General features: G+C 37.5%; 6 protein-coding genes and 2 long non-coding RNA genes across 11 annotated transcripts in view; 2 read left to right on the forward strand and 6 right to left on the reverse strand.

The window, feature by feature from the left end:
- The window catches only part of LOC127430933 (beta-1,3-galactosyl-O-glycosyl-glycoprotein beta-1,6-N-acetylglucosaminyltransferase 4-like), a 6,144-nt gene extending 4,768 nt beyond the window's left edge, over positions 1 to 1,376 (forward strand). Inside the window, exon 3 of the mRNA XM_051681068.1 lies at positions 94 to 1,376. Coding sequence (XP_051537028.1) covers positions 300 to 1,376 — 1,077 coding nt within the window. The 5' untranslated portion in view covers positions 94 to 299. The remainder of the gene's footprint in view (positions 1 to 93) is intronic.
- Positions 1,377 to 3,998: 2,622 nt separating this feature from the next.
- Positions 3,999 to 14,752, reverse strand: LOC127430886 (uncharacterized). The gene is made up of 2 exons (XR_007895510.1): positions 14,680 to 14,752; positions 3,999 to 7,213 (listed from the first exon to the last, which is right to left on the reverse strand). It is a non-coding gene; the product is annotated as an uncharacterized LOC127430886 (long non-coding RNA).
- Positions 14,753 to 17,983: 3,231 nt separating this feature from the next.
- LOC127430726 (uncharacterized) lies at positions 17,984 to 50,559 on the forward strand. The gene is made up of 5 exons (XR_007895481.1): positions 17,984 to 18,120; positions 20,110 to 20,220; positions 22,935 to 22,994; positions 23,363 to 23,399; positions 50,480 to 50,559. It is a non-coding gene; the product is annotated as an uncharacterized LOC127430726 (long non-coding RNA).
- LOC127430725 (progonadoliberin-2) lies at positions 19,366 to 21,707 on the reverse strand. The gene is made up of 4 exons (XM_051680728.1): positions 21,441 to 21,707; positions 20,069 to 20,208; positions 19,859 to 19,942; positions 19,366 to 19,722 (listed from the first exon to the last, which is right to left on the reverse strand). The coding sequence occupies exons 2-4, from the start codon at positions 20,204 to 20,206 to the stop codon at positions 19,684 to 19,686; spliced, it is 261 nt and encodes an 86-aa protein (XP_051536688.1). The 5' UTR covers positions 20,207 to 20,208; positions 21,441 to 21,707; the 3' UTR covers positions 19,366 to 19,683.
- Positions 25,645 to 88,837, reverse strand: LOC127430724 (receptor-type tyrosine-protein phosphatase alpha-like). 2 transcript variants are annotated; one of them, XM_051680726.1, is made up of 23 exons: positions 88,433 to 88,837; positions 58,289 to 58,335; positions 58,001 to 58,085; positions 56,441 to 56,845; positions 54,586 to 54,600; positions 54,148 to 54,232; positions 53,554 to 53,627; positions 52,755 to 52,891; positions 52,055 to 52,145; positions 51,762 to 51,838; positions 51,597 to 51,633; positions 50,462 to 50,559; positions 50,147 to 50,266; positions 48,951 to 49,117; positions 48,702 to 48,837; positions 47,733 to 47,882; positions 32,543 to 32,636; positions 32,306 to 32,382; positions 31,387 to 31,521; positions 31,157 to 31,282; positions 30,789 to 30,940; positions 30,405 to 30,540; positions 25,645 to 29,404 (listed from the first exon to the last, which is right to left on the reverse strand). In XM_051680726.1, exons 2-23 carry the CDS (start codon positions 58,307 to 58,309, stop codon positions 29,330 to 29,332), a joined length of 2,493 nt encoding a protein of 830 aa, XP_051536686.1. In that variant the 5' UTR covers positions 58,310 to 58,335; positions 88,433 to 88,837; the 3' UTR covers positions 25,645 to 29,329. The 2 variants fall into 2 exon arrangements, with proteins under 2 accessions (XP_051536686.1, XP_051536687.1); XM_051680727.1 differs by lacking the exon at positions 54,586 to 54,600.
- A 1,523-nt stretch (positions 88,838 to 90,360) lies between these two features.
- LOC127431235 (isocitrate dehydrogenase [NAD] subunit beta, mitochondrial-like) lies at positions 90,361 to 99,558 on the reverse strand. Of its 3 annotated transcripts, none has more exons than XM_051681574.1 (11): positions 99,431 to 99,558; positions 98,476 to 98,649; positions 97,093 to 97,213; positions 96,310 to 96,370; positions 96,020 to 96,152; positions 95,163 to 95,296; positions 94,979 to 95,081; positions 94,747 to 94,893; positions 94,165 to 94,259; positions 93,767 to 93,827; positions 90,361 to 90,752 (listed from the first exon to the last, which is right to left on the reverse strand). In XM_051681574.1, the coding sequence occupies exons 1-11, from the start codon at positions 99,473 to 99,475 to the stop codon at positions 90,675 to 90,677; spliced, it is 1,152 nt and encodes a 383-aa protein (XP_051537534.1). In that variant the 5' UTR covers positions 99,476 to 99,558; the 3' UTR covers positions 90,361 to 90,674. The 3 variants fall into 3 exon arrangements, 2 of the variants coding, with proteins under 2 accessions (XP_051537534.1, XP_051537533.1); XM_051681573.1 differs by having other exon boundaries at positions 90,361 to 91,659; XR_007895550.1 differs by lacking the exon at positions 90,361 to 90,752 and adding an exon at positions 94,578 to 94,626 and having other exon boundaries at positions 93,798 to 93,827.
- Positions 99,559 to 104,048: 4,490 nt separating this feature from the next.
- LOC127430607 (glutathione S-transferase theta-1-like) lies at positions 104,049 to 107,877 on the reverse strand. Its single transcript, XM_051680498.1, has 5 exons — positions 107,652 to 107,877; positions 107,213 to 107,300; positions 106,854 to 107,004; positions 105,087 to 105,260; positions 104,049 to 104,398 (listed from the first exon to the last, which is right to left on the reverse strand). The coding sequence occupies exons 1-5, from the start codon at positions 107,761 to 107,763 to the stop codon at positions 104,198 to 104,200; spliced, it is 726 nt and encodes a 241-aa protein (XP_051536458.1). The 5' UTR covers positions 107,764 to 107,877; the 3' UTR covers positions 104,049 to 104,197.
- Positions 107,878 to 113,163: 5,286 nt separating this feature from the next.
- On the reverse strand, positions 113,164 to 115,880 carry LOC127430611 (coiled-coil-helix-coiled-coil-helix domain-containing protein 10, mitochondrial-like). The gene is made up of 4 exons (XM_051680504.1): positions 115,685 to 115,880; positions 114,312 to 114,543; positions 113,958 to 114,099; positions 113,164 to 113,373 (listed from the first exon to the last, which is right to left on the reverse strand). The coding sequence occupies exons 1-4, from the start codon at positions 115,726 to 115,728 to the stop codon at positions 113,354 to 113,356; spliced, it is 438 nt and encodes a 145-aa protein (XP_051536464.1). The 5' UTR covers positions 115,729 to 115,880; the 3' UTR covers positions 113,164 to 113,353.
- Positions 115,881 to 124,345: the final 8,465 nt, after the last annotated feature.

Genomic DNA, 124,345 nt, shown 5'->3' on the forward strand with positions numbered 1-124,345 from the left:
GAATTACATACTCAGAAGTAGATCAGTTTCTTAGAACACCTGTGACATCAGTTTTGCTAACCAAGTAACACAAGCCTCTATTTCTCCTTACAGAATGAGAAGATTGTGGATTCAGCACAAAGTGATAAAGGTCATACTTTTCATTTTAACTCTGATATTCCTAATTTTTTCTTTCATAACCTTGTTTTCAAGAGTAAAAGAACAGCCCCCCCGACCTTAACATCTTTGGGCCAACTGGAGTGTTTGAAAGCCCACGGCTGATAGTTGAAAATGGCATTAATTGCTCAGCAATATATGACATGGAACCTGTGGAACTGGGCAAAACTTTAGCCATCCGTAAAAAAAAGAGCTATGTGGGGCCAAATGACCAGCATATTGCCAAGGCCACCTCCGATTGTGATTGGTTTGTGAAATCAAAGGGCTATGATGTAATACAGGGCTCTGAGATGGAGCGTGAATTTCCCCTTGCTTACTCTTTGGTTGTTCATAAGGATGCGGCTGTTGTGGAGAGGTTGTTAAGGGCCATTTATATGCCTCATAATGTATATTGCATACATTACGACCTGAAGTCTTCAGATGACTTTATTATGGCTATAAAAGGGCTGGCCCGCTGCTTCCCTCACGTCTTCATTGCCTCGAAACTGGAGAGGGTGCAGTATGCAGGCATCTCACGACTCAAAGCAGATCTTAATTGCCTGTCTGATCTTCTGGAGTCTGAGGTCAAGTGGAAATATGTCATCAACCTGTGTGGTCAGGACTTTCCACTGCGAACAAATGCTGAACTGGTGTCAGATCTAAAGTTGCTTAAAGGCATGAACATGGTGGAGAGCAGACAGCCTGGAGGAAAGAAGAGACGTTGGAGTTTCCACCATGCCCTGAAAAATAACAAATCTGAATTCTACGAGTCACCTATCAGCACTTCCGAGGCAAAGCCTCGACCACCTCACAATATAGAAATGTTTGTGGGCAGTGCATACTTTACTCTTTCAAGGGAATTTGTGCTTTTTGTTCGGTGGAGTTCTCTAGTCAGGGATTTCTTGACTTGGTCTGAGGATACATACTCACCTGATGAACACTTTTGGGCAACTCTGGTTCGTGTGCCTGGAGTACCAGGGGAGGTGCCAAGATCTGACCCTGACATTACAGAACTGACATCAAAAACCCACCTGCTGAAATGGTCGTATCTTGAAGAGACTCTTTACCCACCATGCACTGGAGTCCATGTACGGTCTGTGTGTATTTATGGTGTTGCTGAGCTCAGATGGCTCCTAAATTATGGCCACTGGTTTGCTAATAAAGTGGACCCAAATGTAGATCCTATTCTTATTGAATGTTTAGAGGAGAAGCTTTTAGAAAAACGGCTGATGTCAAAATAATAGGAAAATTCATATTATTATTTTATTAATATATATTCTTATTAATTTACTGGGGCCTCTACCATAAAGCTGGTTGAACAAACTTTAAGGGTTACAAATTGGTTTTGAATTGACAAAACCAATACAATCAAGCTTAATTGGTATGCTGCTCTTTTCCCTTTCAACTCTGGCTTTGATCCTGTGTTTAGGATTAGATCACACACGTGAAAGAGTGACATTTGCAGCAAACAGCCAGTCACGTGAAACAAGGATTGGACTGTTGGAAACAAATTCTGAAAATGATAAAAAAAAAATATAAAACAGCTGGGGGGCCTGGGTAGCTCAGCGAGTAAAGACGCTGACTACCACCCCTGGAGTCACAAGCTCAAATCCAGGGCGTGCTGAGTGACTCCAGCCAGGTCTCCTAAGCAACCAAATTGGCACAGTTGCTAGGGAGGGTAGAGTCACATGGGGTAACCTCCTCATGGTCACTATAATGTGGTTCTCTCGGAGCACTCAGAATAGCATTCTGAATAGCCTACTGTCTGCAATAATTGGCAAGCAATAAGATGTATTTGTTCTTTTTTTAAAAGACACAAGATTTTATGTACCGTTTACATTGTCCATGAAAGAAGGGGTTTGGGAGGCATTCATCACTTTCTATAGCCATCTTCTGGAGTGATTAAGCTTTTCATATTTTAAAATCGATCATTATTGGCAGGTATTATATAAAACAACTAGTAACATGGATTAATATCAAGATAAAACAAACAATTATTTTTATTGAATATTGATTGGGCAACATAATTTGTGCGAAAAGAAATAATAACAGAATGTAGTTTTGATTAAAATTCTTTAAAAAAAAAAAAAAAAAAAAAAAAAAGGAAGAAGAAAAAAAAGGTGGCAAGTTAAAAACCCAACATTTGTGGTAAAAGGCCCCTAGGTTATTTATGGTGATTTAGTGTAGATATAGGGGCAATAATAGTAGGGCAAAATGTGTCAACTAATGCAAATACTTTTGAGACAGCAATATGGTTTTTTGAGTAACAATTTAAATATATGAAAATAACAAATAAGTCTTCTGTTTCAAATGTATGTATCTAAAAAAAAAAAAAGTGGCAATTTCAGGGATTTGCATTAGCTATATAAATTTGCAACATTTTAAAAATGATTACATTTTAGATAAAATTGCCTCATAATCAATCTCTAGACATTACACAAAATGATCTCATGGATCAGGACAATTTTGCAGTGTGTAGTGACAACAGGTTTAGGAAAGTGCTGTGGTAGGTTTTGTTTCTATTTAGTGTTTTGGGTGAAAATCAAATCAAATGTGCTTTAGCTCTGTTGTACCCTATCTGTTAGCTGTCTGTTACACAGAACAAAACCTGTTACAGAGCAGGTTAACCGTGGCGTGTAAGTTACTATGCACTCAAAATAAATGTACTTTCACTATCAGCAGTTTTACTCAATCCTCCAATGTTCATATTACTCAAAAAATTCATGTAACCAAGGGAACTTAAACTGAGTTGATTCAATTAAAAAAAAAGTCTTTTCAGGTTGACTTAATCCACTTGCATTGGAGCAACATGAATATTCTTGTTTGGCTTACTGAAACTGGGCAGCAGACTTCTAGTTCCCAGCATGCTTTGCATGGTACTTGACAGGGAGAGTAAGTTTTAAAATTAAGTGTTATTTTAGGTATCTTTGTGCAAGATGAATATGAAGAGGGTTACTTGTTAGTGTTTAATGTTTTGTTATGGTGAGATTTATAAGTATTTCTGTGATGTTGCATTTTTGGGGCTTACCATCACGGTGAATACTGGAGTTTGAGCCTAGGTTGAGGACCAGTATATTATGTGTGTACTTTGTATTGCTTTATCCAATGAGCAATTGTTGTACTAATCACAGCATAGTGACTAGGTTGCACACAGTAGTATTCCATCAGTACTTATCGTACTAATATTTTCTACTAGCTAGCATATCACAAAATTAGTTTAAATTGAGTTATTTTGACTTAGTACATTTAGTTGGGTTTACTAGATTCAGTTAGGTTCCCTTTACTTGAAGAATTTAAGTTAAATCACATGGTAATTTTTATTTAAGGGAACTCATTTCTTTATTTCATCGGTCTCTGTTAATTGTGCATATCTAGAGCTTGCCAAGCGTAATATTAACTAAGATACAACATCATATACACTTTCCACTTCTTGAAATGTCTATATTAATGTATCACACGATTCACACGTGATTCTAATGTATTTATTTATAGCCTAAACCTGAACGTGATGTTAAATTCCTGACCTGAAGTGATGATTTCATGTCAGAGCATGTCTAGCCATCTCTTAAAGTTGACCACATTTATATTCACATCAGCGATTAAGGTTATTAACCGAAAAAAAAGTTTAATGCTCCATAAAGGTTTAAATGCTCCATAGAGTATTTACCTATTAGGAATATTCCTCCTTATGTAAAACGAAGAAACTGAAACATGGCATTTCATTTAGTTTTGACGCACTTCCGGTTTAAGCCCCGCCCACACCCGGTTCTATCCAAATACAGAGACAGACACAGATAATTTTGTCATATGAACAGATACAGATACACACCCCTACACTCTTTTTCCTCACTATGCCTGAAATAATCATTTGGTTATTAAAGGGCAGTGTTTAAAGCGCTTGTTTCTTCTACATCCAGACTTTTTTCTGCATCTTTGATAAATGGTTAAGTGATTAACTGTATCTAACATAGTTTTACAGAAAATTGAGAAGATAGGAATGTTGCCATGTGGCAACACTGCACCACAATGAAAGAAAATTCTGTGTTGCCATATGGTACCTCCATGGAATTGCACCAATGCATTTTCCCATTTCTGATTTTTTTATAGATAGGGGTCTCTAATATATTATTGCATTTCTTTATTTTTTAGGAACTTTTTTAAATGTCATTGCATTTACAGTGTGCACAATGAACAGAACCATGTTTTTCTACTTTTCAGACAAAAAGAGCAGGAACGTTGTCCTGGGGGGAAGCTGGACCCTGTGCCACCCTTCTGGCCATGCCCCTGATAGTTATTCTGTTTATTCTGTTATTATGTTATTATTCACAAATGTATTAACCTTTTACCATGGTAACTAGTTATTCTTTCAACTATGTCTATTTTTGGCTGAAACTATGGTTGCCATGGCACATTTTTGTACAAATGACAAAATATTAAATATTTTTATTAGCCTATTACTGTTTATACAATTTGAGAGTATGCATGTTTGTGTGCATGCACAAATGTTTAATTTTGTCTCTGAAAAATCAATAATCATTTCTGAAAGAGTGTCTATATCCAGGGGCAGATTATGACTAGTAAGGGCCCTGGGGGCCAATTTTCTTTTAGGGTCCCCCCAAGTCAATTATCTGTTAGATTGAATTGTTATTACAATTTTTTTTTTTAAGTTGATATCCACGCAATACATTTTAATTGATTTAAGTCTATTTTAACATTCTTTCTGTTTTTACAGTCAGATTAAATCTAATTACACATTGAACGGATGTGGAAAAGAAGCTGCTCAACCAAAACACGTTCACTGAGCAACCGCTGTTTCTAAAGAGACAGTATACCAATGTAGTGCTTGTTATACATATCAGTGTAAACTCAGTGCAAAAACTTGTAAATACTACAAATTATGCATACAAAAACCAGCATGTAACAAAATGTGAAATAAATGTATAAATGTGCATGTAGTTAAAAGGGCAATAATACAGTACATTATGTAGTATACATTATGGTGTATTTTAACTATATCAAGCATTTAAAATATTGAAGAATTTAACAAATTGAGTCCTACAGCATCTATGGATGGGTTTGTTAAAACCCATGCAGAGCCCTGCTCCATAAACCTAAGGTTAACCTAGTTGTATTAGTATAAAACAGTAATAGTTTTTTGACTGCACTGAGGTAAGATCACAATGGACAGCTAATGCATTTATTTTATTTTTTCATAGTACAAGTTAAATGTTAGATGTGTACTTCTGTTTTAATTTTTAGATTCTTGTGAATATTTAGTTGAAAATCTGTTGCTGGCATGACATTTTACACAGTGACATCTCGTGTTATTATTATACTGTATATGCAATTTCGTGACATATTAATTGCTAGAATGCAGAATTTTTAAAATGTAAATAAAATGATCTCCAATGTGTAGAGGGTTGCAATGCAGTGTACACATTTAAAAGTTTTGATTGCAAATGTCCCTGCATCAACTAATTAAAAAATACCTGTCAAAACCACTATAATCTAAATGTACCATTGTGTTTATCAAAATAAAAATCTATTCAGAAGTGATTATCACTATACCCTATTCCCTTCAAAGACTTTGCCCTCCACTGTGAGAGCTTTGGGGGGCTGAAAGGTGTGGGGCTTAAATATAGTGGTAATTTTATTTGATTGGAAATTCAGTTTGGAACAATCCTACAACTTGGCTACCATTATTATTCTCCCATCCAAGTGCCATGTGAAAAGTGAGGTTTTCTGTGGGCCAACAGTGTACCAAAGTGTAAGCAAGAGAAATTCACAGATTTTGTGACTGGAATCTTCATCTCATGTGAGTGATCATGATCTTACAGATGTTACAACATTACCATTAATTTATTTTGGTGTACAACTTTTTAAATAAGAAAAGAATTACTGAGTGCACCTTTATGTACTGTAGATGGAACATCTGGTAAAAATTTTACAACTCAAATACAAACACGCCCACATGCACACATTCACACTAAGTTTTGCCTTGTAACTCGATTATGTATTTTAACAACAAGTATTTATTAACAACTACTAAAATAAAGCATATAAAATAATCAATGAAAAAAAAATAAAAGAAACCCTTTCTGTTGTTGTATATGAAATATGAAATAAAGGTTATTCACCCAAATGAAGTTACTGTCTTGCTTCTTTCCTTAACACAAATCAAATAAACCTTTACCTTGCAATGTACAAGAACCTTGCTTCAACAGTTTCAATATTCAGCTGTTATTCCATTGACATTCAGAATACACGTACAAAAAAAAACACTAATTTGGAATTTACCAGAAATTAGGAAATTATACAGTTAATTTGACTCTTAAAAGCTAACTGAATCCAATATCAGGACAGTTGAATCACTTAGACATGAATAAACCCTTTGTTTAGTTCCTTTGAACAATTCACAAACCAACTGGACTCAAATTAAATGAACTGTATCAGCATTCAGGGAATCAAAACGAATCAACAGTTTCATCAGATCAAAAGAAAAGTCACAAATACTGAAATACCTAGGTATGTGTCACTCGTTGGGGCCCATTACCGTTGGTGCACTTTTAGTATCTCAACTTCCTAGTAATAGTAAGTGGAATCAGACCTGAAACACGTTACTCACGAATCGTTGCAATTCTCATGCAGCAACGTGATGACAGCGACCATTTCTCACTTAGCAACGCGATGACTTTTCCCTCCCCCGGCAGAAAACCTCCGTGCCGGGATGACAATGATGAAGAAGACAGGAACACTAGTAGGAGATCACGATTCACGTTGGAGAAAAGCAAACAAGGGAACTCTTTGTTGTGGTCCGTCAATCATGTGGAAGCCGTGTCCCGAACACTTTCCAGTCCTGCTGTTCGGTGATGATCAATCCCGTCGTGTGAACGGAAACAACACGATGAAAACTCTGGTCCAGACTTCAAAGTAGTTAACTGAAACTTAAGACGGGATTCAGCCTTGTTAAGCAACATTAATCTGTCTATTTTTAGATATCATTCGTCTCCGCGTGCGAAAATGTCATAGCATGATGCTCTTTTTTTCTTCTCCCAGTTTTTTTTAGTGCTCAGCCCACCTCTACCGAGCTGAATCCTGATTGGACAATCACAGTCTATCTCTCAAACTTGAAGCAGGTCCTCATTGACTTATGTATTAGAACTCATCTTTACAAGATATAAAGCAAAATACAATAACAAAATGGTTTACATTAAAAATGTATGAAAAATAAAATACACACTTAAACAATGAAACATCTCAATATATATATTTTCTAAATATTGAGTACGTTACACCCTCCCCCCACTGAAATAATAGCATGTCCCCATGCTAGACACCTAGAAGGATTTTTTCACTTCTGTTCCATTACACTCTAGGAATAAAACATGGCAAAATCTTTACTCTGACCAAGCATGCCTTACACAAGGCATGGGGATTACACCACCATGCTTGGCAAGTACTCTTCACTTTAGGAAAATACACCTCACCAGGTTTAGAAAATACCACAGCTTCTCTACTGGGCATTCCCAACTGAGGATAAGTGAACCTATTGGGAGGTTTTCTGTCTCTTTCTGATCTCCTTACATGAGTCTCAGGCCTTGTCTCAGAACGTCTCTCAGGAACACAATCAGTTGTGATACCCTTTTGTACATTACTGTCACAATCATTCTTTTCCAAAGGAACAGTTTCCACCACCTCATGATCAACAAGGTCATCATCACCAACCTCACATGGAACAATGTCAGCATCAACTTGTTTTGGTAAAACTTCATTCACCACAGTGAAATCCTGAACCTCAGGCTTACCCATCTCAACAAGCGTAGAGTCACAAATCAGGCATGGCAATTAACCATACTCTGAATCAGAAGAACAAACATCCTGTGACATTTCTACAGAAGTCTCAGTCACATATGACTTGTTTTCTTTCTGTTTCAAGTGCTTGCTTGCTCTGATAGAATGATGAACTGGAAGTTCCCCAATTTCGGGTCTTCACCTAACTTGAGATTTTATAGGCAGAATATGATCCCTGTGCAAGACCTTCTTTGGTCCCTTAATACTCTCCGGAACCAATTGGTAGACTGGCAGATGTGGCAACTGTTTTTCTACCACATAGATTACGGAACTCCAGCGATCAGCAAGTTTATGCTTCCCTTTCAGGTCCAGGTTTCTGATGAAAACCCTATCAACCAGGACACAACTCACGATGATGCACATTCTCATCATACCTTCTCTTGTTGCTCTGATTCATTAAGCAATCTCTAGATCTCTTTTGAGATTCTTAGCATACCTGAAAGGTGGCACAGCAGAGTTTTCCTTATCAGATACCCCAAAACAGACATCATGGGCAACTTAGGCTCCCTGCCAAACATAAGGAAATAAGGAGAGTTTCTCGTGGACTCATTTTGGGTACAATTGTATGCGTGTACAAGCTGTGGAATGTACTGACTCCATTTTGACTTTTGTTGTGGGTCTAATGTGCCTAACATATTGAGAAGAGTGCGACTGAATCTTTCGGGTTGGGGGTCTCCCTGAGGATGGTACGGGGATGTACGAGATTTTTTAATGCCCAACACACTTAACATATCTCTAATCAACCGACTTTCAAAATCTCTGCCTTAATCCGAATGAATTCGATTAGGCAGCCCATAATGGACAAAATACTTTTCACACAAAGTCCGTGCCACTGTCAAGGCCTTCTGGTCCTTGGTGGGAAAAGCTTGTGCGTAGCGAGTAAAATGGTCTGTAACCACTAGCACATTGCAGGCTGTCAGGCTCAATAGTAAGGAAGTCAATACATACTAGGTCAAGAGGACTGGAGCTCTGCATGTGAAACATGGGTGCATTCTTTTGGGGCAATGTTTTTCTTACAATACAACGCTCACAGGTTTTACAGTAACTCTCAACCTCAGCTTTCATGCCAGGCCACAAGAATCTGCCTCTGACCAGGGCATAAGTCTTATTACACCCGAAATGTCCACTCTCGTCATGGAGCGATGTCAACACTGAACTGCAAAGTGCAGTAGAAAGTACGAGTTGTCGTCTTTCTCGTCTGTTGTAAGTAGCCACTCTATACAATAATCCCTGATCAACTACTACATTTCCCCACTCCCTCTTCAAGAGCTTAAGATCAGGATGGTCAAAATGAACACAACTCGGAAGTTGTTTCTGACTAATAGCTAGTTGCACTTTACTCAGACAAGGATCATTTCCCTGAGCCTCCCTCATCTCATTTGAGTCAGAATTCCTCAGCTCATTCTGAGTAAAGGAAACAACACTGCCAAAAACTTTTGACACCTCAGCACAAGGGAAATCGGAGCCAGGCAGCTCATGGAGCATCTTCAATTTTGGGCAGGTGGACACAGACTGACAAAGGGAATGAACTCCAGGAGCCGGAATCTCCTGCCAATCCTCATCAGGTGTTACACTGAAGTGAGGGTGTCTGGACAAAGAATCTGCATCCACATTTTTCCTACCCTGCCTATACCTCAGACTAAAAGTGTATGTGGACAACGCAGACAGCCATCTGTGACCAGCAGCATCCAATTTAGCAGATGTTAAAATATATGTCAAAGGATTGTTGTCAGTTCTTAACTCAAAAATGGCACCATAGAGATAATCATGCAACTTATCAACCACAGCCCACTTTAGAGCTAAGAACTCCAGCTTGTAAGCTGGGTAATTCTTTTCAGATGGTGAAAGGCTACAACTAATAAAGGTGACAGGACGCAATCCCTCAGAATGCTGCTGGTACAGAACACCCCCTAGTCCATCCAGACTAGCATCTACATGCAGCACATATGGTAGTTGCGGATCCGCAAAAGCCAATACAGGAGCTTGAGTCAGGCGGAGTTTCAGCTCTTGGAATGTTGTCTCACAACTATCATCCCACCTTGATCCAAAAGGATAATTTGGTTTGAAGTACTCAGTAACTGATGTTTTTGCTGTTTTCTCCTTCTGACAGGAATGTGGTGGATAACCTTTGAGCAGCTGATTCAAAGGACGGCATAAGCTTGAATAACCCTTTATGAAGTGTCTGTAATACCCACAGAAGCCCAAAAAGGATCTTAACTCAGTTACGGTTTTAGGTCTCGGCCAGGTAACCACTGCTTCCACCTTTGACGGATCAGTTGCAACTCCTTCTTGAGACACTACGTGACCCACATAGGTAACAGAAGTTCTGAAGAACTGACATTTATCAAGGGATAGTTTTAAACCTTCATCTCTCAACCTGTCAAAAACCTTAAGCAACCTTTCTTCATGTTCTTCTATGGTCCTACCAAAAATAATCAGATCGTCAAGGTACACCAGTACTTCGAGGAAATTCACGTCACCAACCGTTTTTTCCATTACCCTCTGAAACGTAGCTGGTGATCCACAAACCCCTTGAGGCATCCTCTCAAATTAAAAAAACTAATGGACAAATGAATGCCGTTTTCTCCTTCTCATCCTTGCTCATAGGAATTTGGTAGTATCCGCTTCTCAGGTCAAGCAGGGAAAACCATTTGCTACCCGATAGACAGTGTAATGCATCCTCAATCCTCAGGACCGTATACTGATCAGGTATCGTTCTGCGATTCAGTGTACGATAATCTACACACATCCTCACACTTCCAGATTTCTTCCGTACCACTACAATTGGTGATGCATATGGGCTTTTGGATTCCGAAATTATACCACATTTCTGAAGTCCAAGCAAATGCTTTCGTACATCATCCAAATCTTTAGGAGCTAATCGGCGTGACCTTTCCCGAAAAGGCGTGGAATCTGATAATCAGATCTCATGAACAGTACTCCTGGAACATCTCATGTCCCATTCGTGAGCAGAAAAAACATCTTGCCTCTCTATAAGCTTTTCAGTTAAATGTTGTTTAGCTTCCTCGTGAAGTGGAGAGTTACCAAAGTCAAAAGAATCAGGAGACAGAAAAGTATTTGGCCCAGACACGTCGCTTTTGGTAGTCAGCCGAGGCACTACATCTACCGGAAAGATGTGAGCAACAGGAGTACCACACTTCAAAAGTACTTCCTTACTGGACATGTACTTCAAAATCACAGTCACCATTCGGTTTGACACAGCTGAAGCAAGTTGTAATTCAGGTCTCACCAATAATTCTTCAGGAGCCCTGGTATCAGTTGCCTGATCAATTAGAACATGCTTATCAAACAACTCACTGCAAAACTTTGGCTTTCCATGAATCTGATGAATTTCTCCAGGCCTCAAAGTAATTGTTTGTGCTGGACCACTCTAGAAATATCTGGACAAGCAGTCACTCCAGTTGAATCCTGAATAGTCTCATAAGCTGCTTTAACCACCGGATGAACAGTCAAGACACTCATGAAGTTTTTCCCAGCCTTCTCCTCGCAGGCATTGAACAACTGTCTAATCAAGGAAGTATTTGTCCCAACCAGGATTGCTATCCGTTGGTCTGGCTTTGGATCAGGAAAGCAAGAGTATCCACTGTTTGAGGTACTCCGACAACAGCTTCCGTAAATTCAAGACGAATGGGTAAGTGACCATCGTAAGGATATTTATGAGAACTTAAACCCCAAATTTCCAGGTTTTCCCAAAGGCTTCAAAGGTAAATGGGCCAAGTAAGCATGGTAGAAATTTCTGTACAAGATAGTAACCTGTGAACCACTATCCAATAATGCTTTGGCATAGACCCCCTCTATCTGCACAGGAACTTCAGACGTTGGACCTACTAATCCATAAGGAAGATCAGAAGAACATTGACCTTCAGAAGGAAAAGAGTTGGAACGCATTTCAAGCGGAGTCCGGTGTCATTCCTTCACAGAACCCCTCTGGAGTTTCCCGCCCAGTGACTCTGCTTAATGAGCTTCTGATTAACCTTCCTCAGGTTTTCTTCACCTTTGCATTCTCTTCTGGTATGTCCATCTTCTCCACACTTGTAGCAGAAAATGTCTGCCTTAACCGGCATGACAAGATCTTTCTTAGGAACAGCATCCCTACCCTTGTCATCAGAAACCACCACAGAAACAGTTTTAAGTGAAGATGACTATAAAACGGGAACTGAAGTAACAATTTTCAGTAGTTTACTCACTTGAGTTGACAATTCTTTCACATCACGTTTCAAGCTATCTACCTCCTTTTCTGAGGCAGTTACCTGAGGTACAGCAGTAGCAGCAGCCACCCCAACTTTGGGCCTATCTCTAGCACTCATCCAGTTCTCTTCCTCCCTTATTTCTCGAAGCAGTTCAGAAAAATTTGGCGGATCACGCAAACTGTAAGTCACTCTTAGCCTCATTGCTACCATGTCAGTGGTCAGAGCTCCTTTAATGATCTGCTCCATACATTTTCTGTTCAAGTCGTCCATGTTAACACATCCTTTCAGAAAGATACGATGAAGAATCTTATCAAGTCTGTACAGAAAAGCAGAGAGTTTCTCACCTGGCTCTTGATAAGTACTACCAAACTTCACCATAAGGTCTGACTCACTCTCTGTACTACCATATGTGGTATCAAGAGCACTGAGATAGTCAGCGGCAGTTGAAGCCGGACTACTCACCTTCAAAAATCGGACTATGTCAGCAGCAGGCCCTTTCAAACTTTCCACAACGCACTGTCTCTTAACAGTCTCAGCACATTGCCACTCACTAATCATCTGAGCTGCCTGCTCCATCCAGGAATCATAATCCTCTTCCCCAGGTGGAAGAGGATGCACACCTGAGAATACTCTCAGTTTCCTGTAAGTTAAAGTATCACTAGGCCCCTGTGTACACTTATCAACCAGACAGTCAAAAGCATTCACCAAGTTCATATTTACATCAACATTAGGAGACTGTTCTGGTTCAACGAGGGATTTCACATAACTCAATGACTTCCCTTCCTGTTGCATCAGAAACATCAGCTTCTCCTTAAAAGTAGCTTCTTCCACAACCGGATCTACAATTTCAAGGATATGCACGCCCCAAGGCCCCACAACTCCAGGAATGCCTACTTCGGGAGGTACAGTTCTAGGGTCAATCTCACCACTAGTTTCAATCAACAGGAACAAGTTCATTCCTGCGGTATCTCCTCGTCGTCCCCGTATTCTGGTACGTCCAAAAGCTTTCACTGTGTTTAGCACCTCCATAATGGTCTCATCCTTCACATCTAAAGGAACACCATTAAGTATGACACAGTTAGCAGGACTAACCTGAACCTGACGACTCCACTCAGCTACCTGAGAGATATCCATGACAGACGATTCTCACAAACACTGCAATAAACCGAAAAAAATTAGAATAGAAAACCACACAGGGAAATTGCCATCCCAGCGGTGCCTCCAAAAATGTAACCCTCTTCTTGGTACTTCTTGATTTCAGATGGTGTACAGGAACCTGGTGTCCCAGCTCTTAGATGGAGAAATATTCTGTAGTTTCAAGAACGGTTGTTATTAGTACAGTTACACTCAAAAGTATTAGAAAATAACTAAAACGGTGCCTCCATTTTAACACTTATACTGTAAAGTATAAACAAATCTCAGAAAATATATCTCTGATTAACAACAAGTACTTATTAACAACTACTAAAATAAAGCATATAAAATAATCAATGAAAAAAAATAAAAGAAACCCTTTCTGTTGTTGTATATGAAATATAAAATAAAGGTTATCCACCCAAATGAAGTTACTGTCTTGCTTCTTTCCTTAACACAAATCAAATAAACCTTTACCTTGCAATGTACAAGAACCTTGCTTCAACAGTTTCAATATTCAGCTGTTATTCCATTGACATTCAGAATACACGTACAAAAAAAAACACTAATTTGGAATTTTACAGAAATTAGGAAATTATACAGTTAATTTGACCCTTAAAAGCTAACTGAATCCAATATCAGGATAGTTGAATCACTTAGACATGAATAAACCCTTTGTTTAGTTCCTTTGAACAATTCACAAACCAACTGGACTCAAATTAAATGAACTGTATCAGCATTCAGGGAATCAAAACGAATCAACAGTTTCATCAGATCAAAAGAAAAGTCACAAATACTGAAATACCTAGGTATGTGTCACTCGTTGGGGCCCATTACCGTTGGTGTACTTTTAGTATCTCAACTTCCTAGTAATAGTAAGTGGAATCAGACCTGAAACACGTTACTCACGAATCGTTGCAATTCCCATGCAGCAACGTGATGACAGCGACCATTTCTCACTCAGCAACGCGATGACTTTTCCCTCCCCCGGCAGAAAACCTCCGTGCCGGGATGACAATGATGAAGAAGACAGGAACACTAGTAGGAGATCACGATTCACGTTGGAGAAAAGCAAACAAGGGAACTCTTTGTTGTGATCCGTCAATCATGTGGAAGCCGTGTTCCGAACACTTTCCAGTCCCGCTGTTCGGTGATGATCAATCCCGTCGTGTGAACGGAAACAACACGATGAAAACTCTGGTCCAGACTTCAAAGTAGTTAACTGAAACTTAAGACGGGATTCAGCCTTGTTAAGCAACATTAATCTGTCTATTTTCAGATATCATTCAATTGTCATAGCACGATGCTCTTTTTTTCTTCTCCCAGTTTTTTTTAGTGCTCAGCCCACCTCTACCGAGCTGAATCCTGATTGGACAATCACAGTCTGTCTCTCAAACTTGAAGCAGGTCCTCATTGACTTAATGTATTAGAACTCATCTTTACAAGATATAAAGCAAAATACAATAAAAAAATGGTTTACATTAAAAATGTTTGAAAAATAAAATACACACCTAAACAATGAAACATCTCAATATATATTTTTTTCTAAATATTGAGTACGTTACACACACCATATTAGCATATATTTGCTGTGGTATTGGATATGAAATTGATATCGAGTACTCAATGAAATTTCACAGTACTCGATATCAATTTCGTATCCGATACCACAGCACATTGTAGGAAAATATTTAATGCATGACACAAAACAGCACAGAGTGATTGTTTGTAAGCAACATTTTGATAAACAATACTCACATTCTGCTTCACCGCTACATCAACTCGTAACTATTTTCCTCCTGACTAATGTTAAGATGCCAAAATTTTGTACAGCACAAACTATCTGCCTCTATAGGGGTACTTACAGATATAAAGTGGGACAAGGTGTAAGATTGGCAGATGGCAGATAAGAGCCTCACTTTATTCTGTTCTTGCTTCAAATTCTGTTGCAAATGTGACTCATGCATTGCTGACAAACTATTTTGCTTAGATTAGATATCAGCGTAGTAATGGAGAAATGTTTTGAAGCATGAGATGCATTTACATAGTCAAATGATATGTATCAGTTTTCAAAAGAGCCTCTTTAAAAAAATACATTTTAAACACTTTTTTTATTATTGCAAAATAGGAGCAACACAATTTTTCACACAGGAAATCATGCTGCTTCCAAATGTTCACAAACCCTGAAATGTACCCCATTCCACAGAATTACTGACAAGTGGTATCACATTTTTGCATCAGTTCAGATGTGTCTTCTCCCTCTGGCACTATGGTCTAGAAATGAGACACTTGGTCCCATGGCAACCAGAACGTAAATGGGTTCACATAAATAATGGTGAGCATGATTTGGAGGTTGCATTACGCTCAAAAAATACATTTTTATTCCACAGACAATTAGGTTTAGGCTTAGGGTTTTGGTTTGGAAGTATGGTTAGTAAAATATGCACTCTTGTTGTAATGACTGTATTACATCATTTACAGCTAAAAATATAACTCGCTTTTGGCGCCACCCTGTGGATACGTCACCTCAACAACACTTGCAGCTTCAGCCACTGGAGGCTGTTTTTCGAATTTTGGCAATCACAGACCGATTTCAGCAGAGACCTTTTTTTTACTAACTTTAGTAGTCCTACAATGGTAAGTTTATTTATATTTTTGATCAAACCCCGAAACAACTGTTTTCCTTTTATTCTGTCTTAGCCAACCATTTGACGCAGTGAAAAAAAGTAGGCTACACCAACTGCTGAGCATGGCACTAGTAATGCCAGTGTCATAGGTTCAATTCCCAGGAAACACACATTGTGAGATAAGTATACCTTGAATGCATTGTAAGTCACGTTGGATAAAACCTCTGCTATTTGAATAATTATAATTTTTGGTCAATTCTCAATTTTGTTACTCAACGCATACAAATACATTATGTGCTACAGATGATGATTATATATATATATATATATATATATATATATATATATATATATAATTAAAAAAAATATTTTTAAATTTTTTAATTTTTTATTGTAAGAAAAAGTTAAGATTTGGAACACCTTAATTTTAGATTTAGAAATGTGTGTAGCCTGTTATCTGTTATATCTATATCTTATATATACACAGAAGACTCAAAATATAAATGTGTTAGTGCTTACAGTACATTTTTAAGTATACACTTGAAAGAGGGAAACAGTATTACTAATGCAGCAAAACTCACATGATTAACTGTAAAATGTCTGCTTAAAAATAGACATTGTATTTTACGAAACTTTCTTTTGCACACAACAGCATCTAGAGCAAAAGCATCTGTGGTTATCATGGCTTAAAAATAACTTGTTAGTTCAGCCATATGCTGGAAGTGTATGCAAGAACCCTTTAACTGGCAGACTGATAGAACATAACAGGAAGATTTATGTGTTCTTAGCATGGCAAGTACACAAACATGTACGTTTACAATCTCTGTTCTTCCAAATGTGGTGCTTGCCAGAAGATCCCCACAACATACACACACACACACATACGTATAATGTATATTTGTTCCAAAAGGACTAAGGTTTGTATTGTGTTAAAACACCATAGAATGTACAATCCTGTGAGTCAGTGAATGTTTGTTTCCTTGTACGTGCAGGTTTAAGTGGTTTACAAGGACTTTTTTTTTTAGGTTACAAACTGGTAATTACAAGGGTATTATGCTATAAATGTGGTTTATGAGGACATTATGAAGTAGAAAAATCATTATGTCTATGGAGAGTCCTCATAATGATAGCTGAACCAACATGTGTGTGTGCGTGTGTGCGTGTGTGTGTGTGTGTGTGTGTGTGTGTGTGTGTGTGTTTGTGTGTGTGTGTGCATTCATGCGTTTGTTCATACCTAGCTATAGTACAGAGATGAGCTAAATATGACCAAACTGTACTTTGGGGACATTCTAGAATGTCCTGAAATGGAAAAACAAAAAGCTAATACTGTTTTTTAATTCTAAGAATGCTAAATGTTTTCTTTAATGGGTAGCATAGGGTGTGAGTTTATAGAAATTACAATTAGCTTTATATAAAAGCAAAATAAGTCTATGCTATGTCCCCAATTTAATATCTCAGTAAAAACACGCTTGTGACCATTATACTGCCAAAACAGCTTCAATGTGCAGAGTAATCTGGGGAACTGACTTGAGGTTTCAGTCCTCTACACTGAGGGGAGCTTCTCTGGATCAGAAGTTGTTTATTCTTAAATAAACAATGCTTATGATTGAGAAAATTTAAGGAATTATATTGTCTGCCTTTCTATCCTTAACCCTAAAGTAAATCCTTGTGTTAGCAAGACAGTTTTCAAGTGAATAATGTGCTTTAAATATACCAGACGAACCATCATAAACCAAACATCTAAATGTTCACTTGAATATTCACTCAACAGCAAATCTTTATCACATGATGCTTTTTGCTTTAGAGTCAGAGATGCTTGCAGACCTTATATTCTGATACACTGAGCGGTTTGACAGAAATATCAATATTGCATATAGCACAATTGCACATTATTTGCTTCACACTTAGTTTGCGATTTCAAAACAGTAAATACACTGACACACAATTCAATGACACCCCGCTCCCCACACTTCCTGCATGTGCGTGCGAGTGCAATGACAAACTGCCATGCATTCCACTGCACACTGAGCATGCAAACGACACGAGATAGCAGTGTTTTATATTTGTCTCATCGGTGTGTAGTTTGCGTGTAAGGGGAGCGGGCACAAACTAACGCTGGGTTAGTTGTAACACACGTGGTTTAAACGTTTCCACGCACACTGGTAAGACGAAACTTCATTTGTATAATTGTTGCCATATCAACACTGTGTAGAAAAAAAAAAAAAAATTAAAAAAATGGAAAAATGCGGAAAAATTAAAAAAAAAAAAAAAAAATACTGGAAGATATCGCCAAAAGTTCATATTAAAGTAGCAAAAGTAAAAATTCACATAAATGTTCATCTCTGTTTTTACTGTTTATTTAAAATGAGGCAAACTTGGTAACATTTTAATCTCCAATCTTTTAGCTAGCATCTTACATAATCTTTTAATTCTCAGATAGCCAGCAGAATTGACCAGCCAGGTTTAAATCCCCGTTGCGCCGACGGGGCACGGTGTAACACTGCGTTACAATGTGCCCCATTTACAAAAAACTAAATGCAATTCCATGCAGTCAGATATGTAATTTACATAATTCCCCTTAATGCGTGCGTGCGTGCGTGCGTGTGTGTGTGTGTTCTGTCATCAATCCATGCATTATTTGGGTCAGTGCTGTGGCTTTGTTGTGTATTTATTGTCAAGTGTCAAAAGTATTGCTATATTATATATGACAAAGTTAATAAATGGCTTGTATTGACATGAAAATGTAGTTTATCTTCTAGGCTTTTTAATTAGATCAGATACAGTGGTCGGAGGGGGATTTTCAGCTGTTATATGGTCTTGTTACAACATGCCCCGCCTATTTTCCTTTCTTTTTTTCGAGGTAGATGACGAAAAAAGTAAACGCTGTATTCAAGCCTATACAAAACAAGACCACATATGTGTAATAGACACGTGTGACAAAAGAAAAATACATCGAACCCCAAGTACATTTACACAACCAAAAAGTGTTAGTTTGTGCTCCGCTCTCCCTATACGAGCTAATCATTTGATGGTTTGTGTGTAGAGTTTTGAGTTCTGATGCGACAACACCATTTTGAGAAGAGTTAAAATAGTTTTGAATAAAGTGTTTGCTTTTGCAAGAGATGTGTGACGTTTTGCATGTTGTGTGTGTGTTTTGGGTTTGGGTTTTTGTGTGTAGAGTTTAGAGAAAATGAGCAAAAACTGTAATTTGAGCATTCCTGTGATTGCTGAATTTTGGTAAGAATGTCCAATCCTGCCATCTGGCGGCCAATCACAATATTGCAGAATCAAACGAAATTAAATATCTTTTGTAATGGAAATTAAATTAAATTACATTTTTAGTTAACTCTTGTCTGCCACCATTCTCTGAAAATAATTTGTTGGTATAAAAACACAACACAGAAACAAACAAACAAAAGCTCACTGTAGTTTAAAATATCTTTATCTGTTAAAGAATGCAAAAATGTTTGACAGACCTTAAACTGTAATTTAAGACACAGAACAATTACAGTAAAACAAAATACTAAAATAAAGCCTTTATTGTAGAAACTGCTGCAAATGAATAAACAGACAGTAGCTTTTCTCACAATGGTTATGAGAGTTTAACCAAATACAGAACATAGACAAATTCACAGAAATGACAAATATCCCCTTTTGGATGGGAAAGTAACATGATGGCTGGAAAGAACGTTTCTTTGGACACGGGCTGAGAAGACATCGTGATGTCACTTTCTCTTCTGAAAATCCCTAATGAGCGCATCCAACTGTTAAAGTGGTTGAAACAAGTTAGTATTAAGAAGTACCATAGTTAAACACCCTCGCAATATCCTGACATGGTATCAGCTTATGTAACTACTGTTTCTGGGCGGTAAAACATGACAAAACATAATCTGTACCCACCAGTATTGTCTTCAGAATATTTCTCCCCTGGGGTCTCAGGTAGCTGCATTTTCCTGCCTCACAGAGTTTAATTTCCTCCGAAACCTTTTACAGAGAGCACAATCTTACGGGCCACATCGTAAAAAGACAGTCCTATTCTGTATTGTAGACCTTGTTCTGTCTGTAATTGAAAATAGTCAATGGTTTGGCATTGAGCATTGGTTCACACACCTCTGAGGTATCATAAGTGTCTATCTCTCTCTTTCCTCCAGGGTACCAGCCGTGAGACCAGTGCTGTGAGCTTGCAAACTGGGCACTAAGACACAGCAACATCCCCATCACCAAAAGCAGCCTGCAGATGTGCACCATTACTGGGGAAAGAAGTAAGAAAATAGAATAAAGATGTAAAAGACGAACAGAGAGCGAGAGGGGTACAATAGTTACACTGACACATTTAAATGATGTCGTAATTGTTTTTTATTTATGAAACAATTTCAGAACAATATGTATGTCCAACAGAAGAGCTTCAGATAACATGATGGTGACGATTGTGGCAAAATGATCACAATGTTGCAAAACTGAGTCAATAAAATCTTCACACAATAACAATGTCACAATGACTTTTTAACTCAATTTACATACATACATACATAGCCTATATATATATATATATATATATATATATATATATATATATATATATATATATATATATATATTCACATAAAGTGGTCTAATCATCTTCTAACATATATTCCTCAATTAAGGTGTCTTTGATCTTGTGTTTTAATCATGTGATGATTATTTTTTTCATGTATACATTAAAAGGGAGTTTTTATTAATAGTTTACATATGTGGGTCAAAATTGATTTAGTAAAACTTTACATTAACAATAAGGTTGTATTCTTTAACATTAGTGAACCACATTGGTTAACATACACTAACATAAAAAGTACTTTTAAAGCATTTATTAATCTTGGTTAATTTAATGTTCATTTAATATAATTTGCATGAAACATTCATTTAAAATTCATATAACATTAATTGCATATACTAAAACATTTTTAAAATTAAAAGTTGTATATGTTTACATTAGTAAATGCATAAACTAACAATGAACAATTTTAATTTTAAACATAAATAAATGCTTTTAAAAGATATTGTTAATTTTTAGTTCTTGATACCTTATGCATTTACAAATGTTAACAAATAGAACCTTATGGTAATGTCACTATTTATTTTACTTTTTTCATTTTCAATCTGTCATCAATAAATACAATAAGATATAGACAATGTTAAATATCATGTTGATATTAAGATTCATACTTAGTAAGAGAGTAACAATCTGTAAATCTGTCACACAGACATGCACACAATCTAAATGATCATTACGTTTTCATTGACAAGTAGTGTTATAAAGTAAATGCAACTAATTGTATCCTGGGTTATTCAGGGGGGAAATTTAAGCTATATTTTAAAATAATAATTACAGTCATATTAAAATAATAATAGCATAAGTTATAATACAATCAATTCTTATTCTGAAGTTATTACCAAAATAAAAATTAAACAAGCAAATTAAACAAAAATCAACCGTTCTTACCTTTTATCTATTAGCACGTCTTGTCTTCAAGTATTTCTGCAGTAGGTCCTCTTCTGTTCAGAACAGTTCAGTGTAATCAAAGAGATTCGGTGCTTACCTTCTGAGATATGTCTTCCTCTCATTCTCTGAAGTCTTCCTCCTCCTCTTCCTCACAATTTATGTCCCACACCAGATCTCCCCTCCCTGCCCAAAAATGCACACACACTTTGACCTCACACACTACTTGTGGTCATTGTGATTCCATTGTTAGGACAGCATGTGTAAGATCAGCCCAATTCCAATTATCATCTCCAAACACTATTGACCCCCGTGGGACAATGTCCTCTTTCTCCTACCCAACATCAACGCAAATGCACACATGCACACAGTGATGCCCAAAAACATGCAACTTTTTTACATTTACGCAAAATCGATGCTATACAAAAAAATAAAAAAATAAAATAAAAAAAAATTAAAATAATAAAAGAAAAATGGTCAAGCATGAACAAAACATTTTTTCACCATCATGTGCCAAAGTGCTAATTAAACAGAGTGGACTTAGCAAAAGAACCAGAATAAAAAGACAAGAAAATGCACTTCCGGGCAATGAATACACTTACTCATTACTTATTATTTTCCACTACTATCTTAGTTTAATAAATTAGTAAAGTCATAATTTATGGAAGCTGGATCCCATCAAGGAACAAAACTAAATAAAAGAGGTAATTTAGACTTTTACTGCAATTGCGAGTTTACATCTTGTAATTACATGAAATAAAGTCACAATTGTGAGTTTATATCTTGTAATTACGAGAAAAAAGTTGCAATTGCAAGTTTATCTGTAATTACGAGAAACAAAGTCACAATTGTGTGTTTATACAGTACTGTGCAAAAGTTTTAGGCACTTGTGAAAAATATTGCATAGTAAGGATGTCTTCAAAAATAATGAAATAAATTATATGACATTAAGTGATAAATGAAAACTAAGTCCAGTAAACATAAAAAAGCTAAATCAATATTTGATGTGACCACCTTTGCCTTTAAAACAGCCCCAATTCTCCTAGGTACACTTGGACACAGTTTTTCTTGGTTGTTGGCAGATAGGATGTTCCAAGCTTCTTGAAGAATTCGGCACAGTTCTTCTATCTTTTTCGGCTGTCTCAACTGCTTCTGTCTCTATATGTAATCTCAGACAGACATGATGTTCAGTGGGGGGCTTTGTGGGGGCCATGACATCTGTTGCAGGGCTCCCTGTTCTTATGTTCTAATCTTTTCTATTTGCAAAAGTAATGTTTGGGAGTCTAACATTTATATTTCATATTGACACACTAAAGCTGAAGATATAAATAACCGTTTTAAGACAAATGTTTTTGTGAAACATCTTGTGTGCCTAAGACTTTTGCACAGTACTGTATGTCATAATCGCATTTACGAGAATTACAGTAACAATTTTGAGAAATAGTCAAAACTGTGAGACATAAAGTCAGAATGACCTTTTTTATTTTGAATTCTAAGGCGGGATCAAGGCTCCATAGTATGGAAGAAGGATCCCACAACGAAATGAAAAAATAAGAGGTAATTCTGACTTAATATTACACATTTGTAACTTTATTTCTCGCAATTGCAACTGCATAACTCGCAATTATGGGAAACAAAGTCACAATTGCGAGATTTGTTGTGATTGTGAGTTTATATCTTGTAATTATGAGAAATATAGTTGCAATTGTGAGTTAATATTTAAATATTATGAGGAAAAAGTCGAAATTCCTCGATATAAAGTTGTAATTGTGAGTATATATATCTTGAAATTATGAGAAATATAGTCACAATTGTGTTTATATTCCAAAATTATGAGAAATATATTTCTAAAGGCCATTCACTTGCATTGTATGGACCTACAGAGCTGAAATATTCTTCTAAAAATCATCATTTGTGTTCTACAGAAGAAAGTCAGTCATACACATCTGGGATGGCATGAGGGTGAGTAAATGATGAGGGAATTTCCATTTTTGTGTGAACTATCCCTTTAAGATAGAAAGTCAGAATGACCTTTTTTTATTGTTTTATTCCGAGGCGGGATCAAGGCACTATAGGATGGGAATTATGTAGTGACCAAAAATGTTTAACAAACCCAAGCTATCTTATATTTAACTTCTTTAGAGTAGCCATCTTTTGCCTATATGACAGCTTTGCACACTCTTAATATTCTCTCAACCAACATATAATGATCAGTTGTTAGTTTCTACTCATTAAGTAAAATAAAATAAAAATGTACATTTTGTAAAAAAAAACAAAAAAAAAACAATACATGTAATTATTATGCACAATATTTGTCTACAAAACTACTCATCATTAAAGCATTAGCCTTTAGATCAACAGATTTTATGATCATGAGAAACATAAATTGTGTTGTCATTGGACTCAGCTATCTAAATCTGATCATTGTAGTAAATGTATATGTAAATGAATAAATGTATTGTTCTGCGAGCACACTGTCATTAATATTTTAGACACGGCAACTCAATATTGACCTCAATATCATATGATGATAGATGAGCATGTTTGAATTAAAAGCTAATGTCTTGCTCATTTCCTCTGAGTTGTAAAAAGTGGCCATTGTGACCTCACATCTCTCCTCTGCAACCCTTGACCCCCCAAGATGCGCATTGCCTCCAGAGACCCCCAAGCAGCAAGAAACTATGCAAACACTCCAATCTGACATTGGTCTTCATTACAGAGAAAATCCCCTCATGGGGTATTTGGAGTAGGGAGAGTGACAAATGTCCACTGACTCATTGCATTGTTTCAAGTTCTGATTGAGTTCCTGTCAAACAGTGTTTAAACACACACAGGGGTTCTGTTGAGATAATCCATCCACACCCCAGGTCTGACACCAGGTCTACAGGGCCAGGAAGGATGGGAAACAAGGTGACACAAGGTGACATGACTCACTCCTTGAATTTCCCCAAAGGGATCAATAATATCTGTACATCCATCCATTATCAGGGATGCACCTCTGGATTTGATAACAGATGGTGTGAGATTAAAGACTTTGTCAAAGCAAAAGGTTTTGAAATGATGGAAAAATACCAATTTTAAGATAAAGATTCTGTATATAAACCCTAAAATAGTTTTTTTTTTTTTTTTTTTATTAGATTATTTGTTAGACTTATTTTTATACATTTAATTGTTATCCATAATTTTACATTTCAGGATACATTGGTTGTAATATGTATGGTTGAATTTCACAAAAAACATGTCAAGATCAAATTTCACCTCAGAATAAAAAAAATAAATAAAACTAAAATAAAAAAAATATTAGATTTTTGGCATTGTGACATTATTTTCATGACAAATAAGCACATTTTACCACCAAATTCTCATTAATCTAACACAGTATTTCTTTGTACTATATTTATGTAAAAAATAACTGTAATAGGTTTTTAATTAAATTGTCATAAATTGACCATGATGCATATAAATACAGCCTCATGCTATCCCAGATATGTATGACTTTATTTCATCTGCAGAACTCTAACGACATTTTTTAGAAGAATATATCAGGTATGTTGGTCCATATACAAAGCAAGTGAATGATAGCCAGAACTTTAAAGCTCCAAAAAGGTCATAAAGGCGGCATAAAAGTAATCCAAACAACTCCAGGGATTTAATCAACATTTTCTGAATATGATAGATGTACACGAGAAACAGATAAAAGTCCTTTTTGAACTATAAATCTCCACTTTCACATTGTTCTTTTGTTTTTAGCGACTCATGGCACTCCATGCGTATAGCCACCTCCTGGGAAGGGAGGTGAATTTAAAGTAAAAAACGACTTAAATGTTTATCTGTTTCTCACCCACACCTATCATATTGCTTCAGAAGACATAGATTAAACCACTGGATTATTTTAAAATCTTTTTTTGTGTTCAGCAGTAGAAAGTCATAAATATTTGGGATGGCATGAGGAGAGTTAATGATTCATTTTTGAGTGAACTATCCGTTTAAAGAATCTAAATAATAATAATAATAATAATTTTTTGGTTAACTATCCCTTTAAGTAAAATAGAGTGTGTATTGCTGCAGAACAGTGAGATTCAATTAAAGGCAAGAGAACATTACATTAAGACTAGAATGTATATTACCATTAATATCTTCAAATCCTTAATTTCTGGTGCCTGTGTGTGGACAAATATGAAGGATTACATGAACTGATGACAGCTGATAAAATCTCAAGCACTTTTATTAGGTTTGAACAGTTTTTTGCTTAGAAAGGCCGTTTGGCATTATATAATTATATATCATTTGCATCATATATATAATTATATATACATATATATTCCAATTTTAATAAAACACTAGAAAAACAGATGCAAATTAAGACAGAATAATACAGAATTAAAAACGGAACAAAAACATTTAATACATTTCAAAATGGTCCCAGTACAGTTTAATATAAAAGTATCTTAAAAAAAAAAAAAAGAGAAAGAGAAGGAAAAAAATAAGAAAGGCAACAGATAGGAATGAAATATAAATAACCTTACATTATGTACAGAAGGATGCATGTAAAGGAAAGAAAAACTGGAAAGGGGCCTCAAAAGAGAGGAAAGTTTTAAGGACTTATGGAACATAAACAGGTGCTCCAAAGGTGTATAAAATTTAGAAATAATCCAATCAAAGAGAGAGAATACTAAAAACTTGGTGTTTGGAGATCAGGGGACAGAAGAAATATTCCCATCAAAAAACAAATCTTTTTTCATAATTTTTTCATTCTTATTAGAACAGGTCGTATCTTAAGCTATCTTTCATTGAGCAGGGCATGACATTCAACAGGGGCCTCCACGCACATGGCTTCCATTCTTAATCAGAGAAGGGTTACTTCTCACTCTCTGTAGATTAAAGAAATAGTGCACCCAACAATTAAATTCTGTCATCATTTATTCACCCTCATGCTCATCCAAAACATATTTTGATGCAAAGCGATTGTTTCGAAGAATGTTGACACTGCTCTTTTCTGTAAAATAAAAGTGCATGGTGACCATGGCTGTCAAGCTCCAAAAATGACCAAAAAAAAAGAGCACCATAAAAGTAGTCCTTAAGACTTGTGTTCTGTATTTCAAGTCTTCAGAAGCCATACAATAGCTTTGTGAGGAATTGACAGAAATTGATGTCATTACTCACTGAAAAATGTCCCTCTGCTATAGCTATCAAATCTAATTCATGAATGCATATTTAAATTTGAGGTGCCAAGACATTTTGTGAGGTTTGACAATGACATTTATGATTACTTTTATGATGATTTTACGGTGCATTTTTGGCTTACTTGCAGCTTGACAGCCCCTGTTCACACCCACTTCCATTGTATGGAAAAGAGCAGCAAAAAACATTCTGCTAAACTTAAATTCTGTTCCACAGAAGTAAGTAAAATGGATTTGACATGGCAATGACAGAATTTTTTATTTTGGGGTGAAATTACCCTTCAGTTTGGAGGACTGACCTGAAGACTTCTTCCAGTAGACATAATTGTGGGTTCAAGAGATTACATGGAATGTAATCAAAGAAATAGTGGAAATTGGTGAAAAATATAAAAATTGCTTGACAACCTCACACACTACCAACATGGAACCAAAACCTGGTTAGGAAGCAATGAACCACTTATCATTTGGGTTCAATTAAATTAATCAAATACCATACTGGACACGATACGTGAATCGGCCACAATGTTTCCCAAGTATATATTATGAGTGAGTCAGGTTGGGATTGAGAGAACACGGGCTACAAAAGAACGGTTGGGAACATGCTTCAATCTACACAAACATATCAAGGCATTTTCCCAGCCGCACTTCTGAAGGAGGATCCAGCCTCAGAGAGGCTGGTATTGGCACAGTGACTCATTAAGAAGGGGTTAGTGTGGCGTTAAGTACATCACAATGGTAAAACACAAAACCTATAAAGCAAACACTGGCACACGCAACTTTTAAGCAAATTCGTCAGCATTTCTTGGAATATATTTTAAGATGAACTCATAAAAGCCTGTAGATGGACCAACATTGCACCTTTGCTGTAACATGCCCTTTTCTTTTTAATCCATTAAATCATGGTTTTGAAATAACATAAAAACGACTTTAAAAAATGTACAAGATCCATCAAGTTCCCTGTTAATCTGGAATGACTGATAGGTGACTATTTGATTTATATTGACACCCATTAGGTTTACATACATTTATGATCTATAACATACATTTCATAAAACACACATTTCCTCAGACAAGGCAGTGTGGATCAAGGGCTTAACCTTTACAAATCATTCGATAACCTAAGCCAGGTGGGAACTGTAACATTAGTTAGCCACACTGCAATCAGTTCTATCCAATCAATCACACTGGCTGGAAAATAATTCAAGCATTTTTACCAATTACAATCAATCAGCTTTATACCTTTTAGCTTAATCAACAGACATCTGGGCAAGAAAAATATGTCATTTCCTTAGTTACAATCGCAAATACAAAAGGTGCCATTTAGAGTGATCTAGAAAAGAAAGACAGAAAAAAATGAACACTTCAAAGTGAAGCAAACCCTTATGAGCAGAAACAGATCACATCTTAGAGAGTACAAAGGGGAAAGAGTGCAAAAAGCACTAAAACGTACACAGGAGTATGCGAGGACAAACTATATTTCCTCCAAGATCATGTATCCTCAAAATCTAAACACTCAAGACTTCTTTTCTCTTTAAAGGGGTAGTGACATAGTGACAATGACATAAGCCTGGGTAAGTTGGGTCTGACACATAAAGCACCAGTGTAATGGAATGGATACCACAAATACACACTTCACAATACACAAGTCTCAGTCAGAACATCTTCAAAAGGATGTTTATGGTGTTTTCTAAAGGATGCTGACTAGAAAAAAAAACCCTGTGAAAATAGACACCATATCGGTCACAGGATCTCGCTGAGGGTGAGACGATAGCATTGAGAGATGACATAATCCAATCCACCAATCGAAATGTCCGTGAAGTAAAACAACAGCATGTGTCTCTATTAATGCATTTCTGTGGACGCGAGTGCTCGTGTATGCGTTTTCTGTCACTGTTGTGTAGCATCACAATTGGTCGATTCTGCTCATGCTGAAAAAACAATAAAAAACAAACTAAAGCTGGCTTGCTGGTTTTATCTGGTCTCCCAGCCTGACCAAACTGGTCTAGTGCCTAAAACCCCTCTAAAACCAGTTTGATCATGCTGGGAGACCAGCTAAAACCATCATACTATCTTAGGCTGGTTTAAGCTGTTTTTGTTGTCAGCAGGGCTGCATCACTAGCTACATAGCTACAGGCAACAGCAAAGTAGGATTGAGCTGCCATTCAAATAAGTTTCAGTCACTCAACTGCCCAAAAAGGTGGAAATAATTTCTTGTAAAAACACCAGTGAAAAAGCACCCTCATCTTGCCACGGGCAACCTCTCTTTTGCGTCTCTTTAGCGGCGTCTCTAAATATTTATGTATGTATTCATAGTAAACTATATTAAAAAAGGTCACTCTAAAACTGCAACAGAACGGCTTCTAAAAACAAAAAACAAAACAAAAAAGCAAAAAAATTACAAGAGCATATTTACACTGAGAGAAACGGGTAAGGGCCATATTAACAAGAGCAATATTACAAAATATTCAACAAGGCATCTCTAATGGTGTTTTCTTTGTTTTTGTTTTTCACCATCTTCGGCACCAATGATTGTTTTAAATCTTCTCGTCCTTGTCGGTCAATGGATTTCCATTCCCTTTTGCTTTGCACTGGCAGTCTGTTTCTTTCCCCAGTCGAGTACTTTTGTGATGTTTGTGTGAGAGTAGATGTGAGTACATGTCCTTGTGTGAGACAGGGAGAGTCCGTCCAATCCTCTTCCGGGTGGGTGTGGCTTTATTTAAAGTTGGCATAGTCAGAAAAGGCATCGATATATTCCTGGACCACTTTGTAGCAGAACTCGTACTGCTCCTGTGAAAAAAAAGAGGAAAAGAAGCTATAACATTGTATATTTTATGCAATATTATTATGAATTGCATAATCACTATCACATCAATAATATAGAAAATAAGGTTTGTGCATTTTCTGAAGAAAGTGTGAATGGTGCTTGCTGTGCAAAACTCACCGCCACAATGCTAGGGTGTTTTACTGGGTGTTCCTAAGCAGCTGCTAGGGCGTTTTTGTAGCTATGCAGTTGCTAGGGTGTTATGAGTAGTTTGAAGTGTTGCTAGGGTGTTTTGAGAGGTTTTAAGCGTGTTGCTTTGCGGTTTCTAGGGCATTCTAATAGGTCTGAAATGTGTTGCTATGCAGTTGACTAAGGTGTTCTGACAGGTTTTAAGTGTGTTGCTATGTGGTTGCTGGGGTGTTCTGAGAGGTTTTATGTGTGTTGCTATGCAGTTGCTGGGGTGTTCGGAGACGTTTTAAGTGTGTTGCTATTCGGTTTCTAGGGCGTTCTGAGAGGTTTTAAGTGTGTTGCTATGTGGTTGCAAGAGCATTCTGATATGTTTAAGGTGTGTTGCTATGCAGTCGCTGGGGTGTTCTGGGAGGTTTTAAGTGTGTTGCTATGCAGTTGTTGGGGCATTCTGACAGGTTTTAAGTGTGCTGCTATGCGATTTCTAGGGTGTTCTTAGAGGTTTGAAGTGTGTTGCTAGATATGTCTCGAGTCCCTGCTTCAGTGTAAATCTAGGGGATTTTTTTTAACCTGTTTTATCTTCTGCAAGGTGAAAATCATAAGTCTGACATCTTAGAAATGTACAGCTCTCCTTAATAAGCTATACATTTTGTGTTATCATTCATATCAATAGCAAAAACAGCTGTGGAGTGAGTTACATGCATACGTTTTATACTTTAGGTTATAATGCAGCAAACAAACTTCCAAATCACTTTAGTGGAGTAATTGCTCTCGGTATTTTGCCATCCAGTTGAATTCAACTGGTCAACACAGTGGTGTAATCAACGTGTATTTTCTCACCAGTGTCTGCACCATGTGTGGCCTCTGTAGTCTTAGACTTTTCACTGTCTGAAAAACATCCAGAATGCCCTCTGCCTTCACCCGCTCCAGAACCGTGCTCAGAGCACAGAAAGTCCCTGTACGCCCGGCGCCGGCGCTGTTAACACACACATACAGATAAATTAGCCAATACTTTGTGCACATTAATGAGTTGCCTGCATTCCTTTCCCAAGGCAAAGCCTCTTAATTGGCTGACCCTGAAGACCCAGTGGATGCAGCAACTCTGTCACTTTTGAATCATTAGCTGGTGTTGAAGGCAACTTAGAGATGCAATGTTGGGCAGGATTTTGGTGGGGTTTTGGGTTTCAGGCCACTAATTGGCTGCAACAGTTTGGTGTTGCTTACCTGCAGTGCACAGTGATTGGGTGGTTTCCAGACTGCTGCTGCTGTTTCTGAACTGCAGCAATGATGTTGATCATGCCCTTGCCATCTGTGGGGATGCCCACCTCTGGCCAGCCATGGAAATGAAACTGCCTCACAGCACGAGACTTATTTTCCTGCAGGGAGAAAAGACATAAAGAATGCAAAGGAATAGAGATATTTTGTAGCAGCAACAATTTTTAAACACAGTGCTAAGGAACTCTTATGTGAAAACTAAAAACACATGTATTATTAATAAAGTTTACATAGACACTGAGGTTTAAAAGACATTCAAATACATTCAGTAAACATAAATGTATGTAGTTTTAGAAGACGCTCTGGACTGGACTCACTCTGTTATTGGTGACGAGAAGGTCCCTAACAGTGTAGCTATCACATTCCTCCTCTCTCTTCAATTCAATGGACATGTCCCCACAAGCCATCACACCATCACTAGGCCAGTATGGAGCACACTTCTCCTACAGAAGGGGAGAATAACGGAAAATACTCTAGATGCTTTAAACAGCTGCAAACAGAAAGACAGGAAGCAAGTGAACATATCAGAGGCAGTCCACTTTTCTACCTGTCCTCTCTCCTCCAGCTCAGTCAACATAACAATAGAGCAGCTCCTCCACTCCCAAATCATCCTCCAGAAGTCCTCTGTGGTGTGCTGCAGGGGCCCCTGACACGCCATGTACGAGTCCTTTTGCCTGTAGCCCTACATATACACACACACACACACACACACACATTAGGGCGTTTACAGAGGATGCTTTCTTGTGTTCCAAGATGGGTCTTTGGTCGTTACGGCTCATCAAGCAAAAGTTTTTAAGATGCCCTGTTAAGTTAAAAAAATGTTTTGACACACTGTGCAGCAGATCAATGTCAGCTTTAAACAATAGACCAATCAGACAAATCTGATGGCAGGATAAGCATTTTTCTATGGACAAACTTACTGAGCGTGCACAACTGTTAGCAACGGTCTATGGGAGTTAATAAGCCTACAAACAAGCCTTCTATTTTACCGAATTGTGTCTTGCTGTTTTTAATGCAAGAAAGCAAACAGTCCCTTATTGTCCGTTTCTAAGGACGCATATCACCTATGCCAAAATAGGCTTAAGTTTATCAGTATGGTTATCTTTCCATATTGAGTCTGGTTTCCATTTCAGCAGTTGTGGTGTTTTTCTGTTCATAATGCAATTCAGCCATCCAAAAAGGAGGAGGAAGTTAAAGGGCATTTGGCCAATGAAAAGATAACCCTCTCTCATTGAACCTGCTAATAAAACGAACAATCTTACGGTGGAGACAGACACATGTTCAATTCACTGTCTGTGGCTCCTAATGTCAACATGGGTGTCTGTGTAACATAATGGCTGAAAAATGCATTTCTAAAACGCTACAAAACCAATGCTGGAGCATGCTGTGTGGTCTCTCAGGTTCACTGAGCAGTGTTGAGGTAGTCTGAAGCAAACGTTGGCTGAGGTCAGAGGGGTTTTACTCACATCAATAAAAGAGGCGTTGATGTAGTCGGTGTTCTCCTCCCCTCGTTTTACAGGGATGATCACTCTGTTAAACTCATCTAAGAGAAACAGAGATGAAATGTGGTTTAGAAGAATTAAATTATAAGCACATGAAACAAGGCAGCTCAGTTTGGTTGCAGTATTTATTTCAGCAGAGATTATGTCATGTTAGCCAGCCCCCCACACCAAAACCCCACACAAAGTGAATGCACAACTCACATGGAATGATTTGCAAAACACGATTCTTTTTCATGTTGGCAGGCAGGTTCCCTGTTCTCATCTTGTCATTCTGGATTTTTATGGAGGTAAGTTTCTGTAAGAGAGAGAGAGAAAAAAAATACTGAATAGAAAAAAAAAAAAAAAAGTCATAGGAGAACAGTTTTACAGAGCGATACTGAACTCTTTTTGAGCTAAATATTGTATTTCTATTAACCATATTACCAAGTGACAGGTGAATTTGTGCCAAAACACAAAATACCCATAAAGTTTGATTGGATGAACAACCACAACACCAAAATATATGGATGTGTTTTTACCTCTCTTTTAAAAGTCGTTAAGTCGATTTATCTTAACGACGCACGATTATATGGTTAGTTACATTTTGTTATTTGCATTTAGCATTATTTGCATTTATCAGAACAGCCCTGCGACTCACCAGTTCAGAACCACTGGTTCTGAATACACCTCTTCTATGATAAATATATTTTCTCAGTAATTACTAAAGTCATTTTTATATATTATCAAAAGTACAAAATGTCATGTTATGTAACTGTTCAGAGTAGTGTTGTCTCCAGTAGTGCAGTCTAGCGCATACGCAGGCATACGCCGTATGCCCACCTATCTTTCTTAGGATTTTGCGTATGCCCACCTAAAATAAGTGATGATACATATGGCCGCCAGAACAACGAGTAGGCTTTTGACCCAGAATTTTTCAATCTACTAACGCCATGCCGCAGCACTATTGAGCGAATTGTGTGTGTGTGTGTGTGTGTGTGTGTGTGTGTGTTTTAATAAGTGTACAGAGATTCTCTCTAAATGCGCACGGAGCTGCGGGAGGTGGGAGTGCAACTGATGGCACTGGCAAGACAAGACAGTCTAAGCTGATCCACCAATCAGAACATTCATTTCAGACGCGACTGGATATTTGCTAACCAATCATATTTTCTGTTTCAGTAAGGGGCGGGACATTTCCAGATATACAAGCATCTCTGGAGTAACTATAATTTGCGCTATAATTTTATGTCCCTGCTAAAGATATCATACGTTTAAATGTAACTTATGCAATTAAACTTTGTGAAAATGCTACATGTTATTGCACCTGTGCTAGTTTATGATGCTCTTCGCAGATGCTGGACAACTGTGTCCAGTAATTATATCAAATTTTTACTGTTGTCGGTGGTGCCTTTTTCTCGTGTTATCAAATCATTTCAATTTATATTTTTTAAGTAGGAAAACAATTTCACTTTACACAGAAAAGCACATAATAGTACACAAATAAAACAAATAACCATACATTTTTATGTAGGCTATATACAGTTGAAGTCAGAAGTTTACATACACCTTAGCCAAATACATTTAAACTCAGTTTTTCAAAATTCCTGACAATTAATCGAAGAAAACATTCACTGTCTTAGGTCAGTTAGGATCACTACTTTATTTTAAGAATGTGTAATGTCAGAATAATAGTAGAGAGAATGATTTATTTCAGCTTTTATTTCTTTCATCACATACCCAGTGGGTCAGAAGTTTACATATACTTGGTTAGTATTTGGAAGCATTGCCTTTAAATTGATTAACTTGGGTCAAATGTTTTGGGTAGCCTTTCACAAGCTTCTCACAATAAGTCACTGGAATTTTGGACCATTCCTCCAGACAGAACTGGTGTATCTGAGTCAGGTTTGTTGGCCTCCTTGCTCGCACATGCTTTAAGTTCTGCCCACAAATTTTCTATCGGATTGAGGTCAGGGCTTTGTGATGACCACTCCAATACCTTGACTTTGTTGTGCTTAAGCCATTTTGCAACAACTTTGGAGGTATGCTTGTGGTCACTGTCCATTTGGAAGACCCATTTGCAACCGAGCTTTAACTTCCTGGCTGATGTCTTGAGATGTTGCTTCAATATATCCACATAATTTTCCTTCCTCATGATACCATCTATTTTGTGAAGTGCACCAGTCCCTCCTGCAGCAAAGCACCCCCACAACATGATGCTGCCACACCCATGCTTCACGGTTGGGATGGTGATCTTCGGCTTTCAAGCCTCACCCTTTTTCATCCAAACATAACGATGGTCATTATGGTTGAAAAGATCAATTTTTGTTTCATCAGACCAGAGGAAATTTCTCCAAAAAGTAAGATCTTTGTCCCCATGTGCACTTGCGAACTGTAATCTGACTTTATGGCGATTTTGGAACAATGGCTTCTTCCTTGCTGAGCAACCTTTCAGGTTATGTCGATATAGGACTCGTTTGTACTGTGGATATAGATACTTGTCTACCTGTTTCCTCCAGCATCTTCACAAGGATCTTTGCTGATGTTCTGGGATTTAATTGCATATTTCGCACCAAACTACGTTCATCTCTAGGAGACAGAATGCGTCTCCTTCCTGAGCGGTATGATGGCTGCATGGTCCCATGGTGTTTATACTTGCGTACTATTGTTTCTACAGATGAACGTGGTACCTTCAGACATTTGAAAATTGCTCCCAAGGGTGAACCAGAATTGTGGAGGTCCACAATTTTTTTTCTGAGTTCTTGGCTGATTACTATTTTTTTTTTTTTTCATGATGTCAAGCAAAGAGGCACTGAGTTTAAAGGTAGGCCTTAAAATACATCCACAGGTACACCTCCAATTCAGTACATGTCCTATCAGAAGCTAATTGGCTAATTGTCTAAAGGCTTGAAATAAAGGCTTGGTACATTTTTTTTCAATTTCTTCAATTTCAGGCATCTAGATTTTATTTTGAATCATGCTTTTATTAAGAGCAGTGTTTTTTGCCGGAAGCTTCACTTTTCCTGATAAACATTTCGCAACATGGCCCAGTGTGATCATTGAAGACTTTTAAGTCACGTCTGAAATCTCATCTCTTTACACTGGCCTTTGAGTCTGAAAAATAAAATATAGGACAATATAGAAATTTTATGTTTTAATTTTTATTACTATGAAGTGCTTTGGTCAACTCTATTGTTTTAAATGAGATATAAATAAAGCTGAGCTGAGATTAAAGTGCAAATGCTGTGATTTTAATTATATAAATATATATTTTATGGGGGCGTTAGTGAGCAAACCATGGAGTAGGTTGCATTTTGGTGAGCTCTGCAGAAAGCCAAGTTATAAAGTGCATATTTTGGCACTTTGTGCTCATATTATGGCATAAGACATTTTTCAAACTTGCTGTCTCTGTTTTGCCACTAAATTACTAGATTTTTTGTGGACATAAATGGCTAAAAGACTGCATCAATACGCCTATCAAGGAAAGAGCACAGACATGTCAAGCCACGAGGATTTGAAGTCAAACAAACAGGCAAATATGGATGAAGAGGCTGAATTCATCACCTCGCTGAAGGCAGACATTGTTTCACTCTCACGGTCAGAGATAAGACTACATTTGCTGGAGAATTTGAAGATATAAAGTATGAATTGCAGGCTGTCAAAACTGAGGTGGTTGGCCATATTGAATTGCTTCAATAGGAGTTGGAATCTACAAAAAAGATGATGATAGAGGTGGAGCAGGGCCTCTCGGCTTGTTTGGATGAATTGACGGGCCCACAAAAGATGATACGCAAGATGGAATCAGAGACTGCCAGCATACAGAAAAAATGCATGGATATGGAGGGGTGAATGAGGCGATCTAACATTCCTATTTTTAATGTTTTGGAAGGACCGGGCACGAGTTCTCCAGCGTTTGTTTCAAAATTGCTGAAGGAGGCTCAAAACATGGATAAAGAAGTGACGATTGACAGGTCGCATCGCGGTCTTCAGCCAAGACAATTTGGCAGCAAACCTAGAATAATAGTGGCTAAAGTGCACTATTATTCAAGACTGTGTGCATTTACTTTCCCGGACCAGGGAGATGGATCTGTGCAGTACAAAGGAACAAGGATATTCATAGTTCCAGATTACACTGCCAATGTGATACGTGCAAGGTCTGCTTTCAATGAGGTCAAGAAACTTCTTCGAGGACGAGAGGGCATCCGTTATGGCATTTTCCATCCAGCCAGACTCCGTATCACACATGAAGGAAGAGAAAGAGTCCATGGATTCAACGGAGGCGATTGCATACGCGAAGTCAACTATTGCATCGAGCAATGAGGGACAGGTTTAATGATGGATAACTAACTGGACATGACTCTATACTTGATTCTTTATTCTTTGAGTACTATACTATGGGTAAGAGAACTAAGACTGTTGAGGTAATAAGAGACATTTAACATGACTGCTGATATAATTTCAGCCAGATTTATGACAGCATATTTGCAAGAATGCCTCTTTAATTTGGTTATGTTTTCAGCAGAGTAACCTGTAAGACTAGGGTTCCCCGTTAAAAAGCACTTTAATGTGTGGATTTGTCTGCGATGGGGTTGTTGATCACCATAGTTAAACAAGTGATGAGGGTGGGGAATTTAGTGCATCAGGAGTTTGCTGTATTCTTTTTGACAGTTTTTGCTGGATCTGTGAGTATTTTGGAGGGGTTTTTATTATTTCTATTATTTTGGAGGTTCAAATACACAATGCAAATAAGTTATAACCAATCAAGACATGGCTAATACACAGAGTTTCGTTAGCTCAACAGGTTGCCAAGCAACATTTGCAAGCTGGAATGTAAAATCGTTAAACCACCCTGTCAAACGCAGGAAGGTGCTTTCGCATCTGTGTCAACTGAAAGTAGGGATTGCTTTTCTTCAGGAAACCCATTTACGACCATCTGATCATTTCAGACTGAAAGGAGGTTGAGTAGGTTAAATTTATCATTCTAATTTTAGTGCTAAGTCAAGGGGCACAGCAATTCTAATAAACAAAAATGTTCCTTTTGTATTGTCAGCATTAGACGCAGATTCTGCAGGCCGATATGTCATAGCAGTGGGTAGATTATATAATACACCTGTCATCCTAGCCAATGTGTATGAGCCAAACTGGGACGACAACACTTTTTTTTTTCCCATCTCCCAGATATGGATACACATCATCTAAATCTGGGCAGGAACATGAACTGCTATCTCCACTCTTAGATTGCAGCTCACCCACCACTGCAATCCCAACTAAATCAGCTAACTCAATTCAACTCTTCTTAGATACATATGGGGTATCGGACGCCTGGCAATTTCACAATCCTACTACTTTTTTTTTTTCCCTTCCTTTCACAAAACGTATTCACGGATAGATTTTTTTTAATTTTTATAGATAAACATTTCCTCTCGTTGATTAGTAACTGTGATCATCATGCAATAGTTATTTGTGATCATGCCCCTTTATTAATGACACTGCATCTCCCGAATTCATTTACGGAGTACCGTCCATGGCGTTTGAACACTCTTTTGCTTTGATGAAAATGTTGTTAATTTTATATCAAAAGAAATATCTGTCTTTCTAGAAAATAATCAGACCCTAGGAATGCTGCCTTCTGTGGTATGGGAGTCAATAAAGCCTATTTAAGAGGGAAGAATATATCATACAATGTTAACTTGAAGAGAACTCAAATAGCCCATCTAGAGAAACTTACTAGTGATATTCTATAATTGGACGCAATGCTGGCCCGGTCTCCGATGCTGGAGCTTTTTAAGGAAAAGACTCATCCTTCAAACAGAATTCAACTTTCTATCCACTAAGCGAATTGAAAACCGTATTAATAAAACAGCACAAATCATATGAATATGGTGACAAAACTGGGAAAATCCTTGCTTAGCAGTTATGGCAGAAAACATTTCGGTTACATACGTAACCTCGGCTCCCTGAGATGAAGGGAACGAGATATTGCGTGCTTACGCATATGGGGAACAGAATCCCATCATGGCACACTACACGACATAACCATCTAGACAGGAAACATGATGCCGCAGTCCCAAGGGACGGCGACCAACAAGAGTATGCCGCAAGTGAGTGACCCTCATGTTGGGCCAGGAGGGGAGCACTCAGAATGAATATGAACTACAGTCATACAGAATGACTATAATATACAACGGCCTGATGCAGGCGGTTGTGTAAAATGATGTGGAGCCCGTACTTAAGGGGAGGGGCATAAGTATATGTTTGGCAAATGAAATAGCAAGAGCTAGGACTTGTGAAGATTGAGACGTTACATCTAGGCTGTAAAACCTTGCGAATGTTTTTGGAAAAGACCATCCTGCTGCAAAACATATGTCTTGTAAAGACACACTGTTCGTCCATACCCATGAGGAGGCTATGCCTCTAGTTGAGTAAGCTTTAACACCAATTGGGCAAATCTTACAGATCTTAAAGTCTTTGCTTAGAGACAGACAATCCTTTCGTGCATCCTCCATAGCACACAAACAGCTGATCAGACAGTCTGAACTGGCGGGTGCGCTCAATGTATACTTGTAGCACACGCACAGGGCATAACAAATGCAAGGATTGTTCCTCATCTGAAATAAATGGAGGAAGTAAGAAAGCTTGAAGGTGAACCACCTGTGCTCTGAAGGGTGTGGTTAGAACCTTAGGCACTTTTCTGGGTTTGAAAGTGGCTTTTGAAAGACCGGGGCCAAACTCCAGACATGAATTGTCAATTGATAGTGCATGTAAGTCACTGACCCGTTTTACTGAGGCCAGAGCCAGCAGTAGTGTGATCTTAATGGAGAGCATGCTCAAATCAACAGAGTCCAAAGCCTCGAGGCGGGGGGGGGGGGTCTCTGCTAGCGCTTTCAGGACCAAAGTTAGGTCCCAAGTCGGGACTGTAGCCATCCGAGGTATTTTTAATCGTCTTGCTCCTCTAAGGAACTTTCATGCTTGCCCATAGTGGCGTTGGCTTCAGGCATGATACACAGATATAGTCGCCACATAAACTTTGAGCATTGGAGTGGCTCCTGCGTCTAATCGCTCTTGAAGAAATGTGAGAATTTCATGTATAGGGTAGTTTACTGGATCTTTGCCATGTGAAAGACACCAATCAGTGAACAAATTCCATTTTAACGCGTAGAGGCATCTTGTGGACGGCGCTCGGGCCTTTAAAATGGTGTTCATGACTGAATGTTTCAGTTCTGACGCATTTAGCACACTCCGTTCAGGGGCCACACATGCAGGTTCCACAGCTTGGGCTGGATGCCAGATTGTGCCTTGCGCCTAAGAGAGGAGATCCCTCCTCAGCGGTATTTCCCATGGCGAGCTGTATAACATCTCTATCATTTCTGGAATCCATGGCTGATTGGGCCATTTTGGCGCAATTAACAGAACTGTATCAATGTCCACTCAGACTTTGCTGATGACAGAATGAAGGAGGCGCACCGGGGGAAGTGCATACTTGCGTTTCGCTGGCCATACGAGGGCCAGCGTGTCATGGTAATATGTGTATATATATATATATATATATATATATATATATATATATATACACACACACACACACACACACACACACACACACACACACCACTACTGGTGTGTTGTCTGAATGAATCAGAATGTGGTGATTCACAATATCGGAATGCTAAGCTCTCAAAGCTAGAAAGACAGCTAGTAGTTCTAGGTGGTTGACGTCACGGCCGTTTCGCATCTGTTTCCAGGTGTCGAAAGTCAGGTGTCCAATACACACCGGTGTTGGATGCATTTGCGGTTAGCACTTTCTTTCTGAAAACTTGACCCAGCATAACACCCTGTTGGTAGATGGCTGGGGCTGTCCATGGTGCTAAAGCTGCCAGACAGTGGCAAGTTACCGCGATGCACAGGAAAATGAAATTACTTCAGTGGTAATGCTTTTTCAGTTTGAACTGAAACAGACACGAAAATTGGTCTGTATGTGCTCCCTCATGAGGCGTGCACGCATGAACTCCTAAAAAGGAGATTTACTGGCTGGGCAAAAGTGTACTTTTTGCCAGTTGACTTTAGACCAGATTTTCCATATGGTAAAGCAGCAAGTCTCTGTGTTCGCTCAGTAGTGCCTCTGACTGGCTAGTAATAACCAATCGCTGAGGTAATTCAAAACACACACACACCATTCATTTTCAATGGGGCGAGTGCCGCATCGATACATTTCGTGAATGTGCGGGGAGCCAGAGACAGACTGAAATGAAGGACTTTAACTTGATATGCAGTTCCCTCAAACGCAAATCTAAAAAGCCGCCTGTAACGTGGTGCAATTGGTACATGAAGTACGTGTCCTTCAGATCTATTGACGCAAATCAGTCCTGAGGATGGATGTGCGATAAGATCTGTTTCTGAGTTAACATTTTGAATGGGCACATCACGAGCACGCGATTCAAGTGTCTCTAGAATTGGAATGGGCCAAAGCCCGCCTTCCTTCTCCAGAATGAGGAATTAATGGCTGTAAATCCTGCTGTGTGTGTCTCAGTCTGCGCACGCAACACCGGCATATCATGTGGTCAGACCACAGATTGTGCTCGATCGTTGTAAACACCAGCTCTGTCTCATCCGTGAGGACTTGCCACGCATTCGCGCAGCAGGCTTATTAATTGATATGAATCAGCCTCTATCGCGTTCTTTGCGAGAAGATTGTGTATTTCGGCTTGCAACGCTGGTGCGTCTTCGGACGGAACCGTGGAAGACAGAACACAGTTGAAACGAGGCGGCCGACTTGCAAATTGGATCGTATAACCATGTTTGATCCTTTTTTAGCACCCAGTTGGAATGTCAGTAAAAGCTCACCATGCGTCTGCGTAACGGGACAGAGGGCAATTTGGTATGCTCATAACATGATATAATGCACCGTTCACCATTGGGAAGCGGTTGTGCATAATGCAAGGCTTTGAAGTGGGAAAGCGCTTTATTGAAAAGTGTGAGTTTCTCGTACATGTGCATTGAGTGCTGTAATCTTTTTTTTTTTCAATCTTTGTAATTCTTTGCAAGATATAATGCGCCACTCACCATTGGGAAGCGGTTGTGCAAAATATATGGGCTTTGAAGTGGGAAAGCCATTTATTGAAAAAATGTGAGTGTTTGGTGCGAGCGCTGTACTCTTTTTACAATCTTTGTATGTTCATGCATGATTTAAATGTGCCGTGTGCCATTGGGAAGCAGTTGTGCATAATGTGTGGGCTTTGGATTTGGAAAGCTCTTATTGAAAATGTGTGAGCGTCTCGTGCGAGCGCTGTGCTCTTTTTGTTCATACATGATATAACGTGCCGCTCACCATTGGGAAGCGATTGTGCATAATGTGCCAACTTTATTGCATGTGATTAATGTGAGACACAGAAAACAAAATATTGAACAACAATATTCCTTTCAAACAGCAGTGTAAGAGGGGAACAGTATTGTGTGTCAGGAGCACTTTGGTCCGCATGTGGGGGGTGGGGTGTCCCGTCTGCACAGGGCTTGCCATAGGCAGCTGCCTTCGTTTGGGCCACGGCTTGCGTGGCTTTACCAGCGGCTCGGCGGCAACATTTTGCGGTGCTGAGGCAGCTGGTGTGGGGTTGTTAGCCGGGTGCTGGACCAAGACAGAACGGGAGCGAGCTGGTTGTGATAAAGTACTGCTCCGTTTTGGCATAAATTGTTTGATTGTTGCTGAGTCGTGACATAGCGCTCAGCAATTCTATTCACAGAGCCTCCAAAAAGGCCAGCTGGAGACACCGGAGGATCAACTAGAGCAGCTTTTCCCATGTCACACATTTCCGTGAGGGTCAGCCAGATCCAATGGCCTGTGCAGTGATTTTGTGGCTCGCAGCACTAAGTCCATAGTGGTCCTGAGCTTTTTGAACGTCTCTGGATCGTAGCCTTGCTCATCCATTTGTTTGAGGAGCTTAGCTTGGAAAACTTGGAGCACCGTCATCGTGTGGAGTGCTGAACCAGTTTGGGCTGCCGCTAAGTATGCTCTTCCAGCCAGTGCGTATGTTAGTCGACACGACTTAGAAAAATTAACGGGGCGTGACTTCCACGCCCTGCTACTCGCCGGGCAGAGATGTGCCACTACTGCCTCTTCAGGGGGAGTAGTTGGGCATAACCATTTTCTTTCCCATGATCCACATCGGAAAGGATGTAATCGCTGCTTGGGCGAGCTGAATAGGTCGTGTGCCAGGATTTTGACAGTTTGTTATGAACTTCAGGGAAGAACGGGGCAGATTTATGAGACGCGGTTGCTTGACGGCGTCCAGGCTGCAGGAACCATTCATCAAGGCAAGGCTGTGCAGGTTCATCTGGAGGAGACCACTTGATATCGAGGTCTTCGACTGCCCATGAAAGAACGTGTTGCATCTCCTTGTACACGTTCCTCGCCCTCGCATCCACTGACCACTCGCCTGATTCAGCGAGAGACGTGACATCATCATCATCCCCAGCGTTAGAACCGCTGAACCAGACGAGGTACATAATGTATCAGCATATATATATATATATATATATATATATATATATATATATATATATATACACACACACACACACACACACACACACACACACACACAATATACAATTGCTTTATAAGGATACGCAACACCTGCCGAAGCAGCCTGTTCACCAGCGAAGTGTCAAGCGGCGAGGTGGAGTGATGTTTGTTATTGTAGAGAGGTTTCAACTAGGTCTTGTGGAAGGACAACTCCCATATATGTTAGCACGCAATGTCAAGTGTACCGAGTCGTAAGGGAATTATGTGTCAGTCCATTCCCGAAATAAATGATAGCTCAGGTGTCAAACAGGTGAGCCACTCTCGGATTAATAAATGCTTTCGTAATTTTTACTCTGATATAAATGCCTCAGAATCACTTAGGATGGAGTCTCTGTTTGAATCTTTTTTTAAGTAATATAAATACACCCAAAGTTGGAGGGGGAATGGCAGACATTTTAGAGAAACCGTTCTCTATTGAAGAGTTTAGTGCTACAGTGAAATCTACACAAAATTGTAAAGCCCCTGGGCCTGACGGCTTTCCAAGTTAATTTTTTAATAAGTTTACAGGGAACCTAGCTCCAACTTATTATCAGTTTTTGAAGAATAATTTTCTTCTGGGTCACCACCCCCGACAATGCGGCAGGCAGTCATATTACTAATTTTAAAAAAGGATAAAAATCCCCTTGAATGTGGCTCATACCAGCCCATCTCACTCCTAAATGTAGACGGCAAATTACTGGCTAAAATATTGGCTCGTAGATTAGAATCCATTTTACTGTCTGTAATATCTGATGATCAGACAGGGTTTATAAAAAAAATCGTCAAATCATTTTTCAACATTCATCGACTCTTTAATGTCCTTTATGATCCCACTCAATGCGATACTCCAGAGATAGTGATATCCTTGGATGTTGAGAAAGCCTTTGATCGCATGGAGTGGGATTGCCTTTTTTATGCACTAGAACAATTTGGCTTTGGTCCAAGATTTATTCAGCATATTAAAACAATATATTTCTCTCCTTCAGCAGCAGTCCAAACAAATAATAATATATCTCCTTATTTCTTACTACAAAGAGGTACTAGACAGGGCTATCCCTTATCTCCCTTGCTGTTCGCCCTGGCAATTGAGCCTCTGGCAATTGCATTATGAGATGAGTTCAGCATCAAAGGTATATATAGAGGAGAAATCGAGCATAGGGTATCTTTATATGCTGATGACATGCTTATATATAAATCTGATCCTCCTACTAGCCTCCCAAAATTACTCAAACCTTTATTAAAATAAAACCTCACGAATGCAGAAAAGCATCTTACAGAGACATCTATCTCATGGTGGTCTGTCCCTCCCCAATTTTCAGTATTATTATTGGGCTTCTAATATTAGAGCCATGCTGTATTGGATGGTCTGTCCAAGGGAAGAGTTTAGCCCTTCATGGCTGCTGACAAAGGTTGCATCCTGTAACGCTGTTTCAATAAAAACACTTCTCTACTCTAAAATACCCTTTTCAGAACCAGTGTCCAAATATTCTGCTAATCCAATAGTAATTCAGTCTCTTAAAATTTGGGCGCAAATCAGACGAGCATTTATATTAATAGATCTTTTGATACATGCCCCCATAATAAAAAATAACATGTTTATTCCATCCTGTACTGATGATGTTTTCAAAACTTGGGTTGCCAACGGGCTTACTACACTACAAGACCTGTATACGGTTGATGGTTTTATCTCTTTTGATCAGCTAAGAGCAGAGCACAGCATACCTAATTCACATTTCTTCAGATATCTCCAGCTTCGCAATTTCCTTTCTTCATGTTCAAAAAGTTTCCTGTTGCCACCACCTAAATCCCTTCTACATACTGTCCTGGAACTTAATGCAAATTCTAAAAAGATTATTGGTAAGGTGTATACTTTACTTAAAAGTTTTAAAGCCTTTGAATCTATAAAAAAACAAAACAATGGGAAGACGAACTCAAATTACAAATATCAGAAGAAATCTAGCAAGTTGTTTTAGATAAGATACACTCCTCCTCTATTTGCATGCGTCAGGTTGCCATTCAATTCAAAGTTGTCCATTGACTGAACTGGTCAAAACTGAAACTAGCTAATTTCATTCCACATATTGATCCAATATGTGACAGATGCAAATTAGAGCCAGCCAGTCTTGCACACTTGGGAATCAATTTCTTTCTTTTTCCTGAAGCCTTAGGAATACCAATTGAGCCATCTCCAATTACTGCAATTTTTGAGTGCTGGAGCTAAATCTTGGAATAGATCACAGTGTTAAGATGATAACGACATTCGCTACCCTTCTAGTCAGACACCTCATACTGTTCAAATGGAAAGATAGACTTCCGCCTGCCTTAACTAATTAGATTAGTGATCTTTTGCACCATTTCACTTTGGAAAAAATCCACTATTCAGTAAAAGGTAATAGTCAAAAATGTTATAATATCTGGCAGCTGTCTTGTCCTCCTGAACCTTCATCACTATCCTCCTTTGGTTTTGTTTTTTTTACTCACAGTTTTTTAAGTAATATGGTATTTAGCATCTGTAACTTGATAGATGTATCTTTGTGGCCTAGTTTAATTTATAAGAATACGTCTAACGGATATTTGTTTCGCTTTATGTATGCATGCATTTATGGGTATACAGTATAATGTATGTGTGGCAGCATCCGATGCTCTGTTGGGGTGGGATAGGGGATGTTCTGTATCACTGTTAAAAGAACAATAAAAAAACGTTGATTAAAAAAATATATATTTTACATGTGCTGTGTGGTTCACAATGGATAAGTGCTCTGCTCTGTCATCTCATACAACTCATGAGCAGTCGGATTTATTTAAAGTACGTAGCTCGTCCACAGTAAGATTGCAGCCTTTAGCGATTTAATAAATCACACTTGGACATGTCACGACTTTAATTTGATTAATTGTCCATTTCAGTGTACAAGGAGTAAAAAAGCACACATTCAAAATAAGCCTGTGGGCATTTTAAAGCTGTCGTGTGTCAGTCATACTGCGCACTGGTACCAGATAGAGTCGGTTCTTGTTACTACCGGTACTGCAGAAACACTGGTATCGTTACATCATTTTTTTTTTTTTGTAACGACTTGATACCGAAGTACCGGTACTTGACAACACAAGTTCAGAGACAGTACAAAATAATTAGAAAAAAAAGTCTCATTAAAAGCTGAAATTAAAAAAATATATACATATAATAATATAAAAGAAATGGCATGAGCAGTGCAGAATAATTTATTATTTATGTTAGTTTTCTTTTTATTATTCTTTTTCTGGCTGGGAGTCTATGGCAGCCCATAGGACCATATGTAGGAAAATGCTGAAATTTGGCACACTGACAGAAGACACACTCAAATATAAAGGACCCACATTTTGGGTCTCTAACTTAAACTCTCTAGCACAACCAACTGTTCAAATTTACACTTACGTTTATGCTCATAAATTTTAAACCATAAGGTTTAGAAACAAAATTCTTTTTTCCTCTGATTCATTGGCTCATGACAAGTCGGATGGTACCATACCATGGTTTCATAAATTTCCAACAGACTTGATTTTACTGCATTTTGAATTTTCAGAAAACATATTTTTTCAAAATCCTTCTAAACCATATGTCTGATGTGCTTGAAATTTTGCACTTACCATCTAGTGACACTCATGACAAGATATTATGGATATTATGAAATTTTGTAAACCGCTTTAACAAATTAGACTGTGAGCATGCTAAAATGGACTTAAGGCTGTATCTTTGCAACACTTTAGTGCATTGACACAAAACTTGCTATATGTCATTACAAGCATGACCTAAGCGTACCTGCATAGTTTCGGCATAGCACCACCTAATGGTCAGGAAATGTGAAAAAATTGCTATTTTTCTTATAACTTCTGAATAGTTTGAAAAATATCATGAGACTGGTCTCTTCAGATTCCTTGGAAGCATAAGTCTAGTGATACCCAATTGTCCTATGTCGACCATTTTTGGGTGGAGCATTTTGAATTTTGTTGTAAAATGCTGTATTTTACAAATACAGTGGTGTACCATTGCAAAACTTGCATCATGCAGAGTGCGATGATACCCAATTTGCCACGGTCAGCCATAATTCCTGTCCGCCATTTTTTATGTAATTGAAAACCTAGTTTTGCTAACTCTTCCTACGCTGTACATCCGATTTGCACAAAATTTGCCGTGAACCATCTAGGGAAACTCTTGGCAAAAAGTTACGAAAAGCTTTTTGATAGACTAAACTGTTCTCATGAAATGTATCAACGAATTTCATGGCAATATGTCAAAATGGATCTGAGGCTGTATCTCGGCGACCTTTGGCACATTGACATAAAACGTTTTGTGTCATTGTTGCCACACCTTGACAGCATCATAGAAATGTTTTTGAAGAAAATGCTACTAATGTTTTTTTTTTAAATTGTGAAACAAACATGGACTGAAAGATTACATTTCCATGAACTTGATTCAAACTAGATTTTTAAAAGATTTCTCATTTTAATCACCTCAGAAAACCTTATTTTTCAATGGGAAAAGAGAAAATTATTTTTTAGTGGCTAAATACAAAACGGTCTCCATCTTAACATCTGCTGAACACACAGTTCTAAGCTCAAATGCATTTCCAAAGACCATCTGGGACTGTATTACACCTCTCCCAAACTGATTGTCTGACCAGATAAAAGAAGAGGAAAGAAGCAAACAGGAAGATGGTGATAAAAGACTGAAGCCCATTGAAGACAGTATCTGGCACTATACTGGAACAACAAGACTTGTCAATCCTTAAGTTCATGTCTGATGAAGCTCTGAGACTTTCAGAAGTGAAACATAAGCAGAAGAGGTCAGGCAAGCATTTTATCTGGATGAGTTGGATGACATTAGACTACCTTAAACTCAGCTTCCAAGCCGCCACAGCCAGCCCCAGGTAAAGGAGCATAAAGTTTAGCCAGGTGAGACTCCAAAGATGTCACTTCCAACTCTGTGTCCCCATACAGGTAGTGCTCAAGCAAGGCTTGGAATATGAACACATACTGCATCTGTAAGGAAAGAGGGAGGGTGTTAGATTAGTGTCACAAATTAAGAAGCCTCATTTCTTAAGTATTGTTTAACAATTACTTTAAAGGCCCCATGAAATCAAAACTAAAGTTTTGTGGCTTTTAGTCCATATCTATTAGCTTTGAGACCATCTATATGCTAGTATACTTTAAAAAGTTGACAAAATAAACTTTTAGCTGATCCATGCATTTATAATTGACTTTCTTTTCCTTCTAGGACAATGGGCCAAAAATATTGAGAAATCATCTAGCACTTGTGCGTATCCAAATTTTTGTTCAAACAAGTAGAATCTTTAGAATCAGAATGTCCTTAGTAAAAATACTACCTACTTCACTCAAAAAAAAAAAAAAAAAAAAAAAAAAAATTCACTATCAGCAGTTTTACTCAATCCTCCTATGTTAATATAACTTAAACAATTTATGTTACCAAGGGAACTTAAATAAACTGAGTTGATTCCACTAAAAACACTGTCTTGTCAACTTCATCCATTTGCATCAGGACAACATGAATATTATTTGTTTCATTAAATGAAATTGGGCAGAGGATTTCCAGTTCCCAGCATGCTTTGCATGGGACTCAACAGGGAGAGCAAATGTTAAAATTAAGTGTTATGCTATGTGTCTTTGTGTAAAATGAATATAAAGGGGGAAACGTGTTAGTGTTTACTATTTTATGTTGAGATTTAGAAGAATTTCTGTCAATATGTTCAAACTTCTAATTTTAATGGCAAATAGGAAAATAATGCTTATCAACTTATTTCATGGGGTCTTTAAGCTCAGAGAAGGTTTGTCTAAACTCACATCGGTTTGGACCATCTGACAGCGCTGAGCTCTGATCCGTGTGACAAACCCAAAGACATCGACTTTCCTCTCTGCCCCCATCATGTCCAGCATAGCGTCTATCACAATGAAGGTCCCCGTTCTGCCCACACCAGCACTGAGCCATTCAGAAAAAAATGTGTTACTGCATATCAGAGATCATACACATGCTACACAGATGGTAACTGGCATCATTCAAAAACACACAGACAAGATATTGAAGCTCTTTACCTGCAGTGGACCACTATGGGTCCTGCAAATTGTGGGTTGCAGGTCTTGACCTTCTTGAGGAACTTCAGCATGCCGATGGGAGTGAAAGGAACTCCGAAATCCGGCCAGCTGGTAAAGTGAAACTGTGTGACCAGCCTTTGAGGCTTCTTACCAGAAACATCACCCACCTATTTACACAAATACACACAACAGGTCATTATTCTGGCCCCACTGTAATCCACACAAGTCATTATTACGGTTATAATGATGATTACTGTTTGACCATTTTCATTGGCTAATATCTGATAACCGATGCTGATATCTAGACTGCTGATAGGCAGTGTGATGTTGATAAATACATATAATACAATTTAAAGACAGCATTTGTGCCATACACATTACATCCGCAAAACATTCACATTATCCATTGTTAGGGCTATCAGCGGATTTCAAAACTCACGGGAGGAGCCAATGCTTGTTTAAGGAATGTTGCGGGTTTGATACAAGTTAAGCTGTCAATTGCAAAAGAAAATAATTTTGACAGGTCTCTAATTTCGACTGTAAATTGTGTTTACAGTAAGTACAACGAAAGTCTGAAAGGCATTCAGGAAGATTTAGACGCAAATTTTAGTTAAATTTTGAGTAGTAATGTTCTAAATCATCCTTTTAGTGGTGGGAAAAACGTTCTATGCTGAGTAACTTTGAGCTATCCTTTACCAATGAAACTAAATCCTGTAGGTAGACTTTTAAATCTGAACAGTCCCTTTCTGGTATCCTTGTTACAGGCTTTATTGGATTTACATGATCATGACATGAGTTCAAAGATTAGAGATTACTTTACACAAACATAGAAAGCAATTTTATCACACCAGTGTCATGATGACATGTATAATATTTACGTCTAGTGGCTATACCAGCAAAACAATATATTTAGGTGTTTCTCCTCATTTCTTACCCCTCAAACTTCCAGTATAAGTGCTGAACTTTAAACATTATGTTTGTTTTTACAAAATGAGGGACAAGCCAAAATGATTGTCTATAGTAACTGACAGCATGCTCCAGATGCTATCAATGAAGTTTAATTTGAATCGAACCTAGAACATCCTTTTTTGGCCAGTTGGACACCATTACTACCCAATATCAATATTCTAAAAATGCCAAACATCAACTGATAAATCAGACTGTCAGATATTGGAACGTTCTTCAGAAACTGTTACCTGCTGAATGCAGAACTTGCGGATGGTGTAGTCCACCAGGACCATCATGTCTTCCACTGAAACCCGGATATTTCCGTAAGTCCAGCAGCCCTGGTCTGGCCAGTACTGAGCACATTTACACTGTGGATATCAAACACAGTCTATCATACTCATCATCTATGACCATTCATCTTTATTAAAGACCATCTTCCTCAAAACTGCACTCTAAATCGATTACGTAAGAGTGCCATAAGAGCTGGTGCAGTAAAATGAAAGATCAGTTTACTCCTCCTTAGTAACACTAGACTATATCTATAGATCTCTCATGGAATTTACCTCTTTCCTCTCTTTCAGGTTGGTTACCATGACAATGGTGGCAGTGTTCTGTTCCCAGATCATCCTCCAGAAGTCATTGACTGTCTCCTCCTTTGGCCCTGCATTGCAAAATCTCAGGTTTAGTTTACTCATTAGTTTGGGTTTAGTCTTTGGGCCTAGTTTTGGCTTATTAATAAAAAACTAAATTTTAACTTTAAAGTTAATGTGTGTAATTTTTTTTCATATAAAATATTTTCTCCTTATCTCCTTTAATATGCAAAAAACAACAAGAAAGCCATCTGTAGGTTGATTTCCCCCAAACTATCAACACTGTGCCACAATCAAAACTTGCTCTGTTTGTTTGAGAATTTCGACCAGCCCGACAATTCTGGCTTAAAGGGATAGTTCACCCAAAAATGACTTGCACTCATGCCATCCCAGATGTGTATGACTTTCTTTCTTCTACAGAACACAAAGATTTTTAGAAGAATTTCTCAGCACTGTTGGTCCTCACAATGCAAGTGAATGGGTACCAAAACTTTGAAGCTCCAAAAAGAAAATAAAGACAGCATAAAATTAATCCATGTCTCCAGTGGTTAAATCCATGTCTTCAAAAGTGATATGATAGGTGTGGGTGAGAAACAGATCAATATTTAAGTAATTTTTTACTGTCAATCTCCACTTTTTCTTTTGTTTTTGGCGATTTGCATTCTTTTTGCATATCATCACCTATTGGGCAGGGAGGTAAAAATAGACTTAAATATTGATCTGTTTCTCACTCACAGCTATCATACTGCTTCTGAAGATAGATTTAACTCGTGGATTCTTGTAGATTACTTTTATTCTGCCTTTATGTGATTTTTTGAGCTTCAAAGTTCTGGTCACCATTCACTTGCAACCAACAGAGCAGAGATATTTTTCTAAAATTCTTCATTTGTGTTCAGCATAAGAAAGAAAGTCGTACACATATGGGATGACATAGCGTGAATTTGTAGCTGGACAACCTTTTAGTCCAACGAATGGCAGACAAGGAGGGTGCTTATGGTCAGTATTTTTGCAATGTTGTTTAGTGACGCTACTGAAACAGAAATTACAGACTTCACCTTTAAGCATATGGGTATTTATGAAAGCCACTTATTTATTATTTATTTTTTACCTTGTGCCGCAATGAATTTGTTCTTTTCTTGGTATCCCTGAAAAGAAAGATCGAAAAAGAAAGTGATAGAGGATGAGCGTGAAAAAGTTAATCAAGTCAGATTCACTAGGATTAAGTTCCAACTATTCATGTGACTCATACGTTTAGGCCTTATGGGTGTCTTACATTTATGTAGGATGCGTTGATATAGTCTGAATCAGGAACGCCCTCCAAAGAAGTCAAATGCACCCTGGAATGATCATCTGAGACAGAATGTGTTAAAATATGTAAAAGAGAGAAGAAAAAAGGAAAGTAATTTAAGACACGAGGACTTAAAGCTATGTAATTCACAAATAAACTAAAATGTCACATTTATAAACTGTTATTTTCACATTCGAAACTCATTTGTAGGCCTAGAAACTCTGAGAAAAGCCTGCTTTATCAGTGTGGTTTGGAGATAAGTGGAGGGAAAGCCTTACACGGCAGGATGTTGACATATCTGTTCTTCTCCTTGTTCTCCTCCTTCGAGGCAGCATCACATGAGGCTTGAATGGGACACACAGGCAACGCCTGCAGAGAATAGACAAAGAGTCAGTCAAACAGCTCACATGGTTGGGACGAGAACATGACAAAGATATATGGACTCGAATATGGGTAGTTGGCATAAAACATGTTCCATTTTTTTTATGAATCAACATTAAGATTTTAGGTTACAATTTCTATGAATGTAAAAGAGTATATTTTAGGTTAGTCACCATCACTCTTCTGGTTTCCAACAGTTTTAAATAACTATTTTTGACCTTCTTTAGTTCATTTGGTGTGGCAAATTAAAAGTACAAATATTTCATGCTTTCTCTCTATAATATTTATGCGTAATAATTAATAAATTCGCTAAATGCTGTTTAAAATAATTTAAAAGGGAGTTTAGCAAGTCACACTGCAGGACATGTCAACTTCCTAAAAGTATTTCATGTCATTTTCCCATATAAGAATACAAATCTGTGATATAGTATGTCTAACATGCACTCTTTGGAAAATTTGGCATATATACAATGGGATATTTAAACTTTTAATTTGGCTAACTACACTACTCCAAAGATCATGGCAATTTACAATCTGGCCTGATTTGTCAATTCCTGAATCACTGTGGTATGGGTGCATGCATGTTTGTGCACCTACGTTAAATTCTTCCCTGAATAATTTATTGTCATCTGCCATTCGACGGTTCATTTCCTCCTCCAGTTTGTCGACAGGAAGGGGTGGGTACTTCCTGTTGGTACTAGGGGAGCGAGCCAATAGTGGCACACTCTGAAGTTCTGCGAGATGGAGCAGGAAGGGAGGCATAAGGAGCGTAAAAGTAGGCAGGAATGGAAGTGGAGGAAAATATATGTAGAGATATACATTAAAGACAAACATAATCCAACAGTACAAGGTCAGAGCATCAAAATGTATAATCCATACCTAAAACAAAACAGAGATTTTTTTTTTTTTCAACAAAATATTGGAAAAATAACTTTATCCTTTATCCATGCTGTGTATAGGACTATCAGTAGGGGGCGACACAGTACAATCTAATTTAAAAGAATGATTTGTTCCCAAATCAGATATCTCTACTTCTCTCACAAACTTGCCAAGGAGAGTTAGGGTGGATGTCAGGTGTTTTGTAAATAATGATTAAAATATTTGTCTGTTCATCTCACAAAACTCTCGTACAGCTTCAGAAAACTTGTCATACAGACCAATTTTATGATACGCTAAAAGCTCCAGTCCCCATTCATTTCATTTCAATGGAAAAGAGCGACCAGTACATTACTCAGAATTTCTTTTGTGTTCTACACAGGAAAAGTTAGTCATACAGGTTTGGAATTAATGTAAATGAGTAAGTGATGACAGAATTTAAATTTATCTGTCAACTGTTCCTTGCAGAAAAATATTCACAAGAATATACAGACGCACAGAAACATTTTCTTATTCCTACCTGTGTCGTCAGCTCTGCCATTGGTCAGGCGGAAGGAATTGGAGTGGCTCCCTGCCTGCTTGTACTTCTTAAACCTGCCACAACCGAGCAGAACAAAAAGCCAATCATTGCCATGGTAACTTGACAATTCAGCCCTCTGGCCCCCTGCTGTCATTGTGGGTTTCCTGATGAATGGAGCTCTCTGCGTAGGCTTGAACAGTTTTTTTTTCTGTGTCTGTTCTCTTATGATTGTGTGTGTGCTGGTGTCCTTCTATGTTCAAACTGCTCAGGGGCGGATTTAGGCATGGGCGAAATGGTAAGCCGCCCGTGGCGGCATCTTGCGGGGAGGGTGGGGGGGGATTGGCATCACACAGACAAGTTGGCGCCCTGAACTCCACCACCCCCTGCCGCCAACAACTTTTGTTGGGGGGGAGAGGTGCTTAAGTGGGTTTCGCCCAGTGCGCCATACAAGCTAGAACCGCTACTGAAACTGTTAGTAACAAATAACTTTGTCTCTGAGCTCTTTGTGATATGCAATATATTGAAAGGCTTGCAAGACTATGAGCACTTATTTATTGAATGGGAAGCTGAAATTTTGTGCATACTGGAACTGACCTGAGCATGTACAGGACGATGATGATGAAGACAATCACCAGGAGAGAGGACAGGGCAACCATCACGGCTATGATTGCAGTGTCATCTTGTTGTAAAGGGCAAAAAGAGACATTAAAACAAAATTCTTTCAAATGTAGTGTTTGTTGTGTTTTGTAAAAAAAAAAAAAAAAAAAAAAAAAAAAAAAAAAAATCATAAAAATCATCACAATTTTTATCTGCCAACAAATCTAATTTTAAGCATTTAAGCATAAGCCTTTTGATCTAAAAGTCTTTAAGATCATGAGACACAAATGCAGCCAAGTGTGTCCATATTTTTGACTGGTAGTGTATAAAAAAACTCTGTATAAATAACTGTTAAATAATGGATGGTAACTAGAAAAACAGCTTGATTCTGCATTAGAACATATTGAAGAGAAAAAATAGGTAGCCAAAATTTACCTTGTCCCTCATCGTCTTCATTACATGAGGAAAACAGAAAAATAACAACAGCAATATGTCAGATATGTACAAGAGAACATATTGGAAAGTGCAAATGTTGTAGGAATGCACAAATATTTAAGGGATAGTTCTCCCAGAAATGAAAATTCTCTCATCCTTAACTCACCCTTATGCCATCCCAGAAGTATATGACTTTTTCTTTTGCAGAACACAAATTAAGATTTGTAGAAGAATATCTCAGCTCTGTTGGTCCTCACAATGCAAGTGAATATTGACCAGAACTCCAAAAAGGACATAAAGGCAGCATAAATGTAATCCAGTGGTTTATTCCATGTCTTCTGAAGAAATATAATAGGTGTGGGTGAGAAACAGATCAATATTGAAGCCCTTTTTTTTTAGTATCAATCATCACCTTTGACCAGCCTCAAGCAGTAGGTGGCTAGTGAAAATCACTTCCACATTTTGGTGTAGTGTAGATTTTCAGTAAGAAAGGACTTAAATACTGATCTGTTTCTCACCCACACCTATCATATCGATTCTGAAGATATGGATTTAACCACTGGAGACTTATGGATTTCTTTTATGCTGCCTTTATGTCCTTTTTGGACCTCCAAAGTTCTGGTCACAATTTACTTGCACTGTATGAACCAACAGAGCTAAAATATTATTTTACATCTGGGATGGCATAAGGGTGAGTAAATGAAGAGAGAAATTTCATTTTTGGGTAAACTACTGTATCTCTTTAACATTTTTGGCCGATACTGATTTTAACCAAAAACTATATGCCAATACCAATTTTTGCCAGTTACCTTATTTTGTCATCAGATCACTGTTTTGATTAGGAATTATGCTAAAAACAATTTACATAGAGGTACTACAAATGCTATTTTATTGTTCGAACAAGAAATAATTCTCAATAAATGGCCACATGACAGGCCACAATGAAATTTAAATACAAGATAAAAAAAATAAAATAATAATGATAATAATATTAATAAAAAAATTATATATATATATATATATATATATATATATATATATATATATATATATATAGGTTAAATAATATGCTAACATGATGACTGATGTGGGAAAATGATTTATTTTACACTTCTAAAACATTTTTGCACTTCTGTTCTAAGTTCTAAACAACAGAACTCACATTTTACATTTTACGATAGACCATTACAAATACGTATTATGCATATATTTGATATGCTTTACTTTTTCGGATTTCATTTATTTAGGTAGGTATTACTTTATATTAAGCAAAAAATATACAGTATATAGAAAAACTTTACAATGAGGTTGTATTAGTTAATATCAGTTTCAGCATTAGGTATCATGGACTAACAATGGTTTTTTTTTTCCAACCATTTATTAATGGTTCATGTTAACTTATAAAAATACAATTGTACATTGTTAGTTCATAATGCATGAACTAAATAATACAACTTCGCATTTTAAAAATGCATTACTATATGATGAAATTAACATTAATAAAGATTAATTAGATTCATTATTGATCATTGTTTGTTTATTTTAGCTAATGAGTTTAACTAACATTAACACATACAACCTCATTGTAAAGTGTTACCAAAATTGTTATAAACTTTATAAAATGGAATAACTAAGTAATTAATTATAAATAAACAATTTTTTTATATAGCAGTTTTCATGCTTATTACTGGTATACTGGTGGTTTCAATTTGGTCAATAACTGACTGATACTGTACATATTAGTGGCCGATACATTGATGCATCCCCAAAATGTAGTTCTTACAAGCAGCTGGAAAGCACTAGATTAAAAGAAGGGATCAATCAGCTTGAAAATGCACAAAAACACAAACAGTACCTGGAGGTTTGCTGACATCAGCTGTGGAGGCATGTGTAGGGGCAAACAGAGTGTCTGTCTCAGGCTCTGTAGATGCCTCAGTGGAAGAGAGAGCGGTTGAAGTTGTGGTCTCGGCTGTAGTTAAAAGTGTAGTCTCCCGATCCCCAGTTTTGGTGGTGCTGAGGGAAGGGGACATGGCAGATGGGGTTGAAGGGTCAGGTGGTGCATCGGTTGGGCTGGGCAAAGTTGGAGGAGGAATGACAGGCGGGGCTGTGGGAACATCTACTGTGCCCTCAGTGTTATTGATGCTTGTTGTTGCAACAAGTTCAGGGGACGGTGTCACAGCTGGGATGATTGATGGGGGCTCCTGGGCGACTATGACAGAGGGTGACGTGGGAGGAGGGTCTGTAGGTTTGTTGGTCAGGACTGCAAATGAGAGAGAGATTGTAATGCTTTTAGACAAAAGATACTGCAAAATATGTATATGTACTTTCTGGATCCTAATTTTTCAACACAGCATTCCAGTTGTACTAAAATACACAATATTGCAACAGCTCTGATGAAAAAACCTGATTAACTAGCTATTGTGTCAATGCAGTACCAATAGCCACCAATTTACCTCTATGGGTACTGCAAATAAGGTAGGTTTACATGTCAGGCATTACGTCTTCTATTACTGAAATTGGGGGCATGCTGTCGATAATGTCATTGGCAGGTAACTTACAATGGAAGTCTATGATGGAATCGTTGTTCATTTGCTCCATAGACGTCCATTGTAAGCATATAACTGCCAAAATTGCCACATCGATTAATCAGCCAAAAGTTGATACTTTCCGTTGGTACTACGAAAAAACAAAAAGTTGTCTTAAACCTTTTGAACACAGGTTTCATAGGCTAAAGAGTTAAAAGTTATGCTAGAAATGTTGTCATTGTATTGGCGGTTTGAAACATAATACTGAAAAGCTTGCCAAACAGTTTCAGAGATTTCAGTCTTTCCCCATTCAAGTAGATAGGAGCGGTCCTTGCATAACAAGAAAGGCATTCTCAAGGCATTGAGAAGATGGCTGCCGAGTGAACAGGCTTGCTCAAAATGCAATTATGTGAGTAAGGAAATGGTGCATCCTCAAGGCAATTCCTAAGCAATCATCTTGGCAATATACAGTAGGCTATATCTGTAGGATAACAACGAGGACCTTAAAATGCTTTACGTTTTTTGGTGGCTCTTATTGGATTTTAGAATTCTCTAACTTTTTAGAACAAGTATACCTGCATTTAATCTCTGGTGTCAGTGGTATACCAGGTTAAATAAAACTTAAGCTCTATCACCCCACATTGCTTTAAAGTACAGCACAATATGACATTATAAATAAAATATTTTGAAATAGATTTTTTTATTTATTTATTTTTTTTTTTTGGAAAAGTCAAAATTATTGTGTTTTCATGATCTGTCATTATGGTCACATGGTTCTGAGTACTCAAGTACAAGGGCACCTGTGCCCATCCCTAATAATTAGTTAGTTGTTTCATGGGAGAAAGAATATTACCGGAACATTAACCATGACTTTTGTGTGAGTTTGTTACCTGAAAGGTCAGGGAGCGCCTGGGCCATCCTGAGGGCCACAAAGGCCACTTGCAGCAGGAGCAGAGGATAGACACCCATACTGCCCTGAAACAACACACACACAATCCATTACATGTTTCAGGATAATAAATTAGCACCATTTCATTATTTCTCATGTCAACAGAGTTGCACATACACTGTAATGGGGATCGGCTTTTAGCAAGTGACGTGGTTGTCAAGGATCAAATAAACCTAAAGTTTGAGAAAGGCTGTTCAGTTGGAGGTAGGGTGAGGTGTCACACACTTACCTGCAGAAACGAAACCCGCATCACTCACTCATTCGCACAACGATCTCCTGTAGATGGCAAAAGAGAGAAACTACAATTAAAACTCAGTGAGAAGTGTTGTAAACCTTCATATCTATAATCACATATTTTATCATTAAATTCTTAGATGAAATTCCAGTCTATTCAGAAGCAGTGTTTATAATGTTAACGGAAATTAAAACAAATACAAAGGCCACTCCCACACAAATACGTTTTCGCTTGAAATCGCATTGATTTTGCTATGTTTGCCTACTTTGAAAAACAAATGGCGTTAGGAAACGGAAATCAGGGTTTTCAAATGAAATGTATTAGGGACAACTGGCACCAAGTGTATTTTTTTTTTTGCATCTGTCAGGCCGTTTTTAAATTGTTTTCCAATGTAAACATGCACTAGACAAGGGATGCTCATTATGTCAGTCGCAAGAGAACCACTGGTTGATCTCGATAACAGGTTAAAAGGGAAAGAGAACAGAGAGAGAAAAGACACAAATAACAAAATTATTAAAGAAATTATTAGCTTTTAATTTCTTTGTGTCTGTAGCCACACACCGTTTGACTGACAGGTGGTTTATGTGTGCGCTTTACATGCGCGTTTTCCGAGAGCACTCGTGGTAATGCGGATACGCACCATAGTCAAATACACTTAACTATTCAGCCAATAATGTAATAACTACCGTTAATGTAATAACTGCCAATAATGTAATACATTTTTTATTTTATTTTTTATTAACTCAGCCAATAATGTAATAGCTAGCCAATAATGTAAGAACTTATTACATTATGGGCAAAATGTATTATGTTATTGGTTCAGAAATTGTATTACATTATTGGTAAGTTATTAAATTATTGACTTTTATTACATTAAGAAAAGAAAATGTATTACGTTATTGGCAGTTATTACATTAACGGTTGTTATTACATTTTTGGCTGCTACAGGTCTTCTTGGCAAGGTATTAATGTAAATACAGTCAGTAATGTCTAAAGTGAAGGTAAACAGTGGGACAAAGCAGCGGATTGGTATCAAAATGTCAGACTTGAAGTTTAAATGTAACCTAATACATGCCGCTGATAAGTATGTCGTTAATATTAATCAAACAACAATAATACAAATTAACCACTCACTGCTCTTGATTGGATAGGTTTAGTAGCTTTAAAAATTATTAATAGAATATAATCAAACACTTAAGACCAGTAGTTAGTAGTTTTATGTTACATTTCATTTAATTCTGAATGTTTACTTGAATACTTGACAGGCTACTGCTGTTAATTTTTTAAAGCTGTTAAAAAAAGTTCTTAATTTGTTTCTTTTTATTGCTTTTATTTTTTATTCATTTGTATCTTTGTTCTTATTTGATTACAGGCTGTCGACTTGTCTTGAATAATAACTTGAAACAATGCAAAGTATTATTATATATTGTGGTATCAAAATATGCATAGGGAATCATCAAATTTCACTACCAACTATGTATATATTGTGTGGTAGATCAAGCTATAACAACATTATAAAACAGAAGATCTTATTCCATAGAAGAGTGAGAACCCCTAAACTTGACAGTAGGGATGCTGGCAAGTTAACCATGTGTCTGTATTGGGATACCAGAATCACAATTTGGTTATTCTACACATGCAATAGAGGTCTGCAACCCAACCTTAGCGGCAGGGTTTGGCTCAGTTTTTAAGAATAGGGCGCTGCACCGCATCTCCCTTTTTACAGGAGCGCCACATTTTTTAGACATCGTGTGAAGTTAAAAAGAACTGTTAAAGCTACTGTTAAAAATGTGTCTCGAGACCTCTGTTCTATTCAGTGCTCTGTGTCTTGCTTTTTAAATCACAAAAACTTGTTCATTCTTAAGGGTCCTTCAGTGTGGACATGGCCTAAATGAAAACATTTTGGTTAACTGAAACGAATGCAGAGGTAAAAATGTATATGTCAGTTAAGTCATTAACTTTGACAGCCCTAAAATACTAAAACTTAAAAAAAAAAAAAAAAAAAAAAAAAAAAAAATATATATATATATATATATATATATATATATATATATATATATATATATATATATATATATATATATATATATATACAGAAAAACAAACGAAAAAACTAGAAAACACTGAAAACTTTTTTTTAAGAAACACTATGGAAAAATAAAATAAAAAACACTCCAGTGATGCATACTGTATGTGTCTTGCCAATTTGGAAAAGTTAGTATCCAACTTCCTCTGTTTTACAACCGTTGTCATGATCCAGCTAAATACAGCACGCATGACCATGTATCATCCTAGAAAATAGCAACAGATACTAGACATGCGTGTATGAACCCGCTATGACCAGGAACATTTGCCATTACACACTTGTTTAAAGTGAAGCCGGAGCACTATAACGCGTTCATTATCAAAGTTTATTTTTGTTTGTTTAAATTTCACAGAAGTTTGCCGCGAGCCTTTGCTGAAGGTGAGCGCATCATGCATTCTTGCGGACAGGAGCTGCTCTGGTTGACATCTTTGGTGCGGTTCAGTGACGTTTGGAGTTTAACTGAACGAAACACAAACGTGCCATTCATGGCATTTATACTGTATATTTTCTTAAAATTCCCTTATTTGTGCATTATAATGTGATTGGAATTTGAAGCACACAATAATCACGGTTATCTCAAATAACCGCGATCAGACGATTATTTGATAATCACGACAGGCCTAAATCTTTATCTTTATTCATCCATCAGATTGCCTGCAGATTTGGTCCATGGATTCAATGAGTGATTTTCAGATGGTTCGATGTGGGAAGTGAAAAATATAATCACACCATCTGAAGACCAGTGCCAGCAGTCAACCTATGCTGTAATCTCAGTGTTGCCTCACTGACTAAACTGTGATAATCCCAGTCCCAATCTGAAGGGTATAACCCTGAAATAATCCAGCCTGTCTGACACTCATCAAGCATGAGTATCCGTGATGCTGCTGCTCTACGGGAGGGGCAAATCAGCTTCCACTGGCCTCTTAGCAACCCCTGACATCGAAACATCAGCAGATCACGCCCTGTAATCCACCCACAGCTGCGAGAGAGCTTTTAACGGATCAAGAGTCAGTTCGAGCTGCTTCGAGAATTCCAATAATTACACCACATTTACGTAACTTCGTAAACTGATAAATTACAATGATTTAGCATAAAGTTTCCCTTATTAAAAAAAAGATAATAATAAAAATAAGGAATTCATCATCATTTACCCTTTTGCTTCTTTTCTTTCATAGAACACAAATGCAAATTTTGCATAATGTTTCAAGCCTCGGTCCCCATTCACTTTCATTGTATGGAAAGATGCAATTTAAAGTGAATGGAGACCGAGACTATATATCGCCTAACCTCTCTATTGTGTTCCACAGAATAAAGAAAGTCATACAGGGTTGGAACAACATGAGGGTGAGCAAAATAAGAGCAGGATTTGCATTTTTGGGTGAACTATCCCTTTAAGTCACTGTTTTTCAACTAAATATCTCTGAACAAGCAACGCACTATAGGACATTTCAACACACAAGTATAATTGAAGGGGATTCTTTGGGCATTATAAACTCTTCAATTAACCACACTGGTATCTTGCCCCTCTCTCTCATTCTGTTTTCCCACATCTATACACCCATTTCTGTTGAGGTTCCCACAATTACAACCTTGTTTTCCAGCATGCCAACCAACTTAACCTGTAGGTAATGCCAAACTTTAGGGGTTTGATCCTTACCACCATATTTTTCCAACTCATTACTGGTGCTTGCTAAGGCTAGTATTATTTCTATTACTACTGATCATGCTTTGGAGACTGAACTAACCCCTAACCCTAAATATGAAACCCCAGCAGATACTCATCAAGCACCATTTGTTCTACAGAGTGAATGATGAATGATACCTCAAAACATGTAGCTTGTTGAGGAGAGGTGTGCTATTACTTTTCCTAGTGATCAGATTTTTTTCCGTCTAGCCCCCAACAAAATCTAGAACACCCAAAGATGACATTAGCAATATGCTAAAACACTCTTAGTAACTGCATAGCAACATCCTGGCAACCACCCACAACACCATGGCAATGAGTTTTGCACAGACAAGTACCACTCACATTTTCAGAAAATATAAAAAACTAGTTCCCTTTAACACATACTCAGTCTTTGTTTGTGGGATTTCATTTCAGTTTGTCATGCTGCCTTAGTTCGTTTCAAGCTATGAATGACTTCATGTAAAACTGTGCAGCTTCAGCGTTAATCCTTATGGAAAGTTGCAGTAAGGTTATGCAAACAGCAGACCATTTCCATACAAAGAAGTTACAAGCACAGTCACATCCATCTTTGACAATTTAATCAAATCAGCCTCGCCACTGACAGCAGCCGCTGTGTCCACAGGCCCGCTATTCTTTTGCCAAAAACACAAATATTCTGGAAGCTCGTTGTCAAACATAATTTGTTTAAAAGCTGAGCATGCACATGCGTGAGCATTCTACAGGTGGAGGACAAATTTGACATATTGGCTGTGGTCACAGAAAATCCCTCAGTTTGGAATAGGGCTATATTTGTGATGATTTGCTAGTGAATTTAAATTAGGCAACTTTGTGAATATGACAATGATTTTTGTTTGGCCATTTGGTGTCTAAAAATTAGAGTCAGAATGGTGATCTCTTGTGAATCATGAGCATGAGAGCGTTAAGACAAATGGTCCTACAAAATATCCCAGCCCTATTTGGGAGGGACAGATGGTCTTGTCTTTCCTGCCTCAGTCTATACATTATTCGTCAGTCTATCTGTTCCCATCTCCTTTTCTAGAGTTGGCAGAAAAGTCGTAAACCCGAGGGAACACATTGCTTCCTTCCTTCCTTTGCCGTCTGTCTGATTGCCAGCCAGATCCATCATTTGGCTCGAGAGCACCACACCCTCACCTAACAGATCATGGAAAGCAAACAGTATTTCTGAAATGTGCCAGGCTATTACATAATTTTATTTTTGTTGAATTAGTTAAATATGCATACCCATCCAGTTTTTTTTTTTTTTTTTTTAGGACTGATGAGTCAGCCCAGGTCATTATCTTAAAAGCACTGTAATGAGTATTAGAGGAAATGACACACCTCTAAAAGATGACACCCATAATAGGGGTTTTCCTTTGAAATATGACAACATAAATTTTTTAGTGAGCAAATGGCCTGTCTCAAATTCCAAACTGCTCAAAAGCACTAGAGACTTGTTCCTAAAGGACAGCTACCGGCAGGTCTCCAGACAAACCAAAACAGTAACTTGGGCGTGTCCAGAATAGCTGCATCCTATGTGGAGAATTAAATCTCAATTGCATTATATTGCACCTCAGTGAAGCAAAAGACACTTTTCTTAACATGAAAATGCACTACTGCATAGGTTGCATGTTGATGTCTTGCACAAATAGTTCTTGTTAAAACAGTCTCAGAACAATTATTTATTTCTTGGCCTTTACAGTTCTTGTTGAAATAAATGTGCTGTAAATTCTACAGGTTATAACTGAGATTGCTACATATGTATATCACTTGTATAAATTGTGATATTTAATATTACTTTAATGGTATGTAATATAGCTTTAGCTCATTGCAATGCGATTACTATAGGCCGTTCAGGAGCAGAGTATGTAAGTGGAGTGGTAACAATTTCCCCTCCGTGCACAAATAACTCCGCTACATCTTCATTCCGGGTATCCATTTCCCACTTCCCACTCCCTCCCCACTCACTGATAAGAGAAACCCTGCTCCGTGTTCACTCTGTGGCAAAATTTGCAGCTAACTACCACTCCACTGTCAAGTTATTTCAGTATGCTTTTAGATATCATAAATATCCATGCAGAAGATTTATGCGTCCATTTAAATTGAGCTTTTATTTTTGCGGTTCTGTGTTTTTTTGGTGGTAGTTTCTCAAATCCAGATAAGCACTTTGCTCCATGGCCCAGTGTAAATTATTAATACCCATAAAGCTGTGATTTAATTAAATAACAACATAGTCTGTATGTGCTGTGCACTTCAGAGTGCTCTCTGTCATCTCACACACACAAGAGCGTGCATGGTGATCATGATGAGGTGAAAGAGCGGCCGTCTCTACACATTCATTTTGAAGCATGCATCACTTGCAGATTATTTATTCATTCAATTAAATCAGAGACTTTAAGTTTAATTATCAAACAGGACATATCACAATTTTTATTTGATTAATTGTATATTCAAACATTAATTTGTCCACACAGGTCATATTCCATGACATTCTGCATTTTATTGCTAATGCCATTTATATGACTAGATTCCGAGTTTTCCAAATACTATGTGTGGTAACAGCGGTATAAGCTGACTCCGATCATTGAATTATAGAAAATTAATTCACATCCCGATGTATGAAGGACGAATCACCATGCTACCAACCCAGTGTGAATAAATAATTTTTTTTAAATCATTGGTCTGACTGTCATCGTTGTCTAAAGTTTATAACTCACAGGGATGCAAACTCATGAGGGTCAAAAAAGTTGAGACCATCACTGATCCACGGACATGTTTTCCAGTATTATTTTTTAAAGAATAAGCTTAAAGCAACAACTTAAGCTATTTTAAGGATGCAAGTATAGAAAATTATCTGCACAATTGTGCAGAATTAGCTGCAAAACAAGGGTATTTTGGTGTGGCTTGCTTCTGTTTCACTATTGTGACTACTTCTGGAGATGCCACTAGGTGGTGAAAAATTAGTGTATTATGTGCTAAATCTGCCAAGAGACTTTATAGTATTTAAGCATTATAAGAACAAAGTAGATCTATAGTTTTCTTTCAGTTTGTGAACTGCTGATCATGACTTTTCATTCAAAAAGACAACAATAATAGTGTAATAATAATAATGAGTATCAAAAATGTCCTTACCTTCTCCTTTATTAAAATGTGCATGTCAGATCTACTGACTAGAATGTTTAAGCATTATTAGAACAAAGCAGATCTACTGTATCATTTTCCTAAACTGCTGAGCATGACTTTTATCAGAAAAGACAACAATAATAGCCTAATAATAAAAATTTTAAGTTTCAATAATGTCCTTTCGACATTGTAAAGCACATTTCACATGAGTTGAGTCGAGGAGTCAATGCTCCGCTCAACACTTTGCCCTCCACGTGACAAGCGTTGCAGTAGGCGTCATGGAGGGGCGAATTTACGAGTTTACCACGCAAGAAAGCGGGAGGTGCGCACAATAAACATTGAAAACATGTATTTGGTAGAGAAAAAAAATGGCAAGTGCTTTAATTGCAGAAAATAAAGAGAGTCACTTATGTTTATGTCTTAGTTGTTTTATGTTTTTTGGTGAATGTAATTTGTGTAGTTCAATAACTGGGGTCTCTGGATACTCGGAAAAAGATAAGGTAATAATTAATTAAAATACATTTTGAGACATTCAATATCTCTTCATAAATTTGGAGTTTTAAAATATTTATTGTAGCTTTGTACTCTGAAAGACAATTTGTGAGGCAAAATGTGTTTGAAAAATACTTTGGTGTGACGTTGGAGCCGAGGTTGAGCGTCACTTCATAGACTTCAATGTATTTGTCAGCGCTGACACGAGTCATGTGAAAGCCACTCAACATGTATAAAAACCATTCACTTTCACACATTAATAGCTCTTCTGCCCTTTTCTCTCTGTGATGAACAAGGTAGACTCACATGCCGATGCTGAAGTGAACGAACAACATGCCCCTCTCATTCAGTAAATGTACCACTACCAGGTCATTCAGTTTGTTTATGAATGAGAAGTTCCACGAGTGCCGCTACTCACTGTGCGCGTGCTGCTGTAGCCAAGCACGTAATTGGCTGTAGCTGTAACCAATCAAGCGATCTGCCTTGGTTGGACCACGACTGCCAAGCACATGATTGGCTGCTGCTGTAATCAATCATGAGGGTGTCATTGCCCTTAACCCTTGATGCTGTTTCACAATTCGCAGCCGCCAGCAGTAACAAATGACACAAATTTGTGTATTTGACTCCTTTTTCGAGTCCCGATCGTTACCATGTTTTTGTACATGTAACGGAAACCTTGCTAGCAACACAGTCAAACCACTTTATTTTACTGAAATATTTTCCAGGAAAAATAAATATTTTCCAGGACATTTAGGTATTTTTCTAATTTTCCATGACTTCTCCATGACTGGAAAACTGCATTGCAAAATTCCGGACACGTGGGAATCCTATAAATTCACAATACTAGTCGTTCCTGGAGGTGTCCATCTTTTTTTCCGACTTGTCGTGTTGTGTGTAAAGGAACGCATCCAACTCGGATTTCTTTTTTTTTTTTTTTTTTACGGATATGACGTCGATCCGAGTCCTGAGCTCCGACTTCCGAGACAAATGGAACGCAGCATAGGATTAAAGCTACAATGTGCTTTGCTGGAACAATACCATTAGCCCAAGTCTATATAAATTATTTATATTATCTTACTATTGTAGCATGTCGGTAACATTCTCTGGATTAAATAAATTACCAAATTCTCTCCTTTTAATAAAGCTGCCTATTTTCTTTATGATAAGAAACACACAGTGACACATACTGTATATTATAATTCAATACCTCGCGAGCCATCACATAATAATCTAGCTGCAGCGAGTGTGCGTGCGAGGGACAAGCGTGCCCGCCCCAGAGTGTGCGTCAGCCGGGTGCAGTTTCAATCTCTCTCCCCCTTAGATCGGGTCTCTTCACACGACTCATTGAAGCAGCGCTGACCGCGCAGACAAATGCCAGTTTTGGAGTTTATAGTTATTTACATGACATGCCTTATTATTTGATCTTTAATAAATGATGCATTAAATATATAATGCTGGGGTGTTTCCTTTAAAGACTTTCAACAAGCAAGTTTTGCTTAAGCGGAATGGCAATTCCGACTCCGCTTCATTTCACAACAAGAGTGCTTCTGTATTTATTTTAGGGATGCACCAATCCAATAACTGGATCGGTATCGGCTCCGATACTGATGCTTTTAGACGGATCGGGTATCGGTCCGACGATGTGTTAGTAATGTTTGCTACTGTCAAGCTCCAATAATTACATAAAAGAACCATAAAAACACCATTAAAGAAGTTCAAATTACTCGTGCATTTTATTCAAAGCCACTTGAAGACATGCGATAGCTCTGTGAATCACAAAAGGTTGTGTTTAATAAGTAAATATATAGTATGTGCAGTGCCAGCACATTAGTGAATGGTGCTGCTCTGACACAAACTCACGCACAGGCTGGTGATGCACTCGTGACTATTTTTAGCCTTCACAGCAGTGCGCAATATTTGATTGCTACTCAAGAACAGCATCTCAGATGTTGATGCTCAATAGTTCGGTTCACTTATAATATGCATTTAGAATAGCACCGGAGGTGCATTTTACCAGAATTTGAATAAGAAGTGAATTATACTGCTGTGAATATGCCTACAAACAGACAGATACAGGACTTCCTGGAGAAATTAGAATGTCAAAATAAAAGCGTGAGGGTTTAAAAAAATGCACGATTTAAATATATTACTGTTGTATTTAAAAGTCAATAATAATAATAATATTAATAACAATTTATTATTAATATTATTATTGTTGTCATCATTAGTATTTGTTTACAATTTATAACAATATTTAAGTTGAATGGGTTCCAAAAAATAACTATGCGAATGAAAAGTGGACTGATGTCTTACAACTAAATTAAACAAAAAAGAGATCTGAATCCTTTAAAGTCCAGATGCAAGTTGAAACGTTTCAAAAAAAAAAAAAAAAAAAAGAAGAAAAAAAAAAAAGAATAAGAAAAAGGCAAAAATAAAACACTGATTTCTTTTCTACTGAAGACCTGAAGACTGGAATTACTATTAATTTTGCTGCTACATTATCCAGTATACTAGTTAATAATAAAGTGTTTCTTAATAAGCTATACATTTACAGACCTGCCAACCTTAGGAAAATATTTTGAGTACCACAATAGTTTAATGCTTAGTTCACATGCTTTTGCACCACTTCGCTTTGTACACGGTCATTCCCCACTCACCGCCATATCAAGTTATTCAACATGTAAATTGACTATGAAGAAAACAATATAATCATATATGCCTGAGAAGAACTCTTTTAATCTTTTACTCACTTGCACTGCACTGGGCTATATTATAATATACAGTGAAAGTCAAAAGTTTCAGTACACCTGTTTAAAGTAATTTTTTTCATGATTAATATTTCATTGTATGATATGTGTGCTTATACAAACTGATAACCATTAGTGAATTGCATTCAATTATTTAATAAAAATGGAAATAATTTATTTTGTATATTGTAACATGATTTCATTTTCAAGTATTAACAAACTTATGTTGTGATGTAAAACACTGTCAATTATGAATAAAACCCAAGTTTCTGTTCAGGATTTCCATTTTATTTAATAATTAAATAACTGAATCCGCTTATATAGGCACACATCATATAGGCCTAATGAAAAATATTTAGCCTATTCAATAAAAAATTATCTAGGAACATAAGCCTTTGAAACTAGAGGTTTAGCTACATTATTACCTGAAGCTCCTTGGTGGCTAACATAAAAATCGTAATTGCACAATGTGCAAAATGCATGATTTGGCAGTTTTGAGGGGCGGAGGCACAGCCATTGCTCCTGATACTTTGTGAGGAACTTCTGGGGGGCATAGACTCACTTCTTTTTAGGTCTGCTTCTCTCTCTCTCCCTGCTTGTTCCTCCTAATCTGATGTCATTTTTATTTTAACTGCAAGGCACACAAACACACACACCTCCCTGCAAATTTCTAAGTAATGTTATTTATGCAGCACGTGCACTCCCTTTTTTTTTCATCCTGCCATGATCTGCTCCTCATTATGGTGATGGGTGCTTGCAATAATAATTATGAATACGGTACTATGAAAAGTCACGTTTAACAATCTGTGACACGCTGACCATATAACTTAACGTTACTTTGCCAACTTAAATGCCTGGTGAACAAGCAAGCTAGCTTGCAAATTACATAATGTTAGGCTAACGTTACTAACGTTAAATATTTTCCCAAGGTTGGCAGGTATGCGTTAACTCAGTTCACAATTTCAACTTTCCACATCCACCCCAGCCCGTTTACCTTTGCAAAGGAGTTAAAAGCACCGTCCTCACTTGAGGAACCAGCCAGACGGCGTGAGGAGGGGGAACGAGAGGGATAAAACCTATTTCGTGTTGCTGTCGAATTGCTCTTGAAATGATTGACATTACGTATTTGTCAATCATCCCTGCTTGTTATTTGGGGGAATGAACCCAGTGCTATGATTGGTCGAACTCTTCTTCTTTTGCTTTTCGGCACACTAGACGCAGCTGCCTCTTGCTGCAAGACTTGAGTACTGCACGTACACAATTGAACACAAAGGCATCACCAGCTTTTTGCGTAGTTAAGAGTGACAAATCGTACCAGCGTACTTTGATGTCAAAATGCGTACCTGCTACGCAAAATGCGTACAGGTTGGCAAATCTGCATTTATATTGAAATAATGTGTAATTAGAGGTTTGTGTTTCTTTTCTTTTTTTTCTTTTCTCCCTAATTTGGAATGCCCAATTGCCAATGTGCTTTTATGTCCTCGTGGTGGCGTAGTGCTTTTGCCTCAATCCGGGTGGCAGAGGACGAATCCCAGTTGCCTCTGCCTCTGAGACCGTCAACCCGCGCATCTTATCACGTGGCTTGTTGAGCGCGTTGCCATGGAGACAGAGTGTGTATGGAGGCTTCACGCCATCCACCGCGGCATCCACGCTTAACTCACCACGCGCCCCACCGAGAACGAACCACATTATAGCGACCACGAGGAGGTTACCCCATGTGACTCTACCCTCCCTAGCAACCGGGCCAATTTGGTTGCTTAGGAGACCTGGCTGGAGTCACTCAGCACACCCTGGGATTCGAACTAGCGAACTCCAGGGGTGGTAGCCAGCGTCTTTCACAACTGAGCTACCCAGGCCCCCCGAGGTTTGTGTTTCTTTACATATTAAAAGAGTACTCCCAATTAGTTCCACACAATAATGTAAAGATATTCTAAACTGATTATGCAAAAAAAACAACACTGGTATCGGCTTGGGATCAGTATCGGCCGATACTGAGATTTCCGATATTGGAATCGGAAGAGAAAATGTGGTATCGGTGCATCCCTAATTTACTTATTTTGCATATTTGTATAAATCTCTCATACTTTGTGATCTACATCACCTGAAGCTGTTTGGAAAGTTTGGAGTGCATCTGTGAGTTGCCGTCTTCCTCTCCTCAATCAGGCGCAAGCTGAAGTGCTCCTCTCGCGCCATCATTAGAGTTTCTTATGATCTCATGTTACGTTAAATGAGATGAAACGACTACTGGACAACGAACGTTTTTGTACACAATGTTTTGTTGTCGATGTTGTCGATAACGTCAACTGATCGTTTCAGCCTTAATAGAAATATTAACAAATTATTTTAAAACAATACAACCTTCAAGTATTTCTTAAGTAAACATTGCTTTTAGTTTTTAAAGTAATTATTCAAGAGCCAGTAATAAAACTGAAACATAGTAACCAGTGCTTTAGGTTTTCACTAACAGCAACAATTAACCATTTAAAAAATTGTAATCTAAAAACATAAAAAAATGTTTTTTTAAAAACCTAATTAAATTATTGAAAATCTTTACTGTGTGTGTTTATTAGATATAACATTAATACTGATGCAATGCAGCTGGAGTTTGACTGAGAGTCAGACCTGTCAATGAAATGCATTTGGCTTAAAGCTTCTGAAGTTACTCAGCCAAGAACAGTTAGTGCTTTTCTCTTTTTATTTTCAATATTTCTGTTTGATAAATATTAATGATAGGCCTATAACACACAGCAGCAGACATCACACAGATATTATATTTTGAGATACAAGATTTTTTTTTCTGTCTGCTTAAGCCCAAAGTATACTTTGGTTCTGACACGAACGCTTAGCGTTGAACAACCATTATGCGATAAAAACTTTTACACTATCACAATAAACCACATTTAAACACCAACAACAGAAAATTGTTGAAATGATTTCGAAATGAGGAAGGAAAAAATAAATTTGCAAAGTCATTTTAGTTAGAAAGTACATGAAAACAGGATCGTTTCAGGACAGTGTTATGGTGTGCAGTGTTTTCAAGAAGCAACAGGAATTCAATCATACAAATGCTAAAAAACGACAAACATTTTTCATTTCACTCCTTGATAAATAATTAAAAAATATCTCTAAACATGCAGTTGTGTATTGTCATGTGCGGTTCCTCTAACTTGTAATGACTGTGATAAATTGTTCAGTTCTAAACACATACCAGAGGAGTCATGCTTTAAATTTAATACAGATTTCCCGATTCAATAGTAATAACAGATCTCATTCACGCTAGCGCCATCTTTGATTTTTAATGGGAATGACAACAAGGCTGTGAGGGATAGACTTACAGTCTCTTCAATGGGCTATACTGCAGTTTGAAGTGTTTTTGGATCGTTCCACCGACAAAACATTGATAAAATATCTGTCCAAGAACATTCAGTACACAAAGAATTCCAGACAACATGGAAAATCTGATGTGATCTAGGAGCTTTACACTGCTTTATACCATTCGTGCCATTGAAGAGATGGTGAGTCTATCCCTCACAGCCTCGTTGTCATTCCCCTTAAGAATCAAAGATTGCACTAGCGTGAGTAATGGCTTTACCTCATCTGTGCGATGCATGATTAGAGTTAAATGTTTTTTAAAGTTGTTTTTAATCAACAACTGACTGTAAAGAAAGGGTATTAAAGGAGACCATATTTAATGACAAATGGGATGCGTGGATTTCATCTTGGACAAATACTCAGAACAACTTTTACTTTGAGTGAAAGATTGATCTTGGGATTTAAGAATCGATATTGAGATAGTTCAAATGAAGATCGCAATTAATCGGAAAAACAATATTTTTACCCACTCCTACTTTAAATACAGCTAGACTACAACATACTATCTCTTTTTTTTTCTAATCCTCTCTCTCTGCTTTAAGCCTGAGGAGGACATCTAAAAAAAAAGCCAAAAGTCACAAGACTGCCATGCTTCTCTTTTCTACATCCTTTACAGTATTGCAAAACCATCACAAAAAATAGTACACGCATGTGAATAATCAACCTGTTAGGCAGTGAACAGGTGCACTTTACTATCTCGATTCCTATGGAAACCAAAAGTCTGAGAAACTAACAGCTAACCATGAAGTTAATATACTCTTTGTGTTGAAGTGGGATCAGTTTTTCATTTTCTCTCCTGAAAGGTGAGGTTATGAGTTCGTAAGCTGGCCCCAGATCAGTGAAGACTGGCTACAACTGCAATGCCCAGTGAGATGACTGGAGACGTGGCAATGGAGGTCCTTCCCGCAGCTGGAAGGCACTTCCTAAGGAGAGATAATGGGTATCTGTCTGTCCCCATTCATAGTTTATTAATACTCTGGTCTGCGCCCTAGAGAAGTATGCAGTGTGACAGGAATAAGCTCAATGCTCCTCTTCATCTCACTCAAACTGGAACAGCAAGATGACACTGCAGCCGCTGATGGCATTCCACAATGCACAAGGCTCACCACTCCTGCAACTTCCTGTGCACTGCAAATATTTCCACACAGGAAGTCGGCATGCTGTTTCGGACAGCTGCAATTCCCTAGGATCAGCCACATTATGCTGACTCACTGACAAGCACCATCTCCCATGAGACATTTTTGCATCAGCTCCTACAGGTTTACCTATCCTTGTTACACAACTGGAAGCGCATTGCACCAACAGCATGGGAGCCCCTGGGTTTGCATCCCGCATTGAAACCAGGCAGTAATCACGTTTGCATAATCAGTGACAAGTGCGATTATGAGGTTGCAATTTCCCCCCCTAGCATTACTTTTTTACTCCACTGATGGTTAGGTTTAGGTAAGGGGTTTGGGATGGGTGGTAAAGTTTATGAAATATGCATTCCTCTTCGCTTTATTACATCCTGTACAACTGATAACAACTCACTTTATAACTTGCTTTTGGCACCCCTCCGTGGACACTTCACCGCGAAAATGGAGCTCACACATGCCCTTACACCAAACAACACTTACCACTTTGGCCACTTGGAGCAGTGTTCAGAATTTTGAAATCACTGACAGATTTTAGCTAATGAAAAGTCAACCTACTGTTTCTGATTTCACTATGAGATCAATCTGGCAGCAAAGCTAATTCAGGGCTTGAAAGTTTACTCCAAGTACTTTACTGCAAAATAGCCGAGGAAGAATTTTCATTCTCTGGTGCTTAACAGTAAATGTGGAACAGAACACGTAGTGAACATGGATAAGGGGGACAGCAAGACACACCAAAAACGCTCAATGTTTGGGAAAACACATAGACTGCTGAATTCATTTTGAGACAAAACACGAGGCGAGATGAGCTCTGATTAATTTTGTTGACTAATTAACAAATTAACTAACTTGTCTAGTGGTTTACGTATATGGGCCGATTGGCATGGGCTGATATTTCAATCGCTGATGTCAATAATCTCTAGAGAGCAGGGCATATGAGACATGCAAATGTTTGACAATTCAATAATAAAATGTATGCAATATTTATTCAAAATTCACAGAAAATATTCAAAACCAGAATGTGCATTATACATTGACAAATTTGTGTGTAGATTTTGGAAATGACATGAAGAGTCACAAAAAGAGTCAATAAGGCAAAGATATACTACAGTTTTACGCATGGTGTTCCTTCTCGCTTTCAAAGTGTCCTGTTTTGACCGAGAGCCCATATACAGGCTTGTGCAATGTGCAAAGACGCAAAGTGTACCGCGTGCTGATGACAAAATTTGAAAACTGATGGTGATCATCACAAAATGGCGAAACATCGGCTGAGAAATTGGTCTGCGTAGTATATCGGTCTATTAATATAACAAAAATGTTCATCTTCTGGCTTACCTGCAATTGTCTAGTCATTAGAAATGTGAATTTTTATTGATCATTTGATCACATAACACCACAAATTGGTACTTGCTTGGAGAGAACTAAAACAAAGCAGTGAAATGGAAGGACAGATTAGCACCTTAGAAGCTATAAACTAAACATTAATTTCTGACCCTTTATAACCAGTAACAGGGGACACAACTAACCCTTTCTGAACAAATCTTTAATTTTAATAATGTTTCTTAGAAATGAGGATTCTGCTTTTGTAAATTATGTTATAGAAGCTAATAAAACTTCAGAAAGATGCAATATTCTTCTGATAAGTTTAGAAGGCTATAAATAACATGAAGGTTTCAGAAAAGCTTATTTAAACGAATAGTTTCTGTATCACTTCAGATTTCATTAGTGGTCAGAAAAATCAATATCCATTTACTGAAATAATCGCTAGTAGTGGCATTAATTTAGACATGAGAGATACAGTATAGACAGAGAGGGAAGGTACAGGTGAGTAACCAGTGAAACGGAAAAAGCGGATAGATGATATCTGGGATTGTTATTAACCTGATACAGAATGAGAGTCATATCCGGAGGCAAGAGATAGCAATCCTTGTCTATTTATGTTCATCTCTGATCACTCCCACAATATGACAAGGAAATATGCAAGTACTAAAATCAGGGATAAAGGATAACTTTCAGTAACTCAGGGCCAGGGGGAAATGGTATGGTGGACTGCCTGCAGTCTTATGTCAGGGTTTCCCAGAGAATGCTCTGGTCTAGCCACATCACACACAGGGCAGGATGTGGCCAAGCTGAGGTCAGTATTTAGCACTCAGACTGAGCCACACAGCAAGTCCACACACACAGTGGTCATCCAAAACAGTGCAGTTTCAAAGCTTATGTAATTTATTTGTGTTTTTTGATGTTACAGATTCAACTGTAAGCCATTTGTTGGATAATTCCACCTAAAAGTGAAAACACTGTGACTTTGTGGCACAATCAGAACATTGCACAATGGCTCAACCAATGGGGTTAATTTGGGGTGGAACTACCGGTGTTTTCAACCAATGGCAGATGGGGGGAGTGTTCGAAAAACCTGTTTAAAAAGTGCAACTCTTTAAGAAATACTGTTTGGTGACTCTAGTGGCGAAGAAATGACACACTTCACCTTTAAGACAACATTTGCATCTGTTCCTCAAAGTTAAGTAAAATGATTCTCAATTTGAATCATAAAACTTGATAGCTAATGCTCCCAGAATAACGTACTAATATAAACTGGCATATATTCTGTTTTGTATCCTGTGCTTACTGAAAGCATGGAGGAAAACAACGCCCAAGACTCCACCCTCTCCACAGGCTCTCTGACATCTGTAAATGGCAAAAATGCTTCTGATGACAGTACTTCAAAAATCTAATTTTATAAAGGTGATAAGCACATGAAAGATTAGTAATCACAGCTATTGAATCAGAAGTTCAGCATGTCAAAAACAGACTTTTGACCTGTTAGTATACAGAATAGGGATGCACCAATCTGATACCTGGACCGGTATAGGCTCCGCTACTTACGTTTTTAGACGGAGCAGGTATCGTTCCAATGAGCCCGATCCAAATATGATCCTGTGTGTTAGTCGTGTTCGTTACTGTCAAGCTCCAAAATGACATAAAAGAACCATAAAAGCACCAGTAAAGTAGTCCATATGACTCGTGCATTTTATTCAAAGCCACGTGAAGACATGCGATAGCTCTGTGAATTGCAAAAGATTGAGTTTAATAAGTGAATATATAGTATGCATGCACAGTGCATTAGTGAATGGTGTGGTTCTGTTGAAACACAGTCATAGCACGTGCATGCTGTTGATGTGCTCGCTGCCCTCAGAGCGGTGCAACATGTGAGCGTCACACTAAAGTTAAAAAAAAGTCCAGATACAAGTTAAAAAAAATTGTGCCAAGAAAACTAGCTTTTTATAGTTAGATACGATGAAAATCGCTTGTCTTAATGCCGGACCCGATCTGATCAGCTGCACATGTGTGGCGTGCTCCAAATGAACATAACAGGTTAACAACACGCAGAATGATATAGACAGCGGTAATATTCCCAGTACGATTGTACACAGTGTGATTGTAGCTCAGTTTCATCCATCATGCATATATGCACCAGCTTAAGACCATAACTGGCCTCGACATCTGCATGTTGATGAACGGTCTCCTTTCTTTTTACCCATAAAAAAGCGTCAGTTACCTGACAGTTACAGGTGCTACATTTAGAATCATATGGATAGGATATGTATGGGAGAATCAAACATCCACTGCTCCTTATACCATGATGGTTCAGATAGATCACTAGTTATTGCTTTGTTCGGTGACGTGTTTCAAGAGTACTGCATCTATAGCCAACATTTGGCAAGCGATCATTTTGACAAACTTTGCGAGTTGAATTGTAAAGATAAATTATTTCATATTGCTACGCTGCTCAGCGTGAACCGCTAGACAGCGCGTCTCTATATGCAGGGGTTTATGAATTTACACAAATTGTTTGATATACAATGAGTACTTTCTAGATAAACTTGATATTGATTTCTAGATAACTTTCTAGATAGACTAGGTTTAGATCAAATGAATACCTACACTGGCTAAGTATTTTGCAGTTTTCTTATTTTATTCTATTATTTTTGAATGTCTGGGTTTAATAGATTTACATTTATTTTACATTTACACTCTGTTGACAACTTCCCCCTGTGGTGCATTTGTACATTCAGGGTTGCTGCAGTTTTTAAAATCAAACTGAAGTCTTAAGACCTTTTTCAAGACCTGAACAAATCAAATTAATACCGTATCCCCATACAAATACAAACCCACACAATCTCAAAATAAATCATGTATAACAGACTCTTACTTAAACAGGCAGGGGCACATACCCATTATATAAATAAATACAAATTAGAAGTTGACCGATATTGAATTGTGCTGATTTGATAATGTGTTGAAAGAAAGCCAGTTAGTCTGCCAATAGTTTTTTAAATTGGTAGCCTATTTTAAATGTTCTTAGTAGGGGCTGTCGATTTAATGTGTTAATTCAGTGCGATTAATTTTTATTAAAAATTACGGACCGTAATAAGGAAGATTCCTGAGAAATGCAAGCTTGTAGTACCACCTGTTTACTCCAGTGGGCAGTAAGCGAAACTTCAGCTGTATGGGCAATGCACAGTTTATACAGAGAACAAAACAACCCTTCAGCAGACAACACAACACGAACATGCATTACGTTCTTGCGTTCAAAACACTTGGAGCGCAAATACGAACTATGGGATCTCAAGATGTGAGAGTATTAAACTATATTTAACTTGACACAGCGACCTAAAAATGGTATGTTTATGATGCAACACACTCGAGACACTACACAAGCATCTGTATGACGCAGGTGTACATTGACGGGTTCTTAAACAAGCCCTCATAATAAATCTCGAACTAATTGACAAATTCACTTGCAAAATGGATTGCTGTGAACTGTATACCAATGATTGGCTTATGTTCAATAATATGGTAATAAACAATACATTGTATTCTAAAGCCGCTTTTTGTATTGTCTTATCAATGCTTAACTCTTCTGCCACAAGAATGTAATGCATTTTAATTACCTGAATATTTTTTATTATATATATATATATATATATATATATATATATATATATATATATATATATATATATATATATATATATATATATATATATATATATATTAGTGCCTGACCGATATATCAGTCGGCCGATATTATATTAGCCTTTCACCGATATATCGGTATCGCTGTATATTTTACCGATATGAAAACTGTTTTTCAGAACATATAACGCAGAAAACAATGCTAATGAATTGGTGTCATAGCGTAGTTTGTCCAGCTGAGCGTGCTCTGACTCCATTTTTTACAGAGCTGACTCTGAGCTGATGGTGGCTCTGCAGACAGGGCAGAGTTCAGCGGTGTCATCATGGTAAGTTGTTAACTAGTCTGTTAAATACATACTGGAAACTTAAACAATGACCCCATAATTTTCCCTTTTCAATATTACTAATATAACGTTAACTTTGTCCCTGACAACCATGTCACTCATGTCTGTTTGCTGTTAGCCAGCTATAGTTTGTCAGTGCAGTCAGTAATGTAGCAGTTTGAAAGGTAGACATCAGAGCATCTTTTTACAGCTCAACAGACAATGGTGCGGTGGTGGATTGTGTCTGCTGAGTGTTGATTTCATGCTGTGTTATTACCTAGTTGGTGAGAGACAATGCTGGAAAGTAAAATAAACAACATCTGTCTTTTACTCTCCGTGACAACGAGTTCATAGCTAACTAGCTAATCATGTAGCTACATTCATTGTTGTCAGCTGAGTGGAAGCTAATGTGTAAACATGTATTCACCAAACTGTTTTGTTTAGGATTCACAGTTTGGTACCCCCTTCAACTGAACAATTCCAGTCGTGTCATTTATAAAATGTAATATTTAAAAGTTATCTCGACTAGGCAGTATTAATATAGTCAGCATATGACTGATACTAAACAGTACTGATGTTTATTTAGCAATTTATTTTATTTTTATTTATTCTTTATTTTAATGGTCAGTATTTGACTGATACTAAACATACAGTACTGATGTTTATTTGGCTATTTATTGTATTTTATTTATTCTTTATTAAAGACCTCTTTAAATAAAAATTAAGAATTTTGTTGTATCATTTAAGATATTTAAGACTTTTTATGACCTTACATTTTGGAAAACTGAATTTAAGACACTTTAAGACTCTTTAAGGATCCATGGGAACCCTGACCTTTGTTTCCAATAATGAAAAGAACTTTAAGTCGAATCGTGAATCGTCCATTAGTTTGATAAAAATCGAGATTATATTTTTTTGCCATATTGCCCAGCCTTAGTATATACTGACTGATATATATATATAAAACATATGTAATACTTTTAGAATCAAACACTGAAAAACCCATGTTGGTTGACCACTATCTAAGGAGGTTACAGCCAACCTGGTTGTAATAATAGTAAAAGATGATGAAATTGCATGAGTTGGTGCATAAAAATTTACAACTTTTACTTCGAGAGAGAAAAATAAACAAACCAACAAACGGTGTTATGATTTTTCCAAAGTTAAACCCCTAATTCAAATCTAATCATGATTTTAATATGAAAATAACTTTTGTGTTCAACAGAACAAAGAAAACATCTGTTTTGGAACAAGGGATGCATATTACAGGTTACTGACATAATATACATACATAATTTGTACTGCATAAAATATAGAATGAGTAAATCAAATTCTTTACACAAATATTTCCCTTCTTAAAATAAAGTGTTGGACAAAAGGCTAGCTAAAATGTGATGCTTGTTTTGTATCAATTTTATATTCTGTTTATTTGTTGATTGGTTGGTGTAAAATCCGTTCCTTTTCATACAAGCGAAGTTGTACAATATCTTACAATTTTGCCATCTTGTATGAATTATTTCAAGCTGTCACGAGACTATGTTGGTTATGGTCCTGGTTTTTAGCGGTGTGAATTTTCACTGGCCTCACGATTTGATCGATTATGATTCAATTACAAAACGATTCTCGATGCATCACAATGCATCTTGCCCTCCATTTTTATCAATACACACACTCAGTATTTAATAGTATTAAATTATTAATATATAATTCATCAATCCCTAGCCTATATCTATTCCCACAACTATCAGTTGCTGGTCCAGGATGGATACATGAGATATCTGCTTCTGTGAGAGTGCAGATGTCAGCTTCTCCTTTCTACACCACAGGTGATAGTAAAGTGACGATAAGTGATGATATAACAGGATGATGATAGAGATTATTTAGCGGGTATTTTAGTGATGATATAGCGGGATTGCTGCATAAGAAATCAATCAAATAGGGCTGGGCGATATGACGTTATATATTGTGGTGACGATATAAAGTGTCAGTCGATAGAGATTTTGCTTTAGCGTGTACTGTATATCACGATATGCAGGGCCTGAAACTCGGCACGGGACTGTGGGTATTGCGCACAATTTTAATCATTCCCGCAAGTTCCACAATCATAGCGCGAGAAATTCCTGCACACTTTTATTCACTTTACAGTGCAACTGCAAATTATTAAACCAATAAATTCAAATGAACGAATCAAATCAATAAACTTGCTTTTGTATCAAACTGTAATTCCAGAAGATGCGCAAGTACAGCACGTTGAGTTTTGTTCGAGCACACGCAATGAGGGAGTGCTTTGTCGCATAGTTACTTAAGATGTTACAGATGTATAAACCTTTCTAAACCTGTTAATTCCACACGCAAATAGCGTTATACTGCGTCTCCGTTAGGGATCGACATGATAAAACTATCGCTCCTGTTTATAATTAAAAAAGCTGTTAACATCGCAAAAGCATGACGTTGGAGTGATCTATAGTTTTGACACCTTTTATATCTTGCCGGTCAACCATTAGTCATAATGCAGCACATTTGACGAGAAAGGCAGAAATGCTTTGTGTACCAGCTGCATGGTGAAGAGAGACAAACACGTGTTAAATCTCTCATCTCCATCTCTCCAGTGTTTCCATCCAGGGTTGGAAATGAACTCAATTTAAAATATGGGGCAGAAAATGTCCCCGCAAAGAGATCCTGTTGTTTTATTAATAACATATGATATAGTTCTAAATATATATATCACGATCTTCATTGGAATTTTCGCAGAACTTTACTTGTTTCGTGCCTTCCTTAGTGCAGATGTTGCAGAGTCAGTGGCGGATGCTCGCGCCATAAACGCACATAGACGGGCACTCCGCTTCTCACACTCTGCATCAGTTCAGTGTCGTGCTCACGTGCTAAATTACTTGACCGTTCGTACCATATATTCAAAATATACTGTCCTAGTGAGTAACACTGTTACTCACTATGTTATGTCCTACTTCCTTATATCAGCTCATCTCACTTACGCACCTGTCTGTTTAAAAAGCCTCCTCACCAGCTAGAAGCCAAAAGTACGGGAGGGATGGATGTTAGGTTATATATTTATTAAGTTATTCAGGTCTGAAAGAACACAAAATAGGCTATAATGTAACCAAATTCTACAATGTAGTTAATAGCCTAATAATATTAACAAATATCTGGATAAATGCCTTGATGTGAAATAAAACATTATTAAATAATACAATAATACTTTTACATTAACCACTTTTAATGCATGAATTATATCTCTGTTTCATTTTTAAATGTTTATTGTTGCATTGTTTTATTCAATTGGCATGAAAGAAAGAGTTAAGTTTTTTTTAAGCTCCTCATTCCAAATCCTCTATGTCGGTGCATTTTGTAGGCCATGTTAATTTAATAGCCCAAATATTTGGAAAAATGTGAATTAAAAAAGTTTTGTTTCAGTAACTGTTCACATATGCAAATGTACAGATCGTGCAATATTGTAATTATTGAAACATTCCATTTTTCAAATTGAATTAATTGTTTAAATGATTACATAAAAGGATGGCAGGGTCATTTTATAAGGTTAGAATGGAAAAATAAAATGCCCTTGTAAAGTTCTAAAATGCCCCTGGAAATCAAATATTGCCCCTTAATGGAAAAGTTGATTTCTGACCCTGGATTCATCTGACCTATACAGGAATTGAGAAAAGTAGCCATACCCCCACTCCCCATGAGATTTAGGTGAGTTTGTAGTAAAATTTCAGATGTTTAGTGTTATGAGTTTTATTCTCCCCCAAAGTATGTAAATTCCTCCCATATGAGCCATGTAAGGGGGGAATTCCCCCCATTTTCAGAAATGAATTTCAGGCCCTGATATGTAAACGTGTTTACATATGTGTGTGGCGTGTCTGTATCTATCAGCAGGCAGGGCTTCAAGTCAGATGGACTGAATTGAAGAGACATGGACAGGGTTTTACAGGCACTGAAACTTTCAATGACATTCTGCAAATTCATCGTTCAAAAGTGCTTCATAAGTGCTTAATTTGCCTCTCATCTGACACACGCATCTGTGTTTCACGTGACTCCAGCAGGCTTCTCGAAATATGTGCTCCAGAGACAGGAGAGTGCAGAGTGGGATCACTCGCGCAACTCAATCTCAAAAAAACTAAGACTACCCATTTGAAATCTACTATTTTTTTTTCACCTTAAAGCACTATGGAGGAAATCAAACAGCTAGGCAGCCCAACAGTCTAACCAACATGGACGAGGAAAACACCCAAAATAAAGGGTTTTAAACTAAACATTATCACTTTTACTAAAATTCTTTTCGAATGATATTAGACATTAGGAAAAAAACCGGCCATGTTTGCCTTGATGTTCATATATTGTTTATAGAGATTACTTAAATCATTAAGTGTTTATTTTCATTGGATATTTTTTTACTTCTGTATTATTTTCTTTGTTGCATTGCTTTGAGAAGATGTTGAGTTTCTTGAGAAAATGTTATAATAATAATAATAATAATAATAATTTTGGTCAACATATCAGACTGAAATATTGCATAATGTGAAATTTTGTATAATGGCAAGGTTCATTTAAAACTAAATTAAGTGTTTTTTTTTGTTTTTTTACTATGTTTGTCAGGTTCCAAGTAAAGAGAAAATTATAAAAGTAGTAGTAGTTTCATTTATTTCACTGACTGGATCATCAAAAATACACATTAAAATATATATTTTTAAATAATAAATCCATTTTAATAGATTTTGCAGAAAAAAGTACTATATCGAGATATAAAATTATTCATATCGTGATATAAGATTTTGGTCATATCACCCACCCCTACAATCAAGCATCTCATATGCGCACTGTTTAGTCGAGCAAGAGACCGGCAATGAGTAGTCAGCCAAAGAAATAAAGAGCGTAAGAGGAGAGAAAGGCATAGGGAAGCAGGAGACAAAAAATTATTTGAAAATAAAAACATAACCAATGTCTCCCGTACAGGCCACGCAGGCAGCTTACTTGAACAGCTTAAATGAATGGCTTCACTGAATTTAATAAGAGCGATAATATTTCCGATCTCTCCGCTGAAGAAATAATTATGAGCATCTAAATGACGATACAATTTCATTGCCTCTCTTGCGTAGACGCTAAGTACCAACAACACGTCTGGATGAGTTACTTCAGGTAAAAGTCTGATGTTCTTGGAGAAAATTTGTTAACTCAAAGCCTTATGTACAGGATCCAGTAATGATCCCGGAAGTTCTCCCAAACCAGTAGCATTCGAATTCCTTTGTTATTGTTTACATCCTTGAAATTGTCTTCATGCGTGTCTGACTAATTGTTTCTAGCTCACTCTGTCTCTGGCACATACATAAGTGCCACTGCGTTGCCGCGGTTTAAAGTAGGGCTGGGCGCGTGTTTGCTGCAGCTAGATTATAACGTGATACTCGCGACGTAGTGAATCATAATATATGCGTCACTTTAACTGTGTGTATCTTATCATGAAGAAAATCGGTGATATGCAGCTCTATTAAGAAGAGAATGTTTGGGGGGCCTGGGTAGCTGGGTAGAGTATTGATGCTGACTACCACTCCTGGAGTCGCGAGTTCAAATCCAGGGTGTGCTCAGTGACTCAAGCCAGGTCTTCTTAGCAACCAAATTGGCCAGGTTGATAGAGAGGGTAGAGTCACATGGGGTAACCTCCTCGTGGTCGCCATTAAGTGTTTCTCGCTCTCAATGGGGCGCGTGGCAAGTTGTGCGTGGATCGCAGATAGTAGCATGAGCCTCCACATGCTGCGAGTCTCCGCGGTGTCATGCACAGCAAGCCACGTGATGATGCGCAGATTGACGGTCTCAGAAGCAGAGGCAACTGAAACTTGTCCTCCGCCACCCAGATTGAGGTGAGTAACCGCGACACCACGAGGACCTAGTAAGTAGTGGGAATTGGGCATTCCAAAATTGGGGAGAAATAGGGGATTCAAATTTTTTTTTTTTAAAGAAAAAAAAGAAAGAAGAGAAAGTTTATTTTGTTGTGAGTTAAAGTTGGATCGAAGTGAACATAAAGGTGAGAGAGTGTAGTCTTAGCCCATTATACAAAATGTTTCAAAATAATATCTAAAACCAGGGGCGGATTAGCCATAGGGAGAACCGGGACTTTTCTCAGAAGGCCAGCCACAAAGCGGGGCTGAATGGCTTAACACCCCAAGGGGCAAGTGAAAGAAAATGTTACTTTCCCCACCAGACAAGCAGATGGATTAAAACGTCAATAACGAAAAAATAACCGGCTATATTTGTGATAGCCTAGGCCTGTGTCACTTTTTAGAAAGTTAATATTCTTATTCTGCTGTTGAAAGTAATCCAGAGCATGTAATTGTATAATTCGCTAGTGATCTAGTAACAGCTGCGCTCTGTTTGATTGACAGGCAGCGTATGTGTGTGTGCTGAACATGCGTGTGAGTTCCAAAAATGCTCGCCCTAATGTGTGCCTGAACAATCAAATACATTTCAAAATTCCGGCAAAATGCCCGTCTTGGAGAGGTATTCATGTAAACACAATGAGTTATGTCTAAAGTGAACAAAAATGTGGATTTGTATTAAAATGTTGGACTAAGTATAAATGTAAGCTAATAGACCTGCTGCCGTCAAGTGTGTCATTATAATAATCAAACAACCATAACAAGAAAACACTCACTGCTCTTGACTGGGTAACTTTAGTCACTTTAAAAAGTATTCATGTATTATAATCACACAGTAAAGAACAGTAGTAGTTTTATGTTGCATTTCATTCTGAATGTTTCCTTGAATACTTGATAGCCTACTGCTGTTAAAAACTATTAAAGCTGTTTAAAAAGCACTGAATTTTCTTAATTTGTATTTGTTCTTCTATTAATTTTAATATATCTCTATTCATTGCTGTTTTGTATTGTTATTTTATTACTGACTGTTTACTAGTCTTGAATAATTAACATATTAGTTAGTGTTATTATTTGTTGTGGTATTGAAGCTGGTATTGAGAATCGTGAAATGTCACTAGCGACTACTGAAATTTTGGTATTGTGATAACGTATAGCCTTTATTGTACATGGTAGATCTTGCTGGAATAACATGATGAAAAAGTAGATCTCATTCCATAGAAGTGCGAGCACCCCTGCTGTAAATGGTGATGAGGCTTTTCTTTATTTGACTACCACACGTAACAAAGTAATTATCATATGACAACAGCCTCCTCCCCTACCCAGTTACCCCCTTTTTTTTTTAGAAAAAGTTCAATAAATGCATGATGTTTCCAAAGTCAATGAGTTATCGTGTTAAATAACCGTGATCTCAATACTGACCAAATTAATCTTGATTATGATTTTTGATATAATCGAGCAGCCCTAGTTTCAAGTTAACTGAGAATCAACTCAGAATCATTGGAGAAATAATCGAGATAAGATCCCCACCCATCCAGTCACAGAAAAACTCTTTGTCGGGATTGCATCAGGATATTGTGAAATATTACCTACTGCCTAAAGCGATAATTACGCCACAAAACCCAACCGGGTATTCAATGTGCTGTTATGTCACACAACTAACCACCTAAATACACACAGCTGCCTAACTGCACAGCTAATGCATGACCTACAGAGGCCAGATAGTTGATATGCATTTATCTCAAAAGCTAAGCTGTGGAAAAACTACAGGGCGTTTTCTCTAGATGCTTGGTTGCCAAAGGTGCAGGTCTATTTCATAATCTCACAGCTTCCAGAGAGAAGTAATTACAGGTCCAGACAGGAAGAGTCTATCAAGAAGCCCTTGCAGAGTGAGACCAGACCTAAGAAATCAAATACAGTAAAGCACTAGAGAACACTGAACAAATCTTTGGATCATGCAAAGTGAATCAATTCCGGGGTTGAGGACCAAAACGAGTGATAACAGTCAGAGCTCAGTGCAGGATTTTAAAGCTGGACTTCAGCAGCCACAAAATCATGACTCACCTCTGCATGTCCAAGCATGTAAATCATGGTATGGGCCCAAATTTATTTAACGATTTTAACACCGCAATGAGATTAGTGGTCGACTGATGCAAACTCGGATATCTGTAAGGCACGGGCCAATATATTACAAGTAATTCAATTTAATGATGGGAAATGAGATACTGTACATAAAATTGCAGAAATCAAATACTCATTTCACACAATATTGATTAAATATTCACAACAATATTTGAAAACAGAAAATATAAAATGTTTCTTGAACTGCTGATTAGGCTGGACACAAGGGAGAACTACCACTTCAGTCAAAATGGTCAAATATTGGCCGATTAACCTGACAGTCTGATATAATCAGTTAACTATCACTGGTCAAGATTTAAGCCTATCCTTTAAAGGAATAGTTCACCCAAAAATGGGCATTATTTACTCACCCTCAAGCCATCCCAGATGTTTATGACTTTCTTCTGCAGAACACAAATGAAGATTTTTTTTAGGAGAATATCTCAGCTCTGTAGGTCCTCACAATGCAAGTGAATGGCAGCCAGAACTTGAAATCCCCCCCCCAAAAAAAAAATCACATTAAATCAGCATAAAAGTAATTCATAGGACTCCAGTGGTTAAATCCGTATCTTCTGAAGTGATATAATAGGTGTGGGTGAGAAACAGTTCAATATTTAAGTCCTTTTATACTATAAATCTCCACTTTCACTTTCGTCTTCTTTGTTTTTAGGCAATTTGCATCCTTCATGCATATCGCCCCCTACTGGGAAGAGAGGAGAATTTATGATGAAAAATTTCTTAAATATTGAATTATTTCTCACCCACACCTATCATATCATGTCTGAACACATGGATTTAACCACTGGAGTCTTATGGATTACTTTTATGCTGCCTTCATGTGCTTTTTGAAGATTCAAAGTTCTGGCCAACATTCACTTGCACTGTATAGACCAACAGAGCAGAGAAATTCTTCTAAAGATCTTCATTTGTGTTCTGCAGAAGAAAGTCACTCATATGAGATGGCATTAGAGTAAATGATAAGAGAACTTTCATTTTTAGGTGAACTATCCCTTTCATACCACCTCACCATGCGGAAAGTCAAACATGTGTACTACTAACCATGGCTGTGGACAGAGAGAACGTCAGAATAAAAACTTTCAAAGCCACAGGTTACTTTCTCGTCTTTACCAAATGTGAACAAACAATGCATAAAGTCTAACAAAATGCATTTACAGCTCTGCTGCTATAAACCGGGCCTCTAAACGTAATTTTCTTGAAGTTGTTTGACATTCGTACAAGACACGGCTCCACTGAAAGAGTCTAAAGCTAGTAGTCAGAGGAGCGCAAAACACGGACGAACAAAAGCAAAACGACCACTGAAAAAAAGGAAAAGGTGCATCTTTGCATGGCAACTTTTACCTAAGTGGAGACAATGGATTTAGCGGTTGACGGGACGTCTGAGCGACATAATTCCTGTTTGTGGAACACAAAAGCCCCCAATCACAAGCCCCCTCGCGTGCCCCCTCCACACAAACACACACCCTTTAAAAACATGTCGCGACAAAGCGCTGATCAATATGTTCACATTCAGCGCGTGAAGAAAACGCACTGGACTCCCATTGTTTTCCTCATCCGTTACTGTTACAATGTAACAAGATGTTCAACGTATCCAGTCTGGAATATATTGTTACAATGTTACCAGTCAGAAACCGTTATTGTTGATTAAATGTATCCAGTCATGAACGATTAGTATTGTTATAATGTATCCAGTCAGAAAACATTAAGGTTATGTTGCAATGTATCCAGTCTAGATGGAACCATTAATATTGCTACAATGTATCGAGTGAGAAATTATGCCTGCGTTCTGGCGCACACTCTGCTTAACTTTCAATAAAGCTATGCGTGTCTCTCTTCCTCTCCCCCTCCCTTTTCTCGGAAGACCCCCCAACACCCCCCTTCATATTTTCCCTCCTTGCCTCCCAGCTAGTTCGTCAAATGTTCGCGTAGCTTCTAACATTATTGGGTGCGCTCCCAAGACATCCATGTGCGGAGCCTAAAGGTTATATAAAAACAGCGAGTCTCGGGTCTGTCAGAAAGGGCTTTGCTCACTTTGGCTAGCCGACCCACAAATGTGACATAAATCTGCGTGGTGTTAGCCGAGTGACACCACGGGTATATCTGACAAACTGAGGCGATGAACAAGAAGTTTGGGCTGCAAAATAGCCTATACTTAGAGAAACCGAGATGTAACTTACCTTTACACCTCCGTCCCGCAATATGGAGCTTGATGTTCCAGATAAAGTGCGACTGTTTTCCACTTCCCCGGCCCCTGTCTCCACACCCCAGGAACCGAGTGTGATCGGGGTAGGGGGCCTGGGTGATTGGAATGATCTCGGACGGACGGACGGACGGACGGACGGACAGCCAATTTGGAGCGGGGCAACGGAACGTATGCGTTTACTGGTATCCAAAATGCATGCGTCAGGAAGCCTTAAATGCGTACGTTTGTTTTCGCCTAGATCCTCATATCCGAAAAGTGTATATTCCTGGCCTCTTCAGGACGCAGGGAATCAGTATCCCACGATTTGTTCGTTGTAACCGGGCGCGTCAGTCGCCTCCTAATCCGCCATGTTGTGCCCCTGCGCCTGGAATGGGAAGCCGCTGATTCCCAGGCCAGGCCCCTCCTCTCTTCTTCCCACGCAGCGACGCCGCGACATCTGGCGGCAGACTTGCTTCCAGGAAAAGGGAATGTACGCTAGGCGCGCTGAGGTACAGTGCGGCACCCAGCGGTTGATTATGGTATAACACGCTGGTGTGACGTTATCTAAATATTGAAACGCAGAGGTCATGCAGAGGGAAATTGGCGTATTGGAACAATTTTAGGGAATTCCTTCAGAATGTACAGACTAACAGTTCAAAACTCTTTAACCATCGCCACTTCAAACAGCTACGCAGATGCTCAATACATATGGATATCGATGGTTCATATGACGTCAAGTGCAAGTGTCAAGTGGAGTATGACCTGCTATTCTTAATCTAAAATGTTTAAACTTTTCCCCCTAATTGTTGTATAATTACTATACGTGCAGTTGTATGACCCTCATATTAATTGAGAGACTACATGGAAGGTTTGTACATTAAAAAATAATTTCTCACACCACAGGACTATTAAAGTGAACTGCAAAAGAGCTTAAAGTTGATTAAAATGGTTAAAAGTACAATAATTATACCTAAAACAAACTGCACCTAAAATATACACATTCCTTTATACATTCCTATATTTTCAAATAACCTAAAATATTGGAAAAAATCAAGTCAATGTTATTTGTGAACTACCCTGGAATATCAGAAAAACAGTTATGAATTACTATCCATTTTACACTAAATAGACCTAGGCTGAATGTGGCATTGGAACTACTATTCACATATAGGACACAATTCTCATTTAAAGGGACAGTTCTCCCAAAAATGAAAATTCTCATCATTTACTCACCTTGATGCCATCCCAGATGTGTTTGACGTTTTCTTCTGCAGAACACAAACAAGGATTTTTTAGAATAATATCTCAGCAATGTTGACCAAAATTTAAAAGCTCAAAAAGTCAAAGGCAGCATAAAAGTAATCCATACGATTCCAGTGATTTAATCCATGTCTTCAGAAGTTATCCAACCAGTTTTGGGTGGAAACAGATCAATTTTTAAGTCCTTTCTAACAGCCCTACCATGCCCTCTTCTCTCTTAATAGTTGTTCTACTTTTGTTTTTGGTGATTTGCTTTCATCATGCATATAATCAACTACTGGGCAAGGAGAATTTATAGTAAAAAAAAAAAAAAAAGACGTACTTTAAATATTGATCTGTTTATCACCCACCCCTATTATATCCCTTCTGAAGATATTGATACTAGATATGTATTGATAACTTTTATGCTGCCTTTGTGCTTTTTGGCACTTCAAAGTTTTGTCACCATTCACTTGCATTGTATGAACCTACGGAGCTGAGATATTGTTCTAAAAATATTTGTGTTCTGCAAAAGAAAGTCATACATGTGGGATGAAAATAATTTTCATTTCTGGATGAACTATCTCTTTAAGTAGAATATTACTGAACAAAAGACAACATACTTGCCATTTACTTTAGCATTTTATTATGATGTTAATGATTGAACAAATAGCAATTGCGGTTAGTTAATAAATAGTGGAATAAATGTATTTTCATTAAGCAGCATAAAAAAAGCAATACAGTACCATTCTATAATAGTGGGTAGGTCACTGATGCTTATCAGAGAACAGCAAACCAGAAGATATTAATCTTACAAGATTCATGCTCCATTTCAGGCTATATGCTTGGAGTGATAAGTCTAAAAGTTAGATGGACCGCAAGGTTTGAGCAAGGAAAATGGGAAATATTGGACCAGAAATGTTTGGGAGTACATTTGAGAATGGACAACCACTGTTGTGGATTGTGTTTAAGACAGTATTTGAAGAGCTGGTACTGGTTTAGACAGCCAGATAAGCGATGACAGCCCTTGTAAACTCATTGCTTGACGCGTAGCCTCCCAGGTCTGATGTGCGCACCTTCACCAAAGAAAGTAATACATTTCATACAGAGTTTCAGCTGTCTGTTCACGTGGATGTGATGTGCACACGTGATAAACGCATGTGGTTTCCTTACAAACTTTCAGCACACACTGGGCACACAAGTTCACTGCTTTTTTAAGACCATGCTCAAAACTAAGATGCTTGTTATCTTCATATTCACTTTAATGAAAAGCGTAATATGTAAGAACAGGGATAAGAAGTCCTCAAACATTCAAGCAATCAAAACAATACCAGTGACTGTTTAGAAAGTGACCATGTTTAATCCATTTGGTTTTATATATTTATTTTTTGACATTGAGAAAAACAGACAACTGACATAAGTCAATTCAACGGATGCATGAATAATTCATGAGACAACTTGTGCGTGGTTTCCAATCAACCCACTCTTAACTGTGCAATGTATTGAAAGATAGGCCGAGCAGCTTATAATAATAATAAAAAAAAAAAAACGAAAATTTTAAACTGGAGTGAAAAAGCAACAGCAGTGCAGTAAAACGTAAAACAATGTCAGACATAATTCTGGTCAAGGATGGATACTGTGAGAAACACTAAGGAAAGTAAAGAAATCTAATGAATTCAAGAAAAAAATAAAATAAAATAGAAACATAACCAGGCAGAAAAAGGAGAAAAAGGAGGTGAGGGAATAAAAGCAGAGGCAATGAAAAGAAAACAAAGTGAATAAATGAAAATGTCGAAAAAGATGGCGAGGACAGGAATAAGGTTGTAACAAGACTGTTTTAAAACAAGTAGCAGGTAAAGGGTGATCCGGGATAGACACTGGGTTTGGAAAGCATCCTCAAACAGTCCGATGGCGCAGGTTGGCCACAACTGCACGGACAAAGTCACCAGTGGTGCTGTAACCCCCTAGGTCTCGCGTCCTCACCTGGGATACACAGATACACACAGAGTCACATACACCCAAAATGGGGTGTGACAGAAGAAGAGAAGGAGAAAGGGGAGGTGAAGACTTCTTAAGAATTTATGTACAAGCACATACTTGCAGATTTTCTAGTGTGACTATGAGGAAAAGCATCTTTCAGGAGGAAAATTTAGGCCAAAACCACAGTTAAATGTCTCCATTGAGAGACGTCTGTGTATTGATTGTATGATAATAATGCATTAAAGACCCCATGAAATAAAAATCAGAGTTTTGTGACTTTTAGTCAGTGTCTGTTATAGCTTTGAGGCCCTTTCAATGCTAATGTTGACAAAACTCACTTTTAGCATTCAAAACTTAGTCTTTGTCTTCTGGGAAAATGGAACAAACATCAAATCTCTCTAGAATGAGAACACCCCCCCCCCCCACACACACACACACACACACAATTATAAATACCACCTGCCTTCGACTAGCAATACAAGAAGCAAATCATTATGAATTGTGTATCTATGTGTATCTAATGGATCTGAGGGCAGTGGCTGGAATTTATTCATTCTGAAAGTGTTGTCAATGCTTTCGTCCATGGTGTAAATGATCAAGTGTGGTTTTGCCAGACTGTAACATAAACTAAAGGCTATAGTCTTAAAGTAAATTACGAGCTCTTCGATATGTCCCACCCAGACTTCCTGTTTCAAAAGAAAATACATCAACACAGGAAAGGAAATATTTCCTAAGGTGACACTGAGAAAATGAGTAAGCAATGTACAGTTTCATTATTTGAAAACCATTGAGCGGTTTACTTAAAGGGATAGCTCACCCAAAAATGAAAATTCTCTCATTATTTACTCAGCCTCATGCCATCCCAGATGTGTATGACTTTCTTTCTTCTGCTGAACACAAAGCTTCAAAAACCACATAGACAGCATAAAAGTAATTCATAAGACTCCAGTGGTATAATCCATATCTTCAGAAGCAATATTATAGGTGTGGGTATATGAATAAATTCTCCTCCCTGCCCAGTAGGTGGCGATATGCACAAAGAATGTGAATCTCCAAAAACAAATAAGAAAAGAATGTGAAAGTGAAGACTGACAGTAAAAAGGACTTAAATATTTATCTGTTTCTCAACCACACTTATATCACTTCTGAAGACATGGATTTAACCACTGAAGTTGTATGGATTACTTTTATGCTGCCTTTGTGTGCTTTTGGAGCTTCAAAATGTTGGTCACCGTTACTTGCATTGCCAGGGGACCTAAAGAGTGGAAATATTCTTCTAAAAATCTTTGTGTTCAGCAGAAGAAAGAAAGTCAAACAAAATTAGCCATAAAGCCCTGTTGAATCAATTGACGCAAGACAAAGAGGTTTTCAAACACAATGAAGCCTAACGCCGAAGCAAAATGACTATCACCTTATGAACCATATTATAATATTAAAACACTTTTAATACTCCTAGTACTACAAATAAATGCCACCATGATTATCATGCTGTTACCTGCATACCCATGTGTATGAACTTTCATCAATACAACAGCTGCATAAATTATGTATATTGAACCTAAACCACAGACACTTTCACTTACATTATCATGTTCTCTAAATACAGAACTCAAACACAAAGGGCACATAGTTCTACCCACCACAAAATCTATTTCCCATTCACACAGACATAAAACAAACATTAAAAGAACAGTTAACCCAAAAATGAAAATTCTCTCATCATTTACTCACCCTCATGCCATCCCAGATGTGTATGACTCTTTCATCTGCTGAACTCGAATGAAGATTTTTAGAAGAATTTCTCAGCTCTTTTGGTCCATACAATGCAAGTGAATGGGTGCCAAAATTTTGAAGCTTGGATTAAAACACTGGAGTCTTAGAGAACACTGGAGATTACTTTTATGATGCCTTTGTGTGCTTTTGAGCATCAAAATTTTGGCACCCATTCACTTGCATTGTATAGACCTACAGAGCTGAAATATTCTTCTTAAAATCATCATTTGCGTTCTGCAGAAGAAAGAAAGTCATACACATCTGGGATGGCATGAAGGTGAGTAAATGATGAGAGAATTTTCATTTTTGGCTGAACTATTCCTTTAAAAACTCTTACCTTGCCCTGCTTAATGACTTTCTTAACAGCCTCAGAAACCATGTTTGCATGATACTCAAGACTGAAAGACAAAGAACCCACAAACATATCAATACAGAATACTTGCCAGTAGCAAAATAAGATAGTCATCCCATTTTATCTTCTTCAAAATCCTGGTTATCTATAAATAATAGCTAGTTAATGGCAACAAACCAAGATGCAAGAAATAAATTCGATTTAGAGGGCAAACAACTCTGATGAGATTCTCACAGATGTGAAAACCATGTTTTGTATGAAAAGACAAGCTAACACTTTTAACAAAAAGGTAAAGGTAAATGTGAAGCTTAAAAGATTATAAGTTAATAAGAGATGATAATACAGAATCTTTACTGTATAAACTGTGGGAGAAGTGAACTCACTTTAGGTGTCTCAGCATGTTAGATGCACTGAGGAGCATAGCGGTGGGGTTGGCGATATTTCTGCCAACTGCATGAGCAAAGGGATGTCTGGCACCCTGAAGACACATTACAGAAACAGTTGTTTACTTTTTTAGAACATATGTGAAGAGATTAGGTTTTGCATTTTATTGCATATTTCTAATTACGCAGCAACATACAAGGAGGCCATGCTAAGATGCGAATATAGCTGCGGCTAAAGGGCATTGTTAGGCCTGACGTGCAGCCTATAACACGTTCAGCCATGACTATATTCAGAATATAGCACAAACTAAAATGCCACACTGCTATTATAAAAGTTACCTTATAACAACAATATTAAGGGCAAAACTTTTCAATAAAACTTTTGTTTATAGCAAATTAATTATGATGCCAACCTCACTATAGAAGATATAGTCCCACGTCCCTCGGCATTCAGGCCTGGAACTATCCATTTAATAATATAAAATGTAATATTTTTTATAACAATATAATAGTAATATTATTAATAAAACAATAATTCCTTTAATGATGAATGAGAAAACAGAAAAAGAATTAGACGCCTACCGTCTCAAACACAGCATACTCGGCGCTAAAACTCTCCCCTGGAACAACACCTGCTCCGCCCACCAGCCCTGCAGCCAGGTTATCAATGATGTTGCCGTAGAGATTAGGCATCACGAGCACATCGAACTGGTATGGATTCTGCACAAGCTGTGGACCGCAGAACAACACACTAACTACGTTTAAAGTTTAGAGTATCTGGCACTCATTTACAATAAAAGAATAGTAAAAATACCTGCATGCAGCAATTATCAATGATTATGTTTTCGTATTTAATCTTGGGGTAAAGCTCAGCCACTTCTGCACAGCTCTGCAGAAAGAGACCATCCCCGAGTTTCCTGTGGAGATAAACGAGGCAAGTCAGTTTTTGTGTTTAGATTTGAAAACTGTCTAAGTGGAATAATCCCTGTTAAACTTACATAATGTTCGCTTTGTGTACAGCTGTCACTTTGCTTCGGCCCTTTTTGGTGGCGTAGTCGAATGCAAATTTGGCAATCCGGCGAGATTTCACTCTGGTGATGATCTTCAGGCACTCAACCACTCCGGGAACGCTCTGCAAACACATAAATGCAGCTGTATATGCAAATAATCAAACAATTAAATCAACAAACCAAACAAATCAAAAGAGTTGTTTCTTTTTTACATGTTGTGAACAGTTCGATTTGGAAAAGCACACCAAATGAACCCATTTATGTTAACAGCAATATAAGCAGTGGAACGGCGTTTGGCTCTGATATTCAGCAGGCTAGATGATGATACATTAATGCAAGGGTTTTCAAACTTTTTCATGCCAAGGACCCTCAGTTATGATAATCCCTTTACAAGGGATCCCCTTCCAACAATGTAGCCTAAAGGCAGTAATATTCTGTATTTCCACGTATAAAGACTCATTTATGCTCGCTCTCAGAAACACAAAGGGGCTGTCATGGGGTGGTACCCTCAAGGGGCCTTTTCTGTAACTAGTTAAAATGTACAACTTGTTTTGGGTTCATAATTGTACCACAAGGACCTACATTGTACCTTTAAAGGTACATTTATACGTTTTGTTCCTCTGGGAACAAACAAAATATACCTTTTTGTCTCCTTACGGGTGAAAAAAAATTACCCAAAACAAGGATACTACCCCAGTGACGGCCTCATAGCCTAAAAAAAAAAAATAGTAAGCAAGATTTAATAAAGACGTTGAAAACCCCTGGGTAAGTGCATTTAAAATGGAGCTTTCATTAATAAATAAGCAGAAGAGTAAAAAAATACGTGTTGTGAGCACAGCAGGTACCTCATGCTCCAGAGAGCTGTATTCTCCCTCTGTCTGCTCACGGATGATGACCAGATCCAGGTTATTGTGACGGGTGCTGTAACCTGGGAGGCTGTTCACATGAACTACATTGGCAAACAAGTCCAGCTTTCTCCTGCGCATTGTAAGAAAAGCAATCAACTAATGTGAATACAAGCAGGTAAATCAGATAAAAAAAATATAAATGATTGCTCGTCTTTAATTTAAACTCATATTTAATTATAAATTACTATTATCACTTATATTATGTTGGTACTACATCAAAGATGTACCTCAGTCTCATTTCATATGATGCCAGCTCACCCTTGTACTCCATGGGAGTGTGAATCTTCCCTAAGCACAGAGAAAATTAATCCAACATACTCAAATTCAAATCAAACCAACTTCTTAGCATATACCAAAACATCAATATATCAATAAGCTATATTAAAGGAATAGTTCACCCAAAAAATAAAATGCTCTCTTTATTTACTCAACCTCATTCTATCCCAGATGTGCATGACTTTCTTTCTTCTACTGAACACAAAGAAAGATTTGGATTTTCTTAAGACTTGAGTGGTTATATCTATATCTTCAGAAGCGATATGATAGGTGAGGGTGAGAAACAGATAAATATTTAAGTAATTTTTTACTATCAATCTCCAATTTCATGTTCTTCATTTGTTTTCGGTGATTCCCATTCTTTGTGCATATTGCCACCTACTGGGCAGGGAGGAGAATTTATTGTAAAGGACTTTTTTCTCACCCACACCTATCATATCACTTCTGAAGACATGGATTTAACCACTGCAGTTTTATGGATTACTTTATTTGCTTTTGGAGCTTCAAAATTTTGACACCCATTCACTTGCATTGTGAGGACCTACAGAGCTGAGATATTCTTCTAAAAATCTTTGTGTTTAGCAAAAGAAAGAAAGTCATACACATCTGGGATGGCAAGAGGGTGAGTAAATGATGAGAGAAATAAAATTTTTTGGGTGACCTATCCCTTTAATTATAAAAATGTGATGCATGACTTCAAATGACTTAAGATTTATTGAGTTCAACAACATTACCTTTAATGGCGACTCTGTTGTTCTTCATGGAGGCCAGCACCTCATCCAGTTTCTCTTCACTGGCCATGTTCTGCACCTCGCTCAGATGAAACTCCTCAAACTCCACAGGAACATCAGCTGCCTAGATGGCAAGGTGAAATGGGCATTAGGGTCAAAGGGAGATGCAAGTGTAAAGCATGAGAGAGGGCCAAGCTGGACTAAAGGATGATGGAGAAACACCACACCATATAAGTATATATAGTTGAAGTCAGAAGTTTACATACACCTTAGCCAAATAGATATGAACTCAGTTTTTCCACAATCCCTGACATTTAATCATAGAAAACATTCCCTGTCTTAGGTCAGTTAGGATCACTACTTTATTTTAAGAATGTGAAATGTAAGAATAATAGTAGAGAGAATGATTTATATCAGCTTTTATTTCTTTCATCACCTTCCCAGTGTGCCAGAAGTTTACATACACTTTGAAGTGCCATGTATTTGGTAGCATTGCCTTTAAATTGTTTAACTTAGGTCATACTTTTTGGGTAATCTTCCACAAGCTTCTCACAATACGTTTCTGGAATTTTTGGCCCATTCCTCCAGACAGAACTGGTGTAACTGAGTCAGGTTTGTAGGCCTCCTTGCTCGCACACGCTTTTTAAGTTCTGCCCACAAATTTTCTATCGTATTGAGGTCAGGGCTTTGTGATGACCACTCCAATACCTTGACTTTGTTGTGCTTAAGCCATTTTGCCACAACTTTGGAGGTATGCTTGGGGTCATTGTCCATTTGGAAGACCCATTTGTGATGGCTGATGTCTTGAGATGTTGCTTCAATATATCCACATAATTTTCCTTCCTCATGATGCCATCTGGTGTTTAGTCCTGCATACTATTGTTTGTACAGATGAACGTGGTACCTTCAGGCTTTTGGAAATTGCTTCCAAAGATGAACCAGACTTGAGGAGGTCCACATTTTTTTTCTGAGGTCTTGGCTGATTTCTTTTTATTTTCCCATGATGTCAAGCAAAGAGGCACTGAGTTTGAAGGTAGGCCACACCTCCAATTCAGTACACCTCCTATCAGAAGCTAATTGGCTAATTGCCTAAAGTCTTGACATTGTTTTCTGGAATTTTCCAAGCTGCTTAAAGGCACAGTTAACTTGTACGTAAACTTCTGGCCCACTGGAATTGTGATATACTCAATTAAAAGTGAAACAATCTGTCTGTCTGAAAACAATTGTTGGAAAAATTACTCGTGTCATGCACAAAGTAGACGTCCAAAACGACTTGCCAAAACTATAGTTTGCTAATATGAAATCTGTGAAGTGGTTAAAAAAATATGTTTTAATGACCTCAACCTAAGTGTATGTAAACTTCTGACTTCAACTGTATGCAAGTACCTTGAAAACCTCTTTGACCACAGTCATCAGCTCAGGTCCGACTCCATCTCCAGGGACCATGGTGACCTTGAAGGTGCTGTCAGCACGTGCCGGGGGAGCCTCCGGGACATTCTGACTGCCAGTCAAACTCAGGGAGCGGGCGCACAGCGGCTGCAACCGGGCACCGCTCAGACCCTGAGGGGTCAAACATGCTACAGGTCAAATACTTTATCACGAGAGGACATTACATGAAGATGTTACTGCTCTTGAGCTTGAGATGAACAGCTCCAACTGTTATTTCAAGAATATCTCCCATACTTTTCATTAACAGACATGACACGATTATAGCCAGTTACACACATAAACCCCATCTCTTCAAATCATTTTCTCTCTCTCTCTCTCTTTAAAAACAAAAAGGTATCTTTCTAGTCATCAAGGTGTATCAGCACTGGCAAAACATAACAGCATTTAATGTAGTATTATACTGTATTGTGTGTAGGCATAATAGTATGTAATATACTATTTTTTATTTACTGTATATAATACAGTAAGCATTTGTAATCAGAAGAAAAGTACCATGGTTTTAGGACATGTTTAATGGTGATGATGCCATCGTATATTTTATGGGAACTATTAAGATCTTACCATCAGACACCACTGTATCATGGTACCGTCACAGTACTTTTTACTTTAAGGGAGGTAATGTGAGCTCCAGTAACTCGTTTGATTCTAGACATCCACGGGATTGCTAATGGATCTCTCCAGTTAGCTGTCATCTAATAGTTTGTTTTCTCTACGTATAAAGCCATGTGTTGAGTCTCTCTGCTTAACTTTAACGAAGTCAACACATTCAGTACACATATTGATGTTTATGTTAGTGTTTGTATTTGGCCGTGTGGCTCCGAACGTAAAGACACATTTGTAATCTTTCATTATGAACTCCAAGCAGCTGACAATATCGTTCCTAAACACTCACCTTTGCCAGAGTACATAGGTTTGCTCTCAATGCGGACGCCATCATGAACGTAAACTGAAAAGAAAGCTCACAGTGGTCCCTCTCCTAGTGAACCTGTAACCATGAGTTGTGTGCTTGTTTCTCTACTGCCACCAGCTGGAAGCGAGTGTTACTAACATCAAGTGGATATCAGGGAGCCGGAGCCCACAAGGGGTCCTCAAGATGATTTTAAATGTATTATTTAAGTTAAGGAGCTATACAAATAATAATAATAATAATAATAATAATAATAATAATAATAGTAATAATAATCCTGCTAAAAATTTAGATTATTGACTGAAATATCATATTACTTTATTCTTATAGTTTTCACTAAAAAACATACAGTTCTTGAAACCTTTGGAATAATAATAAAAAAATCATAATAAGACTATTTTATTGAGAATTATTTCAATCTATTGACAAGTTTCTGTTAATAAAATAATTAAAATTCTAAGTTATAGAAAATTAATACTACCAAGTCAAAAAGATAGATAAAATAAAACACTAAGCACATTTATACTAAATCCCGGTTAATAAATTAAGAATTTACATATCATACAATGCATGCAAATCAGAATACAGCGAAGTATGGCAGTAGTCTGATATTCACTTTTGAAAGGTATGACAGATCCTTTATGGAAGTAACCATAAGCCACATCACCCCAATCATACTGATCTTGTTATAAAAATAATTTATATATATATATATATATATATATATATATATATATATATATATATATACACACACTATATTGCCAAAAGTATTCACTCATCTGCCTTTAGACGCATATGAACTTAAGTGACATCTTAATCCATAGGGTTTAATATGATGTCGGCCCACCCTTTGCAGCTATAACAGCTTCAACTCTTCTGGGAAGGCTTTCCACAAGGTTTAGGAGTGTGTTTATGGGATGTTTTGACCATTCTTCCAGAAGCGCATTTGTGAGGTCAGACACTGATGTTGGACGAGAAGGCCTGGCTCGCAGTCTTCGCTCTAATTCATCCCAAAGGTGCTCTGTCGGGTTAAGGTCAGGACTCTGTGCAGGCCAGTCAAGTTCTTCCACACCAAACTCGCTCATCCATGTCTTTATGGACCTTGCTTTGTGCACTGGTGCGCAGTCATGTTGGAACAGGAAGGGGCTATCCCCAAACTGTTCCCACAAAGTTGGGAGCATGGAATTGTCCAAAATCTCTTGGTATGCTGAAGCATTCAGAGTTCCTTTCACTGGAACTAAGGGGCCAAGCCCAGCTCCTGAAAAACAACCCCACACCATAATCCCCCTCCACCAAACTTCACAGTTGGCACAATGCAGTCAGACAAGTACCGTTCTCCTGGCAACCGCCAAACCCAGACGCATCCATCAGATTGCCAGATGGAGAAGCGTGATTCGTCACTCCAGAGAACGCGTCTCCACTGCTCTAGAGTCCAGTGGCGGCGTGCTTTACACCACTGCATCCGACGCTTTGCATTGCACTTGGTGATGTGTGGCTTGGATGCAGCTGCTCGGCCATGGAAACCCATTCCATGAAGCTCTCTACGCACTGTTCTTGAGCTAATCTGAAGGCCACATGAACTTTGGAGGTCTGTAGCGATTGACTCTGCAGAAAGTTGGCGACCTCTGCGCACTATGCGCCTCAGCATCCGCTGACCCCGCTCTGTCATTTTACGTGGCCTACCACTTCGTGGCTGAGTTGCTGTCATTCCCAATCGCTTCCACTTTGTTATAATACCACTGACAGTTGACTGTGGAATATTTAGTAGCGGGGAAATTTCACGACTGGACTTGTTGCACAGGTGGCATCCTATCACAGTACCACGCTTTAATTCACTGAGCTCCTGAGAGCGGCCCATTCTTTCACAAATGTTTCTAGAAGCAGTCTGCATTTATTTATTTATTTTTCATTCTGTCTTTTCAATAATATCACCCTGAATTGTCAGTTTGGAACAGCTACACTTGTAAACATGACAAACACATTCACTAGATGATTAAATTTGTGTAGAATTACTCAATTGTGTGGAGTTTGTGCTGTGTTTGTGCACACAAACTGAAGTCATGCCTGAAGATCCTCTATGTTTCTTCATTGGACAACTAAATGAAACAAAGATCTCTTGTTAGGGTTTTTAATAATACAATGATTTTTAAAGGCATTAACTGTAGCAAGTTTTTGTACATTCACTAAGCCAGTAAATACTCAACAGTCCAGTCATTGACACGTGTAGGCTATATTTCTGCTCTCGGTAATGATGTTTTCTTTTCATGAATGTCAGGACAATGCAATCACAGATAACAGTCACCTAAAGTGGGACAAAAAATATTTTTTTCATTTTCACTTTTAAGCATACAGTGAGGATAAAATATAAATATAAAATTCATTACTGTATTTTCACTAGCAGCTCTTATTTCTCTTACTATTTTTGCAACTTAAATTATTGTATTCTTATCAGCAATAAATGTACTTACTAGGCCAAGAAGCACCAAGCCTGCACCAATGTTCAGAAGTGTTGGTACAATATTGAGTTTTCTTGCCTGTATTACACAAGTTACACGACTACGCCTTTGGTGTCTAAACAAGTCAGTTCTAAACTCATCTTAAATAGCATAATGTGAGTCTTATATACAGTATAACATTAGTTAATGTCAAACTGTCTTTACTTACTATAAAAACTCACCTGGCCAAATACCATGGCATCAAAGCCAATGCCATATCCCTTGATAATGGTCCTGAACTCCTTGCCATCACTGTTCTTGTAATATTTGGCAAATATGCCATGATTTCACAAAGCCACATGCATTTATATGAAACCTTACTTTTTCTCAGAAACATCTTTTACTAATTGCAAACTCCACCTACTTGGAGTTGTACGCAGGGGCCACATTATTTTCAGGGTCTTTGTTGTCCAGTCTGCGAAGTCTGAGCCAGAAACGCAACAGCCTTTATCGCTCATTATTGTCGCTTTATTTCCTTTCCCGTTCACTCACAGTCACAAGTTCAGTAAGTTATTAACTTTCCACGACGGCGCAGTGAAGCCCAAACATTTACGTATAAGCTTCCCCTTAAAGTGCCGTTTCACTTTCTTCTACTAGGTACATTCTTAACAGAGAACCATGACAAGCTTGCAGTTGAAGCTGACCGTTGCTGTATTACAATATGATCAGTTCAGGAACAGTAAGAAAATGTAATAATTCGATGAAACTAAGCCATAAACGATATGAAAACTAAATTGACAAAGTATAAAACATAAGTAATGAATCCAGTTAAACCTGGTTAAACATGTTGCATAAAAAAATAAAAAAATAAAATAAAAAATAAAAAAAACAAAGCTGGTAGCTGTGTTTTGGAACATGATAGCTAGTTTAGCAGGTCCAAGCTTGTCCTGTTCCAAAAAACAGCTTGAACCAGCTAGAAACCAGCCACAATGTTCCAAAACAAAGTTAACAGCTTAAAGAAACAGATCTTTTGCTCGCCCTCATACCATCCTAGATCTACATGACTTTCTTCAGCAGAATACAAAGATATTTAGAAGAATATCTCAGCTCTGTACATCCATACAATGCGAGTGAACCAGAACTTTGAAGCTCCAAAAAAAAAACAAACAAACAAAAAAAAAAGTAATCCATACAACTCCAGTTTAGTCTTTGTCTTCTGACATGACCGAATCAATTTTGGATGAGAACAGACCAAAATATATTTCTTTCTTTTCCACTGTGCAGAGTGCTAAGAAGTGTAATCAAGCTTGAAATCATTATTGCCAAGGAAATGGCTGATGTCAAGATTTATAGTGAAAAAGGAGCTATATTTTGGTCTGTTTTTCCCACCCAAAACCAATTGGATCACTTCAGAAGACATGGATTAAACCACTGGAGTCAAGTGGATAACTTTATGCTGCTTTTAAATGCTTTTTGGAGCTTCAAAGTTTTGGTCACCATTAACTTACATTGTATGGACCTACAGAGCTGAGATATTCTTCTAAAAATCTTTGTTTGTGTTCTGCAGTAGAAAGAAAGTCATGGATATCTGTGATGGAATGAGGGTGAGTAGATGAGAGAATTTTCATTTTGGATGAACTATTCCTTTAAGATGGATTTCCAATATTTTGTAGAGACACCATTTCCCTGCTGAAAACAATAAATAAATAGAGCTAAAACCAGCTTAGACTGTGGTTTTAGAGGTTTTTGGTCATTTTAGTTGTTTTATACTTGGCAAGTCTTAGCTGGTATCTGGTCAGTTAGCTTATTTTAGAAGGGTTTTTGGGGACGTAAAGCTGGTCAGACTGGGTGACCATCTTAAACTAGCAAAGACCAGCTTAAACCAACAAAGACCAGACAACCAGCTTAGGCTGGTTTCAGCTGTTTTCTCAGCCAGGTTATTTAAACCTAATTTTTTTCTACAAGAAAAAAATCAGTATTGTGCTGAGTAGGCAGCAGGAAACACATACAGTAATATCTGATTACATTCCATAAACACAGAGGGAGGAAACATTCCTCCCATGCCCCTTCCCATGGGTGCTGAATGATTTTCTGGAACATTGCTATGTTGAGTGTCAGTGTGTTACTGCCTGTTTCAAATGATAGGGTCACAGTGAGTGCAGGAATTCAATTTTGAATTAATTTTATTCTTAGTGGTTACACAAAATGCTTACATGGAATGGAATAAATGAGAACATTATTAGATGTATTACAATTATAGGGAACACTTTGAATAACTGGCTATTTTAAACAACAATGTGTATTTCCAGTTTGTTTATGAGAGGAAATATTTTAAAATTTTGGGTTTAAATGGCTCCATCTTGCCGGGTTCCATGGTTTTTACCACCTCCTGTGCAGAGAGGATGTCCTGGTGGGCCTCATCAAACAGCTCAGCCCCAATTGCTTCTCTGACTCTGTCTTTCCATGCCCTGAGCTTGGGTCTGTCCTCAAACACATCCAGACCAGCACCTACAGGCTAAAACAGATAATAGTTTAATCAGAACTGTCAAAATGTTATCAAGTGTCAGAAATCTGTCCCTTAATCAGCAGGATATCATACTGTTTTGTCATGTCTACATATCTTGATGAATGACATAAAGCTGAAGTATGAAACTTTTTCTGTGTTAAAATGCTTTCTCCTATCCCAGTTTAATATGCAAAGACATACAAGTAAGCTATTCATAGGTTAATGTTCTCGAAAACTTTAAGCTCTGTGTTTCTGTGGCACTATGAAAACTGCTGTTTGTTTTGAGTGACCCGCTTAGACCCGCCCCTAAAGTATAATATTACTCAACCAATGCCGTGAGTTGGTGAGTTGGGATCTCTTTGTTTGGCCTACGGCAGACGAAGCATATTCAGAAAGCTGTTTAGAAACTAAAGTTAATTTCTGCAATTCCGTTTGGTGTCGCTAGTGTCACAGAAATTACATACTTCAGCTTTAAAAGGATAGTTCACCCAAAGATAAAAATTCTCTCATCATTTACTAACCCTCCAAACCTAATGACTTTCTTTTAATGGAACACAAATGGAGATAGGAGAAGGATATATTAGGCAGAATGTTAGGCCTCAGTCTCCATTCATTTTCATTGCATCTTTTTCTCCACACTATTCAAGTTAATAGGCAACACTCGGCCTAAGAAAGAAGCTCAATAGTCTGAGCATACCTGCATGATTTCCACAATAGCAACAAGATCGGCCAGTGAGATCTGATCACCACCAATGAATGGTTTGTCTTGAAGAAAGTTCTGCTCAACAAGATTCAGTGATGCATTAAGATCCTCTATTGCAGTGTCCATCTTTTCTTTAGGAATCTCTACTCCCATAGCTGGAATCAGCACCTACAGCAATAATGCAGTCTTATCACATTTGAGTCAGTTTAAAAATACCATAATTACACTAAAACATGCCTATAATGGCAGTCCTAATTTATGTTATGACTGACTGTGTAGTCTAGTAGTTGAAGCTAAGTATAAATTAATTAATGAATGTTACACTTATAGAGTGCTTTTCTGACACTACACTCTAATCACTTTACATTGATGATGCGGCAGCAGCCATAGTGCACCAGTACGCTCACCACACACCAGTTGTTGGTGGAGAGGAGAGAGTAGAGTGATAGAGCCAACTAATGAAGGGGTATTATTAGCAGGCCATGATTGATAAGGGCCAATGGGGGGAATTAGGCCAGGACACCAGGGTTACACCCCTGCTCTTTATGAGAAATGCCCTGGGATTTTTAATGACCACAGAGAGTCAGGACCTCAGTTTAAAAATCCAAAGGGCCGTGCCTTTTTCCAGTATAATGTCCCTGTCACTATACTGGGGCGTTAGGACCCCCTGCTGGCCTCACTAACACCTCTTCCAGCAGGAACCTTAGTTTTCCCCAGGAGGCCTCCCATCCAGGTATTGACCAGGCTCAACCCTACTTAGCTTCATTGGGTAACCAGGTGAAAGTTCTAGGGTGATATGGCTGCCAGCCAATAAGAAAGTAGCAATAATAAGTAAGTAAATGTTGGGAGCAATGGGAGTGAACATTGCTGAAATCAAAGTCCTGCTCATTTCACCAGAGTGCCTTGAGTAAGAATACTTAATAAGAATACTGCTAATAATTTTTTTTTCAGATGTATAATTTGTCAACATTATTAACAACTTTGGACAGTTGATTATATAATAAATGTGAACTCATTTAAGCTAAGTGTCATCAGGCCTGTGGGTGGGGTAAATGAGCTACAACAGGTTATAGGATAGGAAACTGTCCTTGCAGTAGAGATCTGCAATAGATTTTTCACTGACAAAATAAATCAGAGTGCAACTTTAAATGCAACTTACCAATTCCTTTATATATCCAAATTGTATTTAACTAACCTCTGACATTCAGATCACACAGAACTGTCTTAAAGGAACAGTTCACCCAGAATTGAAAATTCTCTCATAATTTACATGTGATACCATCCCAGATGTGTATGACTTTCTTGCTTCTGCTGAACACAAACAAAGATTTTTAGAATAATATTGCAGCTCTGTAGGTCCTCACAATGCAAATGAATGGGTACCAAACTATTTTTGGTGAAGTGTTTACTATCAGTCTCCACTTTCACATTCTTCTTTTGTTTTTGGCGATTTGCATTCTTTGTGCATATTGCCACCTACTAGGCAGGAAGGAGAATTTATAGTAAAAAAAGGGCTAAAATATTCATCTGTTTCTCTACCATATTGCTTCTGATGATATAGATTGATGTACTTTTTGGAGCTACAAAATTTTGGTACCCATTCACTTCCATTGTGAGGACCTACAAAGCAAAAATCTTCCTTTGTGTTCAGCAGAAGAAATAAATCATACACATCTTGGATGGCATGAGGGTGAGTATGATGAGAGAATTTACATTATTGGGTGAACTATCCCTTTAATGTGTTTGCTGCTTTTCACTCACCCTGAACCAGAGCATCTTGGATCCATGTATACGTATGGCAGAGTGTTGCCATGACAGATATTCATTTACTTTGGCACGCTTCTGCAAGTCGGCTGGGTACCAGTGGTCCGGAGTGTGGAACTTCTCGGCCAGGTACACCAGAATTGCAATACTACAGGATAATTCTGCATTAATTTACTCAAACAGTTTCACAAAACACAACACAATAACACAACACAGCCAATCTTTCGTAGCTATCTCAAGAGCCCAGTGAAAAGTTTCGTTCTTTCTTTCTTTCTTTCTTTTTTTTTCTTTTTTTTAACTACATTCAGTCTTTAGGAAAGGTTAAGTAAAACAGATTATTAAGTAGGATTACAGACCTCTCAGCCAAGCAAAAGTCTCCATCTCTGATTGCTGGTAACTTTCTTATCATGCTGACTTTCCCAAACTCTTCAGTATATTGCTCACCTGAGGGACAGAAATATGCAATATGCATACGCTTTGAACAAATAGACCAACTGTAGTAAATCTATCAGAGCACCCTTTCAATGAACTTTTGAACACAATTTGACATAATGCAAGTACTTGTTGTTATTGCCTACCTGCACTAACAGCAACAATGTGGAACTTAATAGGACAAATATGACAATCAGAAATAACAAGGCTGGATTTCATTATAAAGCGAAGAACATTAAATGGCAAGTCAACAATCAGGCTTTGCTTCTGATGAAGATTTTTAATGCTGCCAGATCAAACTAAACTTGCACCCGCAAGTGCAACAAACATAAGGTCAGATAATACTTTCGTAATGTCGCATACCGTCAAACAACGCAATCTTCTTGTAGTCGAACTGGATGTTGTTTTTCTTGGCAAAGATGTAAACAGAACGACAAGGCTGCGAAAAAAGATCCAAGTAAATTTCCAAAGTCATTTTTAAAGGATCTGATCTCTATAGGCTACTGAAACACAAACTGTGAAAACTGCAACAGAATCTAGCCTATCTGGACTGCTTTAGAAATATCGCCTACTACTACACCACACCCCAGTAAACTATGATCCCATTTCGGGGAGGGGGGAGGGGGGTCGCGGGTGTTGAGGTCACAAATATAAGGGTACTCGCCCTTTAAAATAGTAAGCTCTTAAATCAGCCTTTTCTTCAAGAATCCAAACGATGCTCTTTTACATACAAAACATAGCCAATTCTTTTGGAACATAGTCCACAAGTCATTTGGACTACTGTTATGATGTCTTTATACTGAACCTTTAATTACTCTTTATAGTGTTTATCCTTTTTGAACCCTGAAAGCTCCTGCTCACTATAAACTGTTATTCTATGGAATAGAGCTGCTTAAAATATCCATTTTTATGTTCCAAGAAAAAGTAACAGCATATGGGATTTGAACAACATAAGGGTGAGTAAATGAGTGAGTAAAAGTACATTTTCCATTTTTAGGTGAACTACTTTAGCTGGTGGCTCATTTTTTGAGCACAGACCTGACAAGGACATACTCAACATAAAACGGTCTCTTATAAAAAGAAGATGCTGTTCAAAATTCTGAATTAAAGACATTAAGAAATGATTTAGAAAATCTTAAATTGATTGTTAATGATTACCTAATAATATCTGCACTAAAATATATGACACTAGTCTGTCCTTGTCACAACCAGTCTGGCCATATCCGCCACATCCTCACACGGTTCTACACCTGCACTGTAGAGAGCATCCTGACTGGCTGCATCTCCGCCTGGTACGGCAATAGCCCCGCCCACAACCGCAAAGCCCTGCAAAGGGTGGTGCGAACTGCCAGACACATCATCGGAGGTGAGCTTCCCTCCCTCCAGGACATATATACCAGGCGGTGTGTGAAAGAAGCTCGGAGGATCATCAGAGACTCCAGCCACCCGAGCCATGGGCTGTTCTCACTGCTTCCATCAGGCAGGCGGTATCACAGCAGCAGGACCCGCACCAGCCGACTTCATGATAGCTTCTTCCCCCAAGCAATCAGACTTTTGAACTCTTGATGATCTCCCACGATCAAATACATCAGCACTGCACTTCATTACTCTACTTTATATCTCACACCGGACTGTCATAAATTATATTATTATTATATTATATTCTCTCTTAACAACACAGTGGCAACTTACTGTCAACCAATAGCCTGAATTTCAGTACAGTACAATACAACCTACTGTATATTTTATATATACTATATATACCTTTTTTATTGTATAATGTGTATTCTATATTGTGTGTATTGTATACTGTACATTGTATGTTATTATGTGTATATTGTGTTGTGTGTAATTATGTGTATATTAGATTTTAAATTGTGTTGTAAATCTGATGTTTAGTGTAAATTGGTATATGTCTTTATCACTGTCACGACTACTATGTTGCTTGGAACTGCTTCCAAGAATTTCACACACTATTGCACTTGTGTGTATATGGTTGTGTGACAATAAAAGTGATTTGATTTGATTTGATATCTGATTATTGGAGTATGTAAGCCATTCCGAACTCAGCCTCAGACACTATCTAGAGCGCATCTATACCTGCTATTTAAATTGCTTCATGGGAATAATGTCTTCTCTTTGTATTCATTAACTAGGTACAAATATGGAAGTAAATGCCCCAACATTGGCTGATGCATTATTATAATAATCTATATTGTAGCTTTATTTCACCAACTATTTTTCTGAATAAATAACTAAAAATAAATAAAATGTTTGGAGGTTCATTGGTCCTCACTATAGTTGATTATTAAATGGGCAAATAAAAGTCTCAAAGTTGTTCCTCTTCAGTCTTCTCTTGATCAAGGAATGAAGTCAAGTCAAGTCATTTTTATTTGTATAGCGCATTTCACAACACACATCGTTTCAAAGCAGCTTTACAGAAAATCATGCATTAACAGAAAATGAAACTGTAATAGCTATAATGTCTTAGATTCATCATTGTGTAGTTTGAAAAAATACGATTGTGAATTGTTTAAAAATAAGTAATTTTTACAATTTAATAATAATTGTATTAAGAAACCCAGTGAGCTAGCCGAAGGTGACTGTGGCAAGGAACACAAAACTCCATAAGATGTTGGTTAATGGAGAAAAATAACCTTGGGAGAAACCAGGCTCACTGTGGGGGCCAGTTCCCCTCTGGCTAACATCATGAATATAATGCCAATATTACTTATCTATGTGCAGTGCAAGTAATGGTTTAAAATTATTAAAGTAAGTGTTAAGGGTCAGTGTTTAAACAAAGATTTTGTAAGAACTGTAAGATGAATAACTTATGTCTTTGAAGTTCATCCTGGATTAACTGCAGAAGTTCACATAGATGCATTGTCCTTGTTAGTTGTCTGATGAAGGCTTTTGTTGCCAATTAATTGATAGTCTATGTATTCCATTATAAGAGTGTAGTCCATCATTGAAATGCAAACATATTTGTCTGCTGCCTCCTCGAAGCAAACTCTACATCATCCAAAAGCCTCTTAATGAATTACACAAATAATTTAATACAAATGCATTTTTATTGTTTTTCCAAAACATAACAGAGCTGTTATTTGTACAACCCCATCAAACACAAACTATTTTCCACGTGTTTGATATCTACTTTTAGTCCATTTCATGTCTGTGACACTATTATATTATATTTAAAAAAAATAAAGGCATAATGCTGGTTAGATGTATTTTATTATAATTGTTTTCAATTTATCAGTAAAATGATTATTTTCAAATAATCATAAATAAGGGGAAATATGAAGCTTTTAATACTACATATTCTTAATCCCTTAAGAACAAACAGTTGCACATGGACAAACATTTGGTCCTTTAGCACACCAAGCAACAAAACATGTCCCACTCATTGTATCCTGAATTGGAATCATACAAGAATTCAAAGATAGAATGTAAAGTCTTACAAGAAGCTCAACATCGTTCCTTTCTTCCCAACCTGCCATAGCTCCAGAGAGTAGAACCTGATAACCATACTAAAACAGAACTAAAACAGAACAGAAAGGACAATCAGGATATTAAATAGTACAAACCCTACAGCACAAAAGAGGGGTCCAAAAGTCTGAGACCACCAGATAACTAATTTAAATATTAAATTAAATAATTACTGAATTAAAAAAACAAAAACAAGTCAACATGAATTTTAAAATCTCCCTAGGGTTTTTTTTTTTTTTTTTTTACATAAAGAAAATAGCTCAGTTGTTGCCCATGGTTCTCTATGTTTCTATTTTTGTTATTCTAAATCTTTGATTTACTGTGGGGTCCACAAGTCTTAGACCACTGCGGAAATTGCTTCTGTTTCGCTTTTTTTATTTAATGCAATATTATCATTACAAATTATATTATCAGCATAACATTTTGAGTGTTAAATTTGTTGAATTGAAATATTTACATGAATTTCAGAATTTCTTAGTATTCTTCTTTGTATTTGGTATAACCCCTTTTGCCAAGGAGTATATGTGCTTTAGCTGAAGCATGGAAATCTGACCTTTCATTCCAAGGAGTTAAAAAGACCAGTGTAACATATTTGTATTGCATTGCATTGAATAAATAAATAAATAAATAAATAAAATCTAAATAGTGCAGAATCATAAAAAAAAAAAAAAAAAAAAAAAGTATTCTTCATTCTGTCAAAACTGTAAAAATATTTTACATTTTTCAACATCTTTAAACTTTGTTTAATTCTCAGGTTTAAGAAAAAAGAAAAGAAAAAAAAAAAGAAAAGAAAAGAAACAATATGTTTAGGTCTCAGACATTAGGAGGACCTCTTTTGTACCTTTACATGTTCATTTTGCTGCTTTAAGCTCAAACTCTCCTGTCAGGAACTGGAAGATTTTGTCACTGTGCTCCTCATTCTTCTCCGCAGTATCAGTCAAGGTCAAGAGTTTGACGTGGAGATAAAAATGTACACCTATCCACAGAGGGCAACATCGTATAAACCAAAGCTTTTTAATTACATAGGTACTGCTACGATACTCACGTCTTCTGGTTTTCCCAAAGCTGCAGCTCTTATGGTGCATAGTCTTTTCAGAAAATCTTGTGAAAAGTCCAGGTAGGTAAATTTGTCTCTAAATCAATGAACGGCATTATTTCACAGTTTCAGCTGACAACTCTCGTTTGGAAGGCTGTGTGCTAGGTAGGACGCGTCCTTTGAAGGCTGCAGTATACCGAGTAAACGAGACGGCCTTCGTAGGACAAACGGAAACGGAACGTATCATGGTTGCTATGACAGCACGCCACTCTTTAACAAGCGCGAGCGCTTTGAGTGAGAACGGAACAAAGTCCATTTAGAAGGGAATGTATGAGGTACATTTTAGGAGGGTTATAATGATGTTAAGAGAAAAGAAAATAGATTTTACAGGTGTACTTTTAGTCTAATAATTTATTTTAATTATATATTAATATAAGTATACATATTATATACTCTGCACCCATCTACTGATGTACTTCAACTTGGGAATTAACATTACTTGCGTTTGAACATCATATTTACGGGCAAATTGGCGTTATTTCTTTTTTAGACATTTCCGTTGAAGCAAAAAATTGTGGGTTGTGAGTGCCCACGAAGGATACACCTCTTGCATCCTCCGAATTCCCGTGAAAGAAGGTCGCATTCGAAGGCTGTATTCGGAGTGTCCTATGAAACGAGACAGCCTCGATGACGTATGCGGCCGACAAACGCGACCTCTGGAGGACGCATCCTTCCAAACGAGACACAGCCAGTGACCCGTTATAGCCACTCTTCCTGATGTCACCCCACCCATTGTGATTGGTTGAAAGAAAGAGACGCCCGTTCAGTGTGCTCTGTGATTGGTCTGTATCCCAAATTCCCCCACGCCTCCAAAAAGTATATGGCAATGCAATGACATGATATATCTAAGTTTACAATAGGGTTTTGGTATAAACTGAAGATAGTATACTTCAAAATGCGTGTGAATGAATTTGCAATTTTATTTAGTTTCCAAGCTGCAAGCCTGATTCAATCTTCTGTTCTTTTCTGTTTGTGTAAAGTAAAAAATATAGTCAGTCAATCAGTCAGTCAGTCACTTTCAAACAAACACTCTATAATGCTTAATCAAGTGTGCTTATTTAGTTTGGAAGTAGTGTCATATCAATAGAGCTCAGGCTGGTTTTGTAACTCCAATTTCAAAGTTCATTAGATCAGAGTACATAAATACTAAACAAGTCTGTGACATGGAAACACTATCCCAAATCGGCCCGATCCAATATGGACAATACAGATCTGAGCACCATGGGAACTAATTATGTATTTATATGCCATGTGACATTTGTGGTCAAATAACAACCAAGGACCAAAAAAGAAAAATAAATAGCTACTCTTTAATAGTACAACCTCATTTACATGATCTCATATTAAAAAGAGCGTATTTCACAATTACAATTATAAACACAAGTAATACTCATTAACTGCTGCAGATATTCAGATTCTGGAACAATAGTTTGTTTGTCTACATTTAGAGTTTTTATTCGATGATCTACCAGGTTCTCCTTTAAACCAGAGACGACACACCTAAAAAGGACAACATATCAAAAGGTCATTCACAAGCAAACAGTTATTAGACAGGTCATATTACAAATTACAATTAGTACAATTATTATACAGATTCTTGAGTATTTCTTACAAAACATATTCAAACAATGGTAACACTATACAAAAAGGTTCCGTTTTTGAACATAAGTTAATGCATTAAGTATCATGAACAAACATTTAACAATATATTTTTGTTACAGAATTTATTAATCTTTGTCAATGTTAGTTAATTAATAATACAATTGTTCATTGTCAGTTCATCTTAATTCAAAATGCATTAACTAATGTTAACAAATATAACTTTTAAAAATGTATTAATACATGTAAAAATTAACATTAACAAAGATTAATAAATGCTGTAAAAGTATAGTTCATTGTTAGTTCTTGTTAACTAATTTTGTTAATGTTAACAAATGGAACCTTATTGTAAAGTGTTACCCAAACAATCTTGCAAAAATGTAATATCTTTGCATTGTTAGAGAAATGCACATCACATGCCACATGTTGACAGAACCGTCCAAAATGGGGACCTATTCTTATATTGATGTAAATGAGAGGTTTACCATGTGAGAGTTTGCACTGCTTAAGAGCTTCATTGAAGCCTTCGCACAAGCTCAGATCAGCCTGAGTTGTGGCACAGTCCAGGAACTGCCGCACCTCAAAGAGACATGGGCCAGGCTGAGATGCTGGAAGTCGTGAGGGCTCCTGCAATGCACAAATGCAACAGACAAAGATAAAAGTAGAAATTCAGAAAGACAAATACAAGAAAAGAGGGTCTAACTAATACCATGCTTTTTCTCAGTCTCCTCCATATGCTTTAGAAAGACATAAACTATGTGCCAAAGATGTCTATGATGTGGCTCAACAAACAGGATGACCCAGTCTGAGAGCGTTTCAGGCTAGCTCTCATAACGCACCTGATATGTGGGTGCTGGTTTGGGTGCCTCTGAGTTGCTGCTGCTGCCTCCACTGAATGCGCCTGTGATGGCACTGCCCATCACATGTCCTACGGCTGAGCCGACGGCCACTCCAGCAGCTGTGGTGGCCATCTGGGCCATGAGGCCTGGCTGCTTGGGCTGGACTGGAGCAGGGGCCACTGCCATTGAAGTAGGTGGTGAGGGAGCTGGAGCGTAGGATGGGGCAGGAGCACTGAGAAGAAACAAAGTTGAAATGTGTTCCTTAACTTGTTTCATGTAATGTCTATTAACTAGTTAAAACACAGTCTAACATAAATAAATGCCAAATGTCCTCTAAACTACAAAACAATCGTATAAGTATGGATGCAAGTGAATGGTGACCAAAACTTTGACGCTCAAAGCACATAAACACAGCATAAAAGAAATCCATATGACTCTAGTGGTTTGATCCATGTCTTCTGAAGTGATCCAATCAGTTTTTGGTGAGAACAGACCAAAATATTACTCCTTTTTTTACTTTAAATCTTGTCATAAGCAGTCTCCTTGGCAATCATGATTTCAAGACTGATTACACTTCCTAGCGCCATCTAGCACTCCGCACATGCATAAAGCACTAGGAAGTGTAATCGAGCTTGAAATCATGATTGCACCTAAAGACTGCAATGGCAAGATGTACTGAAAAGTGAAAAGAAGTTATATTTTAGTCTATTCTCACCCAAAACCAATTATATCGCTTCAGAAGACATGGATTAAACAACTGGAGTTTTATGGATTACTTTTATGCTGACTTTATGTGCTTCAGGAGCTTTAAAGTTTTGGTCTCCATTCACTTGCATTGTATGGACCTACAGAGCTGAAATATTCTCTTCAAAATCTTTGTTTGTGTTCTACAGCATAAAGAAAGTCATATGCATCTGGGATGGCATGAGGGTGAGTAAATTATGACAGAATTTTTATCTTTGTGTGAACTATCCCTTTAAACTGAGTCAGTTAAACTTTGCAGAGACATCTTTGAGCTTCTGGCAACCTCAGATGGAAAGAAGATAAGGTAAATCTAAACCTGGCTTACATCATTAAATTACAGACATTACACAAAAGACAAACCAAAAATAAATAAATAAAAAATACTCACAAGGTCACAAGGTTTTCAACAAATGGACAGTAATATGGTTTTGTTTGACCTTTCACCAACTGTTCTGGATAAACTTCTTTAAAGGAAAGGGAATGATTGGATCCCCTCTTTTCTGAGCAAACAAACCATTTTTTTTACATTCATGAGAAATAGTCTAGTGATTTCCATATGCAGTCTAGAGTTGTTCTTAAATTCAGCTTACAGCACATTACAAAACTATCAGCAAATCTGTGTCAGATACCTCGCTGGTGCCGGTGAAGGACGACTGCGACTTCCTCTTGCCATTGTACAGGTAGATAACTGAAATCAATGCAAAACTGTTTAAAAAAACGTTGCAGACAACGATGAAGGTACTTAAATCCACTGTGTTCACGCACAAACTGAATGACAGCCGAGCCGACCCACGTGCGTATGACCTTGTGTGGTTAATACAGGCACAGCGCTTGCGCGCTTCTAGAAAAGCGTCACAATTAATTTTCTATTTTTATTTATTTTTTTATTTATTTTTTTATTTTTTTACGTCGATGTCTTATGTCACTTATTTACATCAGTGACCGAGACAGTTCATCTGACTCTTTTGAGACTTTCTAGAGGGTTCCTTGTGCCTTGTTGTGTTTGAATCTGACGAAAATGTAATACAATAAATAAATAAATAAATAAATAATTAAACCCTCCTCAATACTGTAATGCAATTAATAGCCTATAGGTGAAAAGGTGCTTTATTGTCATGAAAATAATATCACAATACAACAACACAAGAAATTGGTCCTAGACTACACATTCGTTACGCAAAATATGGGCTTAGTTTCTTTTATTTTTTATTTTCTTTTATTTTGGGATGAAATATGACTTTTCTTCGTGAGATCTCATTTGCCCATCCATTTACCAAGACTATACATAGGTTACCAATAGGCAGGGTTGGGAGGGTTACTTGTTTTGACTATAAAAAATCTGCCAGTACAGTGAGACAAAATACACATGTTCAAAATACATTCTCTGAAAAACCTAAATATCGTATGCAGTGTTGTTTCTAAAACAAGATTAATCAAATTAATCTTGTTTTAAGGATTTTTAGATATTTTTACAGGAAAACAATAAAACAATTATTATCAAGAATACGATTTTTGCCCTAATATCAAAGATCTTACTAGAAAAAAAAAAAAAAAAGAAATTATGATCCAACTTGAATTTTCTTGATAAAAAAATATGATCGTACCTGGTAACGTGCATGTAAAATGGCTTGAAATAGCATTTTAGTATAGCATAAAGCTGACAATTTACACAAGGTTTATTTTTATATTACCAGGGGGTAAAAGTCAAATTTGTGTGACTCCAAAATTGCTTCAAAATTAGGCTATTATAAAATGTAAAATAAAATAAATAAATAAATAAATAAATAAATAAATCACATTTTCTCTTTAGTTTTCTAAATTATCTGTTCATAGAAAAAGCTTAATCCATAAGACTATCATAACTGCCGCAATTACTTTCATCTTTCTTAAATCAAGTCGTAACAAAATAACAAAACATTAGTCCTACCACAAGATGGCACTAAGATATCGTTGTGTGGTGTGATTATTGGTGTCATCGCAGTAACGTGCCAGCACAGGACTCTTGTGTTGTAATAGGAACAAGTGTCATAATGGGGTAATTTCAGTTTGGGATGAAAAGAAAAGAACAGCAAAAGAGATAAATGCTGTTTTAAACACAACTTGCTTATATACTGTATACCCTACTTAGGCTTTAATGCAGAATGTTAGATTTATTGCTTAAACCAAAATTCCTGTAAAGTTTAAATAATAAACGTCTTCTTGGAAGAGAAAGGGGTGTGAACTCGGTTAATGTTTAAAGACAGGATAAATTCCATTTTTTGTGTGGTTCTAATAACACATTTTCAATATATTCAATTTCTATAAGACCATAGCACTTCCGGTCACTTCCAAATCAAAGTTCATTCAATGATTGAACTACAACAACATCACATCTATAATGTTTCATCACCTATATGTCTAGGTTTATAAAAAACCTTATCTGTATAGTGTGTTGCAGACTAAAATACTTTGGTGGGACATAAACATGTGAATAAAAACAGCACAATTAGAGTCCAAGATTGCATGGTGGTTGTAGCTGCCCTGATAATATCTGCTAAGTGTGTGGCATGGGGAGCTCAAATTTACTGTGATTCACACCCTAGTCATAGATGGCAGGCAGTGATTCAGTATGCATTATGTTTTTTCTTTGTATGAGACTGAACATAAAGAATCATCAGGGCTCAACAGGAAAATAGTGTCCATATGGTCTGTGATGATGCTGGGTGCATCTGGTCTCCACAGTTGTCCATGGTGAATTCCAGAATGATTCACAAAGCTTAAAATGCAGTTAATAATGAAATATTTCATAACTTCAGAAACCAGGGGCAAATGGGGACAATCTGGCTCTAGTGATTTTGTTGTGCCACCAACATTCATGCTCTGTGTATATTGTAATTTGCATTTCTGTAAAATGTGGGGCAACTCCAGTTTTGATTAAACTTTACAACAAGTTTTGTTTAACTCAAATTCAGATCATACAACAACACAGCTCAAATAAAGAAGATTATATCCAATTCTTGGTCAATCAATAAAAAAACTTAATTCTCCACTGAAATTCATATACTGAATACCAGGCCCAGTTGCACATGCACAAGGTGAACTGAGATTGAGTTAAATGTGTCCAAGTTGACCAAAGGGGACACATACGGTGTCATCAACAAAAATTTGCAACAAAACAACATAAATAATACTACAAAAGTGCTAAAACCTCTATGAATTTTTAATAAGAACTATTTAAATGCCCCCGTAAGTTCCCTTTGACCAAGGAAACATAATTAAACGATTCATGCGCAAGGGATTAGTATTCTACATAGTCTCAATTTTGTACTCAATTATTTGAGTTATTAACACTTAAAATCTTAAGTCTATAGATTTTGAAGATAAATTAGTTCAAGGAACATATATATTTGAGTTATGTGCCCAAAACTTGACATTTCAAGTAATGTTTAATTAAGACAACTTGATTTTTCCAGTAATAATAACATTAGGATTTACGGTGGACATAATTGTCAATAAAGCGTAAAACGGCACATCTATTTGTATCCTCAAAGTCTGAGGATGCAGGGGTGGGTTTACAATTTCTGAGACCCCAAGCAACCGACCAACCCGGGGCCCCATTTCCAAAAATGTTGCTTAAAAAATTACATAAAATTGATTTTAAATCATAATTTTAAATCCATCCTATCAGCCGTTGTATCCAAGTACATTCAAAATGTTTATGAACAGGGTGTGCAAAACCTACTACACTCACTAACATTTTGGAATTCAGTTGTTATTTATTATTATTATAGCCCAACAGTTATTACGAATTGAAACAGAACGCAGATGTCTCGGCTTGGATTTATGAGACCTGTTATTTTTAACTTGACACTGTGCCTAAACATGTGCCAGTCCTGCACTCTTAAAGATTTTCCCGTCAAAAAACAGTAAAGAACTGGCAGCAGGATTGCCAGCATGTTACTGTAAAATTAACGGTGTCTTGCTGTTGCTGAAATTAACAGCTAGATACTGTTTTTACAGCTACAGTATACAACTATAATTTAGCAGCATATAGCTGTCAAATTACATACTATTTACTGTTCCCAGCATGCACTGCGGCATGACGAAATTACTTAGATTTTTTTACTATGTACTGGTTTAATTTGACGTTGTTTTTGTTGTAGTCTAAGTTACTTGGATTTTAATGTTCAGCTCTTACTTATTTACGTAAAAGTATGTTTGTTAATTGTCACCACTGTTGCGTTTTGTATGCCGAGTTGATATCTGTGTGTCTTGATAAGAACTGGAGTTATGCTGTAACTTCATTAAACTCAAGTTATGCTGTAAATTAATCAAAAACATGATACACTCAATTTGCTGATATAATTTTGCTGAAACATCCTTTATTGTTTCTGCTTTTATGTGAAATGCATCACTATTGTCACATATAGTGCCATTTGCAAGGTAGAATCAGACATTCAGTCTGACCTTAAGTTTTGTCTTTCAAGTAGCACAATGCAACAACTTGTCTTTTACTTAAATGTAAATTGACTGGCTGGAAGAACATAATATAATAATAAAGAAGGTCCAAGGTGCCAGCTCAAGAGATCATAAATCACCGTAATGGTGACTTTAATCAAAACATAACTATTGATAACAAAACAACAACACTAATTAAACTATACTTCTATTAAGTCTGAATAAATAATTTTGTACGTGTTTTTTTTTTTTTTTTTTTTTTGTAGCTCCAATGCATTTGCTAAAGCATACATACTTATTCAAGCGCAAAGGCTTATGGGTGTTTCACCATTATAACCTACAATGCAGTGCTATACTGTCATTTTACTGTGTACAGATTGTTGTTGTTTTGTTTTTTTCAAAAAAAATACACTGTTCAATCCTGGCAAAATTGTACATTTAATATGTACATTGCTTCTAAGGTTGTTTTTTTTTATTTTTATTATTTGACTTCTCATTAGACAGACAAGTGAAGGCTGATGTGAAATGATAAAGAACAGAGGTGTTGGTCAGAAACATCATGAACACTAACCATGTGCCACAAACTAAAATTTTCATGGGGGTGGGGGGGGGTTAAAATATACATTTCAAAATGTCACTATAGCTTTCACCAAGATGATATCATGATTTTAAATGTTCATTTTCCCCTAATGCCTTGCACAGAACAGCTATTTACCGTAAAACTAGTCACTTCACAGTGAGCCCGCTCTTGATCTCCCAGAATGCAACATTTTTAACAGCAAACTACTGAATTTAAGAATCACAGTAGATTGCTGTAGGAATTTGGCTGTAAATTTACAGCAATTTTTTACAGTGTGTGTGAGACACTGGAGAAACAGTGAGACGCGGTGCAGCAATCAAGGACATTCATCCAGTACGTGTTTACATAGGAAAACAATAGAAAAACAGAGTAGATGCACACAAAAACGCATTCGGTGTGAACGGCCCCTAACTCATGGATGAAACAAGTTCAGAAGTCCTGTATATATATATATTTTTTTTTATAAATTACAAACCCAAACCCAAAGCCCTACTTGAAAAACTGACCTGAACCCAGTGGACCTCTAACGTGAACCGCTCTAAGAGCGCTGACAACAGCGTGTTGACACGTGTACCCAGAACATCATGTCACCCCTCAAGTGGTTTTTGCGGTGCTTTAATACCTGGGGGCGGGGGACCTGTGCAATTGCGTGGTTTGCGTAGTGATTAAAACCGCTACTGTGAGGAAGGCTCTGTGCTGAAATGTGTTTCCTGTGCAATGGCTTATTTTTCAAAACTTTTTAAACATCCATGTGTGACAAGCCAAGTTAAACAGAGGCTTTTTTACAGAAAAGGTGCTATGGAGTCCAAAGGCTTATTCAGTTAACTTTGAACTGCAGAACCTAAGGCTTATTATTTATTTTAAAGGGGCATGAAATCAACCCTTATTCAAAAGTGGGGGTATTCGCAATACTATACATCATATACTAACAAAATAATAAAATAAGATTCTACTTAACTGTGCCAATATTTGCAGCTTGTATCACATTTATCAACAACAAGCTGCACTAAAGCCAGCTTTATCTTTTATAACCTCCCCTCACTTCACCGCTGTGCTCTTTCTTGTGGTCACTGGCACATGGGTTGGAGAGCTCGAGCTGAGGAGGGGAGAGGGTATGATTCATTTCAACGAGGCTTTCTTTCATGTTTCCACCGAGTGACGTTTAATAGACCCTCAGGAGTCTAGTTGAAGCTGCTTCCATGGTGGAGTGCTCGAGGAGTCTGGCTTGCATTTTATCATACCGAGAGGCCCCAACACCCCAAAAAAGAGGCTGACAACAGCACAAAAAAGCCTTAAGTGCTGCCATTGTTTTGAGCCTCCTTGTCGCCAATTATCAAAACCCCAGCTTTAGCGTTCTTAATCAACACAGCACAGATTTTCAAAAATAAACACTTAAGTAACAGCTGCATGCTGATATAGGCCCTAATGCAAGTGTAAAGATGCCTAAATCTTTTAGGCACATGTGTTATAAGCATGAAGGGTGCTAGATTAATGGTTGTTGACATGCACAACATGCCATGACATGGCATAGAAGCATAGTTCCTTGTTAATTTGCTGTGTGGACATCATTTGACTTCACTGAGGCTTTTAAATCTTTCATTCCATATATACCTTCCACTCTGTCAACACTTTGACCACCTTTACATGCATTTAAGAAAACTGCTTATTGGGTTTTGCAGAAAGTGACATTCTGAAACGTTATGTAAACGCGAATGCAGCCATTTAAGGGATTAAAGACTGTGTGACGAGGAGGAGGGCGGAACTACCGCGTCCCACAGCATTTATCCCTCTCTTCGGCTGATTAGCCCGATTGGGGGCCGGGTGTGCGTAGTAACGGCCCGGCCCCCAATCGGGCTAATCAGCCGAAGAGAGGGATAAATGCAGTGGGTTGCGATAGTTTGGGAGAGAGAGAGCCACGTGCAGCTGCAGTGTGTGCATTTATGTTTTGTGTCTTTTTGTTTTCATTAAACATTATTTTGGTGGTTCGTCCGGTTCCCGCCTCCTCCTTTCCACTGAACCCTATTACAGACTGTTAAAAAAAGGCGCTTTATCACACATGGTTTCTGTCAGAGAACACTGCTTTTATCTGTTTATGTTAGCACATAAGTAGCTTATACTGTATACAGTATGTTTTTGAAGAGTGCGCATGTGCGTATGTGCTCAAGTGCATCTGGGAAACCCCCAAATTCTGATGTAGAGGGAAACCCATCTATTGCAATGTATGCATCTGTCCCATTTCACAGTGCATGCTGCTTTCCTGTCTTCAGCAGCTTTCTCGCATTAAACGGCTTTCTGGTGTATGTGTTAATGAGCTTTTATAATTTAATATTCGTGAAGTTTTACTCCACCCTCTGCATAACGTCATAACAACAGCTCTATGTTGTTGAACCAACGTGGTTCAAACAATGGATGTGCAACATAGTTACTATGGTTTCAGGAAACCATCTCCACTGATGCAGCGTACTATGGTGGTTAAGCAGTGAGTTACGTTGTTGTTCGGGAAACGCATGCAAGATCAGCTTGACATCTTGTCAGTTCTTCATGACAAGAAGAAACTCATTGGTCACTTGATGAGAACACAAGACTCCACCTCGGTGACAGAATGATTTTTTCAAGCAAGCTGGATGTGTTTTTTCACTTTTTGAAGCTATTAGCTCAGCAGGGAGTGCAGACAGTCAAAGGATTAACACCTCCCACTGACAGACGCTAATGCGTGCTTCATCTCCCTCCGTCCGGCCGACGATTATGAAGCTCACACCTGAGAATCACTGGAAAAATTGGCTAGTGTGGTGCCGGCTTAAGCAACTCTGATAGAGGACATCATTTCCTAAACCCACTTTCTATTCAATAACCGCATACATGATTTTTTTTTTCTGAAACTGAAAACTAGTTCAAAGATACAAGGGCACTTTTTGTCACTAAGCCAGAATATTGTGAAGCTTGTCTGATGTATAATTAAGCTCACACTCTCTAAGGGAAAAATTTTACTAACTAATCTTAGTGCACATATCAAGCAGAAAGCCTTTATACACTTTAACTCAGACATATACAAAACTTCACCATTAAAAAATAGATATCAGTTATTTTTTATTAAGGCTTAAACAGAGCTACGGTACACCATATTACTGGTAGAGCATTGAGCTTACAAAGCTGTAAGGCTCGATTACCATTGAACACATATTAATAATAATAAAAAAATAAACCCTTGAATTAACTGAAAGTTGCTATGCTTAAAGAGTCTGCCAAATATGTAAATATAATTTGTAATGTAAGCAGTGTTGGGTGTAATCTGATTAAAAGGTAATTAGTTACAGTGATTAATTACTTTTTTAGTACAAAAGTAGTGTACTGTATTACTTTTTAAATTCCTGTAATCAGACTATATTTTCTGCCCTTTAATTAAGCTAATTACTTTGATTACACATATTTCTAAAACAACATTATTTATGTAGAATGCATTCAAAACATGAATTTTGTTTATATGTGCATCTGTTTGAGTTTCTGAGACAGTTCAACGGCGTGCGCCCCTAACGATTCTCTTAATAGGAGAATCGCGTGTATGACTTGTATGCAACAATGAACATGGAAAGATATAGACATTATTTTGAATTTGCTGAGCAGAAATGGAATCACTTCGCTCTATAAGTTCGGGTGCGTAGAACAAACCTTTAAACAGTCTCAAATAAAAAATGATACACTCCCTTTTTTCTCATTTTTTTTATTACATTTTATTTAGTCTCACAGAACAGGACACTGAAATAAATTCACTGAGCAGATAAACAAAATGTTTTTCTATGAGAAGTGTTTTAGAAAGTAACGTTATAATAAATTATTAAAGTAATAATGTGATTACTTTTCATCAAAGTAATCAAAGTAATCTGATTATATTTTTGGGAAGTAATTAGTAATTTGTAGTCAATTACTTTCTTTTTGGGTAACATACCCAACACTAAATGTAACAGTAATTTTCTTTCCCCAGTAATGTAATATTTTCAACTCCTCAACTCCTGTACAAACACAAGATAATTGATCACTATGACATGAACAAAAGAGAAGCAACTGAGGAAAGGATTAATTCAGATCATGAATACAGTGCACTGTATGTTACATTAATCATTTACTGCACACAGCGGAGCCCTTGTCAGAGCTGAAGCTGTATTTTACAGTTAAAAAAGAAAACATGTATTTTCACCACTGGCAAGACCCCAGAGCTGACTTTCACAATCCATACATTTTGACTCATTCAACTATGATTAAAAAAAGGACAATAATT

The sequence above is a fragment of the Myxocyprinus asiaticus genome, chromosome 40, assembly GCF_019703515.2.
Source record: "Myxocyprinus asiaticus isolate MX2 ecotype Aquarium Trade chromosome 40, UBuf_Myxa_2, whole genome shotgun sequence".
NCBI classification, from domain to species: Eukaryota; Metazoa; Chordata; class Actinopteri; order Cypriniformes; family Catostomidae; genus Myxocyprinus; species Myxocyprinus asiaticus.

Bases quoted from the DNA above. Each gene is read 5' to 3' on its own strand.
- LOC127430725 (XM_051680728.1), bottom strand. From the start codon at position 20,206: ATGGTGCACATCTGCAGGCTGCTTTTGGTGATGGGGATGTTGCTGTGT. The intron at 19,943-20,068 runs GTGTGTGAACCA...TCTCTGTAAAAG, and splicing joins ACACTTATGATACCTCAGAG to GTTTCGGAGGAAATTAAACT. The intron at 19,723-19,858 runs GTGGGTACAGAT...CCACTTTAACAG, and splicing joins ATATTCTGAAGACAATACTG to TTGGATGCGCTCATTAGGGA.
- LOC127430724 (XM_051680726.1), bottom strand. From the start codon at position 58,309: ATGCGGGTTTCGTTTCTGCAG. The intron at 58,086-58,288 runs GTAAGTGTGTGA...GTGTTGTTTCAG, and splicing joins TGCGGGTTTCGTTTCTGCAG to GGCAGTATGGGTGTCTATCC. The intron at 48,838-48,950 runs GTAAAGAGCTTC...TGAATGGCTCAG, and splicing joins CCCATAGTGGTCCACTGCAG to TGCTGGTGTGGGCAGAACGG.
- LOC127431235 (XM_051681573.1), bottom strand. From the start codon at position 99,475: ATGATGGCGTCCGCATTGAGAGCAAACCTATGTACTCTGGCAAAG. The intron at 98,650-99,430 runs GTGAGTGTTTAG...TTGACCCCTCAG, and splicing joins ACCTATGTACTCTGGCAAAG to GGTCTGAGCGGTGCCCGGTT. The intron at 95,297-96,019 runs GTACCTGCTGTG...ATGTGTTTGCAG, and splicing joins ACAGCTCTCTGGAGCATGAG to AGCGTTCCCGGAGTGGTTGA.
- LOC127430607 (XM_051680498.1), bottom strand. From the start codon at position 107,763: ATGACTTTGGAAATTTACTTGGATCTTTTTTCGCAGCCTTGTCGTTCT. The intron at 107,301-107,651 runs GTATGCGACATT...TCTGTCCCTCAG, and splicing joins GAAGATTGCGTTGTTTGACG to GTGAGCAATATACTGAAGAG. The intron at 105,261-106,853 runs GTGAGTGAAAAG...TTATTGCTGTAG, and splicing joins CCAAGATGCTCTGGTTCAGG to GTGCTGATTCCAGCTATGGG.
- LOC127430611 (XM_051680504.1), bottom strand. From the start codon at position 115,728: ATGGCAAGAGGAAGTCGCAGTCGTCCTTCACCGGCACCAGCGAG. The intron at 114,544-115,684 runs GTATCTGACACA...GTTTCTTCTCAG, and splicing joins CCTTCACCGGCACCAGCGAG to TGCTCCTGCCCCATCCTACG. The intron at 114,100-114,311 runs GTGCGTTATGAG...TGTGCATTGCAG, and splicing joins AACCAGCACCCACATATCAG to GAGCCCTCACGACTTCCAGC.